General features: G+C 35.3%; 8 protein-coding genes and 3 pseudogenes across 11 annotated transcripts; 8 read left to right on the plus strand and 3 right to left on the minus strand.

Annotated features, from left to right (window-relative positions):
* Positions 1-2,521: 2,521 nt before the first annotated feature.
* LOC127786879 (zinc finger A20 and AN1 domain-containing stress-associated protein 8-like) lies at positions 2,522-21,722 on the plus strand. Its single transcript, XM_052314592.1, has 3 exons — positions 2,522-2,615; positions 2,757-2,810; positions 20,820-21,722. The coding sequence occupies exon 3, from the start codon at positions 20,829-20,831 to the stop codon at positions 21,366-21,368; it is 540 nt and encodes a 179-aa protein (XP_052170552.1). The 5' UTR covers positions 2,522-2,615; positions 2,757-2,810; positions 20,820-20,828; the 3' UTR covers positions 21,369-21,722.
* Positions 21,723-26,736: 5,014 nt separating this feature from the next.
* Positions 26,737-27,684, plus strand: LOC127786862 (zinc finger A20 and AN1 domain-containing stress-associated protein 5). The gene has a single exon (XM_052314567.1). The coding sequence runs from the start codon at positions 26,927-26,929 to the stop codon at positions 27,416-27,418; it is 492 nt and encodes a 163-aa protein (XP_052170527.1). The 5' UTR covers positions 26,737-26,926; the 3' UTR covers positions 27,419-27,684.
* A 719-nt stretch (positions 27,685-28,403) lies between these two features.
* On the minus strand, positions 28,404-38,128 carry LOC127786863 (sm-like protein LSM7). 2 transcript variants are annotated; one of them, XM_052314569.1, is made up of 6 exons: positions 37,988-38,128; positions 37,534-37,632; positions 37,019-37,100; positions 34,169-34,240; positions 29,570-29,622; positions 28,404-28,646 (listed from the first exon to the last, which is right to left on the minus strand). In XM_052314569.1, the coding sequence occupies exons 2-6, from the start codon at positions 37,534-37,536 to the stop codon at positions 28,557-28,559; spliced, it is 300 nt and encodes a 99-aa protein (XP_052170529.1). In that variant the 5' UTR covers positions 37,537-37,632; positions 37,988-38,128; the 3' UTR covers positions 28,404-28,556. The 2 variants fall into 2 exon arrangements, with proteins under 2 accessions (XP_052170529.1, XP_052170530.1); XM_052314570.1 differs by having other exon boundaries at positions 37,931-38,079.
* A 7,941-nt stretch (positions 38,129-46,069) lies between these two features.
* Positions 46,070-48,297, plus strand: LOC127787271 (WEB family protein At1g12150-like). The gene is made up of 2 exons (XM_052315235.1): positions 46,070-46,343; positions 46,458-48,297. The coding sequence occupies exons 1-2, from the start codon at positions 46,092-46,094 to the stop codon at positions 48,162-48,164; spliced, it is 1,959 nt and encodes a 652-aa protein (XP_052171195.1). The 5' UTR covers positions 46,070-46,091; the 3' UTR covers positions 48,165-48,297.
* A 16,842-nt stretch (positions 48,298-65,139) lies between these two features.
* LOC127813852 (protein gamma response 1) lies at positions 65,140-69,026 on the plus strand. Of its 2 annotated transcripts, none has more exons than XM_052354943.1 (3): positions 65,140-65,429; positions 66,093-67,846; positions 68,142-69,026. In XM_052354943.1, exons 2-3 carry the CDS (start codon positions 66,439-66,441, stop codon positions 68,864-68,866), a joined length of 2,133 nt encoding a protein of 710 aa, XP_052210903.1. In that variant the 5' UTR covers positions 65,140-65,429; positions 66,093-66,438; the 3' UTR covers positions 68,867-69,026. The 2 variants fall into 2 exon arrangements, with proteins under 2 accessions (XP_052210903.1, XP_052210902.1); XM_052354942.1 differs by having other exon boundaries at positions 66,414-67,846.
* Positions 69,027-70,414: 1,388 nt separating this feature from the next.
* Positions 70,415-72,868, plus strand: LOC127787613 (probable zinc transporter 10; annotated as a pseudogene).
* LOC127813854 (SURP and G-patch domain-containing protein 1-like protein) lies at positions 71,209-74,887 on the plus strand (annotated as a pseudogene).
* Positions 74,888-99,313: 24,426 nt separating this feature from the next.
* LOC127813888 (transcription factor bHLH130-like) lies at positions 99,314-102,361 on the plus strand. 2 transcript variants are annotated; one of them, XM_052354995.1, is made up of 6 exons: positions 99,314-100,156; positions 100,686-100,996; positions 101,080-101,253; positions 101,595-101,660; positions 101,753-101,821; positions 101,923-102,361. In XM_052354995.1, exons 1-6 carry the CDS (start codon positions 99,637-99,639, stop codon positions 101,992-101,994), a joined length of 1,212 nt encoding a protein of 403 aa, XP_052210955.1. In that variant the 5' UTR covers positions 99,314-99,636; the 3' UTR covers positions 101,995-102,361. The 2 variants fall into 2 exon arrangements, with proteins under 2 accessions (XP_052210955.1, XP_052210956.1); XM_052354996.1 differs by having other exon boundaries at positions 100,704-100,996.
* A 1,164-nt stretch (positions 102,362-103,525) lies between these two features.
* Positions 103,526-113,305, plus strand: LOC127787454 (ras-related protein RGP1). The gene is made up of 3 exons (XM_052315509.1): positions 103,526-103,986; positions 112,214-112,692; positions 112,936-113,305. The coding sequence occupies exons 1-2, from the start codon at positions 103,760-103,762 to the stop codon at positions 112,662-112,664; spliced, it is 678 nt and encodes a 225-aa protein (XP_052171469.1). The 5' UTR covers positions 103,526-103,759; the 3' UTR covers positions 112,665-112,692; positions 112,936-113,305.
* A 15,951-nt stretch (positions 113,306-129,256) lies between these two features.
* Positions 129,257-132,052, minus strand: LOC127787068 (glycylpeptide N-tetradecanoyltransferase 1-like; annotated as a pseudogene).
* A 5,143-nt stretch (positions 132,053-137,195) lies between these two features.
* On the minus strand, positions 137,196-141,928 carry LOC127813939 (uncharacterized). The gene is made up of 7 exons (XM_052355086.1): positions 141,454-141,928; positions 140,007-140,180; positions 139,833-139,925; positions 139,666-139,734; positions 138,227-138,433; positions 137,725-137,850; positions 137,196-137,615 (listed from the first exon to the last, which is right to left on the minus strand). The coding sequence occupies exons 1-7, from the start codon at positions 141,724-141,726 to the stop codon at positions 137,463-137,465; spliced, it is 1,095 nt and encodes a 364-aa protein (XP_052211046.1). The 5' UTR covers positions 141,727-141,928; the 3' UTR covers positions 137,196-137,462.
* Positions 141,929-144,179: the final 2,251 nt, after the last annotated feature.

A 144,179-nucleotide genomic window follows, 5' to 3' on the forward strand; every position in this document is an offset into this window, starting at 1 on the left:
AGACAAGTAATAGAGAGGACAACTCACTCCCATCGCATCTTCCAATACAAAGATGACTAACCCACTCCCGACGACCATATGTAGTCTTAATTGTTTGCCACCAACCATGTGGTGTTATTAGGCCGAACCTACAGTGTAATTTAAGAGCCCATTATCTCAGAACCTATAATTATGTTAAATTAGGAGGCTTATAAATTTGAGTGAAAATTGACTATTTTGTCCTTGTTTGAAAATGACGATTTTACCCCTATATAAATTTCTCCCCCTCACCCAAAAATCTGCATAATGCAACTCTTTCTCTCTCTCTCTCTCTCTCTCTCTCCTCTCTTTAAATCATTGATTTTATGAAATCTAACTGTCTAATTTTGAATTCAATTGTATTTTTTTTTTGTGAAATTAGCCTTAATCTACAAGACGGTAAATTTTTTAGTTTTATCAATAATTATTTTCAATATAAATCTATAATATATACATATATACGCACGGTTTGAATTAGACTGAAAATTTAATTTTAGATCTATGGAGATTCGACCGTTGGATCTTGTTAAATTTTTTGTATGTTTGTCGATGTAGATAAGGGTGTCGGGTGGTTGCCTCTGATCACCATAAACGATCCGCCACGGTGGTCGGTGGGGTCTGACAGTGAAATCCCTATTTTTGAGTTATTTATATTTTTATTATTTTTTTACAGAATATATATATATATATATCTTAGTGAACTAGAAGCTCTGGCAATGGGTAACTATAATTTTATGCATTCATTGGTTTGACAAAAGAAAAACAAATTATTCACCAATGGTAGGTAGGTATTGAGAGTAAATTCTCTCTTGAGATTAGTAGTGAAAAAATTAAAGAACTTTGGGAATATATGTAGAGCAACATGTAAAATAATACGTGGAGAGTTTATGTTTTATTATTATATATTCTCATGTGAAACTTTTTATTATTGAGCCAAACATGTGTAAGTATTTTAAATATTTATTTTGATGTACTTTAGAATGTTGCAATTCCAAACTCAATTGTTCTGGTGATTATACTTGTTACAGTTGCATATGCAGAAAGAAGTTTTTTCAAGTTGAAGTTGATAAATACTTATCTCCGCTTAGCTATGTTACAAGACAGATTGAATGGATTGACTATGTTGTCTATTAAAAAAAAAATGTTCAAACAACTTGTAAATTTAATTAATATTTTTATCTCCAAAATTGTAAGGATTACAATGAGAGTAGTTTTTAATTGATCATTCAGAAAATTTTTGACTTTATTTTTTGATATGGTATGAATATTTGTTTATTTTTTTATATTTTATTATGAAAAATAAAATTTGAATATATATTATGATTCGGGGACCCATTTTTATATTTCGACTCAGGGCCCCAAAATCTCAGGTACGGCATTGGGTGTTATTTAAGTGAAAAATATTATTAATATTTTTTGGATTACATCCTAAGTTATATAATTTAGGTAAAATAACAAAAATATCCTTTATCTAAGATGGTGAGACGAGATGGTGAAGCAACGTGAGACATTGATACGCATGACTAAATTACCTTTTATTAAGGTGGTAAGACAACGTGAAGAGTGATGAGATAAAATGGTGAATGGGCGTTTGGGAGAGCGAGTTCACCTTCTGGGACAAGATAAAACGGGAAAACTTAAAAGAATATTTTTGTTCTTTTAAATATATTATTTATTTTAAAATGTAGTGTAAGAGATATTCTGTGTTTAAGTGGCGGCGGAAGATGAAGAAGCCGCACAAAACCCACGAGGAGGCTGTAGCATACGAGAGTTCGTTCGAACTGAAATAGCAGGTAGCTGCCACGTGTCAACGTGACTCACTCCACCTCCTCAATTAATTAATTAAAAATATATAAAGTAAAATATCCAATCTAATCACTTCTAGAACACAGCAAAGCCAACGCATCCACTGGCCAGGATCCTGCGTGCTCACCCTCACCCTACCCGCCTTGTTCTGCATCTTCAACCTTAATTTTAATTATTATAATTATGATAATTCTCAATATCTCATCTCGTCGGATAAAATATTAAATTTATTATTAATAAATTAATGTATTAAAATCAAAAATAATATTAAGATATTATTTTAGATTTATATGAAATTATAAAAATATATTTTAAGTTGGTATTTGAACTAAAAGCTACTAAACAAGTATTTAGTTAAAAATGAAAATTGAAGTTTGAAGCTTTTATCAAATTATAATATTCAGTATAATGTTTGTTTTTTATTAAATTTAATTTTTATCTTTGAAATACGTGCTAATTATTATTGCATAATTATTATAAATTGATATAAAATTACTATAAATTTAATAAAAAATAAATATTATGTGGAGGCCAATGCCAAGCCATTATTGTTTTATTATTTTTCTCCAGTTTACCTTTTTGACATTTTCCTCCTTACGCTGCCAGATGCCACTCTTGAGCCCAATTATTTTCTGCCACGTTGTTGCCACGAAACCAAGCTCGCAGCACTGGATAATTGCCCCCGCCTTTCATCCTCCCTCTTCTGCCACTACGCCTTTTATATAAGAAAATCTCTGGTTCCTTTCATCGGAAGTTCTCTCATGCTCTGGCGATTTCCTGTTCGCCCTAGGGTTAGCATCCGTCTTTCTCTATCTGTAAATGTTTATGTAGACATGTATATGCTTAATCTACTTCTCTTTTTGTTTCAAATTTCTACAGTATTTCAAATCGGAGCCGTGTTTGATTGATTAACTTCGATTTTCTTCTTGAAGGGGACGAAATAGGAAGAGGAGCTAACACAGGAAAATCGGTTCCTTTGCGAACAGGTTAGTGGTTGCATTCCTTTTAATTTTTTTTATCTGTATTTTTGTTTACTGCAATCAGTAAAGTTGATTTGATAATAGGAATGGCACAAAGAATTTTTGAGTTGATCACCTCTCCATCTCTCTCTTTCTAGTTTTCTTCTGTGCAAATGTTACAATATTAGTTGCCAAGTCTGCTATTTCATCCTTTTTTTTTTTTCTCTGGAGCGGTGAAATTTAAGTTATGATTCTTTTGCTGTTCCATTTCTAAGCGGTACATGCATATTGAAATTTGAATTACGATTCCTTTGTTGTTCCTTTTTATCGGTATATGCATATTCTTTGTACGTATTAGCAACTAGCGTGTCTAGAGATGGAAGTGTTGGTAAAATGACGAGTTTTCCTTTTATAACTTTGGTCGTGTGACAAAGGAGTTTTATATAGTGGTTGGCCTGATGTACATCGCCGAGGGATATTTTGGAAGCATCACTACTGTAGCCACCCCCAGTTGGTGGGATTAAGCCTTGGTATTTTTTGTTGTTGTACTACTAATCCCCAGGCTTCAAGGACATATCCTATTCATAAAGAAAGGACTGTTATTTGCCTAACCAATTTTCATCTGACCATATGATAAAGTTGGCCTATCTTTTTGTAGCGAAGGACATTACAGTGATGCCTACTGGAGAAGGACCCCGCCCCCAGGTTGGAATTCTGAAGGAACAGAGAGAACAGCGATCAAATTGAGCAGGGTGATACATATTTAATCTTGGAGATGATATTATGGCTTGTGGATGTTAAGGAGGCCCAGCAGTTAGAAAGCAGGCTATGGGGCTGAAATATCGAAGTCGATTGGACTTTAGGTTGTAAGTGGAGGTAGATATGAAGATGATAAGAAGCAACAAATTCAAATAAAGACTCTTCCATTAGCTCCATTCAGTAATTGTATAGGCAATAGTATGAAATTTGACGTCATTGCTTTGTTTATTCAGACCTGCTTTCGTAGGATTTTGAATAGTAGAAGAAAGGCCATTGGGTAGCAGCTGGAAAGGTTTTCGAGATAGCTAGCTTGCGAAGTTTAAAGTGCTGTAATTATAAGTTAATTGTCCTAGGAATCTCTAGCCGACTCCACTTAGGAGAATTAGGGCTTGTACTTGTTATTGTCCTAGGAATTTCTGGATGACTTCCAAAAACTAACTAAGAAAGGCCATATAACAGCATGTCTAGAGTTCTATAGGTGCTTTATAGTGAATAGTTTGTGTCTCAGGAAATATTCACCTGGGTGGTCATGTATGGTGACTTATGAACAAATTAATATAGAAGATTAATTCTGCCTAGACTTGTTCACAATCATTTTAGAAATTAGGTTGGCCAATGTTTAGAAATCTTTCATATCTAATTTCCAAGTTAATTATACTGAAATAGTTAGCTTTTGTTGGACTGCTCTTATTTCTAGTGCGATTGCATTCCCCAGCGTAGCTTGTTGGATATCCCATGTACTGGGAATCAATTTGTAAAGAATGTTCAGCTAATCTCAAGGAAACAGAGGGAACTGTTCTTTTTAGCTAGAATTCTGTTCATTTGGAATTGTGAATCTGGGGGTATCAAATTTCTTGCTAATTAGCAAGGAAAAAGGAAGGTCTTCACTCATTTTATTCATTATACAGACCATTCCTCTATAACAGTTAGATCAACCTCCCTAGTGCACAAGATCCCCTGCTTTGCGAGGGTTAGGAGTCTATTTTATTTATACGCCCCCCCCCGGGGCAAATATGCTTCTGCAACAAACTCGAACTCTCTTTGGTCACAAAGAGCAATATAACCATTGCTATCAGGGCTTGCCCTCAAAATATGGCATGGTGACAAAATTAATCCAGTCCAGGGATCACTTTGTATTTAATGTCCAACTAGATCTCAAGGAAATAGAGAGAGCAATTATTCAGCCTCCTTTTCAGTTACAAGGCTAGCCTTTTACTTCAATTCCATTTCTTTGGAAGAAATTGTTAATACGGGTGTTCCCATCAGAGTTCATGGTATTTGGCATGGGAAAAGGATGGTTTCCACTCATTCTGTCCAATATAGGTCCTCCCTTTTATACAGATGAATCAGCTCCTACACATTGAAATTAGTCATAATGGAAAAATCTAATTCAACCCAACAGATCTCATGGAATTTCTAGCCTCTTTTTAGTTATAAGGCTAATTCTTTACTTTGAATTATGTTCATTTGATGGAAATTGTGAGTCCTAGTGTCCCCATCAAAGTTTGTGTCTTCATGATAGTTAGGAATGGTAGGGGCAGAGCGTGACATATGTCTTCGTGGGGACCAAGGAGTCAATGTACAACAAACAATTAGATGTATTTATATATATTAGCACAGGCTTAATCAAAATATTATGCTAGAGGCAATAAAAAACAAAAAATATATGCAGCTCTTTATTTTTACAAAACTATTACACTTATTTTTTTTCCTTGTGTAAGATATTAGGAATAAATAAATTCTAAAAGGATAGAAGTAAAGGGGGGGGGGTATATGAAAATTCTTGAAAGTAGGATGGTCATATCCCCCCCCCCCCAAAAAAAAAATAAAATAAAATAAATAAATAAAAATAAATAAAAAATGAGGCACTGCCTCTTAGGAAGGGAAAGGGAAGGCTTTTGTGTCATTTAGGTCCTTCCTCTTAGCACAAGTAAAAATAGTCCCAAACATCGAAATGAAGCATAGTGACGGAATGAAATTCAACCCGTGGACCACTTTCAAATGAATATACAAAAATGTTGATGATGGGTTAAGTAGAGGGTAATTGAGCAAAAGTTATGGAGAGAAATCAAGTTATCTGAAAATCAATTTAGTTTTATGCTTGGTAGGTTAACAATGGAAGCTATTTGTTTACTAAAACACTTAATAGGAATGACCGGGGATAAACAAAAAGAGCTGCATATGATTTTTGTCGGTTTGGAAAAAGCCTACGAGAGTCTCCCTGAAGAAGTCTTGTGGAGGGTGTTGGTGAAGAAAGGAGTTATAGATTGCCTAAATACAGGCTGTTAAGGGCGTGTATCATGAAGCTGAAATGTTGTTTAGGACTTGTCAAGAAGAGTTGAGGCTTCTCAACTTAAATTAAATTATATCTAGGATCTTTATGAGTCCTCACCTCTCTGCATACAATATTGTTTTGATGGATTAGTTAAAAGAGGTGTGGATAATGAACTTGAAGGGTGGAAAATGGTTTAAAAATGAGTAGGTCAAAAAGTGCGTGGGTGGAAGTGGAATGTCAGTTCAGCAGAAATAAAAGTGTGGATGATATTGTTTTGAAAGTTGGAAATCAAGTCATCCCTAAAAAGATCAACTTCGATATCTTAGATCAATTAATCAAAAAGAATAAGAGATTATGGAGGATGTTACTCGTAGAGTCAAAATATTGTTAAATAATGAAGCGTGCCCAGCATTTTATATGATTGTAAGACCCTTTCAAGTTAAGAGGGAAGTTTTATCAGTTGGTCATAACCTATTTTTGTCGTATGGCCAAGAATGTTTGGTTTGTTAAGCATTAACATGTGTAAAATATGATTGCAGTTGAGATGAGAATGTTATAGTGGATGTGTGACCATTCAAGGAAAGACAATAAGAAATGAGATCATACATAATAAAATTAGAATAGCACCTAATGAAGATAAGATGTAGTAGTCACAATTAAGATGGTTTTAGCATGTGAGAAGAAGACGGTAGAAGTACCTATGAAGCAAGTTGATGAAATGGAGGAAATTTCTAGCAAAAGTGGGTGGAAAAAAACCAAAGAAAAACTTCTTGAGAAACCTTTAGACATGATATAGAATATAATGGCTTTATAGAGGATATGACCAATGATAGAGATGCATGGAGGTCTAGAATTCATGTAGCCCTACCTAGTGGGATTAAAGTTTTTGATTGTTGTCGTTTACATTATAAGGCTACCTTCTTACTTCAAATTTTGTTTCTTTGGAGGAAATTGCGAATCTGGGTGTAACCATCAAACTTCTGATGACTAGCAAGGGAAAAGGATGGTATCCATTTATTTCATTCATTATATAGGTCCTTCTCCTAACATATTCAGATTGGCCCTACACATGTTAGATTGGTGGAAGAACTAGGTCGTCCTCAACAATTAATTCAATCTTCTTTTCTTTCTTTTTTTTGGGAGGGGGGGGGGTGGATTATAAAAAAAATAATTTGACTTGTATATGTAATAAATTAATAATAAGAGATGCTACCATGGTGTAGTTTAATATGGAGATACACAAAAATGCGAGATCTTGAGGAGGAGGATTTGTTCAGCATTTTTTTGTAGGTGTTGGTGATGGGGTGGTATTGAAGAGATAGTGATGGGATGTTTTTGTTTTTAATTAACAATGGCATGCATATGTTGCGAATAGTTTTTCTTTTTTATCATGATTTTGCATGGTTGCTGTCCATGATAAGTTGGTGGAGTGGGGGCATATTTGTGTTTGTGCTGGCATTACATTACATCATTTTTAGGGCACTTTTATTTGACCAGTAGTGGTATTCAAAGTCGATTATTTAGGTTGTGTTGAAACTCATGCTCCCTCACCCTGGCCCGCGCCTGCACCTGTACCTATATATGCATTGAGCTCTTTACATGTGCATATAATTGTCCTACAGTTCAATAGAAAATTTCTAGTTGGAGTACAATATAGCTATCCTTCCTTACATGGTAGTAGAAGGATTGATGTATGGCATATGTTGTCAAAATTGGTAAATGGACATGCATCAAACATATTTAACTTGGAGCATTTTTGGATGTTACTTGATTAATTCATGGATTATGATACTTGTTAAAATATATTCTATTAGTAGAGTTGCCAGCCTAGAAAAATAGGGCCAGTGGAACCCTCTAAGAATTGATGGTTAGATGATGCTTATAGGATTTCTGATTAGTAGTAGGAGAGAATTCTTGGTGTGTGTAGACCGTCTAGTGTTATTTTGTGCACACTACCTGAAAGGCTTGCCAACATAATTCCTTTGATAGTGGGCTCAAAAGTGTTACTTTCATGTTAAAGAAGCTGCATTAGAAAAAATACATCCATGCCTTAGCAGTTGCTAGTAGCTTATGCTTGAATGCATTGGAAGATTTATCTGGTCAATTTTGGTTCAGATTTAGTTGTTAGCAGTCTCTACCTTAAGCCCCATTTTGTAACAAGTTTGAGGTAGTTTGGATCAACCCTCACTGTAGCTGATTACAATCCTTGGTAAAGGGGTTATATAAAGTAAGTTATTACTAGTTCTTGAGCTTTAAGCCAACTTAAATAGGATTCGTCAAGATTACAACTAGTTGAATTTATATTTCTGTTCTAAAAATTTCTTTGCTGTATATAGCGGAATGATTATAGGGCAACAAGATGCCACTTTAAACTGATGAACCTCATATGGTCCTATATATATGGTAAAATTGAAAAAGGTACACTTCTAGTTCTGTTCTAACAATTCCATTATTGTTTATAAAAGGATTGATCGTAGGGCAATAATATGCCGTTGTCAATTGATTGACCGATATGGTCCTATATATGGGGCCTAAACAAGCTTTATACTGCAAATGCAAAGAAAGGAAATACATAATGAAGTCGTCCTAAGTGAAGCCATTAACACTCATGATGAAACTAAACCATTATTTGAGTTTGAGCCTAGTTTCCACAATTTTTCCAAAAAGCTTAGCATAGATCCATCCATATAGAAGGGTTTAGCAATTGAAGAGCAAATAACGTGATCTAGAATGTACTTCCTAGAGAGGTAGAATGCTTACCAGTGAGAGGGCATTTGAGAGGAAGAACATCCAAGATTGCTTGAGCCTTGACCCTAACATCGACACCGTTTGAAATGTTGAGAACTGATGATTTGTGCCTCTCCCACTCACAGGTGAGCGGGAATTTGTTTATTTATTTCTATATATATAGATTTTTTTTTTTTAAAAAGGTGCAAGTTCGGTTAAGTGCCATGTATTGAGATGAATGGAAAGTACTTAAGTACACTTGGTATATGAGTGGACTCAAATACTTGATAGCTGAGATTTAGCCTTCTCATTCAACAATTCTAGATTTGGCCAATTTTTATTTTATTTTGTTTTTATTTAGCAAGTTTCTTGGTCAAATATGGAATTATTGGTTAACATGACAAAATCTTGGCCATCAGGCACCCATACATCGGGTTTACGTAAGTATTTTCTCGAATGAATATAGATTCACTGTTATTCAAGTTTTGCATTGAGTGGTTGGAAATTCTAGAAGGACTTGGTTATATTAGGCTAATATGCAGTAGTGGCAAATTAGGAAATAAAAGGCTAATTGTATGAAATTTTAAGTGAGGGGTAGATAGGGCGCATTTGTTCGGGTATTCTCTCATTGTAGCTCACGCCTCTTATGTCTATAAATAAGAGGCGTAGGGTAGTCTATCGAGGGCCTAATATTTTGATTGCACTCATTGATTGTGAGAGCTGTATTGCTAGAGAAAAGATAGAAGATATATCTTTGTAATCTTATAGTGAAGGTTCTCGGTTTTTTTAGTGAGGATTGTGGGGTGTGCGAGTGATTTCTATGTACTGATTCTTTCAAGATTATAGGGGACTGCTCTCTCTGTGAAGGCTGGATGTAGGACTGACTTCAATCGGTCTGAACCAGGATAAATCTCTGTGTATTGTGTGGTTTGATTGCTCTAACTCTATCCTTTGTCAATTCTTTAATTTTATGTTTATGTTGTATGGTTAAATAAGTGAGAGAGTGCTTACAGAGTGATCATATTTGTTGGTTTATTGGGTGAATTCTTAGATCAATAGTGCTCCCAATTGTAACAAATTGGTATCAGAGCTGGGTCTCTCATCAAGAACCTTCAAGATTCGGTAGAATTTGACACATACTCACAAGAATGACTTTTATAGTCTCTACCGCAAGGTATGATGTTGAGAAATTCGATGGCCAAAATGATTTTGGCCTCTGGAAAATGAAGATGAGGGCCTTATTGGGAAACCTAGGTCTGGACGAAGCCTTAGAGGCTGAAAAGAAAATACCCGAGACTCTCTCTGAAGAGCATAAAAAAGAAATCTGTGAAAGGAGAAAGGAAATCAACCAGAAAGCATTTAACACACTAATTCTTAGCCTTGGAGACATAGTATTGTGGGAGGTGTCAAAGATGACAACCGCAGAAGACCTTTGGAATAGGCTAGAAACCCTCTATATGACTAAAACTCTTTCTACCCGATTATATTTGAAAACAAAGTTCTTTTCATTCAAGATGGTTGAGAGTCAAAAGTTACAAGATCACATTGATAGTTTTAATAAACTATGTTTAAATCTTGAAAATATTGATATTAAGTATGATGATGAGGATAAGGTATTAGTCTTATTGCACTCACTTCCAAAATCATATGAGACTTTTGTTGACATCCTAAAGCATGGTAGAGATAAATTGGCTTTAGATGATGTTATAGGGGCTTTGAATTCTAAGGAATTACAACATAAAGTAGAGGCTAAAAAGACTGCTGGAGATGTACTAGCAGTGAAATTTAGGACAGAAAAGAGAGAGACTAGACATAAAAATAGGTCTCGATCAAAGTCTAGAAGTGTCAAGAAAGTGATTAAGTGCTTCCATTGCCATGAGGAAGGGCATATAAAGCAGAACTGTCCAAATAGGAAGAAAGAGTATCATGATAAATCTAGTCCAGAATTTTCAAACTCCATTTGTGACTATGATAGTGCTGATGCACTAGTAGTGTCTAGTAAGGATGAAAAGTATGTGTGGGTGCTTGATTTGGGGTGTTCATTTCATATGACTCCTCACAAAGAATGGTTGCTAGACTATAAGGAAATTGGTGGAGGTAGAGTCTTTCTAGGAAACAACCATGAGTGTGGAATAGTGGGAATTGGAAATATTAGACTTAGGATGCATGATGGATTAGTTAAAATTTTAACTAATGTTAGGTATGTTCCTGATTTAAAAAGGAACTTAATATCATATGGAGAATTAGATAAAAATGGCTACTCCTATAAGGGAGACAGTGGAATGCTTAAGGTATTGAGAGGGTCCCTAGTGTGCATGAAGGCTGTCCTTAAGAATGGCATTTATGTGCTGCAGGCATCCACATTAAGTGGTGATGCAGCCTTAGGAGAAGCCAACTATAGTGATCAGTCTAGTCTATGGCAGTTTAGGATGGCCCATATAAGTGATCAAGGCCTTAAGGAGTTGTCTAATCAAGGAATCTGAAGTGCTGGAAAATTTACAGCATTAGACAAGTGTGAAACCTGCATTCTAGGAAAGTCTATTAAAGTCAAATTCCCTAAGAAAGCCACCCACTCATCTCAAGCCCCATTGGATTATATCCATTCAGATTTATGGGGCCCTAGTCAATCCTTGACACACGGAGGAGCAAGATATTTCTTATCCATAATAGATGATTTCTCTAGGTTGGTTTGGGTTTTTGTTTTAAAATCAAAAGAGCAAACTTTTGAGGTATTTAAAACTTGAAAAATCATGATAGAAAATCAAATGGGTAAGAAAATAAAGATAATTAGAAGAGATAATGGGCTAGAATATTGTAATAAAGATTTCTCCCTTATGTGTAGTGAAAATGGCATAGTGAGACACCTAACAGCCCCTGGAAACCCTAGGCAAAATGGCTTGGCCGAGAGGGTGAATAGAACCCTCTTAGAGAGGGTGAGATGCATGTTGATTCATGCTAGGCTATCTAAATCCTTTTGGGGAGAAGCTGTAACTACAGCTGTATATTTGGTTAATAGGTCCCCCCGGCAGCTATAGGCTTTAAAACACCTTATGTGGAAAGGTCATAAACCAAGCCTTGATCACATAAAGGTGTTTGGATGTATTGCCTTTGCTCATGTAAAGAAAGGCAAGTTAGAACTTAGGGCCAAACGTTGCCTATTTATAGGCTATCCTATGGGGGTGAGGGGTTACAAACTTTAGTGTTTGGAAGAAGATATGCCAAAGACTATTATAAGTAGGGATGTAATCTTTCAGGAAAACTTTTTCTTGAAAAATGATCTGATAGAGGATGAAAAGGGAAAGGCAAAAGAAGCTGTTCAGAAACAGCTTGATTATAATATTTCAAGTGGCAATCATGATGCTGTAAGAGTTGGTTATGAGGCAACAAGTGACAGTCATGATACTGCCAGCAGCAGTTATGATGCTGCAAGTGACAGCCGAGACTTGGATGCAGCCAGCTGCTTATGATAGTCCTATGGACTTAGCAGCAGGCCAGCATAGTGCTGGTGCATGTTCCTCTAGTTTAGATAACTTTCAGCAATCAGACATTTATGATTCCTGTAGTTATGATTAAAACCAGCACACTGACAGTGCTGGTTCTTCAAGTTCAGGTAGCAGCCCTAGTTTAAATAGGTATAATGTAGCTAGAGATAGGCAAAGGAGAGTAGTGAGACCTCCATCAAGGTTTGGATACTCAGATCTAGTAGCATATGCACTTACAAGTGCATTAGAGGTAGTTGGAGATGAGCCTCTTTTTTATGAAGAGACTGTTAGTTCCAAAAATTCAAATAAATGGCTTGCAGCCATGGAATTTGAAATGGAATCTCTAAGAAAAAATAAAACTTGGACCCTTGTCGATAAACCCTTAGGTAAAAGGGTGGTAGGCTGCAAATGGTTGTATAAGATCAAGGAAGGAGCAGGAAATGAATCAAAACTTAGGTACAAGGCTAGGTTAGTAGCAAGAGGATTCACTCAAATGGAAGGCGTGGATTTTAATGAAGTATTCTCCCCTGTGGTGAGACACACTTCTATAAGGATTTTACTTCCTATGACTGCCCATTTAGATCTAATCCCAGAGCAGATGGATGTGACCACTGCTTTCCTCCATGGCGAATTAGAAGAAGATATTCTAATGGATCAGCCAAGAGTTTTTGAAGTTGGGGAAAAGGAGAAACAAGTTTGCTTGTTGTAAAAGTCCTTACATGGACTTAAGCAATTCCCTAGACAGTGGTACAAGAAATTTGACACATTCATGTTGTGTCAAGGGTTCAAGAGGAGTAATTTTGATAGCTGTGTATATTTTAGGCATGTTTCTTCTAAGATTTCCATATATCTCCTCTATGTAGATGACATGTTGATTAGCAGCTAATCACATGTGGAGATCCAAAGTTTAAAGCTGAAATTAAATTCAGTCTTTGAAATGAAGGAACTAGGAGAGGCTAGGAAGATCTTAGGTATTGAAATATCTAGAAATAGACAGCTTAGGAAGGTCCAGCTATCTCAAAAGTCCTATCTCGAGAAGCTCATTAGAAAGTTTCATATGTTTGAGGCAAAGGAAGTCAATGTTCCCTTTGCTCAGCATTTTAAGTAGTTCCACAATCAATCACCAAGTGATGAAGAGAGCATGAGAGAGATGAAGAAAATTCCCTACTCCGGTGCTGTAGGTAGTTTTATGTACTGTATGGTGTGTACAAGGCCAGATTTAGCCCATGCTATGAATGTAGTTAGCAGGTTTATGGCTAATGTGGGAAAAGACTATTGGACAATTGTTAAGATGATATTTAGGTACTTAAAAGGGACAATCAATATGGCTCTAGTTTATGGTGGAGCTAGTTTAGATGTAGAGCCTAATATTCTAGGATTCACTGATGCTGATTATGCAGCGGATATAGATAAGAGGAGATCCTCTACATGATATGTATTTAAGTTATGGAATTCAACAATTAGCTGAAAAACCAATTTATAATCTGTAATGGCTCTCTCTACCACTGAGGTTGAGTATATAACAGTTACTAAAGTTATAAAAGAAGCCTTATGGTTGAAGGGTATAGTAAGTGAACTCCTAGGGAAAAATATTAAGGCTAGTCTAATGTGTGATAGCCAAAGTGCTATTCACTTAGCTAAGAATCAAGCTCACCGTGAGAGAACTAAGCATATTGATGTGAGGTAGCATTTTATTAGGGAGATACTTGAAAGAAAGGAAGTAGACCTAATAAAGGTGGCTGGTGAGGATAATGCAGCTGATATATTCGCTAAGGCAGTGCCTATGGCAAAATTACACCATTGTTTAAGACTCTTGCAGGTTCTATTATGTAAATGATCAGTTTTATGCAGGTCTAGATGATGAGCAGCTTGATGAAGGCAGGCTTCAGGCAGAAACTCAAACCAAAATGGTGGAGAATTGTTATTCAAGTTTTGCATTGACTGGCTGGAAATTCTAGAAGGACTGGGTTATATTAGGCTAATATGTGGCAGTGGCAAATTAGGAAATAAAAGGCTAATTGTATGAAAATTTAAGTGAGGGGTAGATAGGGCATTTGTCCGGGTATTCTCTCATTGTAACTCACACCTCTTATGTCTATAAATAAGAGGCATAGTATAGTCTATCGAGGGCCTGATATTTTGATCACACTCATTGATTGTGAGAGCTGTATTGCTAGAGAAAAGATAGAAGATATATCTTCATAATCTTGCAGTGAGGGTTCTCGGTTTTTTCAGTGAGGATTGTGGGGTGTGCGAGTGATTTCTATGTACTGATTCCTTTAAAATTATAGTGGACTGCCCTCTCTGTGAAGGCTGGATGTAGGACTGACTTCAATTAGTCTGAACCAGGTTAAATCTCTGTATATTGTGTGGTTTGATTGCTCTAACTCTATCCTTTGTCAATTCTTTAATTTTCTGTTTATGTTGTATGGTTAAATCGGTGAGAGAGTGCTTAAAAAGTGATCATATTTGTTGGTTTATTGGGTGAATTCTTAGACCGGCAGTGCTCCCAATTGTAACATTCACCAAACTTCCACTTTTAGGTGCTTTTTGATTAGAATAGAGTTCATGGCTCCCCTATATGCAGACATGAGTTTAGGAGCAGCAACATGGGTTTAGTAGCCTGTCTTAGATGCTTGAATGCATTGGAAGATTTATCTGGTCAATTTTGGTTCAGAATTAATTGTTAGCAGTCTTTACCTTAAGCTCAATGTTGTCACAAGTTTGAGGCAGTTCAGATCAACCCTTCGCTGCAGCAGATTACAATCTGATAAAAGGGGTTGTAGAAATTAGGTTCTTACTAGTTATTGAGCTTTAAGCCAACTTAAATAGGAATTGCCAAGATTACAACAGTTGAATTTGTAGTTCTGTTCTAAGGATTTTCTTTGCTGTTTATAGAGGATGATCATAGGGCAACTATATTTTACTTTAAACTGATCAACCTCTTATGGTCCTATATATATGTTAAAATTGAAAAAGATACATTTATAATTCTGTTCTAAGAAATCTCGATGCTGTTTATGGAGGAGTGATCACATGGCACTTTAAACTGATTGACCTCATTAGGTCAATATATATATTGTAACATCTGTTGTTCTTTTATAAGAATTTCTTTTCTGTTCGTGGAGGAGTGATCATAGTCTGACAATTTGCCACTTAAAATTTGCCGACCTCATTATGGTCCTAAATATATAAAAACATTTGTTAGTTATGTTCTAAGAATTTCTTTGCTGTTCATGGAGGGGAGTGATCACAGGGCTACAATTTGCCATTTAAACTGATTGACCTCATATGGACCTAACCCCTGAATGGGAGACAATGCCCATAAAACTTTGACAGAAAGGGAAGGTTTGCCAAGCTATATGTCCATGGCCGCAGGATTCTTCAAAAGAGTGCTGGCTAAATCAGAGCTCCAAACCAGGCCATCCCATGAGAGAAGAGTATGGTCCACTTATTCACTACTGCCCTTAACAAAGATATCCAACACCATCTGTCTACCCTTTATGGGGTTAGCAATATGGTCAAAATAGTATGGAGGACAACTGTTTGCAGAAAGAAGGCAACTCTGGGAGGGGCCTTTGTTTTACATGACTTTTTAAAGTCCTTTATCACAGAGGGCATCATGAAAAGAGCTCCATTCACGATGGGCTACATGCATTTATTCTCTCCCTGCCCTATCAAAGGATAGCATTGAGCAAGTTCTGGAAAGCTGCAAGAAATTGATTTCTTGGTCTGAAAAATTGTGTCCAAATTCAGATACCATGCTACTCATATAGACGTTCCACCACATTAGCTTTGTTATTAGTTGCCACTGCATAGAGACTAGGATAAAGATTGCATCCCCCTGCAATCATTGTACCCCTGCCCCACCCTAAAATGTACAACTTGACTAAACTCACCCCCAAATCTCAAAATAGCCTGCATACAGCATATTAGGGTAAGAGACTTCACTAGTCCTCCACCCCGTCACTCCTGTGTTTTCAAGTGATTACTCTCCTCTGCATAGTTTTTTTTTTTGTCCTAACACAAACCTCCCTGCCAAAACCTTAGTCAACTTCTCAAAATTCTAATCCCTTAAGACCCCCTGTCCCAGGGATGCACAACTTAAACTCATTCCCTATAACCACCAGAAATAAAAGTGCTCTATAGACATTCCAATTTGTTAACTAGTGAAATAGGGGTCAATACCAGATATTAAGTACAAGTGGGCACACCAGACAAAACACTCTCTATTAGGACTAAGCCTCCATCCTTTTGAGAAGTATTGCCTCTTCCACGAGGCCAATCTCTTCTTGAGCCTTTAACCCACACCATTGTCATTCCAAATATCCTCCAATTTGAAGGTAAATCCCAGATAACCCAACTTACAGTCTGGGTTAGAAGTGAATTTTACCACCTTTCCAACCATGAAGATCTCACTTTTTGGGCTAGATTCACACAAACATCCAAGACTGCCTCAAACTCTCAAATTTCTATCTGAAGCTCCACAAAAGACTAGGATGGAAAGAGCTGTTTGCAAATAGTTTGAAGCTCAGCTCGATTAGGGCTTGTCCGAGCTTGTTTATTTAGTTTAATAAAAAAGATTTGAGCATGATATTTAAACTTGTATGAGCTGAGCTAGCGCTTTAAAATACTTGGCTCATTAGGACTTGTGAACAAGCTCATTCCTGGTTCATTTATAGGTTTGTTTGTGGCTCATTTATAGGCTCATTCCAAAATAATGTGTTTTATACAACTTATATATTTTTATCACACTATTTATATTATTCAAACTTTTAATATATATATTAAAATATACTAACTGTATGTGTTCTTCTAATTTTACACTGTAATTTTTTTTGGTCAAATACTATGCTTTTAAATGTTAGTGAGCTTCAAACGAGCCTAAAGTCAAGGTTTAAATTTAAAGCTTATGAAAAGGCTCGTTTAAAGCGTGTTTCTTATTGCTTAAGCCGAGCAAAATGCTTAATGAATGAGCTCGAGCTTGAAATTTGAGCCTGAAACAAGCCCAAGCCCCACAGTGTTCTTAGCAAACAAGACCAAGCATAGCAAAGCTTGGCTTGGTTTGGCTCGTTTGCAGCCTTACAACAGCCTTACAACAGAGCGTGGTAACATCTGTAAAAAGGCGATGAGAAACCTTTGAAATTGAACCTGCTCTATCTATCTCCAGCTCAAATCCTGTGACCTACCTCATCTTTTAGGTTTCTTAACAAGACTAAAAGCCTGCATAACCACGCAACAAAAATGAAGAGGGTGAGAAAGGATTCCCTTCCTCAAACTCTTGAAGTACCAGAAAAAACCTTCTGGGATGTTGGTAATAAGTAAGGACAAAGAATTTAATAGAATTTATATAAAATCGAACTTACTTCATCTATTTGCACCCAAAACCTTTTTGTCTAAAAATTCCAAAAAAATGATCGTATGCCTCTCCAGTATCCAATTTACAAATGATCCCTTTAGCCATACTCTTCAACTAAGAATCTAAACACTCATTGACCTCCAGATAAACATCTAAGATTTGACAGCTACCTATAAAAGCATTTTAATTTACTAAGATCACACTATTAATAACCTTGTTTAGTCTTTGGGGAAGGGACTTTGACTATGATCTTATAAATGCTCCCCACAAGGCTGATTGATCTAAAACTCTTTTAGTTCTACCACTCCACATTACCTTTGTATTAAAGCTAAGAAGGTGTATTTACCCTTCTCCCAAACCTAGCTAACTCATGAAAATTTTGAACACTCCACAACATCCATCTTTACCACCCTCCAATATGGAGAAAGAATGCAAAGAGAGACCTAGGGTTCTACCCCCCCTCAGACTGCCAAGTGCCAAGGGTACTGGTACCTTCTCCTGCAACAAAGGCCTCTTCAATATCTATATCCCTGGGAAGTGGTGTTGAAGTTTAAAGTAGTGGGTAGAGGTCTTCATTCCTCCTGTTTGCCAAGGACTTACCATAGAAACCCACAACCTTTAGGGAACAAAATTTCTTCTTCCTTCATAACCTCCATTCATCTAACTCTTAGCTTACTAATATTTTTCTTATTTGCATTAATTTTTTTATGGGGACAAAGATTAGTATTTTGTCTTCGTACTTGAAGAAGGCCATTGTCAATTGTTGTTTCCTATTTATAACCTGTGCTACTAAAAGCCTCTCCACTTCACACTCACAATTGCCCTTCCCCTCCTACCGAAGTCTTCTAGTGAAAGACTTCTAACCCTTAAGCCATATATTCTCAAAACCTGAGATGGTCTGCAGCAACTATAGGATCCTCGAGAATAATCAGGGTATGATCTGAGATTACTGTAACCAAGTCCAAGTCCCCCAAAACAAAATGCCTATCCAGACAATAGCGCATTGGGTTAACGTCACTCTTAAACCAAGTGAACATATCTCTGTAAGAGTTACTCCTCCCTAGTAATGAAATTGTGAAAAGCTCACATGGACTACCTACTAAAGTTGCACCTACACACCACTTCAACCCTTATCTGGTCCCAACACTAGACAGCTCCTTCGAACACTTCTTCCTCTGAATCAGAGTGAGGACTTTGGATCCCTTGAAAGTCCACTCAATGACATGCTCCTCATAGCTGCAAAAATCTTGTGAAGGCTGCTCTTCCCATGATTAGTCAGGCGAAGCTCGGACACTTGGGTCATCAAAATAAATAAATAAATAAATCTTGTGTCTTGTCTCTTTTGTCTGGAACAAGCAGGATACCTCTTGTTGTGCCGGCTGCCCCAAGCAATGCTGCTATCAAAACACCAACTCAATTATCTTTAACCAACTGCAAAGAAAATGTTTCTATTTTAGTTCCCTGTAGATACCCTAACTGGCCCTCTCAACTTCTTTAAATAAAGCCTAGTCAACAATTTTCCTGACTCATTCAAACCCCTCCAAGTGGGATTAAGGCTTGTGACTGTTGCTGTATTCAAACACCTCATTGTAAGAGAGAACACACATCATTTAAATAGATAGATACTCAACCCACTCATAATTTTCACACAACACCAACCTATTTAATTAAGTCTCCTTTTTGGAACTCCCTGTGCATTTCTTTCCACTATTGGACTGATTTTTATTTATTCTTGTAGGTTCAAATTTTCAAATAACTAGAGAGCCTCTGCCTTGCAACGTTCTAGGCACAACCCCATAGCCTGCTAAATTTGCTAGTTATTTTTAAGACCCAAACAATGACTCCCTTTCCTTGAAAGATGGAGAACCCAAATTGATCCTGTTACCTTCTCTGGACTGCTTATTGCCCTTGTGGAGGTAGCACAGCACATACTCAAGCACCCTATATATAACCCTCAGAATGGACTAATCACACAATATTTCCAAGACTAGGTCCCCCGGTCTCTTATTTAGTGTATTATGTGAAAGTACTATATGAGACGGGCTGGGTGATCATGCCCAAGTCTCAAGGCCAAGTGATAGGACGCATAAAAATTTTGTTTCTTTTCTTTCGTGTCTGCGTGATATTATTGTTGCACAATACATCCTAGATTCCCCACAATTGATGTGACTGTTGGCTTCAATGTGATTCATTGTGAATTTGGAAACTAATTGGTTGTTAACTCATTCATGGATACTTCATACTTGCTACTGTAGATTTGAATTATGTAGTCTATGTTGTTCAGCAATTGAACCATGACAAGAGGATGAGTATGTTAGATGTAAGGGAGCTTTTCCATGGGTAGATGTGGTGATAGTGGATGAGGTGAAGAGGGAGTTATGGGTGTCAGATAGAATTACACAAATTAGAATCATATTAATGTGTTTCATCTGTTTCTTTATAACACAAGTTGTATGAGATGTTGAGCTGAAGGAACAATTAACTTCTTGACTTTTACTTGTTTAATCTTTTTCTTCAAAGATCAAGAAGAATAAGTTATGTATTATGAGATGAGTGTACAGTTTTATTTTACTTGTGTTTTATTTATTATTTCTTTTCTGTGCTTGGACGGTTTACTTGGTGTTGCATATGATGACAAGTTTGGGGACTGTTGATAAACTGAAAACACATAGAACAAAAACTATATAGAAATTACATATATCTATTTTGAGAAATGCTTGCATCTTTTTGTGGTGTTGAGTTGATCTTTTGAAGAATGTGATCCGATCTGTTTTGCTTTTCTGTCACACTGTTCTGGATTGTGCTTATATTCAATGATTTCTTATGGCTTCTTAACTGAAGGAAACCTTAACTACAGGAAGGTATTATCCTTGCTATTTAGCTGTCTTCAAGGATAAACCTTTATTCTGTTTCCTTTAAAATTTCTGGGTGAGGGTAACATTTAGTTAAAAATGTAGGTTTTAGTGAGGGCAACAATTGTAATATGTAATAGAAGTGAAATGTTTACTATTTGGACATTAGTTAGAGTCTGTTCAGTTGTGGATAGCATTTTCTGTTTTTTAATTTCAATTTTTTATTGAATAATTGTATCTCCTATTCTAAAATAGAGAACTCAGTTATTTAATTTTTCAACTTTATACTACGAATTAGAATACATCCTTGTTGATGTTTTTTAATTTATTTATTTTTGAAAATGAATACTATGCTTTTTGAAACATAAAATGTTAGGACATCTTTAATTGTACAATTGGAGTTAGAAATTCAAAAATATTTTCTAAAACTGAAGGGGAGCCCCATGGGTTTTTGTGTGCATGCATGCACACGAGATGCTATTATCTAGTGCCATGAATGTGAAAAAGATAGTAGCTTGTAGGATATTGTTCGAGATGGATTATTATCGTAGGGAGTAATAAAAAAAGGCAATTATTTGGCAGGAAGTCAAAATGGAGCAGAATGAGACGGGATGCCAAGCTCCTCCAGAAGCTCCTATCCTGTGTGCCAACAACTGCGGATTTTTCGGAAGTGCAGCAACCATGAACCTGTGCTCCAAGTGCCACAAGGACTTGATGCTGAAGCAACAACAGGCTAAGCACGCTTCCTCCTCTTCCTCTTCTATTGGAAGCGGAAACATTGTAAACGGCGGCAGTTCCAGCACCCTCCAAAAGGAGGCTGAAACAGAAGCAGCCGCAGGCACTCGTGCACGGGCTGTCTCGCCTGAGTCCGTGGTCTTAGCACCGCAAGCACCTGGCCCATCTTTGCCAAACGAGAATAACGACCAAGTCAAACGAGGTCCAAACAGGTGCACCACCTGCCGGAAGCGTGTTGGTTTAACCGGATTCAACTGCCGATGCGGCAACCTTTTCTGTGCAACTCATCGCTACTCCGACAAACACGACTGCCCCTTCGACTACTGTTCTGCTGCCCGGGATGCCATTGCCAAAGCCAACCCTGTCGTGAAGGCTGAGAAGCTCGATAAGATCTAGGAGTTTGGGCAAAGCTATAATGTAAGTCCAATGATCGTCGTCAAATCGATTTTAATCTTCCGTGTCCGTCCAATTTTCTTGTTGGTAGTCAAAGTGCCCTCTGTAATGGGTATAGTGGTTGATATCAAAAGAAGAAGTGGGTGCGCATCATCTATGTGAGTGTCAGTGTCAAGAACTCTGTAGTTCTGTTTATTGGAGAGGACTCAAATCAGTTGGCTCTACTGCCTTTTTGTTCATGCTGTTTTTATTTTTAATTTTTGCTAATTTTACTTGCTCCTTTGTGTCTAGCAAGCGTCTACTCTGGTTCCATGAATAGGTGTTTGATTCAAATATCATTTTCTTCTTCTTCGTTTTCGTCTTGTACTACAACTACCACTGCTGCTACCTATTTCTCATCGGTAATCACAAAGCACTTCTCCAATGTTGGAGAAATCGTGGGGTTTTGTTTATGGGCCTATTATAGTTGATGATTACCGTGTGTTATTTCCTTTCATCACCTAACATCTTGACTGAGTGAGAGCTATGGAGTGATAAACTCATAAACTCAATAACTATATGTCTGATTTTATCAATGTGATTAGGTGACATATCAGGAAACACTTTTCATAATAATTAATCTGCCCTGGCCATGAACTGTCATACCAAACTAACATTAGATCAGATAGCACATTCACCTCATCCATAACAAGGGTGACATATCTTATTCGCAACACCTATCTCCATACACCAACAATACGAAACCACATAAATGAACCTCCCCACCTTGCAATTGGATGGTTTGATGCATTAACAAATCTCGTACACCAATATACAAAACAACCGTACCGGTTCAAGTTTAAGGATTAGCTATACTATCGCAACTTAGATGACTTAACTATTATTCACAATGTCATGTGGTCAGTCATCAACGTCACATTTAATGGATTATTCTCCAACAACTACTCACAAGTTTATTAGAGACATCCCTATGTCATATGGCATCTGACATACTACCATCCCACTCATTCATACAACAAACTGGAAAATTTATGAATGAAGATAAATTTGTCTTTTATTAATAAATACAAAGATACAACAAACGTATTAATTACAAGCCTACTAGATGTCATCAAAATCTAGCATTAAGACACATATCACTAACATTAGGGTCTTTTGTTCTTCGGGTATGCGATACAAGAAGGGTCAGAAAGCAAGCGAGGATCTCTCTTGCGCGTGCCCTTCGAGTCCTAAGTCAGATATCATCATCACGTGGAAAAATGGTATGTGGAATAGATGCAAGGTATGCTATAGTGTCTCTGAAATCGGTGTGAGTTTACATACGGATAAAGGGTCTTCGGAAGGGTTAGGCAGGTGGATTTGGGGTACTAGATGTTACTTAGGTCTGGGTCTTTGAGGTTTGGATCTAGATCTCAAAAGTGTAGGACTTGGGGCTATTTATAACAGGCGAAGAATTGGGACACATGGCATGCATGCACGAAGGCATGTGGCAAGACCCTTTAGGTGAGAGGCATGAGTCTTTGGGTCTCTAAGTTAGGATGTGGAAACTCTGAAAAGGTGGTGTAGGTATACGAGGCATTTGGATGAGGTACCTCTGAATTTTTGAGGGATTATTCGGGGATGGTTGGCTCTCCCAATATTCGTGGAAGGTGCCTTCCGCCTTTGGCCTTTGACTCCTCTGAAGGGTTGTGCTACAACACTAACTTTTTTAAGTTTCAGGAGACCTTGCAGGTTCTCTCATCACTTTATTAATTCTTATTAATTCCCTGTGAATTCTTCATTAATAATTTTTGAATTTTCGGATCATTTTCTCATATCAGGTCAGCTTTTTGAGTTGGCCCAGTTTTTTATGTTAATTTTTTTGTCATGATACATCAACAATGATATCAGATTAGAGAGAAAAATAATATAAGATATTTAAGAAATGGAAACATCTATCTTTTTCTTATTCACATGAGTCAAATATAGGATTTCTTTTTGTGTTTTTCCTAGTGTTCGATGTCAATAGTCACTAGATCATGTGGCTATCGAAACTCAAGGGTTTTGGTGGCTGGAGCCACCACAGGGGTTTTTGTTTCTAGAACCTAGCAATTGGATTAGATGACTTACTTTTAATATATTTTTATTTTTTTGGGTTACTTTTTTAATTAAAAGAGATTAAGTTTAATTTTTTTCTTAAATTTTAATTAATTATTTATATTATCAACTAATAAAAATATTTGAGTATTGAAAATAATGTGTAATTATTTTTCTTTATCTAAAAGTAAGACATTTTTAAATACATTCCGACAAATGTCTTTTAAGTTAATATAATTTTTTTTTTTTAGTAAAATAGAAGATAAATTTCATGAGTGGTGCTAAATTTGACATGATCCCCACTGACATTCGCTTAAATTGTATTAATTATCTATGTATTTTCAAAAATAACACTTATCTCCCTTACTATTAAAATTAAAAAGAAAACATTTTTGGGGTGTTATATTTGAAAACAATGTATAAACTCGATTCGAAGACGAATGAAGAATCATCAAACTTAACTCGAATGAATAGACGAAGAAACTCATAGTTCAATCTAGGTTTGTTTCTCGAAATCAAACTCAAATCTCACCAAATTTGTATAAATTCATCCATGTTCAATCTATTCGAAATTGAATGTTTGGGTTCAAATGACTTGATTTGAGGCTTGCGTTTGATCTCCTAGACTAAAAAACAGGTTTGGTTAAGTTTTAATCTAGATGGACATTTGGTTTATTTTTAACTTGGATTCGATCAAATTAAAATTATTTGGGAAATTAATAAACCTAAAAAATCTAGGTTTAATTTGGTCAACTTGGGTTAAGGAGAGAAAGATAGGAACCTTACCTCTTGGTGCTATTTGTCACTATAGTTAAAGTTTTTCTTTTTTTTTTTTTCTTTCGTTTTGATAAAAATCCCTACAAAAGATCGTGAGGAGAAAGAAACATTTTCCTGGTGGGGTTCTTTCCCCCTTGCAAAGCTCGTCACATCAATGATGAAAGAAAAATTGAAGTGAGTCACTTTGATCGTCAAAATTACGGCAATGCTATATTGTCTGACAGTGGGCAACGTAGTATTTGCTTGGTAGTGAGAGATGCGCGAATCTTATGCACGTGGGGCCCATGTGCAGAGGCAGACCCACGTACATGGGGCTCACGCCCCCTTCGTTGCGGGGCAAATGTTATGTTGTTTGACAATGGGCAACATAGCATTGCTAGTCAAAGTTATTGTCAAAAAAGATTAAAGAAGAAAGATAGATAAAAATTTAACTTATTTTGATAAGAGAAAAAGGAAATTGAAGGTATTTTGATAAAATAAACAATCATTTTATAATGATAGAAAACAAATTGATCCGTCAATTTAAAAATAAAGTGATAATAATGTTACTTTTTAAAAATATAAAAAATAGTATAATTTAAACAAATTTGAAAAATAATAGGTAAAATTTTGCCATAAAATATATATATTCACATGTCACAGCCGCGTCAGCGACATCCATCTGATGTGACAGAGAAAAAGGTGGGTCTCACCGCTCTGACAAAGCGGGACCCAGCGGAATGGACTTGTGGGCCCCTGAAAAGCAACGCACAATCTGACGTAAGAGAGAGAGAGAGAGAGATATAGTAAAAAAAACCTCGAATGCTGGCCACGTCAGATTAGGTCGGTTGGCGGGACCCACGTGAGGGTTAAGCCGCCGGACGGAAGTGGTGACGGTCGTAGCGGACGCGGAAACTAGTGGACAATGCAACAGTCGGCTGTAGCACGAACCCGATGAGACGCTGCCCAACCACGTCCCGTCGCGTGGGCGAATGGGAGTCTCGCGCGTGTGGGAAGCAACTCAGTTGCCGCGGCTGGGGCTAGGGGTGTCGCTGATTGGTTGGGTTGCGGGTCAGAAAGGGCGGCTGAAGGTGGAAAGGACAAAACTGCCCCCATCTCCTCATTTCTTTCTTAATTCTAGTGCAATGCTTGTGAGCTGTGAATTCCCCCAATTGCCCGCCCCCCATTAATTTTACGTCCAGAATAAAAGAAGAAACACATGACAAAGTTGTTTTATTATACTTTAATAATAATTAAAGTGTTGTATGTATATTTTATTTTTATTTTTTTAATAATTTTATTAATTGATGATAAATATACTATATTTTAAAATATTAATTAATTAATTAATAAAATTATTTACAAAAAATACATATTATCTAAAATAACGTATATTTATTATATCTTAACTATTGTTTTTAAATATATCTTATTTTTAGATAAAATATATTTATTATATCTTATTTTTAACATATAAATAATTCTATTAATTAATTAAATAATTAATATTATATTTTTTGAGTGTGCATAAAATTTGTGAAAAAAAGGAAAATTTTATTTCTAATTACAAGTTTAAAAAATTATAATTTTCAAGTAATGAATTAGTCTCAACTTTATGATGACATTTTTAAAGGTATAATTATGTAACTACACATATCTACCTATAATAATGAAGACAAATAATTTTTTGCACGGGTTGCAACCAAACTTTGATTGAGTCACACAAATTGTACAAATAAACAAAAAAAATATGTATAAATTGATCAAAAGAGGACCAGGCTATTGATTAAGGAAGGCTTTCCAAATAAGAAACTAGATGGCAAGCATGACACTCCCAAAATGGCAAAGCACAAACCTAATTCCCAACCAACTTGATAATGGGTCTTTATGATCCTTTTTTTTTCTTTTATGCATAGGAACGTATTTAGGAGAAAGTTGAATTGGGTTTCAACTCGTGCTATTTTCAACCCAAGCATCAATATATATATATATATGTATGCACACATCAGAGTTCTTTATCTATCATTTTCAACTTTTTATACCTTTGCCCACCTCACTATTCACCTAGTTTTTGGATTTGTTCTTGCTTGTGCATATTTATCATTGTCAAGGCTATTGATATTATTGCAATATAAATGAGTGGATAAAAATAAGATAATATGAGTTTATAATTATAAAGATCAAATAGTATTTGTTGGATAAAATGTAAAAATTTAATAAAATGATTAAAGATAATTGATAAAATGTTCTTAATACACACAAAACTTTGTAATTTATTAAAATAAAAAATAAAATTATAGTAGTGAAAAGATAGAAGTGGGGATGTAATATAAAATATCTTTTTGGTAGCGTTAGAATTAAGTAACAAAGACGACGTGAGGCGGTTTGTTGATGGGGCAATTCGGCACAAGGAAAATAATTAATAATTATAATAATAATGATGATAATAATAATTAAGGGGAGGAGTAAATAGGGAAAAGAGAGGGGGGCATAAGGGTAAAAGGAGTTGGAAGAGGATTCATACGCGTCTCTGCGATGTCCACATTCCATCGCCATTGCCGACCTCTTCATCCCATAAAAGCTCTCCTTCCCAAATCTCTCCGCTCCCAACAAAGCAAATCCAACCCCAACCTCTTGATCTCCATATCCCCTCTCCACAAATCTTCTCTCTCTCTCTCTCTCTCTCTCTCTCTCTAGGATTGTATCGATTCGATTGGAGGAAACCACCCATGGCGCAGAGAACAGAGAAGGAGGAGACCGAGTTCAAGGTGGTTCCTGACACCATAAGCCTCTGCGTCAACAACTGCGGAGTCACCGGCAATCCCGCCACCAACAACATGTGCCAGAACTGCTTCAACGCCACCACCGCCTCCTCCTCCGCTGCCGCCTTGGTTGGGAAGTTCGCAGCCGGCGAAGGTGTCAAGAGTCCTAGATCTACCTTCTCGCGGCCGGCGGAGAGGTTCGTCGGTGCCGCGGAGACCAGACGGAGCCTGAGGGCTCAGGATCCGGCGGTGGCGGTGAAGAAAGAGGTGAATCGGTGTTCCGGCTGCCGGAGGAAGGTAGGCCTGACGGGATTCAGGTGCCGGTGCGGAGACCTGTTCTGTGCGGATCACCGGTACTCCGACCGCCACGATTGCAGCTACGACTACAAAGCGGCGGGCCGCGAGGCGATTGCGAGGGAGAATCCGGTGGTTAAGGCTGCGAAGATCGTTAGGGTTTGAAAAGACCGTATAATACTTGCATACATGAAATTTAAACCAGATGAAGAAGAATCAAATATGAAAATTCCGAGATCGAGCATGTGTAAAATCAGCGCGAAAAGTTTGAGATCCGTAGGCTCGATTTCTTATTGTTCTGTCTCTTGGATGATGGGCTCTCTATAGATCGTGAACAAAAAAGAGAGGGGAGAGAAATAGATTTGTTAAAAAAGAGTCTTATCAGATGATAAAATTATGAATGATTATGAAGAAGAAATTCTGTTTGTGTATGTTTGTCGAATCGAATCTACTACATCTTTTGGTTTTTTTGCCCCTTTCTTTTGCTTCTCCCTCTGGCTGTTGGTTCCTCGGAAAATGATCGAAATTCTCTTTTTCCGGCGGCAGCCAGCAGCTAATAGAAACTTATTATTACCCGATTGAATTCGTCTCTGTATTCGCTTCGCGTTACAAAAAAAATCAACACATTATTTATTTATTTTTTAATGATATTTGATCGTTTCGTGCGCTGGAAGGGTCGATGACCTTTCTGAAATGGAAAGATTAATAAATAATAGAATAATAACACACCCCAAAAAAAGAAAAAAAAAAAAGGTAGGGGTGGGGGTAGAAATGGGGCCCAAGGGGGGCGCATGTGCTAAATTGAGAAAACTGTAGGGGCTTATTTGTCAAATCATGGTGTTCCGAGTCACGTGTGATTAAAATAAGACAGACAGGTTCTGAGGTTGGTTTGGTCCCCCCCACAGGCTCGGGCGGCTGAATTCATTCACATTTTAGTTCAGAGGAGACGAAAGCAAAAAAAACTAAGTTCGTAATCTTGTCGTGTGAATACCATACCCTCAGAAGAAAATAAAAAAAAAAAGGAAGCCGGTTGGTTCACGGTTGAAAGTATATATAATTGGACGAGTCCAATTTGAAACCCTGACTTTTGTCTGTCCAAATTCATTCAAAGGAAGTGCATCATATTGTTAGAAGGTATCTACTACTGCTATTTCAAATCATATATATATAGATTATTATAGCATTCTTTCACTAATATATATGTATATATTCCAAACTCTACAAAAAGTTTTGGGGCACCTCAGAATAAGGATAAAATGATACAAAAGGCAGATGATGGATGGATGGAAAAGTTGAAACAAATTTAGGCCCCATCTGGCTGGAGAAAAGGATTGGCAATCTCATCAGTGCCATCGGTAGGTGCCACGAGCATTACCGCAGTTCCTCTACAGACCTGCAATGAAAACAAAAATACCATGGTGTTGACAAAAGAATCCGCATAAGTATTGTATGGGGAGACAGTTATACTGCACTTGCCCACTTGGTCCTTGGCAAAATATTTTATAAGATAATGTCAAAAGTCATTTAAGTTATAAACCAGGTGAGCCATATTCCCATTCTCCCCCATTTCCATTCTCAAAAATGAAGCGGATGCACTGGCGTCCATTAGCTATTTGTTGAGCTTATGGAAGAAGCTTGGAACATTTCTTTATCAAAACTTACCAAAGCAGTCTGTGCTGGCTACTTCACTAATATTAAAGGACAATAAACATTTTTATTAAAAAAAAAAAAAACCTAATTTAATCGGTTCAGGAGGAACCCAGAGCCATACAGAACCTCAAGTGATGACTCATTTCACATTTAATTGTTTCAAAAAGAGGACTCTTGCGTAACTTGATATTCTCTTGGAACTTGGAAGTTTAGCAGAACTTTTTCTTGTGTTTCATGAACACCATTATCTTTATGAAACCCAATTTAAGGCCAACAAACAAACATAATATATCCTATACACAAAATGCTATGAGGAGTTTAATGTATGATTAACAGCTGGTTTTTATATCAATAGTTGAGCAAACAATAAAACGGTAAAAGCAATCTAATTTGTGAAATTATAACCATCACATGGTTTCAGCTCTGATAATCTTTATCACCATCCAGAGCTTCTTCAAAAGAGAACTTCCAAATTCACCAAATCAGATGAAACTTTCTTTCAGCTAATGGGATTAAGGCTTGATATAGTTATTCTTAGTAATGATCACAACGATTTTCCACAGAAGGTTGTATCTTAAACACACAACATCTTGAGAGATCCAAATTTCTTCTTTTAAGAACATGTAAATGCTTGTATGGGTAAAATGCAGTGTGCAGAAAACATACTATTAAGCCAAGATGCCTAGTCTGATCAGTGGTCTTTAGTGGATCATCTGGATCTGCAACCAAAAACCCAAGTCAAGGGGGTTAAAGAGCCACACATACTCAGAAACATATTACTAGAACTATAACATAATCATAAGAGCATCCCAGTGCAGTGCATAAGGCTTTGCACTTAGCACAAAGGTCAGGGAGGGTTGTTTTTGTAAGAATCCTTACCGTTCCTTTTTTCAAAAATTATTTCCACAACTGAAACCTGTAAGCTTCTAGTCACAAAAGACCAACCTTATCATTATAACCATCTCATGGAACTAGGCACATGGCGCAAAGCGCAAGGCGAGACGTGCGTCTGATGAAACTAGGTGCATGCTAACTAAAAAAAAAATGAAGAACGTATATCCTAGTTGAAGAATAAGGCATAAAATAAGTCATAACTCCTAATAACATATTCACAAGCATGTTATATGTTATTAAGAAAAATTAAAAAATTCAACATATATTAATGAAAAGAACAATAAAAAATGTCAAAAGATGCAATTTAAAAGTCTTTTAAGTCAACTTAAATTAATCTTAAACAATTTATAGGTCTTAAATCTTAATTAAGATTAACTAATTATGCATTTTAAATAATTTAAAAATCATACTCATCATTAAGATCAAACATTTGCATATTTTTATCATTAGAAGCATCATCTCTAATATCCTCTTCTTCCACGTCATCTCCCTCTCCATCTTCATCAAGTTCAAATTCAATTGAAACATTTGAAGTAGTAGCCCTTTTACTCATTATCAAATTTGTAGTTGAAGCAATAACCTAAACAATAAAAATTAAATAAAGTAATAAATAGTAAAATAAAAACCCTAAAAAGTAGTTAAAAAAGTCCAGCCGTGCCTAAGCCCAAGGCTCCTTGGGCCTAGGCGTGCCTTGTTGGTATGTGCCCGCCTGGAAGCATTCCAAGCGCCCAAGGTGCGCCTTTAATAACACTGATGATGATATAATTACAATACATTATTTTAACTATAAGATAATTAAACATAAAGTAATAATGCATTAGCTATAGTAGGATATATATTATTTAAGAAAAATTACAATAACCACCCCTGAGGTTTGACATAATTGCAAGAGCTACCACTCACATTTTAAAAACAGCAATAACCTCCCTTGCTATAAACAAATGGACAAAATGACCTTTATTCTCTCTCTTTCCTCTCTCCTCTCTACTTTGATTTTAGAAAAATAAAAATAATAAATAAAGAAACATCCAGTGGTCACCAAACCCGACACCCAGCAGCTGCTAACCACTGGATTCATTTGGGTTTTGGGTTCGCAATCGAACCCAGATGATTTGTGAACCCAGAACCTAGAGGTTCATTTGGGTTCAATTGAACCCTAGCATGATTCGATTGGTGTAGAGAGAGAGAGAGAGAGAGAGATTTACCTCACCCCATATGAGAGCAAGGTAGTTAGAAATAAAGGGAGAGAAGAAGAAAAAGAAGAGAATTTACCTCATGCCAAACTAGAGTAAAATGAATGGTGGCAGTGATTACATAGGTGATGGCGAGAGATGTGGTTGGGTCGTAAGAGAATGGAGGAAGAACAATAAGAGCACACCAAAAGAGAGCAAGGGCAATGGGGACAATTCAATCACGAGAGAGAGAGAGAGAGAGAGAAGCTTTTTAAATATAAGGGCATTTTGCTCATTTATGAATATTTGACTAGGGTTAACTAACAACCAGGAAGGGGAAGGGTGGGGGAAACTGCAACACAACATTAAACCTTAGGGGTACAACATGTAATTTTCCCTAATATTTATTACAGAGCAAACATATTACGCAATACATAGTTGTCAAAGGCACACCTAGACATGAGGTGCAGCTTTGTGCACCTCATCACTACTGAGGTGTGAGCCTCATGCAAGGTGCATGCCTTGTATATATAAGTGTATTAAAATCCTATTTCTTGTCCATTTGTCATCTTAGAGTACTGCATATTCTTGTACTTGTGAGAGGCGAACCTAATAGGGTAAACCTCTGTCTGTTGGATCTCCCACCTATCCGAATCCTTTGGTAGTGATCTTCATTTGCTAGAGAATGACTCACGTCTGTGTTCTACTTAATTTTTCTTTCTTCTCATTTCTTTTGCAGTTTAGAAGAAACTAATTCTTTGTTATACTTGTCTTTCTTTGTGTTCTACTCTAATTTTTTTTTCTTTCTTCTAATTTCTATTGCAATGTAGAAGAAATTAATTGTTAAAAAACAAATGTTTTCATTGTGTTCTCTCTCTCTCTTCTAATTTCTTTTGCAATTTAAAAGAAACTAGTTGTTTTCTTATAACTATTTTTCCTGTGTTCTGCAATAATTTTTTTTCTTTCTTTCTTCTAATTGTGAAAGAAATTAAAAGAAACTAATTTCTTTTCTGTAATTAGTTTTTGCAATGTGTTTTGCAATAACTTTTTCTTTCCTCTAACCTCTTTTGTAGTTAGAAGAAACTAATTGTAAAAGAAACTATTTGTTTTTCTGCAATATTTATTAATTGTTAGGGTTAGTTATTTGTCATTTATGATTTTATGTGTTTGCATCTACCTCCTTATAGGTACATATTGAAAAGAATAGTGTATAAATATTTTATATGCATTTTGAATAAGTGTGTGCCTCATGTGCTTGAGACTCGTGCTTCGCCTTACCCCTCATGTGCCAAGCACTAATTTGCACCTTTTAACAACTGCGTTACAATTTATGTATATACTATATATATAATAATAATACGGAAAATTTGTAATTTTAGTTTTATTCTTACCTTAAATGCATTTAAACAAACATGTTACATTTATCTCTCAACTTATCATATGCTTACCAAATAGGAGAAAAAAAGTTAGCATGACATGTATTTTTTCTAATATAATATATTGTTTCCTAGAAGATTCTCTCTAAGAAATACATCCCATCATATCTTATCCAGTGAACCAAGAATGCGTTATTTACAGAGTATGCCTATAACTTCTAAGTATACATCTAAAAGGCATCAATATTCCATATGACATGAAGGGCGTTGAGGGTTGTCTGGTTCTTGAAATAAAATAAGAGAACATGATAGGGTGCTTTTCCAACACATTGCAACTATCATTTGGCACAAATAAGGCAATATGAATAGACCATGCTTCTTGGGAGTGTATATCAGCAGTGCGTACATAACATTGTAGGACAATCTCCAATTCATGGAAACTTAAATTGACCCCCAAGGCAAAGACGATTTTTATGTACATTGATTAAAACCCAATGTTACAGATTTTCAACACTATAACCAATCTGATTGATTTTGGGACCGTGAAAATTCACTGTGTTATTGTTGGCTAACTTTTTTATTAGCCAGAAGGAAATTCAACACTTCCTATCACATGATTGTGCAAATGGACAATTTAGATGTCCCACCAAAACTTCTAGATGATTCAAGTTATATCTGATTCTCACACTTGCGGAAAGCAGGTCCATTGTAACCCATGAATAATTCCAACAAGTTGTCTAGTCATTACACTATACTAAAGAGTTATAGACATCAGATAAATTGATACAGGCCATTTTAATTTGATCAATTTGTAGATGGTCCTCCACAACTACACTAGCTCAGGGTTACACAAGATTCCAAGGAACTATATGCAACTCATATGAAGTTAGAAGTTAAGAGAGTTTTTTTTTTTTTTTTGGGGGGGGGGGACACAAGGACTTTCAAGAGCAGAAGAACAGAGTATACCAATTCATAGTTACAAGCAAGTAGAAACTCGTTGAACAATTTGATAAGAGTAGCAATCAGCAAAAATAATCAGTTTTGGAAAAGCAAAATGAGATGTTTAACCGTAGCATTCTATAGCAGTATTATCTCAAGTTGTTAAAGATCTTTTTGTTTTTTATTAAGCAAAAAAACTCCCAACCTTTGTAACCATCTAAAAATGGACATGACTTTCTTAGATAAGCATAAAGAAATATTTTCTAGAACAGAAAAACTGCCCAAGTCCAGCAGAGTGTGGTAGTTACAGACAAAAACTAGACCCATAAGATACCCTGAAAATGGAAGCAGGAGCTTCAAAGAGTGGGTTCATCATAGTTCCTAGAGCCTTTTACCCCAATCTTAGATTACATGTCCCGAGAGTAAGAATATCAACCTGAGGAATTCTGTTCTTGAACAACAGTGAGGTCCTCTCATTTTTCCTAGTGTTACAGAATCTTCAAGTCTATGACTTTCCTTGAAATATTCTGAAAAGAATGGGTGACTACCTAGATATCCATGATATGACCATGCAAAACACAAGCAGAAAAACAAGTAGGGGAAGAGAGAATATTAAAATCACGAGATTTCAAGTAAAGCAATATGAATCTCTTAAAAGCTGTTCATTATTATGATTTCTTTACAATATTGTGTTTTGCTCTAAGAGGGAAGACTTGTAAGAGGGAAGGTGTATTATATATCCATTAAAAAGACAATACAAAATCAAGAATAAGTGAAAGAAAACATCTTATAAATCAACATAAATGCTTGGTCGTACATGAAATATACATACAAGTGCTGTGCTCATAAATACACCTAATAGAAATAAACCACAGGATGATTACCTCTTAGAAACTCTACAGCTTCATCCAAGACAAGGTTCAGTAACTGGTCATATCCTTTCAGGGTTCCTGTTACTGTAACAGTAAAGGTTGTGTTAATTAGTACTCAAATTTATAGAAATTAATGGTTATGCACTCATATTGAACCAAAAAAGATACATTTACTTTCATCAGAAGGCCCATAAACATAGTATGAGAAAAGTAAGCATAATGCATATAGCCATAATTTAACAAGACAGACCTCTGATAGTGAAAAAAAAGAAGGCATCAAATGATGATCAATCAATAAAAGATACCTAAGTGACAGGGATAATACAAATAGAAGATGCTAATCATTCCTGTTTATGAACATTAGTTATTTATTTGGTAAGTTAATTATGAAGAAAAAGAGTGTAATGCTTCATAAAAATCAGAAAGAATGGTATTTGTGCAAGAGTGCAGGATTATCCCCCCTTCAAGTATTTCATTCTAAAAAAATAGTGTCATAGAGATTATAGATACTTTATAGGACCAGCCTTGGTAGTGACAGTGAGGCTTCACTTTTGTTACTAGAAGGTCAAGTCATGGTTCCAAATTGTAGAAACAACTTCTTTGCAAAGCAAATGTATGCCTATATACAACAACGATCCTCCCTGAACCTCACAAATCAGCAAGGCTTGTGCACTGGAGACTCCCCTTTGAGAAATAGATACTTTCATCTATTTTATGCATCATAGAGAAAGTAATATCAAGACAGAAATTTGTTTCTCTTGACAAATAATACTAACATGGCATAAGCTGCAACATTTATTTTGCAAAAATCAATACACTAAGGTCAACAGAGGAAACCACTATTTGAATTAAACCTTTTTACACAACATTTTCTATTAAACCCATGCAAAGCACATGCTCATGATTACTTTGCAAGGACGCCAAGCAACACGCATGCATAGCAAGTGGAAAAGAGAGCTGGTAGGGGTCCCACTAGGCAGTATAATCAAAACAGTCCAATCAAAATTAGTGACTAATATTCAAGTTAGCAACATGATCCCTAATCTGCATGCTAAATTCTCAACTTTCCTAGCATGAGAAGTACACAGTGCATTATACACTGTTGAAGACTACCAATGATTTTATAAATTGTGCAAATGGCAGGAACACGACAACATATCAAGGTTTTAGAACGGTAAAAAGGGCAAGGACACACCTAAAGAAAAATCTACTCATAGTTGATTATGTTTGGCACATTTGGTACATCACAAACTTACACCTTAAGTCTTATCAAGTCAAAGTTTTCATTTAATTTCATCAATTGCACACTAAATTATTTATGCATTGTTGTTTGAGGATCAAGGGAAGTTGCAAGCATTCCTGGACTTCAATCATAGTGGTCAACCATATGTAACAATCCAGATCAAGTAATTGGTTCATTTTTGTTGTTTATAGTTGATTATTGATTGTTGATTTTATATGCCAAAAAAGTTTTAAAATTTCCAGTATAGGAGTCAAAAAGTCCTACTTGGAATATGTACCCCCTCAATGATATATACACTAATTTGATCTTTCAAATTCAATAGAAAAAAGTTTGGAAAAATTCTTTAAACTATTGACGCTTCTTTGTGACAGTAAGACACAAGCTTAAACCTTGACATGACACCTAATACAGGAGACTCCTGGTTTATCTTCTCCTCACTGCAATTCTTTTTGCTTCACAGCTAATTACAACCAAAATGGAGAGCTATTCTCTTAGACATAGAAAAGTCCACAGTAGTGAGCCTATTTCCCTCTCCTCATTGCAGAACCAACCCAACAAACCTAAAACTCTGTGTGTGGGTTGGGGGGGGGGGAGAGAGAGAGAGTAATTATTGAGGGAATTTTTGCAGCCCAAAATTGAATATCTCTAGGCTTGTCAAACCTTTAAACTTTAGTTATGAACTCTTAATGCTTCTCACTTGCTCCAGTTTTTCCTAGTAACAGTTTCCCGCATAAGAGGGTGAGACTTGGTAGCAATGGTACATTTGCTCCTTTGTGACTGAAAGGTCGTAGGTTAAAATTGAGGAAATGGCTTCTCTTGAAAGCAGGGGTAAGATAGCAAAAGGACCCTTCCTCAACCTTCACAAAGCAGAGACCCTCATGCACTAAGGATGCCCTTTGTAGTTTCCCACCTAAATTTTGGCATAGTACTTATTGCAGGTATCTCCTTTATCATAGCCAACACCACTTGCAAAACCTTAAACCAAAAGAACACGTATGAAAAGTACAACCTACCGGCATGCTAATGCCATGCTTTTGCCTCACTTGATATGGCCTTATAAGCAATGTTTCCCTCTAACATTTTAAATAGCATGAACTCTTGAAGGATTCCTCGTTGAAGTACTGGTAGCATCATGGTCAACTTTAACCTCAAGTGCAAAATGCTTTTGCACATGCAAATTGTCCCTTCTAAGGAGATGTCATTCCGATGCAAATGACATCCTTGCAATGGGCATATGAACTCTTGAAGGAGATGTCATTTCCTTGCAATGGGCATTCTCTTCTTTCTAGGGTTATTGTCATCCTTTTTCCCATCAAAATATGGGCATTTGGGCTAAAAATTAGCTAGAATAAGCAAAAGCTTTTATTAATAATATGCTAACTCATTGGACATGTGACAGGATTAAGCATATTCGTACTTAAACATCTGAGGATTTATCATCTTTAAACAGCATTAAAGGGCATCGGAATTGCCCCCAAGTTCCAGTTCTCCTCAAATGTCCAAGTTGTATAACTTGTACAGTCATCCCATAGTTAAACAGAAGTTTTTATCAAAATGCAAAATCAATTTTGACATGAATAAAATAATAAGAATAAAAATTACACGCAAACAGGGTTAACCTTGTCTTCCACCAGTAAGCTTGACCTGGACACCCTTGTCAACGAACTTTGCTAGATCCAAGACTGTCTCTTTACGGCCAGACTGGAATAGGCAATAAATTAAAACAGGTAAAGCAACAGAGATTCAGGAAATGAAATAGAGTAAGGCAGTTTCACAATGCCTAGAGAGTTAATGGCAAAAGTAATTCAACAGAGTTCCCAAATGTGGAAATGAAAGCAGAAGAGGTTATGAGAGGAGATCAAGATATTGCTTTAATCATTGTTGGCAGAATAACCATGCTGTTTTTTTTTTTCTTTTCTTTTTCTTTTTCTAATAGGCAACTTAGTGCAGGAGTTCCTATGCTTTTGTTTTTTCCTTTTTTGCCCACACCGAGTGGGAGGATGCAACCAGAGTCTGTCGCCTACTAGAAAGCTAATTCGCAGTATCTACAACTTAAAGGAGCATAACCGTACTCTCTTTTGTGATTTCTTGTCAATTACCTCTTTAGCTTCTAGAATAGAGAGAGAGAGAGTACCATCCTGCTGAGCGATCAGGCTTCTCTGTTGGTCCTTCAAGAAAGGAGATCTCTCGAGCTATAGCAAAAGCTCGAAATTCTGACGCGACAAATGCAGGCCTGTGACCAAAAAAAGTGGAGTAAAAAAGCATTCAACCAAGAATTGAAAATTCAGCCGATATCGTTTCAACTATTTTCTGATTGGTTCCAGTACATAAATCTCCAGAAACCTAAAACCCTAAAGACGCTGCAATTTACACACGGTGCATAAAACAGCAAAGCACGAACAAGATTGAACATCAAATACACCGATACATCATGTATATATCATATGACAACGGTTTCCTACGGAAATTCCATGAAATCCAACAACAAGTAGATCAGCGAGTGAATTTGAAAGTGAAGACGCGGGCTTTACTATGTGGTGCAGTGGTCAGGCAGAAGACGATCGGAGAGAATCGTGCCCTAAATTTACCTCGGTATTCTTCTTTTCTTTCTCTCTCCACTTTCCCGCTTTGCTTTGCAGCAAATAGCCAACAGATTCTCGCTGAAGCAAAGCAAATGGAGCGGTCTCGTTGCTTGGACAGTGAGAATGCACGGGCATTTTTGACTTTTCATCGAGTACTCGTTCCAGTTCAGTCTAGCAAGCAGAGTGGGCAAATTTTCAATTTAACCGAATTAATCGAATTAAATCAACTGAAACTATTTGTTCAGTTATATTATTTATGAGATTTGCTTCGATTCGATTTTAACTTTTAAAAATTTTAGTTATTTTAGTTTGAAATTATTTTTATGTTAAAAATAATTAAAATAATCGAACGAATTTCAAAACGACATCATTTTGTTATCTCACAATCAAATTATCATACGTTATTTTTGGTTAATAAAGTTTTTCAATTTGCTCAACTTTTTGCTTTTGTCAATTTTTTCAATTTTTTTGATCTCTTAGTTAGTGTTTTTTTGTTGGGTTTGTTTAGTTTATTTAATTGGTTCGATTTTTATTCTATTTTTTAATTTTCAATTTGTTCGATTTTTAGGTTTGTTTGATAAATTCAATTTGATTTTTTACTTAAATTTAATTTTTTCACTTTAAGAATTTTGATCAATATAGTAATCGAACCAACCATTTATACACTCTAACTACTAAAGAGATCTCTCTATCATTAAAGCTACGTGTGACAAAGTTGCTCCTTAAGATTGTGAATTGTTAATTATCATTTTATTTAAAAGTTAAATGAGTAGATAGAAGATTAATTTTATTTTTTATATTATTAATTTTAATCTAAAAAAAAGTCCAAATTTTTAAAAACTACTTTCTAATAACTATTAATTAGATAAATCTTTCAATGCATTCAAACATTCCGGACCAGTTATTTGCAATTGCTACGACATAGATATAATTTTTTTAATAAAACGACAATACTTTAAATCTACTATAAAGTAAAAAAGTTACAACAATAGATCTTTTATTTAATCGTAAATTTTTAGAACGCTCCATTAGTCTTATATTTATTCGTAAATTTTTAGAATGCTCCACTAATCTTAGTGTTAGGTTAATATGTTGGGTGGATATGCATTTGCCAATTTTGACAACATATACCATACATCAATCCTTCTACAACCTTGTAAGGCAAGAGGCCAATACAAACACAAATATGCCCTAAAATTGGCTATGGAATTGTCAATAAAAGTGCCCTAAAAATGAAGTGATATAGTGTTCCAATAAAGTGTCCCAAAAATGATGTCATGTGATGTCAATATAAAGACAAATATGCCCCCCAACTCCACCAACTTAACATGGACAGCAACCACCCAAAAATTATGGTGAAAAAGAAAACTAGTTGCAACATAACCATGCCACTGTTAATTAAAAATGAAAGCTGTCATCACTATGTCTTCAATACCACCCATCACACCAACTACAACAATGCTGTGACAATTCCCTTTTATTAAAAAAAGAAAGAAAGTAAATGTACCACAACCACCCTTATCCCTTGCTAAACAATCATGAAAATTTGAAATAAGAATTAACTTTATAACCTAAGTAACATGAATTTTAGATCTCTATGTATTTCGATCATTGATTATATCTTTTATAAAGTCGTTACATTCTATATCATGTCTAAATATTTTTTTTATCCTCTTTTGTTAGAAGTTTCCTTCATTTTATCAACTTGCTTCATAGGTACTTATACCATCATCTTCTCGCATATTTGAACTAAATCATGTTAATTGTGACTATTACATTTTATCTTCGCTAGGTGCTACTCTAATTTTATTATGCATAATCTCATCTAAATCTATACAATTTATGAATAAAACTAATGAAAGAGTCTTTATTTGAATTTGTTCCTCCATAACATCTTCATATGTACCTTGACTCAAGTCCAATCCACCTCTAGCATGTTTTCTAACTATCAAGACACCTTAACATCCATAATAATACAATTGCTCTATAGAACTTTAATTCATCGAGCTCAATGCGGAAAAAAACTTCTCTAGTAGGCATCACTATAATCTCCTTTGCTACTATAAGTAGGGCAACTTTATCATTTGGCCAAATGAAAATTTAAACAAACAACAGCATATAACACACTATAAGAATTTGAGGATTTTACCCACACACGTAAATATGGGTAAAAATTACCTTATGTGTCAACTATAATTTTTCATTACACATAATGCAAATGTCAAGATGTGTGAGTAAATAGGGATTATGAAATAACTTTTACCCACACATATTTATGTGTGGGTAAAGCTTAATATATTACCCACACATATATGTGTAGGTATTTTTATGTCAGGAAGTTATAATTGTGACATGGCGGATGACGTGTATTTGTTTATCATCGTCTTATGAGTGGGGTATTTTCTTAAAGCTTGGGGAGAAGTAGTACAACAATAACGAAAACACCCCATGTTTTGATCCCACCAAGTTGGGTTGGCCATAGTAGTGATGCTTCCAAAATCTCCCTCAATGATGTACTTCAAGTCAAACGTTATCTAAAACTTGTAAAAAGAAGGAGAAAAAAGAAAAAAAAACATAAATTTGAGAGAAAAATTTAGGATAAAATTAAGACTAGATTTCAAAAGATATAATGAGAGCTATTGAGATTATATATTACTCAAAAGAATCTCTAGCAAATTAATTATCACTGACAGTTGACAATAACAACCAGAGAAAACATTATTTTTAAGACCGTGTTACATGTGCATACAAGCTTACACACACACATAAAATGACAAAAACCCCCCATCTATTTGCTACCTCATTTTTGTTCTCTCTCATTTGTTCGCAATGGATGAGGCCCAATTGGGCTTCATTGGCGATGAAGTTCGATCAGGCTTTAACCACATTTAGGATGAAGCTCGATTAGTGCAAGGCGACAACAACCAGATGACGAGGATGCAACAATGAGGCAATAGGGACGATGAGGATGCACCGACAAGGTGATGAGGCAATGGCGATGATGAGGATGCATCAGCGAGGCGGCGAGAGGTAAGACAGACGGGTAGCGAGGTGACGGTTGTTGGAGACGACCATGGGAAAAGAAGAGAAAGAATATGGGAGGTGGCCAAGGGCAGGGGTGGTGAATTTGTAATTGGGTGAGGGGCATTTTTGTCATTTAAACTGTGTTTGTCAACCATTTTGTACAAGTAACATTTCCCTATTATTTGTTGGAACATAATTAAAACTACCTAGCCACATCAACAATTGAAAATAAACTAACTACTACTAATAGTAATCACATTCTCCTTTATACGTGTCCAACATGAAGTGGATTTATCCTTAATGTCCCCCTTCCCCAAATGACAACTAGTTGCTTGCCTAAAAGTATATTACTCAGCCAACTCTTACTTCATTACGTTTCGCAAAAACTTCTAGTGTACTTCGTCTTTCAAAATAAATTGAGTAGAAATTGTCAAACACAATCTTGTAGATAGAGACAAAAATTGATCTCTTGGTAAACTCTTTGTAAAATATCTATTGTTTGATGCTTAGAGGGTACATATCATATATCAAATCACTGTTCCCCACCTTTTCTTGAACACAAATGAATATATATCTCAATGTGCTTGGTCTGAGAATGAAATATAGGATTTTTTTTGTTGTGTTTTTGGCTGTTGTATAATCACACCAAAGAACTGGTGGTCTAGAGAAAGAGTCGCTCAACTACGTAAATAAATATTTCAAGCATAATGTCTCTATAACACCTTAAGCTAAGTATCACACCCCCAATTGTTTGGGCCTTTGGTGTGCGACACTTGGCAACTAACCCTAGTCTTCATGGTGTTAAGTCAACCTTCCCCAAGCCTTCTTCCCACAACTAGCTACCTTCTAGATGGAGAAACACTTATAGAAAGAGAAGCTCTATTTTTACTAAGAAAGGAGTTAAGTACAAAATGAGAAGCGTGGAGGTATAAGTAGTCATCCACCTAAATTCTATAAGCTTTCATCTTTAATGCATCATCCACCCCAACTACGTGTTCAGGTGTGGCATCATTATCCCACGTGGCTAAGTGCACCAACACCATCCTTCTTAGCCTCTTCCTCATGCATCCCACCCCATGACTTGTCTTGAATGGAAAAAGTCTCTTATCCTTTGTCCTTGCAACCTTTCAGGTGAGATTTATAAGGAAATCAACCTTTCAAAACTCAGCGAGTAACATTCTCCCCCACCAAATCTGTTAACACCCTCATCAATGCTACAGCTTGATCCTAGCCAATCTTCTAGCTATCTCCTGGGTAGAAAGACTTTTGCCACTCCAAAAAAGTCGACCTCTGATGCTCCTTCAATTAAAGGAAGGTATGCTTAGCCTCCATGCTAACTCCAATCTAAATCTTAGTACGTGTTTCCTTTATTTTTAACTTTCCTTGCCTAGAACATGGGCAGTTTGTCCTTATCCCCTAGAAGGATCCTCCTCCTCGTCTTTCAACTCCTCATCCTCATCTAAGTTATTGGATTTGGCAAGTGCGGGGCAATCCTGTGTCAATTGTGCACCATTGCACTAAAATCAACCAACCCTTGGCTTGTAAGTATGTTGTTCTCTTAACTTAGCCCTTATAACAATCATGTCATCCAATCAAGCCTTGACCTACTTCATAAGGTAGTTACACCCATTAAGCACTTATTCAATGGGTAGAATAGGTGTTAACCCCTCTTTAGCACCCTCGCAAGCCTTTGATGGATTAACTGCATAGTAGATAGACTTTTCGTTAACGTTGCTAGGCCTAATGAATTTAGGCACCATACACAAACTCCCATCTTCTGGGTTGGTCATGCATGCATTGCAAGTGTGGCATATAAGAACAACTTTAGTAGTGATAAATAATTCCATACCTAAAATAATGTCAAAGTTGTTCATTGGAACCGCTATAAAGTCTTGGTTGCCTACCCACTTTCCCATTTGCATCTTTACCCCTTGGACCGTGCCTGTTATTGGCTTATATTCTCCATTCATTGCCTTGAACTAACTATCCTCCTCCGTGTGTTCCAAGCCCATCGTGATGGCCTTATTAATAGACACGAGGCATGTGTAAGGGTGTGCAAAATTTTGGACCAAAATAACTGAATTACTAGGAGTTTGATGGAATTCCTTTCTACCAATCAAGCCTTATACTTAGATTAATTAGACCCATCAAGATTATATTTTATCTAAAAAATATACTTACAACTAACGAGATTTATGTCAGAAATTCGGGAAATAAGCTCTCACGTACCATTATGCTATAAGGCTGCAAACTCTTCATGCATAGCCTTCAATCACCTAAGGTCTACTAAAATAGTTTAACTGAATAGGGTTCTAGTTCATTCACTAGGGCAATTAGTGACAAAGGTGAAGGTTGAGGGACAAAGGTAGATAAGAGGTTCTTACTTTTAAAAACAAGTAACCTTAAGATGAATATAAAGAGTTGGTTTAGGAGAAAGAATAGGTTGAGATTGGTATGTTGAAAAGAAGAAGGAAATGTACTTTGTAGCTGAGAAGCAGAGGCAACATCTTGATGAGAAGGAAAAGAAATTACAAGACTGTGCTGCAAAATTAAAAACAAAAAAAGAACATGAAATTGAAATAGAAGAACGAGAAAATAGAGTTGAATAAGGAAAATCAAATACATTAAAAAGAACATGTCTGAAAATATAAATTCTCCTTAAAGGATAAAGACATTTATATTCAATATATATATAATTATATCCAATGAACACACACTTAGAAGAATGAAAGTCAAACTTATGACAATAATTATAGCCCTTAATATCACTAAATTTGATCAATTCTATGAATTCTATGTCTCATGTCACGTACAGGCATTTTTGACCCAAGGTTTTTTTTTTTTCTTTTATGTATTCATCTCCTTTTGATGGAAGCTTCCTCCATTTCATCTATTTGTTTTATATGTTATCTTCAATGGGTTCTAGTCTAACTTTATTACATATAATTTCCTATTTTATTTTGGTTTTTCTTTTTTATGGTTACACATCTATCAAAACATTTTCATTTTAGTTTCGTTTATATTTAACACATATTATCACTTAACTGTCCAATATTTTGAATCCTGTGATAGAGATCCCTTTTAATTTTAAAAGAATTTATTATCACATAAAATGTTTGATGGACTTTTTTAATTTAACTATACTATAATGTTATCTTTTTTTTTTTTTTTTGAGCAATTGATCCAAAACAATAAAAATTGATATGTTTTATTAAAGTAATTTGATCTCAAGGGTCTCACAACAACATGACCTGCACTTGTATTTTTATTAAATTTATATTCTTATATTTTGTTTTCAACTTGCTCAACTTAAAACTTTTGGATTATAAGTTTTTTTTTTTCATAATTTTAATTTATTATTCACATCTTTTTATTTAATTGTTTTTTTGTCTCATCCATCACAACAATATCATCTATATGTACCATACAAGAAAACATTTTTTTGATAAATGTGTTTTGTGAGTTCTTTTATCAAATAAGCACAGAGAAAATAGTTGATCATATATAAATCTTTAATGTAATTCAATTTTGATTTAAAAAAAATCTTAATATCTCATATAAATTTCGGACACTTGCCTATTTGATGATGCATACTATATATCAATAATATGTATATAAGTAATCCAGACTCTTTTATTTCGCATCGGATTCTACTAGCTAGATATTTTTGGGAATCACTGTCTATTTATAAACTCTTTGAATAACCAATTATTTTAGTATACTTCATTTTTTTTTTACTTTATTTCATTTGAACATATCTATTCATGTGAGTTGTAATTTCTATTTTTTGTAGAGTTACTAAGAAACTTCAACATAATAGTTGTTTGTTCACCTTTGCTAATTTGAATTGAATTATTTGTTTTTCTTTCTATTATTTTAGTCAATTTATATTTTTATTTGTTTTTCATTGTATCGGTCATCATCAATTATGTGTCACATTTTCATATTTTTTTTTATCTCTTCAAATAAGAAGGTGCTGCATAATTTATAATATCATTATCAATTATGACTTTTAGTATTATTTTTTTTTAAGAGAGAAGAAGAACATTAAAGATGTAAATAAATTAAAAAATTAAAAAAAACTTTTGTTGATCAACAAGAGCAAATCCAAGTCTTTGGAAATTGAAGTGTGTTAACTAATTTTAGAAGACAGAGAAGAGCATTGTTGTGTTATATTATTATTATTATTATTATTATGTTGTCTCTCCGAAAATGTCGCCGGAGTCTTTAGTCAATTATCTCGATCTATCCATCCATGTATCTAATAATAGTAACTAAAAAAAGGGTAGACAAAAGGCGTAATGCGTGCACCTTCCCACGCTCTCCCTCTCTCTGGAATTTAGCCCCAACCCATCCATCAAACAACATCCCTTCTTCATCTCCTTCTTCCCTCCTCTTTCTCTGGGTGCATACCAGAACAGACGACCTTCCATGGCTGTTTGATTGAATCGTTGCTGCTATACACAGCCATCTGCCAGCAAGCAAACTCAAAACTCCCAACCCTACCCTACCCTACCCTATCCCTCTAGTTTGAGGTATCATCATCATCATCGTTTAATTCAATTGTTATATATATGCATGCCCTTTTACTAATTTCCAGTCTCCTTACATGCATGCACGTGTTAATCAATATATATATATGTGTGTGTGTGTGTGTGTGTGTGTGTGTTGTTCTGTTTTCTTATTCACAGTCGGTTGCCAAAGCAATCTTTTCCTGGGATTAACGTGAAAATAATGCAAAATATTTCCATGCAATGCTCACCCCTTTAATTTGTAGAGCATGATATTCTAAAATGTTAACCATGTATGAACCATACAAAGATGGCTTCGACAGCGGACCTGTTAAAGAGACAATATCCAACGAATAATCAAATCCTCACACCAGACTGGGGTGTTCCTTAATTTCTTTTTCTGTAATTTTTATTACCATTTTCATACATTTGCTTGTTCTTCATTGTGAATGATTCGCATCTCATGATGGATTGGCTATAGATTGTATTTGTATGGGCATATGCAAAAGCTCTCCTGATTCATGGTTGGATGGTGTTAATTGGGCGCAGGTGTATTTGTGGAGAAAAATTAAATTATGTTTGGTTTCAGCATAAGAACACGACAGAATGCTGCAGCCTCACCCAAAATTGCTGATTCTCCTGGAGCCCCTGTTTCTCCAAGAACCGTAGCAACCCCAATAGGCATGAACTCGCCTAAGCCTGATCAAGTGGGGGAAATTGATACCAGAGCCCCGTTTCAATCCGTCAAGGCTGCCGTCAGCTTGTTTGCTGAAGGAACCTCCCCTAAGGAGAGACCTGTTCTAAAGAAGTCTAAAACTATAGAAGAGGTTTGTTCTCTCTCTCTCTCTCTCTCTCTCTCTCTCTGTGCATGCATGGGCATGCAGAGTTTACCTCTAGCCATTATTTTCTTTTTCAAGTTATCGTCATTTGTTTTGCAACAGAGAGTCTTAGAGAAAGAATCGCAACTTCACTTGGCCCTTAAAGAACTCGACAAGTACAAAGAACAGCTCAAAAGTACAGAAACCACCAAAGCCCAAGCGCAAAGAGAAATCGAGAAGGCCAACAGAACACTGCAGGAACTAACATGCAAACTTGAAACCGCGAGCGAATCCAAGCAAGAAGCAATTGCGGCAACAGAATCTGCTAAGAGTCGGGCCAAACAACTGGAAGAAGATGCCAAACTCAGCAGAGCCCAACTAGATGGTGGTTCGTGGAAACAAGATGTTGACAGTGAAAGAGAGCAATATAAGGCCTCTGCCGGTGAACTTATTGCCGCAAAACAAGAACTCACCAACGTCCGACAGGACTTCGATGCCGCGTTGGAACTAAAATTATCTGCCTTCCAAGAGTCTGCAGATGCTCAACATACAACCAAAGTTAACAGGGAGCGGGTGAATGATCTTTCCAAGGAAATAGCAACAATGCGAGAAACACTCAGCCAGGTCAAGCTTGCCACTGTGCAAACCCAAGAAGAGCAAGAAAAGGTTAAGGCAGATCGGGAAACTCATCTGCAATCCCATATAAAAGCGACTGAAGAAGTGGAGAAGAAAATACAATCATTGAAGGAAGAAGAATCCGAGCTCAGACTCCATGGAAATCTCGAGGAGAAGCTCGAAGAAACAACCGAGGCAATTGCAGTTTTACAAGAACAGTTGAAAAATGTTCGTGAGTCAGATCTACATTCCCTGCAAGCTGCCACTTGTGAGCTTGAGGATGCTAAAAATGCACACCAAGCAGTTTTACAAGAAGGGAGCTCGGTGCAGAGGATTGTTGATTCCCTGAAGCTGGAGCTGGATGAGGTGAAGAGGGAACTCTCTGAAATGAAGGAGAAGGAGGCTGAATCCGAAACAGCAGCTAAAAGACTGAGAGATGAAATCGAAAGGAGCAAGGTTGAGCTTGAGGAAGCTCTTGTGGGAGAAAGCAAACAAGTGGATGCTTCTGATCAGATGCGGTCGAGAATTCAACAGCTATCAACAGAAACTGAAAATGCAAGGCATGAAATGGAAAAGCTGAAGAAAAGTAGTGAAGACTTGATGCAAGAAGTGGAAAGTGCACGAAATGAGGCCAAGGAAACAGAGGAGAAGTTGGTAGTCGCCCTAAAAGAGGCTGAGAAAGCACAAGAAGCAGCGAAGCTTGCCAGTGATCAGATTCATTCCATGTCTTCATCATCATCATCATCTAATAATAATAATAATAATAATATTACTGCCGACGACGATGAATCTGCTGCTGCAACAAATAATATTCCAGGTGACAAGATCAAACTGTCAGTGGAGGACTTCGAATCGTTGAGCAGGAAAGTGGAGGAAATGGAGAAGATGGCAGAAGCGAAAGTGGGAGCAGCGATGGCAGAGGTAGAAGAAAGTAATGCAAGGGAGAGAGAGACAGTAGAGAAGTTGGAAGCAAGTTTGAAAGAAATGGAGGAGATAAAAGCCGCGACGGAGGATGCTGTGAAAAGAGCAGAGATGGCAGAGGCAGCAAAGGTAGCAGTGGAGGAGGAGCTTCATAAGTGGCGTGAACAGGAGGAGGAACACATTATGAACGATACTATTAACAATGGGGGAAAAACTTCTTCTTCATCGTCATCTACTCACCCACAGTCGACTGATAATCATCAGGTATCATCATCAGATTTGCTCATGATGTAGCTAATAAGCTAATGAATTAAGCTAGGTTTCAGGAGGAAAGTGGGTAGATAATCCCCAAAGGCAGCAGCTGGCACAAAGAGAGAGATTAATTAAGAGAGAGTCTGCATATACTATAGCTAGATTGGCACTGAAACCCGGCCCTATGGGGATTTAAGGGAATGTATGGAAGAGGAAGACGCACGGGTGATGAGGATATTTGCAGTTTTCTATCAGAACAATTAAGAAACCAATTGCTTTCTATGCATTGAGTTAAGAGGTTGCTATTCATTCATACGTAGTTGCAATTTGATATTTTAATTTTATGGAGCAATAAACCCACTGCAGTACTGTAGTGAACATTGCAACTGCATGCATGCCATGCACATGTATTAATTAATTAATTAATTTATCTTTCCAAATTCCAATGGTCACTAGTTAATTTGTGTACATTTACAAATATTTCAGCATTAATGCCATAAATCTTCTTTATTTAGGCAATGCTTAGTTAGGGAACGCACAGTTGGGCAATCTTCTTTGTTTTCATTGTTTCCTTTTTGGTTGATTGATGAGTTGTACGTAGGAGATTCAAATCATTTAGGGATTAGATCATATTCCTTTCTTGTATATATATTTATCTTCAATGTATAGCTAAAGTAGAGAAAAGAGGTCATCTTTTTTTTTTTTTTTTTTTCTAATGGTATCAGAATGGGTTTAAGGCTTCTTGTTCATTTGTCTTTTTCAACCTTAATAGTCAGCATCCCTTTTGTCTCCAACCAAGATAAAGAAATTGGTCAGTCAAGGGTTGTTCCCTAATCCATTGCTCATCTTCGACATCATCCACCATCATTGTTCCTGTTCATTCTTGCCCCAATTTGACATCGTTGTAGCCTCATCCGCTATAACTAGTCTCTAAGTCACCTTTGAAAACCAATCATCCGGTAGTAGTATGGCCTCGGAGAAGGGTTGCTCGTCATTGGAAATCATCCCAAGTCACATCGTTCACCACCAATAGCTATAAATTGAATGGCTAAAACTACCTATAATGGTCCTAGTAGGCCCTGATCTTTATTTTCAGGAAAGAAATAGATGATTATCTCATCGGTGAGGCTGTGTAGCCAAATTAAGGAGGAATATTTGAAGTATTGGTTGTGGAAGACAAAAAACAAGCTGGTTATGTCATGGCTCCTCAATTTCATGACGAATGAGATTAAAGAAAATTTTCTCCTTTACAAAATAGCTATAGAGATTTGGGAAACTGCAAAGGAGGCATACTCGCATATGGAGCACATTCGAGTTGTTTGAAATTGAGTGTGTTCTTCATGATCAACAGTAAAAAGACCTCATTGTCATTTAATACTTCAACATTCTCAACCAGCACTAGCAGCAATTGGATAAGTTCGAAGAGCACAAATGGAAGTTCCCAAAAGATAAACTGTACTATAAGAAGATTGTTGAACAGAAACGTCCATACAAGTTTTTTATTGGTCTACATAAGAACTTGGATGATGTTCGTGGAAGGATCTTGTCTATAAGACCAACCCCAAGCCTTCGAGAAGTATAATTTGCTGAGGTGAGATGGGAATAGAGTAGAAAGAAAGTCATGTTGGAATCCAAAATCCATCCTCTCCGAAGTTACTACTCTTGCTACTCGTCAACTTTAATCACACTATGACAAATAGAAGAAGGATCAACCAAAATGTGAGCACTGTCATAAACTTAGCCACATGAAGGATGTATAACTGTTGGGATTTACATGGCAAATCGAAGGACATGAAGACAACAAATCTAAGAGAAAGAAGGGGAAACACGATGAATTTGGATGAAAGAACTGAGATATCTCTTTTTAGCAAAGAACAAATTGAGTCACTTTAAAAAATATTTAGCCAACCACAAAGCAGTCATTCCTCCTTGATCATTGCAATAGGAATTATGGCTCATAAAGCTGATATCACTCATGTTCTAAATGTTAAAAGAAGTCATTCAAATGTGTGGACTATCGATTCTAGAGCTTTAGACCATATAACTAGAAACTTAAGACTTTTCACTAAAATCAGTCTTTGTCAGGAGAAGTGGATTGTTAGAATTGTTAATGGAATGCAATCCCAATGGTCAGAATAGTAATGGTGAAGTTAATCGAGAATTTCACCCTCCACTCGATGTTGTTTGTTCCCAATTTAGATTGTAATCTATTATCCATTAATAAATTTACTTAGTATTATAATTGTGTCACTAAATTTTTCAAAAATTGCGTGATGGAGGATGATTGGTGGTGGTAGGCAGTGTTCGGGGTTGTACATGCTAACAAGCAATAACTCTCCTAGTGGATAAGCTCTACAAGTTCGTAATCTAGATTTTCAGAGTTCTTCCTTCAATGCTTCTATTCCCAATTCAAATAATCAAGCCATGTTGTTGCATTTTCGCTTAGGGCATCCAAATTTTGCATACCTTGAAAAATTGTTCCCTTCGTTAGTCAAGAATAAAAATCTCAATTTGTTTCAATTTGAGGTGTGTCAACTTTCAAAGCATACTCACAGTTTGTTTCCAAATCAATTATACAAACCTTGTCGTCCATTTGCTATGATTCACAATGTTGTGTGGTGTCCTTCTCACACAAAACATATTTTGAGATATCGATGGTTTGTATTATTCATTGATGACCAGATTAGATTAACATGAGTATTACTTATAAAAGAAAAATCTAATATTGATCAAGTTTTCAAAAATTTCAACATCATGATTCAAACTCAATTTTATATGAAAATTCAATTTCTAAGGACAAACAATACAAAAGAATACTTCAACTCTGTCGTGAGTGCTTATTTTTTGAACCAATGAATTATCCATCGAAGTTCTTGTGTTGACACCCCCCAATCAAATGGTATTATTAGAGAAAAAAAATATACGCCTCCATGAAGTTGCCCGATCTCTCGTGCTTTCTACCAATGTTTCAAATCATTTTTGGGGGATGCCATTCTCACAACACCTACCTGATTAATTAGATGCCTTCTTGAGTCCTTAAATTCACTCCACTCCAAGCACTCCTGACTGTTTACCCACATTCTCCATTTGTGTCAACCATTCCACTTAAAATTTTCAATTGTTTAATTTTTTTTCCCCACATTCATCCTTATAATTGTGGAAAGTTAGACCCTCGGGCTCTCAAGTGTATTTTTCTGAGATACTTACCAAATCAAAAAAGGTATAAGTGTTTCTTACCTTCCACTAGACAATACTACCAATATGGTTTGGAGAGAGTGAGTTGACAAATGAAGAAGATAATTTTACCCCTGATCTGTTTCACTCTCACCTCACTCTCTCTTTCACCGAGACGCTAACTTTCCCCTTCACTCTCACTCTCACTCTCACTCTTTATATCACTTTCCCACCTCCGAAATTGAAAACCCACTTCTAGTCACCTATCTCCTTACCTCTCAAAAACTTACTTTCAATAACCTCTCTATATCACCTGCAATGCGAAGACTCAGATTCCCACTTCGCCGATCTCTCATAGCAGCAGGAGGTCCCCATCTGACTACGGTTCCTGATCTCTCCATTGGTACATGGCTTTACATCGTCTAAATACGTATTCACTCTATATTTGTTTAGATTTATTCATTGCCTGTTAAATGTGAATCTTTGTTAGTTACATCGTCCAAATCTTTGTTGGTTTGTAGTTACTGGATTATTTCTTTCTTTTACTATGGTCTCTCAACTATAACATTAGTTTTAATTTTTTTTTTAGATCTCATGTTGCATTATTTATTCTACATACAATTAGTTTTCTTTTCATTTTTTTGATAGGTTGCTTTGTGTATTTCTAAGGCTATTGGAAATTACAAGAACTTGAAGATTTATGGTTTATGTTACACATTTTTTTTTTAATAATTCTAAAGATTCATAGCCAATGGTTTATATTTAGTTGATCAAATTTTTAAAAAAAATATTCTAAAGAAGATTCACAACTAATAATAATAATAATAGATATTAAAAAATAAAAATAAAATTAATATTATGGAGAATGAACAATGATATATAAAACAATGTACTTGTTATCTCTCATGCGTGCCTGATTGTAGCTTATGTTGAATGGAGAAGTGAACTATACCCATTTCCAAGTACATTTGGTTCTCTGTTTTAAAAGAATCACCTCCTAGTTTACTGTGATGACAAGAAGTTTGGGCGTTTATTTCCTTGTTATTTTCTAGAGATATAGCATTTTGGTTCTCTTTCTTGTGAATGTTATGTTCATGCATCCAGTTGCAATTTTGTTCTTAAGGCTTTTAGAAATTGGAATCCATGTTTTAAAAACTGGGTTAATCTTACGACACACGAGCTTTTCTTGACGAGTTCTTGAATTTGGGCCTTGTCCATCTTTGTTTTTGGTGATGTGGTTTTTGTTTGTCATAGTAGAAATTTGTGGAAATAATTAGAGCAGTACATCAGTACATGATGGGTCTATGGTTCAATTATAGGCTTGATGCATGAGTGATGTTAATGGCCAAATTTTGTGTTCAGTTGCTATTATTTTTCAGATTTTATTGCTAACAAGCAATTATATTTTAGAAGACGAAAGAAATCAACAATGAGTGACATAGGTATGTTTGTTTTTTTCCCAAATTTGGCACAAATTCCTCAAACTAAAACCATATAAAACAAGCTTACTAAAGGAATGTATGTGGATAATGCAAATTATAAATCTAAATTATATTATCATATTATTGTACCTTGTTTTGATTTAGAAAATCATACTGTACTTGCGGAATCATTTGAAGAAAATAGAGAACTTTTGTTGATAATGAGCAAATTATCAAAGATAATGAGTGTCCTACATTAAACAACGAACTTCCAGAAGAAGATAGCGAGTTTATCCCTAAGGTTGGAATGAAGTTCAATGACGAGAAGGAAGTTTTTGAATTTTATAAAAGATATGCTTATCATGTGGGTTTTCCTGTTAAAAAAGGAGTTTGAAGAATGGAGATGATGGTCTAGTAAGATATGTGGGATATACATGTTGTCGAGAAGGTAAAAGAAATATTAAAGCTAGCACCTCCCTAAACCCTCAACCAACAACGCAGTTAGGGTGTAAAGCTAGGATGACAGCATGTTCAGATGTTTTAGGGGCATGGTGAATAAGCATGGTCCATCTTGAGTATAACCGTAAAACAAGTCTAACCAAGTCTAGGTTATATAGATGCAATTGGAAATTAAGCGAACATGTGAAGCGACAGCTTGAAGTGAATGACATAGCTGGAATTCCATTACACAAAATTTTTAACTCAATTATTGTTGAAGCTGGTGGATATGAGAACCTGAAATTTGTGGAAAAGGATTGTAGGAATTACATTGATTAGGTGAGAAGGTTAAGACTTGGGGAATGAGATGCTACTGCTATTCAAGTTTACTTTTAGAAGATGCAAGCCTTTTGTTGGGTTTTTACTTTAGTGTGGATTTGGATGAAGAGTGTCGATTGAAGAATGTCTTTTGGGCTGATAATAGGTGTAGACAAGCATTCAAGGAATTCGACGATGTTGTCACATTTGACAACACACACCTGACAAATAGGTATGACATGTCATTTGCTCCATTCGTTGGTGTAAATCACCACGGGCAATCGACACTGCTTGGATGTGGTATAATTTCCAATGAAGACACCAAAACTTTCGTGTGGCTCTTTAGGATATGGCTTAAGTGTATGGAGGATCAAGCCCCTATAGAATAATCACTGATCAAGATAGGGTCATGTAAAATGCTATTGATATAGTATTCCCTAACATGAAGCATAAATGGTGCTTGTGGCATATATTAAAGAAGTTGCAAGAAATATTTGGGAACCATGACTGCAAGGCATATATTCTTTCAGTTGTACATGATGCAGTATATGAATCACAGAGTCCTGGAGAATTCAAGCGCCTGGAATTCGATGATTAAGCAATATGAACTGTATGACAATGATTGGTTGTATGAACTTTACAGAGAAAGAGGCCGATGGGTCCCATGTTTCTTGAAAATAAGTTTTTGGGCCAGGATGTCAACAACGCAACGAAGTGACAGTATGAACGCATTCTTCGATGGATATGTACACTCGAAAATCTCATTGAAACAATTTGTTGAACAATATGAAAGGACAATAAGGTGCAAGGTAGAAAAGGAGTTTCAGGCCAATGTTAGGTCATTTTTGTGATATAAATTTTTTTTTAAAGGGCTCAAGAGTAATTTTAACTTGGGCCACAGGTGAAATTATCAAAAGATTAAGGACTTAAGTATAATTTCTTACAGTTATAAATACCAAATCGACTGCAGGGAATGTCCCGAAGTGTAAATGTCTAAGGAAAATAATATAGTCTCAATGAGCGTTTCAAAATAGATTTATAATATTAAAAAAAATCAGAATTGAGACGATTTTTAGTACAACTAAAATACAGCTTCAGTTTGGGCTGATAAACCGAATCGTCAAAGGGGACTTCTGTAAAAGCGGTGCAACCCATAGAAAGCCTCTATTTATCAGGTAAAACAACCCTTCAGTGTTTTTGGGTGGAATCGAGAAGGTTCTCAATAAAATAAGTTAGACAGACTTAAGCGCAGTTTCTTGAAATTGTCCAAGAAAGGTCAAAACGATTTTATTTCCAAGGCTTCGGGGTGTGAATGAGGATCCTAGAGCTTGAGAGTCTCATTGGGAAAGATGGAAAGCTCAAGGGCTTTGTAAGAAAAACCAAAGTGCAAAAGTTAAAAATTGAGGGAGGGGCTAAAGTGTAAAAAAACCCAAAAAAGAAGGAAGTTGTCATGGTTGACCAGTAATTCTATCCCTGAAATTGGCCATGGGAGACCCAAGGAAGTGGTTGGGGGGCCTCCAAGCAAGGCCAAGACAAACTTCTTGGCCCACAAATGGCCAAAATCGCTTCAGAACTGGTCAGCTTTCGGCCGAAAGTGGCAAAAAATTTGGCCACTATAATCAAGGGTTTGAGGGCTCTTTTGGTGGATTTTGGACACATTTGGGATAAAAGAGTTAGTTAGTGACCTGGGATGAAACAAGAGTTGTCGTTTGTAAACTCGATTTTGGCTATAAATAGGAGGGCTTGGGCTGAGGGTTTTTCAAGTTTGGAGCTTCAAATAGAGGGTGTTAGCGAATGAATCGGGGTTCAAACCATAGGGATTTCGTTCTCCATGGTCTAAGGATGAATTCTAGAGAATTTAAAACATTTTGGTGGCGATTTGAGGGGTATTCGAGGCTTGGCCAGAGAAGGAGGCGGACCGTCGGGCTGAAACTTCGACCGGCCCGTTGAGGGCCTTCTGGTGTTCCTTTCAGGTCGAGAGTTGTGCCATTGGAATCGAATCAAGGAGGGGAGAAATGTGGTGGATGAAGCCAACATCGCCGATGTGTCGGCGCTAGAGAAGATGATTGGCGTGTGGCCTACACGCGCTGGTTATCACGAGCAGACCACGCGCCAGTGCGTGCGAGCTTGGAAAAATGTGCAAAAAAAATCCCAAAAATCCTAGAAACATGTGATCTCTGGGTTTGTGCAAAAAGTTTTGGTTTTGGCCTTTTCAGTTCCTTAGTTTCTGCAACGACCAGCCTCGTTTTGCTTGTAAACGAAACTTCAGGGTAAGTTTTGGAATTTTCTTTTGAAGTTCTTAGAATATAACGAATTCTTGTGGAAAAAGATTTGAGAAAATAGTTAAGAAGATATTTATTTGGAATTTTAGAAAGAAAAATGGAGGAAAATGTAAAGAAATTGAAGTATTGAGATATTTTGTGAATTAATATGATTTATAGGATTGTTGTGCTTGAGGTTAAATATTTTTTGTAATTTTTTAGGTTTGGCACGAAAATCGAGATTGGACACACAAATCAAGGTGATGCTTTTTCGAGATATTCTGAACTTCGTGCTAAAGGTAAGTGGTTCGATCCCAAAAAACTTGATTTTATGTAAATGATTTTATCATGTTGTCATGTCTTAATGTGAACATGTCATATAGATTGCATTTACATATATTGATGATGAAATATACATATGAGCATGATGAGATTCACGGTCATACGTTGCATGGGTTTGGAATTAGAGACTAGCGTTGTTGCTTTGCCAAGGGTGCACCCATACACCTCAGTCTGGCAGGGAGACTGTAAAAATGGTAGGCAATAGTTGGGTGCGGTCGACCCAAACGTAAGAGTAATGATATTATGTGCATTACATTCATGCATGTGCTTTAAATGATGTACCCTTATTTAAATGATTCATCATCTAACTTGGGTTTTGTCCCTGAAATATTCAAACGTTCCAGATGGAGATTGTAGCAGAAACGAGAATAAATAAGGCATGAAATGACACTTAGCAAAGTGCATTATAAATTGAATGATGAATTAAATGTATGTTATGTAGCCATGTATTTAAGTTCTACTATTTTGAATTTTAAACGTTTTGAGGAATGATGATGTATAACCTTATGGTTAATGATGATGTAAAAATTGATTTATGATTAATGTTAAGATGTTAGATTCGATTCTAGCTTCCGCATTTGATGTATATAATGATTCTCTTTTAAGATAGATGTATGGAAATTTTGGGATGGATATGAGGAATGATATGGTTTAGCATTAGTTTTGAAAGAAAAAAAATTATTATCTCAGAATTGTCCCAAGTTATAACACGCCCGAGAAAGTGGGGTGTTACAATTTTCTCAAATGGTCCCATGTGCCTCGAAGTATCCCATGGAGAAACAATTTCAGGAAGTCTACACAATAGCAAAATTCAAGGAGTTTCAAGAAGAGTTCACTGGGAAAATGTATTATGCGATTGTGTCTACCGAAGAGGGACCACTGGGTACAAGGTACAATACGATATCATATTTGACAATAGAGTAAAGGAAAAAAAATATTCAATTACTTTTTAGAAAGATAAATGTGATATTGTTTGTAGCTGTCACATGTTTGAGTTTAAGGGAATAATTTGTAGACATGCTGTGACAATATTGATCCAAAATAGTGTCAAATTAATTCCTGAGAGATATATCTTACGGCGATAGTGGAGAGATGTCAATAGATCCTACATAAGGGTTAAAATCAATTACAATGGTTGGATTAGTACGCCTAGCCAGTTAAGATACGATGAACTGTGCAGTGAGTTTGCTAAGGTAGCCGACTTGGTAGCAAACAACAAAGAACGAACTTGAGCAACCATGGAGTGGAACCAGTCTCAAATGAATGAATTGAACATATCCAATGCGAAGCCAAGCTGTGGTAGTAATATATATGTTGAACAAAGTGTGCAAGAATAAATCCTGAATTATGGAGAGTGAGTAACATCTTTTAGAAGGCAAATAATGGATTTGAGATGCTCCCAGACAAAGGGAGCCCCTAGGAAGCTTCGCAAGAAGGGCCAATTAGAAACAAGTACCAAGAAAGCAAGGGTATGTTTTTTTATATTTTTTACTTACATCAAATTAATTATGTGCTCAAATTCCTACTTATAATGGTTGTTACTTTCATTGTACCAAGAAAGCGAGGGTATGTTTTTTTTATATTTTTTACTTACATCAAATTAATTATGTGCTCAAATTCCTACTTGTAATGGTTGTTACTTTCATTTGATGTGTAGATGGGATCCTCGAAATCAAGCAAAGGCAAGGGCCCGAGGCAAAACATTGTTCAAGATGCTCAAGCATTCAATCAAGTTTTTTCACAAGATGCACAATATCATGCGCTTCCACTAATAACCTACTCAAAACAAATGATGGTAAGTAGTAGGATAAGATTATGTTACTAATATAACTTGGATTTTATATATATATTTTATATATTATAGGTTATATCTCATGCTTGCATGCATCTATTTGCATCCAATCTCTTTCGTTGCAGGTTGTTTAGTATCAAACTTGGAATGTTGCTCACAAAGTGCCTATGATGCCTACATTTGCCACGATGCCACCATTTATGCCAATGTACCTGCCCCATCGACAGCCCGATGACAACCCACCAGATTTTTGAGATTGTAAGGCTTCTACCAATGTACCTCAATTCTATAATCATGCGAACATATAAATAGATTTTATTTTTTAGAGATTGTTTTTATCACTTAAAGTAGATCTCATCTTAGATCCAATATCTCTATTTTTGGTATAATATGGTGTTAGTTAAGCACAAACAGCTAGGCTTACTCCATAAAGATTCCAAAATTTTATTCTTTTTTTTTTTTTTTTACAGGGCTCACTCTTGATGCAGATGGTTTGAAGTTCTCAATTGGTAACTAGTGTTGCTTGTTGTCTCGGACGGATGTTATACTGAACATGTTGCGCCGAGAGATGTTGTTATGGATTTTGATATTGTTGATAGCTTTCTTATGTGGTGATGATGTGATTAGGATAGCTATAGGCTTTGATTTTAGCTTTATGAGTAATGGTGTATTTCGATGGATTTTCTCATTCCTAGAATTCAGAGATGTTATTGAATATGAATAAAAAGAATTTCTGCTTATGTATATTCATCTTTCTACTTATGAATATACTAAATTTCTTTTTTGTTCTTATTCCTTTTGTTTGGTGGATATTTTTATTTTTTTGTTTCTTATGCTTTTTGGGGCAGGAAGGGAGGTGGTTTGGGAGGGGGGGGGGGCGCTTTTTATTTAGTAAATTTTATTAGTTCCCCCCACGTAGGATTCGTAGTGTGTAACCATACTTGAGAGATGAACAAAATATACATTTTCTAAGTTCTACAAGGGTTCTTGGCAATAATTTGCTATTCTTTCTAAACTTTGGAGTTGAGCTCAATTCAGGTACTTCATATGTTGCAACCATTGCAATTTAACCCATGATCTATATATGATTAATCAGAACATGAAGGTATTTTGCTTGAACACAGAAATGTTGGACGCCCAACTCTAAGACCAGTACCCATTGCCTTGTTAAAGTGTGTTCATTTCCTTAATATTCCCTTATAATTTGCCTGAATCCTGTTATGTTCTAGTTGAAGTGTGTTCATATTTGTGAAAATAGAAACTGCAATAGACAAGGCAGTATACTTACAGTATGGTTTCTTGGTAACTCTTGAATCACAGTAAAAGTTAGTGTTCGAGCTAGACAATAGGATGGTTTGTTGGTTTTCCTAGATTATCAATATGGTCGAAAGCTACAAAATTGACTCCACATGTTTCCAAGTTAAAACTTTGATGGGATTAACCCAAAACTTACAAACTCAGAAAATCAGTCATGTATTTCAGCATGTACAGGTGCTTCATAAGCAAATATTGGTCACAAACACATCAACAATCACCCATTTTTTGTGCACATTCCTTTGTACACGTTGAGTCAAACTTTGCATCCAAAGCATATTCCACTTGAAAATATGCATAATTACTAAAACATAATTCAAGACGGCCACTACGAATTTTGTAAAAAGAACTTGCATGCTTAATCATGAACAAAAAAACGAGCAATAATGTTTGATACATGTTTATACACTTATTACACTAAAGTCAAATACCTAAATTTACTATCATTATTTTTCATCAGCCATACAATCAACAGAAAATAATTCAATCCTAACACTATTAAACCCCTAACAAACTTAACTATTACCCAGAAAAATATCCAAGAGAGGGATGAATCAGGTTTTTTAAAAATTAATAATTTTAACTCTTTTGAAAACTCTAAAATTTGTGATCTTAATATGTGGTGATTGCAATAGAATTGATAATAGTAAAATCACACAACCACACAGAACAAGAGAATTTTATAAAGGTTCAGCTCTAAAGAGCCTAATCCTCTCTCTCAAAACTTAGCTTGAGGCTCTCAAGACTTAGCTTAAGATTCTACTAGGAAGAATCAACACTAGTTTTTAATTGGAGCTAGGACCAACATAAAATCCCTTGCCTAAGCAAGAACCACTAGCACACTACTAGCAAATACAATCCCTCACACAACAAGTGAGTAAAAATAACAAACTTACAACCAGAAAGAATTACAAACAAGTCATCGAAGGTCGAGAATTCCACCAGCCAGCACACTTTCAACACTTCCAGCATTTCAAACCTTCTCACTCTTGTTTGAATGCTCTATCAAGTTTATTCTACCTTGAGCCTCCATACTTACCCTATATATGTACATCTTCCAAACACACTAATCATTAAAGAAAGCGTCAATATAAAGTTTAAAATTCAAAAAATGTTTAGATTTTCTCAAACAATAAGAAAACATATCTCACCTTTAATTCAAAATAAATTTAGTTTTTGCATGAGAAATCAAGATTTGAAAATTCAAATATAAACTTTTGAGACATAAATAATTAAAACAAGAAAACATGTCTAAAAATAATTATCCTTTAATTCAAAATAAATTTACCTTTTACATGAGTAAGAGAAAATATGTCTAAAGGCAATTCTCATTTAATTCAAGATTTAAAATTTCAAATATAAACTTTTGAAACATAAATGATTAAAACAAGAAAACATGTCTAAAAGTAATTCTCCTTTAATTTAAAATAAATTTACTTTTTGCATGGGTAAGAGAAAATATGCCTAAAACTAATTCCATTTACTTCAAAATAAATTTACTTTTTGCATGAGAAAGAGAAAACATGTTTAAAAGCAAATTTTCTTTAATTCAAAATAAATATACTTTTTGCATAAATAAGAAATGCATTTATTAAGAAATAAAAATTCAAACATAAACTTTTGAGATATAAATAATCAAAATAAGAAAATATATCTAAAGACAATCCACCTTTAATTTAAAATAAATTTACTCTTTGTACCTACTTTTAATTTAAAATAAATTTACTTTGTATGAGAAAGAAATACATTTATATATTATAAAAATATTTTTGTTATCATCAAAATCATATTTACTTACCCTTGAGCTTAACATTAACATTTTTCATTCTATACTCTTGGAGCTTCATTTTTAATTGAAAGTTTTCTTCCATTATATACCTATGGTATTTCTTAAGCTTTAATATATTTTCTTTTCTCCTTAAGGCCTTCTCTTCAAGAACTCTCGCTTGTTTTTAAAGTATTATCTCATTTTAAAGTATTTCTTCCACGTTACGTTTTAACTTATCGAACGAAGCTCCACATAATGCTTTCTCACGACTTGTACGTTCATCATCGATCCATTGAAACCATCTGCAATCATCATCCTATTCATCAAAATCATCCAACAATCAATTCCATACTAATTAAAAGTTTTTTCATTTATAAGATAACTTACCTTCCAAAATCGACATCATAAGAATTTTCTTCCAAGATTAGATTTAGTCCATGATATATAGCACCAAATAGGTACACCATGCTCACAGATTATTCCTTGATGAGAGGTAGAAAAGTTGATTGAAACTTCACCCATTTGTAAATTAGAAGTCATTTTAATTAAAACAATTAAATTTGAAAATATGATTTTTCGAAATCATTGTACCTAAAATGTTTTAACATTGTCAATATCCTCCCATTTATATGCAAGTACAGTATGTAAAAAATATGATTAAACATTACATGAGACTGGAAAAAGTATGTTAAAAAAATAGAAAATAAATGTGTCAATAAAACATAGAAATAATCCTATGATGCCACTTGTTAGGAACCATATTAATCCTTTCATTAATCCCAACAATATATCCAAACAATTTTGATTCTTAATTTTATTATAATTTCATCCTATCTCACGTGTCATTGTTCATTCTCCATAATATCAATTTTGTTTTCATTTTTTAATATTTATTATTATCATTGGTTGTGAATCTTTTTTAGAATATTTTTTTAAAAAAATTGATCAACTAAATATAAACCATTGACTGTGAATTTTTAGAATTATTTTAAAAAAAAATTCATTATGACATAAAACATAAATCTTCAAGTTCTTGTAATTTCCAATAGCCTTAGAAATACACAAAATAACCTGTCAAAAAAATAAAAGGAAAACTAATTGTATATAGAATAAATAATGCAACATGAGATCTAAAAAAAAAAAGAAATTAAAACTAATGTTATAATTGAGAGACCATAGCAAAAGAAAGAAATAACGCAGTAACTACAAACCAACAAAGATTTGGACGATGTAACTAACAAAGATTCACATTCAACAAGCAATCAACAAATCTAAAAAAATATAGAGTGAATACGTATTTGGACGATGTAAAGCCACGTACCAATGGAAAGATCAGGAACCGTAGTCAGATGGGGACTTGTTGTTACTGTGAGAGATCGGTGAAGTACCGGCTGGTGAGAATGTGGGTGGTCGATCCGATGATGAACTATCGGTGGAGGGCGAATTTGGCAGTTGGCCTTGGAGGAGACGGTCAGGTTGACCTTTGACAGACGGATGCGGTCAGGCTGACCTCTAATAGATGGAGGAAACAATCGATCTTGGTCAAAGGTGAAATGGGTTTCCTTGTCGAGAGTGAGAGTGTGGCCAGAAATGAGGACTGGCCGAAAATAAGGTCTTCGCGTTGGAGATGTGAAGTGATACAGAGAGGTTAGTAGAAGTGGGTTTTCGAGAGATGATAACTAAAAGTGGGTTTCTGATCAGGGAGGTGAGAGAGTGACACACACACACACACACAAAGTGGAAGTCAATCAACGTCTCGATGAAAGAGAGAGTGAGAGGGTGGAGAGAGTCTAAGAGTGAGAGAGAGTTAGTAGGCGGGCTTTTTGAAAATTTAAATTCTCATGATAAATTGGTGTGAATATATCGCGATTTATTAGAGTTGTCTAACTTTTTTGTTCAACTTTCTATACGTGTAGCATTATCCTACTCTTGTTGCTTACTAGAACAACTTGTTTGAAGTAAAATGGTTTCCTATTCCATCTTCGCATGTGTTCAATGTCAATGGAGGACTCTACAATGTTTTTTTAGTTTTGAATGAGACAACCTCTGAATTCAATCAATAGGGATATGATAGTTATAATAAGATTCATCTAAGCATCTTCTTTGCTTTTGCTTATGATCTAAGTTTCAGTGGTGTTAAAACAAATCGTTAAATCTTCAAAACAGACCATATCATGTGATTTTTTTAGGGAAACAGTTTGAGATGATTTGAGAAATTCGCAAACCATACAGTTTGCGATTTGATAAAAAAATTAATTTTTAACTGAACCGCTCGCATCGCATCACAATATATAAAAATTAAAAAAAATAAAACCTTAACCTTTCATTCCTTTCTACCCTAGCCCACACCACAATTTTATGTTGTGGATTTTTGTGTTATTTTTATGTTATGAACATGAGGTTGTGTTGTAAACTTTGAACTTTTAAGTGTTGTATTTCGATTGGATTGTAACTTATTTTACTTTGAATTTGATAACTTTAATTGGTTATGCATTGCTTGGTGTTTAGATAATTATGACATGTTTTGGACAAATTACAAAAACTGCATTGCACAAACCAAATCACACCACGCAATTTAGAGTAATAAAAAAATTGCACATATAATTTGACGTATTAAAAATAGTTTAAATCAGCTAAATAGCATTGTAAACACCCCTACTAAGCTTTTACAACATTGGTTGCTACAGTATCTTATCTAGCGCTCATGGATACTCTTTTTGTCCCTATTTCTTAAGTAATGTAAGTACTTAGCCATATATAGCTAGAGAGCTAGTTCTCAATTAACAAAGTCATGTATGGATTGATTCACTAATCTAATCGGTGAGTAAAACTAGTTTTCTCGATTTAAGGTTTTGGGGCTTTTCACATTTTTTTTTTTTTGTTTCTTCTTAGTTTTTTTTCTTTTTCTCTCCTTATTGTTTTTGTTGTCAATTGACAATACAAAATTAAATAATGAGAGATTAAATGAGGAGTAGCTCTAACACAAATGGATTATTGCAAGTTGGAACCACTAGCGATGAGAACCCATCAACCAATGTAAAACGATAATGAGTTTTTGTTTATAAATTTTATTAAATTTAATTAACATTATTTGAAATAAAAAAATAATTTATTTTTAAAACATGTAAAATCTCTGTGTAACCGAATCCAACCAAACCACATATTGTGGTTGCAAATTTTCTCTTAGGATGCGTTTGATTGCAAGTATGGAATTTAAGTGGAAAGAAAATATTTTGTAGGCAATTGAATTGCCTAGAATTAAATTTGTGAGAAAATGTCAATTAAATTTCTACTTAGAAATTATTATATATATTTTTTTAATTTTGGTGTTTGATTTTCATATATATAGATACATATATACGTATATATAAATATGGTTGCAAGTCGAATGGTGGTTTGATGTTGACAGTGATAAAGAAGAAGTCGGAGATGGTGACTCTAGCAAGGGTGATGCTGTGCGAGTACAAATTGAAAGGGAATCAAAAAAAGGTCGAATCGGACCTCAAATTCGACGAAGACAAAGGGGAAGGGTCACTGTCACTTGTTGTCGCTGCTGAGCTTCCCTTGTCGCCATCTCCGTTCACCCTTTGGTCGTTGCCTCTCTCTCGCCCTCTCGTTCAATCGCTCTCTCTCTCGCTCAGATCGTTGGCCAAGCTTTCCCTTATCCTTGCGATCACCCGCCACACTTCTCCTCTTCCTCATGACCGTCGACCACTCTTCTTTTCCTCTGCCAGATTGAGGCTTCGAATGATTTGAAGAGGAGAAAACTTGAGTTGATTTTCCATTTCCCTGAAAATCTATTCCAGCCCCTCTCTAGGAAAATCTTTTTCTGCAAAAGTGAAAAATGGGCATCACGTGACTCAAAGTGAAAAAATAATTTATTTAAAAAAATTAACCAATCAAATACCTCAAAGGTTATAATTTGGGTGAAAATTAATCATTTTTCATGAAAAATGTGTACAATCAAACACACCCTTGGAGTTACTTTGGAATGAACAACTTTAAGATTCAAAATTCAAAAATTCATTTATAAATGAATTATTATGTTTGTAATAATATAACTTAAAATATAAAATTTAAATAAATTCCATAAACGTAAGGCTACGTTTGGTATGAGTCTGACGAGATGGAGAAAAAGGGAGAAGAATTCACTCCTTTAACACTTTGTCAAATTCAATAATTCCAAAGGGGGTGTTCCATTTCGGAGCTTCCTTGTCCAGTCTTCCCCCCAAAATTGAACCCCCGCCCCCACTCTCTGTGTTTTCAATTGAAAACCCTTGCTACGTGACTGCATTGAGCCGTCGACCACCACTCCACCGTCGCCGTCGACTCACCATCGCCGACCGCAGTCGTTGGTTTCCCTGCGCCTTCTGGCTGCTGCTCGCATAGTCTCTGTCCCTACCGAGACCTTCCGGCGTCTGTCGCCCCCTTACAGTCGCCGGCCCTCCCATCTTGGCATCTTCTCGACTTCTCCTGCTGGTTAGTGGTTGCCGCCTTGTTGTTGTTGGTGTTAATCTCTCTCTCTCCACACACACAAACACGCACTATGAATCTTCACGAGAGAAGGGGAAATGAGAGTGAGAATTAGTGATGCCTGCCGAAAACTAGGAATAATGCTTCAGAACTCACTGTAGTGCTCTGAAGTTTTGATTTGAGTTACTGGCACTTGCAAGTTCCTAATAAATTGTAAATTATCAGAAAATATTAGAAGATGCATACTTCGATTTGGAGCATTTACAATGACAAGTTTCTTAATACATTAAAACCAGTAATAGGAAGTCATGATTAAGTCCTTAAATACTTTAAGAGTCACCATCATTTTTCTTGATCTTAAATGACATCTTGATCTGTCTTTCAGTTATATCAGAGTGACAGTGAGCAATATTAATTGATAGTGGATAACTATATTTTGATGAAAAAGAATTATTTTCTGAAAGATGTAGTAACTAATGTAAGGATATAACTAACAGACCTTTGCAGTAATACAAGTTTATCAACTTTGAAGGGTATCTGTTAATAAATGAATACAGTTCCTTTTTATCTGGATGATGTGGATGCCTTTTAAGGACTTTGCAGAGACCAGCCAACGGCATATTGAGTAAATGATTGGATAATTTTCTGTTTTCTCAACTTTGTAAACAGAATCTACTACTGGGAATTGCCAGGTTCTCTGCCACATATTTCATGAAAAAATGGGATTAGCTTTGCATATTAAAAAAGCTCAGGAGACAGGAGTAGTGATTTGAATTATGGAGTTGATACACCACTGTGACTAATAGAAGTATACATGTGGTTAATGTTTTGCCCTGAATCTGTCCTAGTTTTGTAGATATTTCATTGGATTTGGTTAATGGTGCAAAATTGAACTCTTTATAGCTTGTATGGTGGAAATAGTAGAGTATATAGAGAGGAGGATATTACAATAGACACCATGATTGGTGATTTTTAAGGATTCTCATGCAGTTTCTCTTTTCAAGCAAGCCCAAGGATGGAAGATCTCCAAAAATCCCCCCAATTGGGTTATCCTGTTGATGGTGGTGATGCAAAATATGTCTCTGGGCTTAGTACCATACTGGTTGCCACAATTCAGGAAGCAAAAGACAGGATTTCTCAGATAGAATATATTTTCTGCAGCCAATTATTCCCAAATTTTCAATCAAAATCGAAGAGCTTGCAGAAAATTTATACTGAGGCCAGGAAAGCTGCTGAAGACGCATGGAAAGAGAAGGAAAAAGTTCTCTTAGTACAAATAGAAGAGCTTCAGCTTGAAAATAAACTGATCCTTCAAGAAAATCAGTCCCTCAAGTTGGAGAAGAAAAAATTTTTGAATCTTGAAGGTCCCTTACAGAATAAGATTTTTGAGCTCCAAGAAGAAGTTAAGCAGAGGACTGAAGAGCTGGCAGAGAGCAGGGAAAACCAGGCGAATTTACTTAGAGCTCTTGAAACAAAAGCCTCTCTTATGGTAAATAATGAAAAAACCTTGAAAGAGCTTGAAGATAAAAATAATCTGCTTCTGATAAAGCAGAGAAGTTTAGAGCTTGAAGCTCGGGAAACTCGAGAAGAGCTTGTGAAGAAGTCAAAAGAAGTTGATGAAGGAATGGAACTGCAGGATAAATTGCTTCTATTGATTCAATCAAAGGCAAGTTTGATGTTGCAAAAAGAAAAGGAATTGAAGGAGCAGGTAAAAAAGACAAATGAACTTCTCGAAAAAATTGAAAGTTTAGAGAGAAATGTTAATACAGTTCAAGAGCAGCTTAATGCAAGAACTGATGAAGCTCAGAAGGAAAAGGAATTGCAGGAAAAGCTGCAGAAAGAAATTGAACTACATGTCTTAAACAATGCCAATAATGAACAGTTAATCAATAATTATGAAACCGGGAAGAAATTACTCACTGGCAAAATACAAAGTTTGGAGGAAAGCATGGATGGGCTTCAACAGGAGCTCAGAAAGAAAATTGAAGAGGTGGAAGCGGTACAAAAATTGCATGAACGGTTACTCCAACAGTTTGAACTGAATAATTTGGAACTGTTGAAGACTGGGCGGCAGTTGGAAGAGCTTGAGAGAGAGAAAAAACTGCTTCTGGTTAAACTAAAATGTTTAGAGGAGAGAGTTGATAAGCTTCACTTGGATCTTAGAGAGAGAAACAACGAGACATCTGAAGAAATGCAATTGCATGGCAAATTACTCCAGCGGATTGAAGCAAAAGACTCTGAGTTACTGTCTGAGAAGAAGAAGAACAGGGATGCTGTTGCAGCATATAAACGTCTCAAATCTGAATACAACTTTCTGCTTAAAAAATTTAATCTCAATACTGAGAGAGTGCTCCCCAAGAATGGAAGAGAAGATGAAAGTGATTCATTAGGGCATAATGGGAATCCAGATACAACTTCACCTGGTAAGCTTTATTAATTTTCTTGTTATTGTTATCATTGTAGTGTATTCTTTCTTTGAAGTCTCAGTATTACTTACTGTAGAATATGCTGAATCCATCCATGTTAAAATTACATATAAAAAATCTGATAAAACTGCTACAGATTAGGATATTTACTGCATACATGCTTTATAGGCAATGCATGCTCACAGCCACATATTCACACACAAGTTATTCTTCCACTTGTTCATGATGAGGATTGCTTAATGCTAATGCATTTATCCTTAAAACCATAAGATCTTATTATCTGTTGTCCTAGATAATCAAAATGTGACTCCAAATGCTATGATGGTTGCCTCTGATGCCAAAAGGAACTTGGATGATTTCAAAGAGGCAGGATTAATTCAAAGACCAAGCTCTGACTCACCATCTGCTTCCCGTTCACCTGTTGTACTAAACTGCTCTACTTCCCATTCTCCTGCTGTGCCGAATTGCAGCAGTGATGCCAAATCTGGCTCACTAGCTGGCACAAAACGTCCAGTCTCTTCTTGGAGAGATACAAGGACCCATCAACAGCGAGGTGGCCTGGATCCCCATGATGATTTTCTTGATACTCCTTTGGAGAATTTAAAGAAGGCCATTAAGGAAGAAGTTCGCCCAGCTCCAGCTCCAGCTCCAGCTCCAGCTCCAAAGGACATGACTGTTGACAGCTCCAATGATGATGAAACACAGGACCCTGCGCTGCATAAACTGCAGGTACAGGATCCCATTGTTCCTAGGCCTGGACCCAGGGGTTTTAAGTATGTCGAACCAGTAAGGAAAAAGGCTGAGAGAGAAAATCTGAAAGGAATTGAGTGTAAGCAATGCAAGAAATTTTATGATGCTGTTCTTCCTGATGGTGGCGGCGAAGGCCAAGGCAGTGGCAGTAATAGGCAGCAGCTACGATGTGAACATCACAGCGGGGTTTCCAGGCACCGATATAGGTATGAGCCTCCTTCGACTCCTGAAGGATTTTGGAACATTGGATTTGAATCTGAAATGTGAGTTGTTCATTGAACTACAGACTGACAGTTGAATCTGACAATGATTTTTTTGTTATTCTTTTTTCTTACAAAGAGATCATCATCGACTGAATCAACAAATCTTATTTTCCTGTAAATGTTGAACCATGGCACTGATATATTCGAGCTCAAACCATCTTTGTTGAGTCCACATCCATGCTGAGTCCTCTGTGTGTCTCTGCAATGGGTGATAATAATGCGGGTGTTTGGTTTAGGTTAAATTTTGGTGAAAGCATCAGCCAACTGGGCGCCACTCGCTAGCTTGCATGTAAGGCTGCATGCCATACTCCCAGATTTCTCTCTTTTTCTGCTAATTAAGGCTAGTTTGACTTTGATTTGACTGTTATTTTTAATTCGTTTCTTTTTTATTTTTTGAAAGAAAGAAAACATCTTTGGTGGGTTTACTTTTTCTTTTTTATTTCTTAAAGAGAAAATAAAAATGTGGTATCTATAATAATATATTGTTTCATGATTCGATGAGATATTACTTTCTTTTATCAATCTAATCTACAATGATTAATTAATCACATTTTTTGCGATTGATCTTATCACACTTTACCAAATATTTTTAATCATTTCATAAAATGCATAATATTTTATAAATATTAATTTTACTTTTCATTTTAAAATTTTAAAAAATAATAATATTATGAAACACGATGCTTGGTATTAATTTTAAATAAAAATAAGCATTGAATATTAAATATATAAAAAATTAAAAATTGACATCAAAACTAAAGATGCGGTCAAGAATGGTATGGTACAATTTTTTTGCTAATTTAAATATGCGTTAAAAATAATTTTAAAAATAGGTCTAAAATAGTTAAATTGTCTCTTAACTTTAATTGCAAGAGATCTTTGTTATGTATAATAATTAAGAGAGCTTTCCATATTTTCGTCAAATGAGAAGGGCTCTTAGTGTAATTAAGCCAATTGATGAATCCACTCGTGGGGCAAATAAGTAATTCTGGCACACACAGCCACCCAGCTACCGAAACCAATTTTATAGTCTTTACAAAATGAGTTCAATTTACTCATAGAGAGTATAAATTAAGTGGTCGGATGAGTAATGTGTAGGTGTTAATTTAGTGGGTTACAAGTTCAATTCTTGTTTTGCGCAAAGATCAAATGTCCAACTTACGATTTACTTCTCTTAACGTAATTGAGAACATAAGTATCAAAAATTAGGCAAAAATAATGATTCCAAACGAATGCAATTTTGTTCACCCTTTTAATGGGAGTGAACGCAACCTTGTTAGTTAATATATTTTTATTTAAAATTATTTTCTTTAATGACTCGCCCAATTCCTTCACTCTCGTTATCTTTCTCTTTCTCCATCGAGCCTTTTTCACTTTTGGCGTGTGTCTCCTCTTGCCATCGTCCGTCCTTACTAGCAATGGCGTCGGTCCTCCAACATCCCCTTCCAAGAGCACCATCTTTCTCTCTCTCTCTCTCTCTTGGAATTTTCCAACCTCATATTCTCTCTCAAATTTGTGTTTCTCACACCTATCCCTTGATTATTGCTTTAAAACCCTGCTTCGTTACAAAGTTGTAACCATGATAATTAAGAGCTCAATAGTAGATTACAAGCATAAGATTGTTGGTGCCTCTAAACCAAAGCAAACAATAATCGGCCATATTGTTCTGTAAATTTTGTTCCGGCCAGTTAATTGATTAATCAAAACGTACTTGTATAATTGGCGGGTACCGGAACTGGGAATCGTGGTTCATTCAGTGGTGATAGGGCTGTCCTTGGGAGCTTCTAACAACACTTGCACCATTAAGCCACTGGTAGCCGCCCTCTGTTTCCACCAAATTAATGTTCGAAGGAATGGGTCGTAATTAACTTAACTAACAGGTAATCAGTGTTCTTCCTAATCTTATTAATTGCACTACAATTAATTAATTCATTGATCGATCTCTGTACAAATTTAATTAACGAATATATATATATATATATATATATAAGTTGTTGAAGAAGGCAGTAATGGCGTTCTTCTCGGTAACGACTCCTTTTGGCTTAGCGCTTGGAATACCATTGGCAATGGCAGACACGTACAGAGAGAACAGCCCAAGCGAATTGATCACCGTGGGGCTGCTGAATTCGTTGTCGACGGGGCTTCTGATCTACATGGCCTTGGTGGGTCTTCTCGCCGCCGACTTTATGGGTCCCAAGTTGCAGGGCAACATCAGGCTTCAGATCAAATCCTATGTCGTCGTCTTCTTAGGCGCCGACGGGATGTCTCTCATGGCCAAATGGGCTTTGATTTTGCATATGAACCATCATCCCCGAGAGAGCTATGTCAAGTTTCAAAATAACATACTAAACATGATTCCAGTATTGATATATCTCTATCCGCACAAGAGTTCATTTATCAGTCTAGAAATACAGAAGTATAACCAAATTGAATGGATCATTGGTGAAAGTTCAAGCGTTGTCAAAAGAAAGAGATTAGGTACTCTATCTAGTCTATATATATATAGGCACACACACATCCACCTAAACCGGAGATCAAATGGATGAAAGATATATAGAAACAAAAATTCAGCTCTCCCAGTCAAAATAAGCTGGATCAAAGATATATTTCATTGCAAAACAAGAAAGAAATGCCTAGCTAGACAGGAAAAAAAAAAAACAAACATGAGATGCCGCTGCTGGAGGGGACAAACTTGAGAGACAGACACAAACTTGAGAGAGAATCTGAGGCCGGAAAGTTCCAGGAGGGAGAGAGAGAGAGAGAGAGACGCCGCTGCTGGAGGGGACGTCGGAGGACCGACGCCGCTGCTGTTGAGGACCGACGACAGCAGGAAGAGACGCACGCCGGAGGTGGAGGAGACGCGGTGGAGAGAGAGAGAGGGAGGGAGAGATAACGAGGCTGAAGGAATTGGGCGGGCCGTTAAAGGAAAGGATTTCAAAGGGAAATATATTAATTTTTTAACCCTAAATAACGAGGGTTACGTTCTTCATCCCCCCGTTAAAGGGGGTGAACAAAATTGCACTCCCTTGCGAGTTGCGATTTCCCCTATCTGTTCGTACTGTCGGCTATGGACCGAAAATCCCCGAAGAAGATCAGCGATCTAATGTGAACTCTCTGATATCCCAACGGCAATCAGGTAAAACGACGACTTGTCTGGGATGAATGTATCGTAGTGTTCCTGATTTTATCGTTCTTAGAGCTCAGATTTAGGGTTGCCGAATTAAATGTCTGGCAGATAGGAATACATTTTTGGTTTAGGTGATTTTGGTGTTATTTTTGAACATGCGTACTGTATGTAGGGTTTTCTGTATATATGGTTGTGATTATATTTTTTGCTCAATTTGATGGGGATAGCTACTGGGGATGTCTTTGTAGTTTTTTTATGGGATTCGTACTTTCCAGAAATTAAAAAAGTTAGTGTTAACTACAATGGGTAGTTGGCATTCAGGTTTCTCTTTTTCTCTGGGTGGGGATGTCTAACGTTATATTTTATTTAGTGTTTCTTTTAGAAAAAAAAAAAAACAATTGGTCCGTGTTGATGGCAGGATTTTTACAGAGTGATTAGAGTTTTCCTTTGTTGGGGGATCTGAGTCGGGTATAGTTGGCTTGGTGTTATTTCTGCATTTAGGTTTTGTGCTTCTGACTTGATTTTGCCTGGTGAATCAATTGGAAATGATACAGATAAGGTTGTATCAGGTATCGACTGTACAAGAATTTTTCAGATATGTATGGACCTAGGATTTTGTGGAGGAAGAAATGAAAGGAAAAGAAACTGAAGGGATTGAAGCTAGACTTTTGGCTTTTTGGTTGGGTTACTAAATGATATATGTTTGTCAAAAACTTACTTTGTTGGTTAGTTATCCCTAACAATTGTATAAACAATTACTTTTCCCTTTCATTAAAACAATTACTTCCTTGGAACCAATGGCTTGTATTATTTTGGTTTCCCCAATTCTGTGATGAATCAGGCAGAACCCAGTACAGTTTCATGGAAAATATATGTTGAACCTTAAGAACAATCAATGGTAGAAATTTGCATAAATTGACCGTATCAGTATTAGTTGTCATTCTTACTTGTGTTATTTAGAATTGTAGTATATGCTCCCATCTGTTTTCTATACTGCATTGCACGAATGCTTCTTGTTCTTATTTTCATGACTCGAGGTTGTTATCAGCTTTTCTTCTTAGTTTTTGAAAATACATTAAGTTACATTCATTCAAAACTACAATTATGAGTTGTTAGACTTGTCCTGCAACTTCATCGTCTAAATAGCTTGTAAGCATTCTTGTCTAGCAGTGGCTATTCTTGTAAACAGCTAGAGAAATACTGGTGTTTTACCAATGGAGAAAGGAAAAGCTTCTAGCCTATTTGTTAATGATGGCTCCTTCATGGAGAGGTTCAAACAGCTCCAACAAGAAAAGGGTGCTGCAGTAGACAAGTCTACCAGCCCCCTCTGTATCAGGGACTTCAAATCCTAAGCCTATCATTAGTAAAACCAACTTCGAGTTTAAGGCTAATGTTTCTCAGAAAACCACCCCAGTTTCCACAAGTGGCAAGCTTGCGTTCAGCTTGAAACAGAAAGCAAAGCTTGTGGCGCCCTCCATTAAGCTAAGTGAAAATGAGGATGAAGAAGAAAATGATGCCAGTAATGCTTCAGGTAGTGGTATTGCAAAACGGCAGAAGTTGAATCAGCTGGATGACTTGGAGCAGTCTTCGAAACAAGTTGATGTTGGTGATTACTTCTTATATAAGTATCTATTTATCTGGTTGAATTGGGATTGAAGTCTTCCAGTTCTTTCAATTTTCTGTGGGGTTCAAGCAAAGAGTAAGAGGTTCAACCCATGGATACTACTTAGATAATTAAATACATCTCTTTTCGCATCCTGTCATTGTACACTTGTTTGCTTATTAAGTTGTGCACATGCAAGCAGAAACTTTCTTGTGCACACTGTCGGATCTAAATGGTTGATAGCCAATTTTTTGATATATTTTGTGTGTATGATGATGGACATGCAATTTTTTGCTATTTACAAGTTATATCACTTGTCTTATATAGTTGTCTTGATTTAAGAGTGGCGTAACTCACAATCACATGTCCTACAGTTTTAATTAATCAGATGTTCTTTTCCCTGTGGGATAACCGTATGTTTCACCCCTTTCCTTTGTTTTGTTTTTCTACATGGTAAACGCTTATGATGGATGAAGTTGCCTAGCCTTCTTGTGGTTAGCATTATTCAACCTACTGTCATGTTTTCATAAACTGATTACTGGTTCAATCTACTAGAAATTTATGTTATATAGAAAGTTTTTATGGATTTTCTATGTACGTATTTTTTTGTTTGTGGACACACACACACACACACAGAGAGTTTGATACCTGTAACATAGGTTTTTATTTTTTTATTGTTTTTCTTAGTTATGAATGACCTTTGGACCAAGTCCTGATTGGCATTGCCTCCTTGATACCGTACCATCGGTGCCTGTGACTGTTTCCCTGTTAATTTACCACCTTTATTTTATGCACCTTGTGCTATTAAGTCCACTTATTTTTAGATATCATCCTGGGTGCTGGTTCTCTACTCTTCAATTGGTGGCTGAAGAGGACAAAAGATTCTTGAATTGTTCTTGTCTCATGAATGCAGCCTATAACTTAAGTCCCTATCAACTTTGGTGGAAAGAGATGTTCAATGAAAGATTTGGAAATGTGGACGCCTGCTAGAAGAGTATTTGCATTCCCTTGTCATGCTCTTGGTATTAATCCGTTCTTTAAGTGACATGCAGCACCATCTCCTCCAAGCGACCCCACTGTCAAGAAAGTCGCAGATAAATTGACAAGTTTTGTGGCTAAACATGGAAGGCAATTTGAGCATATTACAAGGCAACAAAATACTGGAGATGGAGACAATGAATCTATACTTTATGGGATCTCACAAATTGAGGAAACATGTATCCATGTTTCATGATTTTTATTTTTCTATCTTTTGGTGTGTGTATATGAGATGTTGTATGTAGATTAGATTGTGCGTGGAGATATCATTGTATTCCATATTATTTTGGTTTGTTATAAAATCTTTTGTATAATATATATATTTAGTTTGTGTATATTTATATTTAGATAACAATAAACAGCGGCGAATAATGGAGGTAGACGACTGAGTCGTCGGCGGCGAAGAGAGCGAGAAGGAGAAGGAGATGGAGGTGTCGGCGACGTGAGAGAAGCGATGGTGAGAATAGAAGACCCAGAGAGAGAGAGAGAGAATGAAGCATTAACCATTGAACACTGACCACCGGCCACCGACGTAGGCGAGCTCGTCGGCGACCAATTTCCTTCGTCTTCGAGCTCGTCGGCAATTCCTTTGTCTTCGAGCTCGTTGGCGACATAGGTGGTGACGATTGGAGGTGGAGTAGATGCACGCTGACACCCGACACCAATGCTGGTGGAGGTTCGACAACGATAGGAACCATCACCAAACGATCGGAGGTGGAGAAGACACGGTAGAGAGAGTGAGAGAGATGGAAACGTAGTGGAGAGAGACACCAAGTTGCGCCGATGGTGGGTGCGACTAGGTGGAGGCGAGGTGGTTGCTCCCGATGGAGGGAGGGGCGAGACAGTTGTTCGTTACTGGCCGGGGAGAGGGGCGATGGTGGTCTGAGCGACAGTGTAGGGGGGAGGGCGATGACGGTCTGTGACCGGTGGTAGGGGTGAGGCGGGGTGGTGCTCGTAGCGGTGGGGGGGCGACGATGGACGGTGCTTGCGGTGGTGGGGGGTGACGGTGGTGCTCAAGGTGAGGGGGGGGCGACGGCAAACGGTGCTCGTGACAATGGTGGGTTTGAGAGAGAGAGTGTGGGAGAGATAGTAAGAGAGAGAGTGAAATAATTTAGTTTTTTGGGTTTAATTTATAGCAATATAATAGTGTCAAAATATCGCGATAAATTGAACTTATCAACCAAGTTGTTCGTGCAGCATTGTCCTATCCTGGAACATATTTTGCTGTCGAAAAATGTTATTGATACATTTTTGTATACACCTTGAGCTACATAAAAGTGTGTCAATGACAAAAAAGTCTCTCATGAGACGCATAGAGACGCGTGAGGCGCATATGAGGCGAGGGATATTTTGATCGTAATACCCCCTTATATAATCCAAAATATACAAAAGTGATGTACATCTAGCATGATTCTTTGCTGCCTCAATTCTCATAATTATCTGCAATGAGTTTGTCCAACTGTACGTGTAGCCTTCCTTCTGTACAGGCCCTTATAATCAAACTCTCCCTTTAATCTTCAGCACATTCTCCACCTTCATAGTCCACACGCATCAGAGTAACTTTTACTATATTATAATTGGCCGTATCAGCAAAGATACTCCCTCCACTAAACCATTCACCAATTAATGTATAATAAACTGCAGACGACTAACCACGGCAACTAGAGGAGTCCTAGCAATGAAGACTACTTGCTAGCCGATCGACACTCTCAAAGTCATTTTATAAGAAAATTTACCCATAGATTTACACTCTCAACTAGAGGTAAGGAATGGGCATTGATTAGATCAGTCTCGGTGTTTATTTTAATCTTAATTGTAACTATGGTTGCATATGCTTGTTAACTTGTTTGTAATTGTAATTGCATGGCTATATATATATGGATTTACAAAATCATGTTCGTAATCATTGGATTAATTGTATTCATGGTTTTTATTTGTGACTATTTTAACAAATTCTTTTCTCAATTGTTTGGAGGAAATAAATCCCTTGGTTAGGCCATTAATTAAATCATGTTCGAGCATGATCAGTCAAGACTAAACTCAGTCAAGATTAAGGAAAAAGCTCAACACATGATAATATCTTCCCAATCGTATAATAAAATTATAGATTCATAATTTTAAATATGATCGTGAGGATCATCTTTTCCCCAATAAGTAATAAGCTGAGGCATATATCTTGAATTTAAGATGAAAGGGTTTCTCCATAAGCACAAGAGTACAAAGGATCTTCCTCCTGTGTTGGTTTTCTTCAATGGGTACCAATTTCTTTTGTTCCAATAATTGCTTCGTCATCATTTTCATGTGCTTCGTGACACTAAAAATAGACTAATTATCACCTTCTTGTTCCTTCCTAGGCTACGATCTTAGTGAGATTCTAGTTTCTCCTACTATCATACTTTCCATAACTTCTGGGTATTTTTCCTTGTATGTATGAGTCACCCAAACTTTTTTTTCAAATCATGGCAACGCTTGGTCTCTTTTCGTTAGCCAAGAAGGGTCTCTTGCACCCCCTTATTTCAAAAAAGTCTATGGGAGAAGTGGGCTTGGTCTCTCTTATTAGCCAAGAAAGGTCTCTTGCACCCCTTTTATCTCAAAAAGTTGATAGGAGAAATAGGTGTTCTAAGAGAGACTGGTTCGTAAGGTTTCTTGAGGGTTCTAAGGTAGTGGTTCATTATGTCTATTTTTTGCATAGTTTTGTAAAGTGGACGAAAGTGGAGCTCAAGTCATGACATTCTGTAAGAAGATTGTCATTTCCCAAAGAACCCCAATGCTTACTTCATGTTGTCATCACAATGTTTCGTACTTGCTTAAAGGGATAGTTTGAGGGGCTATCTTAAAGGCTCTGAAAGCTCTCGCCAGTAGAGTTTCACGCTGCCTCTGAGGAATATAACAATAAAATTTATGTCGAGAGATTTATCTTTAAGTTTTTAGGTTTCTATAAGAAAAAAACCATTCGAGGGCATAAGGAATTATTGCATAAACATTCTGATACTTAAGTTACTTAAGTCAAATTCTTAAAAATTGTAAAAGAAATTACAAAGCGCTTGAGTGAGTAAAATGAATTGCTTGGGATTACAGATCATTCTCTTTTTATAGTTGAAATTGTTACGAAGCGATAACAATTCATAATATCTCAATATTAGTATTATTTTCATTCATTACATAATTTTTAAATAAGATTTATGAGATAATTATTTACAAGTCTTTCATAAAAATATATCGCACGAGAGTCTCTTTTGAGTAGCTTAGCTAATTTGTCCTTAATCCATATGCACACACATCACTAGTAATTGAAATGAAAATCTTAAATAAAAGAGTAATAAAAAAGACTTGCCCTTCAAAATCATAGCTTTAACAAAAATTCAGAATAATCAACTAAAGCATTTAAAAATAAATAACTAAGTCAAAGTAATCCTAACAAATTTAACCATAGTTTATAACTATTCATCTATTTGCATTCAAAAGAAAAGAAAATAATACAACCATAATCATTTTAAATCGCCTTGAAAAAAAATTATAAAGACCACTACCCAACTACTCAAATACAAAAATAAATTCCAAATTACACTTAAACTTGATAAAGGAAGAGTTAATGGTTCCCCATCAACATTTAAGAGGTGATTTTGTATTAAAAGTTAAAGAATATTTAAGTAATTTGAAAGAAAAAGCAGTTAGATGGGTAACGACCTAAAAAGTAGGAATATAAATAAGGCTAGAGGGCCAAGAGGGATCCAACATCTTTTACATTAGGTATATATTCTTTTCTCTCTAATTCTCAATTGCTTATATAGTCCTATTGAAATTTACTTTATTGTCACAATTTGCCTTACCTTATTATCTCATATTACTTCTAACAATTAAAAGATTATATGTAGGAGAGACTAATCTAAATATTAATGAAGTAACTTAAAAGTTTAATTTCAAACTTTATATATATAGTGCGATGTTGTTTGTCACACACCTCTTGACTAGTAACCTACTACTAGGGGTGTTCGTGGTGCGGTTTGACTGGTCTGAATCATTTTCAGCACGCCAAATCGCTAGTGCGGTTTTTTAACTAAACCAAACCGTGGTCTGGTTTAGGTTTGGCCAAACTGCACCAAACCAGACCGCATTTGTTTGGTGCGGTTTACCGCGATTTGAAATGTTACTTAAAATCACTAAAAAAGATATTTAAAAATAGTAAATAAAGACACAAATATTGGTAAATAAAGACAATTAAATGTAAATAAATAGGAGCAAAAAATAAAGATAAAATAGTGTAAAAAATAAATAGGATGGGGCTGCCAATTATTAGATTTTTATAATAATAATTTTTTTATAATTTTTTTATTTTCTTGGGCGGTTCGATTTAAAACCGAATCACCAACTGTCCAAACCGCAAACCGCGCGATTTGGATAGAATTCAAACCGTTTTCAACCACAAAAAAAAAAAAAATCGATCAGTTCGATTTGGTTCAGTTTGGTTTGGCCGATTTTCACGGTGCACCGATTTTTTTGAACAACCTTACCTACTACCCATCTTGAGTGATGGGAAAACATTATTATAGCAATTGTTTTAATAATAATAATAATAGTTTATGTAAGTAAGATTTTAGTGGGTCCAAGCATTTAGCACACTTTGCTTCTGTTCTGGATATTGATTATTGACCTTTCTCTTCGTTTTCCTTAAGAAAATGTGGGCATATTCTTCTCTGCATCCTCCCTATTCCAAGCTTTCTATTTTGCCATTGTATTGTAGCAACACTCTCTCTTATCTCAAGAATTCTAAGTACAAGATGCCCCCTAATCAGCTCCATGTCCATTCATAAATCCTCCAAAGACATCAACATATCCCTTTGAAAATGAAGTCTCAATAGCGAGTGAACACAACATATATATATATATATGTACATACATTTTCAAATAAAATAATGGTTCATGGATACTCAAAGTAATAATTAAGGGTGTGAATGTAAATTGACCATCTGTAATCTCTGTTTGGATTTGATTCATTTACATTTTATGATGTTGATAGTGAATTTGTTTATAAGTCAAAGTATCAAACTCTATAAAGATTATTCGAGCTATGTTTATCAACGTGACATGGTACTTGAGTTTGATTTATTCAACTTAAATGAGTTGAGGATGTTAATGAGGTTGTTTACAAATAAGAAATGGATTTATTAATGAGCTTATTTGTGAATGATAAATAAACTTATTTATAAGAAAATAATAATTATAAATAATAAATTAATTTATTTATAGATAGATAAATATTTTGAACGAGTTTTTGTTAGGGAACGAATCAAGCGATAAAGAATATTTGGAACAAATTCACATATTCACAAGACCGAATTTATGTGGTTCGATAAAAAAACACCTATTTCCACGGCCATACTAGGTATTTTTTCATTATTTGAGAATGTTAACATTGTATAAATTATACCCACACAATTATATTACGAAAATTAGGATAAAAATAAAATTCCTAATTCGGGTCTATTTAGGTTTAGGATATATGATCTGCCATCGAGCCCCCACAAGGGGCATTGTTCCCTTGACCCCTGCTTGCTAACTCGGTAGCAAGATTTTATGTCAACTCTAGATAAGTGTCATAAATCAAATCATATTTTACATCTCCAATAATTTTAATTAAACTATTAATGAACTTATTTATAAACAATAAATAAAATTGTTCACCAAATTAATCAATTTGACCAAATTCATGTTCCAAACTTTGTTTAAATTTGTTTAATGGATTAATAAATAAATATGATGGAACTCGTTTACAAGTTGTTTAGGGTTGGTTTGAGGTGATTGTCAATTTTTAGTTTTTGTTTTTAATTTTGTTTATTTTTATTAAAAATAAAAATTAAGTATATTATATGATAACGTTATCGGGTTTTTTTTTTATAAAAAAAGAAGAAGCTAAACATATTGTTTAGTGTAAAAAGATATCGGTTTGAAGGTGAATAATAAGTAATAATTGAATGTTAGTTTTTTTTTTTTTTTTTTTTTTGTAGTATAGAAATCGTGGAGTTCTCAATACACAGTAGGCTTTAGCCTTAACCATCATACTCTCCCTATAAACCATGATCCACCCGCTCCAACTAATGGGTAGGACAAGTAAGTTCAGGTCGAAACTTGGGCCCTAACCTCTCGGATAGACACAAATAATATACTGTTCACACGAATCTAGACTTAAACCCATAACCTTCCAGCACCCAAGCTTCCGAACATGTATAGAGGATCGTCTGTGTTATCCCAAGAGATTAATTGAATGTTAGTTTATGGGTGAAGAGTAGAAATGTCAAACGAGTCGAGTTGCATATAACTCTTTTGTCCTAATCATTAGAAATAATAATTGTGAGATTGACAATTTTAATTTTGATAGAAACTATTTTAAAAGTTAAAACACAATGAGTTTAAAATCATTTTGCAATCATTATATGGCTAAAAAGTTAAATTGATTCAGATAAAAATTATTTTAAAATTACAAAATATTTCATAAGAGTTTAAAAATAATAAAATAAAATGAGTTTACAATCAAGGCACACGGGTTGTTGGATTAGCTTTTGACCTATTAAGTTATAAGTTGGTCCAAGTCAAGCTAAGTCATCATGGTTGATATCTCTAGCAAAGAGCAAATCAATGACACTAGTTAAGTATCAATGTGAGTGAAACATTAAATGAAATTGAAAAGTGCTAAAAACTCAAAACAAAAATGAAAATGCTATCAAATGTGTTAATCCCAAAATCAATACAACTAGCCAAAAACGAAACCAAGAATCAAACCGAGAAATCGAACCGGAAATAATCCAATCACACCAATAACACAACACAAAATAGAACACACAATATACGTGTTTAGATTCGTAAATGGATCCTAATCACGACAGAAGTTTTTGCCCTTAGTCAATCCACTATGTTAAAGAAAGTACAACGCGATTATATCGAATCAACAAAGAACATAATCTTTACAATATTGCATTAAGAAAATAGAATACAAACCGAGTACAAACTGCATCAAACCGTGCAAACACAGTACTCAACACTGCCTCTTGACATTACCTCCCATGACGAAACCATTTGAACCGGAGATAGAGCAATACATAGAAAGTTCTTACCGATCGGAGGATTCAAAAATTGTGTCACCTCTCTCTTAGCCGATTAAGGTTTCTTGATTGTGAAAGTGAAAAGTGACGATTAAGATTTGATAACAACCCTATATATCGAGACCAATGAATATAAGCCACATGATCATCGTTTAAAAGAAATCAACGGTTGATATAAGACACAGTCAAATAACACAATAATGTAAATGAAATTAAGGCCAAATGACATACACATGAAATGGAAATCAAATGCAAACATTTATCATGTAATTTTGAATCACTTATCACAACAAATTCCACCTTGATTCAAGAATGGAATGATAATGGATTTGACTTGAGACCCCTGCAACTCTCCCACAGCCACGTTGGGAGCACTTTGAGTAGACCTAATACTTGCTCAAACTTGACTACAGGTATAGGCTTAGTTAACATATCTGTTGGGTTGATTTCAATTGAGATTTTCTCTACCTTAATCTTCCCTTTAGATATAATAGCCCTCACAAAATAAAGTCGCACATCTATGTGCTTGGTCCTTTCATGAAACACATTGTTTTTAGAGAGATAAATAGCACTTTGTGAATCACAAAGCACCCTAGGAACCTGCTCGCATAAACCTAATTCATTGGTAATTCTCTACAACCAAATGGATTCTTTCATGGCTTTTGTAAGAGCCACATATTCAACCGCAGTGGTTGATGAGGCCACTATATACTTGAGATTTGCCTTCCAGCTTATTAAATTCCCACCTATGGTAAAAGCATACCTAGTTAAGGATCTTCTTTTTGTCTAAATCCATTGCATAATATGAATCACAATAACCTTCTATGCAGCTATCATTCCCAGTGTTTGAACTAAACACTAAACCTTTATCTAATGTCCCTTTAAGATATCGAAGTTTCCACTTAACAGATTTCAAATTTTCCTTAGATAGGTTACTCATAAACCTACTTACTAGGCTTACACCATATGCAATATCAGACCTAATGCCTATCATTGCATACATTAAACTTCCTACAGCATTGGAATATGGGACATTCTTCATGTACTCCTCTTCTTCTTTAGGTAAATTACCTTTCACAACACTTAGCTTAAATTGAGGAGACATAGGAATAGACACTGGTTTACATTCTTGCATATCAAATAAATCCACCACTTTCTTTATGTAACCGGACTGATTCAAGGTTAGTATACCTTTCTCTCTATCCCTCTTAATATCTATTCCAAATATACGCTTTGCTGCAGCTAGAGATTTCATTTCAAATTCAGATCTAAGGGCTTGGGTCAGTTTACTTATTTCCTTTTTATCCTTACATGCTATGAGCATGTCATCCACATATATTAGGAGATATATATACAGCTTCCCCTTAAGTTGTTTAAAATAAACACAATGGTCAAAATTACATCTAGTGTAATTTTTCCTGAGCATAAACTCATCAAACCTTTTATACCATTGTTGAGGAGACTGCTTAAGGTCATATAATGACCTTTGTAGCAAACAAACCAGTTTTTTTTCCCTCTTTCTACAAAACCTGTAGGCTGATCCATATAAATTCTTTCTTATAGGTTTCCATGCAGGAAAGCGGTCTTGAAATCTAGTTGTTCTAGCTCTAAATCATATAGGGATACTAGGGCCAAGACTAATCTTATGGAGGTGTTTATAACCACATGAGAGAACATTTCATGGTAATCTATGCCTTCCCTTTGGGAATACCCCTTAGCAACTACCCTTGCTTTAAATCTAAGTGGTTCTACTCCTGGTTTTCTCTTAAAAATCCACTTATAACCTATGTCCTTTTGGTCTTTAGGTATTTTTACAAGAGACCAAGTCCATCTCTTCTCTCATTACCTTTAATTAGTAAACTTTATCCTTATTTGTACAAGCATCTTGGTAACTTACTAGTTCTTCAAGCTTTATAGAATCTCCTATATTTATGGCATAGGCTATAATATATGCATGAACATTGTAACACCTTGCTTTTCCCAAACTTGCGTTAACCTGAGATTTCAGGAATATTTTTTTTTTCCAAAATACACTCAACCTAAATCATTCCTAACAATCCTGTTCTATCTTCTCAGCATATCAAACTTAAAATGAATAAGTTAAGATAAGTAATCATCACAAATGCGGAAGCAAGATCGAAATCTCAAAATTATACATAACCCATTTCACTTTATTCATGATGTATAGAACCGTACCATTGTTTGACAAGACAAAAACAAAATACATTGAGACTCATCTCTCCACAACAACTACTAAATACCTCAAACATAGACAAAATATATGCTAAAGATTACCAACGTAAACGATAGCTACATCTCGATAACCTCTTTTCCTTTAGCGCCGCTACTTCCACCTAAAACGTTTGAATATTTTAGGGACATAATCCAAATTAGATGTAGAATCATCTAAGTGAGAGTTCAAAACATTTTCATGATTATATGCAAGACCATGAAACAAACCAACCTATCCCGACATGTCCCAACTCAAGAGAATCCCACACAACGCTTAACCCATGCCCCTGAAAAAGTGCAATCTCTCTAAAGGTAACACAACCACATTGACACATTGGCATAACACAACCCTACCTTAAGAGAGGCAACATCAACTCATCTCTCTGATATCTTGGGAATAATCGTTACCATTCTTGACACAGAAGGGTCAACATCAATGCAGGAACTTGGCTCACCACAATCACATCAGAGATTACGTTCTTACTCAAAAGCATTCCGGAGACGCTACCCATGTCCAACACATATGTCAATGCCATAACCACAACATGCCTCATTTAAAACCAACATTTCCATGCACATAATTTAAAATACAAAATTCAATGCACATATAAATAACCTCTTTGGATGAACCATCCACGTGAAAATAACCTATCACAAGTCAAATCATTTGTATAAAAAAAGTGTAGATTCGAGACACCCACAATAAATTAAGTTTTGGGTTGAACTACTCACCTCGAATGTATTCAGAATGTCTCGATTCTCATGCCAAAACTCAAACAACCACACTTTTACTCTATCTCGAGCCTCAACGATCCCTAGACATCATAGTTATTCAAAAAAGTATCAACATATATTTATTTCATAATTTCTCCTGATTTTTTTTCCCTATTTTTTCCTAAAAAATTTCAAAATAAATACATCCTCAAAGATTTTCCCAAATTTTTTTCTACCATAATTCATAAAATATTTTTCTAAAAATATTAAAAAAAATTCAAAAAAATACCTCACTACATGCGCTGGTTATCTTCTCAGGCGAGTCCCTCGCCGCCAGCGATCAAAATTCTTCCCCGACCACACCACCAGGTAGCCCTCTTCAAGTTGATCATCTTGACACTACCCTTGGCCCTAAACAACCACCAAAAGCACCTCAATTTAACCAAAAATAGTCCGGCTCCGATACCAATTGCGACTTTTTGCCCAATGCTCGAAACACCCTTAAACCTTGATAAAACCTCACGAATTTTTTCAGAAATGATCCTCACTCGACCAAGAACAAAAGCCTCTTATCCAAGACCTCTGAATCACTCTCAAAAGATAGCGATTTGAAGTTTAATTTCTGATGAAACCCTCGGCCATTCAACCCCTATTTATACCTGAAATCGAGCTAAGACGAGCCATGCTTCGTCAAATTAAAGCCTTAAATGCCTTGATATGGCCTTATCTCACTTCAAATCACTCTGATTTGTCTCGAACGAGCTTGCCCAATTTTTTGGCAACCTTTGGCCATACTGACATCAAATCACGGCCATACCCGGCCATTTCTTAGCCATGCTTGCTCCCAATCAAACCACCATGCTCTGGGGCCTACTTCTACCCCTTGAAATGAGCCCACTCGATGCCAAAAATAGGTTGGTCGGCGATAACAGAAGCTTGGTTGGTGATGGCTATGGCATCTTTTCAAAACTTGCACTTTAACCCCATTTTTTCTTCTAATTTCCATTTTGACCCTTATTTGAAACCCCTGAGCTTTCCAACAATTCCACTAATCCCCATAAGTTCTAAACCCTTCATCTCACCCCCGAAGATTTAGAAAAAGTAGCATTTCGACCTCCCTAGTCTAAAATTAATAAATTACACTTAGGCCCGAATACACGTAAGATTGTGTTTCGACCTAAATTACTTTGTTTCTTCCCGAAACCACTTAAGGGTTGCTCATTATGCTAAATATGAATCTACTCATGGTCCCGTTGACTTCCCAGAAGTTCGTTATGATCATTCAGTTTCTCAGCCTGAATCATAGTTATACCGAAAATCATTTCTAATCTAATTTATTTTGGCATCAAAAATCTTGCCTCGAGATACTTGTCGATGTCATACCCTTATCTTTAGACATCTAAGCTCCAGGGTACTCCCTGCAGTTGATTCGATAACTTATTTTTACTATCACGCCAATTTTTGGTATTTTAAACTCACTTAATTTACGTGACAACCTCATGTCAATTATAGGGTATTACAAGCATACCTTCTAGGAGGTTTTATCTCTCTCCTAATCCTATCCCTAGATAGAGATAATCACTCAAATCAGAGTGATATTCAGTTCTAGATTCAAATTCAATAACCTCAAGAATGTTATTGTCTAATTCAGACTCAATAATCTCTGGGCTACTAGAGGGCTATGAACTTTCATCTTTTGAATCTTCTACATGATCCTTAGAGGTATCATTTTTCACCTCAAACTGAAAACTATCAGTTTGATTTTTCTTACCATTTTTCACCTGGCTTGGGACATAGTATTCTGATTCCTTGAATACTATGTCCCTACTGATGACAACCTTTTTCTCATCTATCAACCACAATTTGTAGCATTTAACCCCTAAGGATACCCTAAAAATATAGCTTTTGTTGCTCTAGAGTCTAATTTGCCTTCTTTCTTATGCATATACCCTATACACCTAAAGGGTTTCATGTGATCTAAGATAGGCAACTTTCCAATCCACAGATTTTTTGGAGTCTTAAAGTTAATGGTTGATGAGGGAAATCTATTTATTTGATAACAAGTAATAGACACTACTTTAACCCAAAATTTCTTAAGGAGTTTAGAGTCTTTTAATAAATATCTAACTTTGTTCAGGATAGTCCTATTCATTCTTTCAGCAATTCCATTTTGTTGTGAGGTTTCACTACATGTCCTATGCCTTGCAATTCCTACTTGTTTGCAATAATTTGTAAATTCATGATTACAGAATTCCAGACCATTATCTGTTCTTAAGGTTTTAATCCTTTTCCTAGATTGGTGTTCTACAAGAGTCTTCTACTCCTTAAATTTTTCAAAAGCCTCACTTTTATGCTTAAGAAAATAAACCCATACTTTCCTAGAATAGTCATCTATGTAGAAAATGAAGTATTAGGCTCCTGATAAAGAATATGGAAATTGGGGAGAGCCCCAAAGATCAAAGTAGACATATTCTAGGATACTCCTACTCCTATAAGCTGATGGTGTAAATTGTAACCTATGAGATTTGCCATAACGCATTTCTCATAGAAATCTAAGTTATTTATTTTCTTAGGATCTAGAATACCCTACTTAACTTTTGTAAACCTTTCATACCTATATGGCCTAGCCTTTTATGCGATACTTCAGTGTCATCATCCATAGCAGTTTAGACAACTACATTCCCATAATGGTCTCTCCTTGTAGGACATATAATCCTTGCTTTAGAATACCTTTTAGGACTACCATTGACCCTTTAATGACCTTAAGAATTTCCTTCTCAAACTTATAAGACCCACCACTAGAGTCTAACATACCTAAGGAGATTAAATTCCTTCTTAGGTTAGGTACTAACTTGACATTGTCTAGGGTTTTAAATTTTCCATCCCACATTTTAAACTAACTAATCCTATTTTAGTTATGTTGCAAGATTGATTATTACCCATTAAGACTTTATCTCCATCAATGTTCTTAAACTTGAACAACTAGCCCTTCTTGGTGTCATATGAAATGTACACCCTAAATCTAAAATCCACTCATCTCAAGAAGCATGTTCTGAGAGTATTAGGCCCTCACCATTCTCATAACCATCAAATAGGTTAGCTATATCTTCTTTTCCTTTATTGTTTTCTAGGTCTTTCTTTCTTTTACGATGTTGTTTCTTTAAATGACATTTATTTTTGCAATACCAGCAAGTCATTGTTCTTGAGAACCCCTCTACTTGTTCCTCTATGTTTTGACTGACTCCTAGTTACACTTCTTCCTCTAGGTTTTGATTTCTTTTCTGGTTTTTCCTTTACATTTAGACCTTCTACATTGCTTACTTTCTTTTCCATTTTAAGTTCAAGATCTCTAGATATAAGTGCGGATAATACATCCTCTAAAGACAATGAGGTTCTACCATATTTAATTGCAGTTTTTAAATCCCTATGAGCTTCTGGCAGAGAATTTAAGAGAATTATGGCTTGATTCTAATTTGATATTTTCTCATTAATATTACCCAAACCTATAGTGATAACATTAAAGTCATCTAGGTTTTCTTCTAAAGATTTAGAGGAATCCATTTTAAAACCATACAATTTTTCTTTCAAATAAATTTTATTAGTCAAGGTCTTAGTCATGTAAAGAGATTCTAGTTTAGTCCATACCTTCGCAACCGTATCCTCCTCATTTACCTGTCTAAAGACATTGTCATCCAGGTTAAGGATGAGAAGGCTATGAGCCAACTCATCTATTTCTTGGCTTTCCTAGGAGGTTTTGGCTTCTTTCTTATCCTTTTCATCTTTTGGTTCAACGATCAGTGCCTTTGAGCATTGGTGTTGAACCAAGATTGTCTTTATTTTCTTCTGCCACATTCTGAAAACACCGTGGCCGTCAAATTTCTCGACTTCTAGTTTCAAAGGAGCCATATCTAAATGATCCTACGGATCTTTGTAAGGAAATACAAAAAGAAAAAGGCAACAAAAAAGGAAACCCTAACAGGTCAAAATAGACTATCAATGAAAATCGCGCAAACAGAGAGTTAGTTAGGGCACAAAGGATATTATTCTTACCGAGAGTGATTTCAAGATCGACTTACGATCTTCATTGTGTTTGGCATGATATTGGTTTTTGGAGGCTACTTGGCTCGACTTATAATGGCTCTGATACCACTTGTTAATCTTGCAATCGATACAACTAACCAAAATAAAACCAAGAACCAAGCTGAGAAATCGAATAGGAAATAATCCAATCACACCAAGAACACAACACAAAACAGAACACATGATATATGTATTTAGATCCGTAAATGGATCCTAATCATGACAGGGGTTTTCATCCCTAGTCAATCCCTATATCAAAAAAAGTACAACGCGATTACATTGAATTAACAAAGAACATAACCTCTTATAGTATTGCATTAAGAAAATAGAATACAAACCGAGTACAAACTGCATCAAACCGTGCAAACACAATACTCACAACTACCTCTTGATATTACCACCCACGATGAAGCAATTTGAACCAGAGATAAAGTAATACACTAAAAGTTCTTATCGATTGGAGGATTCACGGATTATGTCACCTCTCTCTTAGCCGATTAGGGTTTCTTGATTGTGAAAGTGAAAAGTGACGATTAAGATTTGATAGCAGCCTTATATATTGAGACTAATGAATGTAAGCCAAACGATCATCGTTTAAAAGAAATCAATGGCTGATATAAGACACGGTTAAATAACACAGTAATGCAAATGAAATTAAGGTCAAATGACATACACATGAAATGAAAATCAAATGTAAACATTTATCATGTAATTTTGAATCACTTATCACAACAAAATGGATATTAGCGAGAGTAATGGTTCGTTTACATTCTTAGGTAATGTTTGTTAACTAAGATATAGACCAAAAAAAAGTGAGATATGAAAAATATTTCAGACAAAAAGTATTTTCTATTATATTTGTTAAATTTATCTAGCGACCAATGGAAAAGAAGTCACGTCACTTATTTTTTGGATTTTTCATGAAAAATGCATATTTCTTTTTTAAAATTTTTCTAAAGAAAATTCACATGAGACTGATAATCCCTATAATAGTTGTCATTAATCTTCTATTTCGATCAATATCAACTCGGGCACCTATCTATTAAGAAATTTTGAATGTGAAATCTTTTTCTTTGAAAAGTACCGATTAACTTGCACTAATCTTGTTTTATTTTTAAAAACTACCAAAAACATAAAGCTTGCACCTCACGTTCACCCTTTACTTGGCCAAAGAAGTGGTCAAAATTGTAACCTAAGGTTTATCCATTTGGATATGGTGGCGGCCTCGCAATTAGTTGTGTGCTTTGATTTTGATTATGATTTTGATTTGGAAGCATGTTTTCCGATTGACTTTGGGAGTGGCTGACTTCTACCACTACAATCACAAATTAAAAAGAGAATAATCTTACTATTGCCAAGTTGTGAAGTGACCCAAAAAAGAATTAAAAGACCCCAATTTTGGGGCACTTACAAGAGTGTTTAACTATAACTTATGAAATTACAAGTGATAATAGTTCAATAATAATAATAACAATGTAGACAGACTTGAGAGTGAAAGAAGGGGCACTTAGTCCATGGAAGCAGCCAGAAGGGTGGACCCCTATCCCTGATTGCAGCAACCCTGTGGTCGCTTTCCCCTCAAGCAAAGCTTTTTGGCTTCCTCCTATATATATATATATATACAATCTTCCTTTGAATGCTTTCAAGATAAGATCATCTTCCCATTCTCCATTCCCTTCGTGTTTCCTTTCTTCAGAATAAAGGAAAGGCCCCCTAAAATGTACCGCCTTTCAATTCCAACCCAAAAGTGAAAAGTTTCACCTATGGGGTCTTTTTAAAGTATAGTGATTAATTTGATTCTGATTTTTAAATATATTAGTTTAGATTACACAGAGAAATTAATCTAAATATCAAGGAAGTAACTTAAAAGTTCAATTTCAAACTTTATAAATATATATATATATACATATTAATTTATAGTGATGTTATCTGTCACACACCTCTTGACCAGTAATCTACAACCCACCTTGAGTGATGGGAAAACATTATTATAGCAATTGTTTTAATAATAATAATAATAGTTTATGTAAGTAAGATTTTAGTGGGTCCAAGCATTTAGCACACTTTGCTTCTGTTCTGGGTATTGATTATTAACCTTTCTCTTCATTTTCCTTAAGAAAATGTGGGCATATTCTTGTCTGCATCCTCCATATTCCAAGCTTTCTATTTTGCCATTGTATTGTAGCAACACTCTCTCTTATCTCAAGAATTCTAAGTACAAGATGCCCCCTAATCAGCTCCATGTCCATTCATAAATCCTCCAAAGACAACAACATATCTCTTTGAAAATGAAGTCTCAATAGTGAGTGAACACGATATATATATATATATATATGCACATACATTTTCAAATAAAATAATGGTTCATGGATACTCAAAGTAATAATTAAAAGTGTGAATGTAAATTAACCATGTGTAATCGGGTCCTGTTCAGATTTGATTCGTTTATATTTTATGATATTGACACTCAATTTGTTTATGAGTCAAAGTATCTAACTTTATAAAAATTATCCGAGCAATGTTTATCAACATATTACAGTACTTGAGTTTGACTTGTTTAACTTAAATGAGTTCATGAGGATGTTAACGAGCTTGTTTACAAATAAGAAATGAATTTATTAATGAGCTTATTTGTGAATAAAAAATAAATTTATTTATAAGGAAATAATAATCATAAATAATAAATTAACTTATTTATAGATAGATAAATATTTTGAACGAGTTTTTATTAGGGAACAAATCAAGCGATAAAAAAAACTTAAAACAAAATCATACATTCACAAGATTGAATTTACGTGGTTCGATAAAAAATACCTACATTTACGACTACACTAAGTATTTTTTCACTATTTAAAAATGTTAATATTATAGAAATTATATCTACATATTTATATATGAAGACTAGGATATAAATAAAACTCATAGTTCGAGCCTGCTTAGGATTAGAATTTAGGATCTACCACCAAGCCCCCACAAGGGGTGCTACTCCCTTGACCCCTGCTTGCTAATTGGGTAGTGAGATCTCGTATCAATTCTACATAAGCGTCATAAATCACATCAAATTTTATATCTCTAACAATTTTAATTGAATTGTTAATGACTTTATTTATAAATAATAAATAAAATTGTTCATCAAATTCAATCAATTTGACCAAATTCATGTTCCAAACTTTGTTTAATGGATTAATAAATAAATATGATGGAACTCGTTTACAAGTTGTTTAGGGTTGGTTTGAGGGGAATGTCAATTTCTAGTTTTTGTTTTTAGTTTTGTATGTTTATTGTTTATTTTTATTAAAAGATAAAATTTATTGTTTAGTGTAAAAAGATATCAGTTTGAAAGTGAATAGTGAGTTAAATAATAAGTAATAATTGAATATTAATTTTTTTTTTTTTTTGTAACATGAAAATTGAAGGGTCCTTATACGCAACAAGTTTTGGCTTGAACTATCACACCTTCTCTATAAATCATGGTCCGCCCACTCTAGCTAATGGGTAGAATGAGTAAGTCCGGGTTGAAACTTGAGCCCTAGCCTCTCGGATAGACATAGATGATATATTGTCTACACAGATCTAGACTTGAACCCATAATCTTAAGGCACCCAACCTCTCGAATGTGTGTGGAGTATCGTCTATGCTACCCCGAGGGGTTAATTGAATGTTAATTTATAGGTGAAGAGTAGAGATGTCAAACGAGTCATGTTGCATATAACTACTTTGACCTGACACAATCTTAAGGCACCCAACCTCCCGAACGTGTGCGGAGCATCGTCTGTGCTACCCCGAGGGATTAATTGAATGTTAATTTATAGGTAAAGAGTAGAGATGTCAAACAGGTCAAGTTGCATATAACTACTTTGACCTGATCACCGGAAATAATAATTTTGTGAGATTTACAATATTAATTTTGATATCAACTATCTTAGAAGTTAGAACACAAAGCGTTTATAATCATTTTGTGGTCATTATATGGCTAAAAAATTAAATTGATTCAAATAAAAGTTATTTTAAAATTATAAAATTTTTCGTAAGAGTTTAAAAATAATAAAATAAAATAAGTTTGCAATCAAGGCACACGGGTTGTTGGATTGGCTTTTGACCTATGAAGTTGCAAGTTGGTTCAAACCGAGCTAAGTCAGTATAATTGATATCTCTAGTTAATAGCAAATCAATGACAATAGTTAAGTATCAATATGAGTGAAACATTGAATGAAATTGAAAAGTGCTAAAAACTCAAAACGAAAATGAAAGCGCTATCAAATGGACATTAACGAGAGCATTGGTTCGTTTAGATTTTTAAGTAGTGTTTGTTAATTAAAATATAAATTAAAAAAAAAGTAAGATATGAAAAATATTTCAAACAAAAAATACTTTCAATTGTATTTGTTAAATTTATCTAGCAACTCTTGGAAAAGAAGTCACGTGACTTCTTATTTGAAATTCTTGAAATAAATTTATTTCTTCTCCCTCCAAATAAATTTATCTTGAACTTTATAGATAAGAAGAAAAAAAACATATATATTTTCCAATACATTCTAAAAAATTTAACAAACAGTTTGATGAAAATTTTAAAATATTTCTTACTCTTATTTTGACCATTCTATATTTTAGTTCAGAAAGTATCTCAATCTTATTTTGATATAATTTTATTTTACTCATTTTAACAAACGTTAGTAATAAATCTCGTTTATAAAATAAATTAATAAAAATGTATTTATTAAAGATGAGTATATTCTTCTACTTTTGGTTTTATTTGATCACAATGCAAAGCTTTTTATCTATAGGAAAGAGGGAAAGTGGCTTAAAAGCCAGTTTGGGAGTGAGAATGGAATGGGAAATGCAAATCTATCATCTATCATCATGTTCATGTGTCCATGTTACCATTCACACATACAAAGCATCAACTTTTGTTGGAATTTAAAACCAAACATTTGTCTTCTTCTTTTCTTGTCTCCCTTTTCATTTCCCCCACCCCCACCTATCCACCTAGACTAAATTTTGACAACTTTATTGGATTTTTTCAAAATTTGTCATTGAAAACTCATTGACATCTCTAATCACTAGTCTCGTCATGTTCGTTCTGTCAATTTTCTCATGAAAAATACATCTTTCCTTTTTAATATTTTTTTAAAAAAAATCACGTGAGACTGACAATCCCTATAATAGTTGTCATTAATCTTCTATTTCGATCAATATGAACTCGGGCATCTATCTATTAAGAAATTTTGAATTTGAAATCTTTTTCTTTGAAAAGTACCGACTAACTTCCACTAATCTTGTTTTGTTTTTAAAAATTACCAAAAACATAAAAGCTTAGCACCTCACGTTGACCATTTACTTGGTCCAAGAAGTGGTCAAAATTGTAACCTAGGTTTATCCATAAGGGTATGGTGGCGGCCTAGCAATTAATTGTGTGCTTTGATCTTGATTATGATTTTGATTTGGAAGCATGCTTTCATACTCCGGTTGACTTTGGGAGAGGTTAACTTCTACAACTACAATCATAAATTAAAAAGAGAATAATCTTACTATTGCCAAGTTGTGAAGTGACCCAAAAAATAATTAAAAGACCCCAATTTTGGGGCACTTACAAGGGTCTTAACTCTAACTTATGAAATTACACGTGATTATAGTTCAATAATAATAATAACAATGAAGACAGACTTGAGAGTCAAAGAAGGGGTACTTAGTCCTTGGAAGCAGCCAGAAGGGTGGACCCCTGTCCCTGATTGCAGCAACTCTGGGGTCGCTTCCCCTCAAGCAATGCTTTTTGGCTTCCTCCCATATATATATATATACAATCTTCCTTTGAATGCTTTCAAGATAAGATCATCTTCCCATTCTTCCTTTCCTTTGTGTTTCCTTTCTTTTGAATAAAGGAAAGGCTATATATATAGTGATGTTGTCTGTCACAAACCTCTTAACCTACTACTACCCACCTTGGGTGATGGGAAAACGTTATTATAGCAATTATTTTAATAATAATAATAATAGTTTATGTAAGTAAGATTTTAGTGGGTCCAAGCATTTAGCACACTTTGCTTCTGTTCTGGGTATTGATTATTGTCCTTTCTCTTCATTTTTCTTAAGAAAATGTGGGCATATTCTTCTCTGCATCCTCCCTATTCCAAGCTTTCTATTTTGCCATTGTATTGTAGCAACACTCTCTCTTATCTCATAGACACATCTCAAGAATTCCAAGTACAAGATGCCTCCCAATCGGCTCCATGTCCATTCATAAATCCTCCAAAGGCAACAACACATCTCTTTGAACATGAAGTCTCAATAGTGAGTGAACACAACATATATATATATATATATGCACTTATATTTTCAAAGAGAAATAATGATTCATGGATACTCAAAGTAATAATTAAAATTGTGAATGTAAATTAACTATGTGTAATCGAGTTCTGTTCTGTTGGGATTTTTAGCAAGAAATCTTAATTAGTTTTGAAAATTATTTCTTATTCTTAATTGATTTCTTGTTTAGTTTGTAATTCTATTTTATAGTCAGTTATAAATTATTGTTAGATAAAGAAATCTTAGTTTTGGTAAACAAGGAAACCTTAACCTTGTTGAACAAGGAAACTAGTATATAATAAGATGGTTGGTTTGTTAATCAAAGAGTGCAAATCACTTGTGAGAGATCACCGAGAGTTAAAAATTGGGTGTAATTGGGACTTGGGTTTAGAAAGAGAATATTGGACTTTGTAGTTGTAAACTTTACTATATAGTGATATTTTTTCTCTGTCGTCTTGACAATCGTGATTTTTCCCTATTAGAGTTTTTTACGTAAAATCTCTTGTATTTGATTGTGATCGGATTATTTTTTATTTCTCATATTATTTTTTCCCTTCAACATGTTCAGACTTGATTTGTTTATATTTTATGATATTGACACTCAATTTGTTTATGAGTCAAAGTATCAAACTTTATAAGGATTGTTCAGACAATGTTTATCAACATATTATGGTACTTGAGTTTGACTTGTTTAACTTAAATGAGTTAATGAGGATGTTAACGTGCTTGTTTACAAATCAAGCAATGAACGAATTTTTGTTAGGCAACAAATCAAGCGATGAAGAAAACTTGGAACAAAATCACACATTCACAAGACCGAATTTATGTGGTTCGATAAAAAACACATATATCCACGACTACACTAGATATTTTTTCACTATTTGAGAATGTTAACTTTATAGAAATTATGCCCATGCATTTATATACGAAGATTGGGTTAAAAATAAAACTCCTAGTTCAGGCCTATTTAGGTTTAGAATTTAGAAATCTACCACCAAGCCCCTAGAAGGGGCACTACTCTCTTGACCCTTGCTCGCTAATTGGGTAGCCAGACCTTGTATCAACTCTACATAAGTGTCATAAATCAAATCAGATTTCACATCTCTAATAATTTTAGTTGAACTGTTAATGACTTTATGTATAAACAATAAATAAAATTGTTCATCAAATTAATCGATTTGACCAAATTCATGTTCCAAACTTTGTTTAAATTTGTTTAATAGATTAATAAATAGATATGATGGAACTCGTTTACAAGTTGTTTAGGGTTGGTTTGAGGGGATTGTCAATTTTTAGTTTTGTATGTTTATTGTTTATTTTTATTAAAAAATAAAAATTAAGTATATTATATGATAATGAAATCGATTTTTTTTTTAAAAAGCTAAACATATTGTTTAGTGCAAAAAGATATGAGTTTGAAGGTGAATAGTAAGTTAAATAATAAGCAATAATTGAATATTATTATTATTTTTTTGTAATATAGAAATCGAGAGATCCTCGATACACAACACACTTTGGCCTGAACTCTCATATCCTTTCTATAAACCACAGTCTACCTTTTTCAACTAATGGGCAGGACGGGTAAATTCTGGTCAAAACCTTAGCGCTGGCTTTTCAAATAGACATATATAATATATTATATGCACAGATCTATACTTGAACCCACAATCTTAAGGCACCCAAGCTCTCAAACATGTGCATAAGATCGTTTGTGCTACCCCGAGGGGTTAAAGAGTTGAGATGTCAATGCATATAATTGCTTTGTCCTAATCACTAAAAATAATAATTTTGTGAGATTTACAATATTAATTTAGATAGCAACTATCTTAGAAGTTACAACACAATGAGTTTACAATCATTTTGCGGTTATTAAATGGCTAAAAAATTAAATTGATTCAAATAAAAATTATTTTAAGATTATGAAATACTTAATGAGAGTTTAAAAATAATAAAATAAAATGAGTTTGTGATCAAGGAACGCGGGTTGTTGGATTGGCTTTTGACCTATTACAACTCGAGCTAAGTCAACATGATTGATATCTCTAGTAAAGCGAAAATCAATGACAATAGTTAAGTATCAATGTGAGCGTAACATTGAATGAAATTGAAAAGTGCTCAAAACTCAAAACGAAAATGAAAACACTATCAAATGGACATTAACAAGAGTATTGGTTCGTTTACACTCTTAGATAGTATTTGTTAATCAAGATATATACTGAAAAAAAATGAGATATGAAAAATATTTTAGACAAAAAGTATTTTTTATTGTATTTGTTAAATTTATCTGACTACTTTTAAAAAAGAAGTCACATGACTTCTTATATGCAATTTTTTAGATAAATTTATCTTGAACCTTACAGATAATAAAAAATGACATATATGTCTTCCAGTGCATTCTAAAAAATTTAATAAATAGTTTGATAAAAATTTTAGAATATTTCCTAACTTTATCTTAACTATTCCATATTTTAGTTTAGAAAATATTTTAATCTTATCTTAATACAATCTTATTTTACTTATTTTAACAAACGTTACCTTAATAATAAATATCGTATATAAAATAAATTAATAAAAAATTATTTATTATAGATAAATATATTCTTTTACTTTTGGTTTTATTTGATCACAATGCAAAGCTCTTTTTATCTCTAAGAAAGAGGGAAGGTGGCTTAAAAGCCAAGTTTTGAAGTGTGAATGGAATGGGAAATGCAAATCTATTATCTATTATCTATGATCATGTTCATGTGTCCATGTTTCCCTCTACACATACAAAGTACCAACTTTTGTTGGAATTTAAAGCCAAACATTTGTCTTCTTCTTCTCTTACTCTGTCTCCCCTTTTCACTTCCCCCACCCCTACCCATCCACCTGGACTAAATTTTGACAAATTTACTGGTTTTTTTTTAAATTTGTTATTGAAAACTCACTGACATCTCTAATCACTAGTCTCATCGTGTTCGTTCGGTCAATTTTTTCATAAAAAATACATCTTTCTTTTTTAATATTTTTCTTAAAAAAACTCACTTGAGACTGACAATCTTTATAATAGTTGTAATTAATCTTCTATTTCGATCAATATAGATTCGGGCATCTATCTATTAAGAAACTTTGAATTCAAAATCTTTTTCCTTTGAAAATGACCACTTAACTTTCACTAATCTTGTTTTATTTTTAAAAACTACCAAAAACATAAAAGCTTAGCACCTCACGTTGACCATTTACTTGGTCAAAGAAGTGGTCAAAATTGTAACCTAAGGTTTATCCATATGGATATGGTGGCGGCCTAGCAATTAATTGTGTGCTTTGATTTTGATTTTGATTATGATTTTGATTTGGAAGCATGTTTTCATACTCCGGTTGACTATGGGAGAGGCTGACTACTCCTACAACTACAATCACAAATTAAAAAGAGAATAATCTTACTATTGCCAAGTTGTTAAGTGACCCAAAAAAGAATTAAAAGACCCCAATTTTGGGGCACTTACATGTGATTATAGTTCAATAATAATAATGAAGACAGACTTGAGAGTCAAAGAAGGGGTACTTAGTCCTTGGAAGCAGCCAAAAGGGCGGACCCCTATCCCTGATTGCAGCAACCCTGTGGTCGCTTTCCCCTCAAGCAAAGCTTTTTGGCTTCCTCCTATATATATATATATATATATATATATATAATCTTCCTCTGAATGCTTTCAAGATAAGATCATCATCCCATCTTCCTTTCCTTTGTGTTTCCTTTCTTTTGAATAAAGAAAAGGCTCCCTAAAATGTATTGCCTTTCAATTCAGACCCGAAAAGTGAAAAGTTTCCCGGATCGGGTCCTTTTAAAAATATCATAGTCAATTTGATTCTGATAATTTTTAAATATATTAGTTTGGATAATCGTTTTAAAAGTATAGTGATGAGTTGAGTTTCGAAACAAAGAGTTAATAGTTTAAATTAATAAAAAATGTGAAATGAAATTATATTATATGATATTTATATATATATATATATTATTTGGCTCTGAAATGAAGTATAATTTGATTTCATTTTCAAAGAAATAAATGGAAGAGACAAAAAGGGGAAATCGGGGCGATTATGTTTGTTTGGAATAATTTGGTCAAAATAAATACACGCTGATTACCCGCCGGTCATCCACAAAACCATATCACCGCATAATGGCAATTCCTCGTAAATAGCGCCGAATCTCGAGGGCAAAATATGAAAGTCCATTCCAATCAATAAATATCCATCCTCAGGCTGTACCAAATACGGCGTGCTCTTTGCCATTTCTAGGCTTCTCTTTCAGAAATAGAAACCAGGACACATTTCTCTCTCTCTCTCTCTCTCTCTCTCTCTGAGTTGTTGATTCCAGTGTTGAAGCTGATTCTGAAGCAAGCACAGTCGAGTGAAAGATCAACGCGATTCAGGTTCTTGATTTCGGCGTTCGAATAGAAGGTGTTGTTGAGCGAGGGTTCAGCTCAACTGGATTCGTTTTCTTGATTTCAGCGCTGAAAGAAAAAAGCTGATTTCGAGGCCGAGCGGTTGGTGGAATCTGAGGAGCTTTCTCGATTTCAGCGTTGAGAGCTGAATTTCAAGGTATGTACGGTGTAGGGAGCTCGCAGGCGATTTCGCGGGACGCGAATCTCTTGTTCTCGACCACTCTGAAAAACGCAGACGGAGAATTGCTCAAGAACAGAGAGTTCGGAAGCCTAGATCCGTATCAGCAGCAGCAGCAGCAGCTGAGCTCCGGCTTGTCGCGGTTCCGCTCGGCTCCGAGCTCGTTCTTTGCGGGACTCCTCCATGGCGGCCTGGACTTTCTCGGTCACCAGCAATCGAATAGTCCCGTACCGGAGGCCATGTTGGCGAGTTTCTTCTCCGGCAATGGCGATTCTGAGCCTCAGGATCTGCAGTTCCCGGCGGTTGTAAAGCCCGAGACGCCGGAGCAGATGATTTACCGAAGTTCAGGGGATCAACGTGATCCGGGTAGATCAGAGAGCGGTGATGCTAATCTCGACGGATTGTATAAGAATTCGGTGCAAGGAAGGATCAGCAGTAGTGGTGATTGCTCGAATTTGATCAGGCAGAGCAGCTCTCCGGCTGGGTTTTTCTCTGAAAATGGTACCCGCCTTTCGTTTTCTTGCTCCTAATTTCCTGGCTCTGTTTTTGTTTTTTACTATTTTCAAATGCTAAAAGAATTGGAAACATCTTGTAACCATAACCAATGCGGCCCCTACTTTGCTATTTGTGTCTACTTGTTTCCCCCCCTTTTTTCCTGCTTGGTTGGATTTGGAAGTAGAAATCAAATTAATTAAGAAGGCTTGAGCTTCTAGCTTCCTTTTCGATATGGGGAAAGTTGATTTCCCTTTCATTTTCTTCTTTGGGGTTGAATTGAAGTGTCCTTGGAAATGAATCTTCAACATTTTAGATCTACTCGTGGAACTTTGACTGTGCTGTTGCCCGCCCAGCATTTTTTAAGCAATTCTATTACCAGATCCTATGAGAGAATTCAGCAACCTATTTATCGACACTAGACAATGAGCTTTTACTGTCAACATTATGAAATTGATCACAATTTTAGTTTCTTTTGTACTTCTGTAATTGATGCCACTTCAAGAGTTGGTTTGTGAACAGTTTGAATAAATTGTAGGATTTGGTGTGATGACAGATGCGGGAGGTTTCAGAGAGCGTAATGGTACTGATGGAAAAGCCGGCGCAGTTAGTAGGTTGAATGATCATATTAACTTCTCATCCCTGCCATCTTCTGGTTCGAGGCTCCTGCCTTGTATTGCTGAAAATGGGAACGAACAGAGTGGGGACTTAGGTAACGGCAACAGCAGCAGTCGGTCTTTTATACCCAACTTTCAAAATGATTCTTGGAATGCTGGGCTCACTGGCCCAAAAAGAAACAGGGATGGTGATGAGAGGGAGCTTTCTGGTTTCAGTTCAATAGAAAGCCAGGTAGCATTTGCATATCATTTGTAATTTGTTGTTACCTTTTCCCAATTATGCTACTTAGTCACTGATTTTGAACTTTGTATCAGAATCTGGGGTCTAGAAATTACTCTACCGGTTTGACTCATCACTTGAGCTTACCAAGAACGACTGCTGAGATGGCAGCCATTGACAAGTATTTGCAGTTTCAGCAAGATTCCATCCCTTGCAAGATCCGCGCCAAAAGAGGCTGTGCAACACACCCCCGGAGCATTGCAGAGAGGGTAAGCTCATGAGATATTATTATCTTTAAGTGAAAAAATGATGTTACTATTAAGGTAGAATAATGCCCAATGAAAAAGTGTCACCTACACTAGAGATCCATTTCAGTCTAGATAAATAGCAGTACTGGTTAAGGTAATGGGTTTTGGAATAGTGGGACAAACTTGGAACCAGAACTAACAGAGAAATAAAACTGATGCAAATTAATTTGTTCCTCTAATTGCGGTGGCTTGCTAACATTCGCAAGATTTAGTTCTGTGGGCCGATTCCTTCTAAAGGAAGGAATTCTCATATGATTGTTTTGATCATTTAAACATGCATCTTGGGCTTTTCTTGATGGCAGGTTAGAAGAACACGAATAAGCGAGCGAATGAGGAAACTGCAAGAGCTTTTCCCCAACATTGACAAGGTACTACTGCATTTGTAATTCCAATTACCATTGGGCACATTGAAAGTATGTAACTGGAAACTCAAGCTCTCTGTTTTTTTTCAATGGCGCAGCAAACCAACACAGCAGATATGTTAGATTTGGCAGTCGAGTACATCAAAGACCTTCAGGAACGGGTTAAGGTAATACAAAATGCAGATTAACCAACCACCCTTCAACCACATCAACCCTATCTCATCACACTTCATGCTTTTTTTTTTTTTTTTCCTTTTTTTGGACGCAGACGCTCACTGACACCCGGGCAAGGTGCACGTGTTCGAGTAAGCAGAGACAGTTTTCGAATGCCACCGCTTGACTGACTGACTTGCTCGTGTACAGTACAGAGAATAAAAGTAGAGAGAGGAAGAGGAAGCTGCGCCTAATCCAGCTCAAAAAATGAGCTGAAAGATGGTATTTACAATTACAACTGAAATAGAAGGCTGGTTTAGTTTCAGCGCAACAAATGTCACGGATCAAGTAGATCAACCAAATGATTCAGTGGCCTGGCTTGTATAGCAATAACAGAGTAGCTAGCTTTAGCTCGTGTACTCACTCTAAACTGTATGATTTACTTCTACGGAAATAGTTGTTTTGCTGAGAGGTTGAACCACCTACCTTCTGATTCTGATTCTGATGGTGATGATACTTGCAAGAACAAGTGAGTGGCATAGATGTTATCCCCCTGATTTGTGCCTGTGATACTACCAAAGCTTTCAACAATTTCCCCTTAGATTTTGTTCTATATATAATGCTGCAACGACAATAACAATTACAAAGCTCATCTTAATCATTAGGTCACAGTTGGTTACATGCATTTTTACATCAAATTATCTTTATTTATAATCATATCTTGCATAAATAAAACCATTATTATGTGATATTTGAGGGCTCTCTCTCTCTCTCTCTCTTACTAAATTTATTATATTTGTTATACTAAACTGTTCGTGTTATAGATATTTTAAAGAAAATAATTTTTTAAAGTTTATTAGAAAAATTAATAAAATTACTCATAAACGAATAATGTTTTAAAAATCGGACCGGACAGCGAACCAGCTTATTAATTGGGTCACGGGTCAATTGGTCCGATCGGTTAGAGTAGAATAGTTCTACCGGATGATGTCATATATATATATATATTTATAATTAAATAATATATATTTGAAATACTAATATTCTATTTATTATTATGAGAAATATTATTATTAACTAATATACAACTAATATTTATATATAATTGTTATATATGTTATTATAGAATTAATTAATAATTAAAAATTTAAAAATGAATGAGGATTGAAAAAAATTGGGGTCAATTCAATTCCCAGTTCAGCGGTCCGATCGAATTTTGACCGAATTGAAAGACATTTGACTTTTTAAGTTAAACTAGACCGGATAGGCCATCGATTCTCGATTAAATCAGTCCGATCAACCGGTCCAGTTCGATTTTTAAAACATTGTAAATGAGGGATAATTTTTTCTTTTCCTTTCGTTCACTATCCTGTTATCACTTTCTAAAATATAAAATATTATGACATATTTAATTATAAAATTAAAATTTTAAAAATATAACTAGTAAATGGGCTCTAATTTTTTCTTTTTCTTGAACAAAAAAGAAAACTTTATCAAACTTTCTTTTTTTTCATTGTAACAAAAGAAAATATTCAATTACACAAAATAACTAATGTAATAACATTTTTAAATTGATAATAATTATTTTTTAATAAATTCCGAAAGTTATTAGTGAAAAAAAAGAGTTCCTAAAGTAATATTTCTCACAGTAATATAAAATTCTTTCTTTCTAAAGTATTTTAAACTAAAGAAAGAGAAGAGGAAAGATCGAAGAATACAAAATCGAAAGAAACAAAGCCATTGACGCGGTTGGTCCCTTTTCTATTGCACGTCGTCTCTCTCTCCTTCTCTCTGTATTCGAATATCACACGGATTCAGCTGTCTTCTCTGAGCTTTGCTCGATCCACTGTTGTGTGGATCTCTCTTCTCTCAACTTTTTGCTTTCAAATTTCCAACTTCTGGATCTTTCGTTGGACTTCGGTCGATATACGTACATACATACGCCGAGGGACATGTCGAATTTGTACGGAGATTTCAACCAGAAGATCGATTACGTCTTCAAGATCGTGTTGATTGGGGACTCCGCCGTCGGCAAATCGCAGCTCTTGTCCCGGTTTTCGAGGAACGAGTTCAGCTTGGACTCCAAGTCCACCATTGGGGTTGAGTTTCAGTCCAAGACGATCGTCGTCGATCACAAGACCGTCAAGGCTCAGATTTGGGACACGGCTGGTCAGGAAAGGTAATTAGCCCCTTGTTTGATACTCAGAATATGGTACAGTTCCGCTTCGACCACCGTAGCAAGTGATTTCTTTCTTAATTTCTTTCGATTTTGTCTGTGGTTGAATATATTTGTGAAGTCACTGTGTTCTTGGATTGGGCTTGACCTGGGGAGATGTGTGGACATGGATTACGCATTTGTTTGATAGAGTGACTAGCCATCGCTGAGAAAACTGTTGCTTGGATGCCAATTTAGCTATCAGTAACTCTGTAATCGCATAGTCCCCTGCACTTTGCCTGATGACGAGCTTAGTGTTTGTCTTGATTATTCAAACACGATATTCCAATGCTTAGTCCTTCCACGAGGCCTAGGAACAAAGCTTGGTGGAGCGATTTGGTGATTTTCTAAATTGTTTCATCAGGATGTTCGAATTTCCAGTTTGGAAATTGCAGTGGGAGATGCCCAGTATCTAACTATTGATACTTTCTGGTCTTTTACAACCACCGCTGTACTAGCTAACAGCAACAGCCATCTGGCTATATTTCCCACTAACATACATCCAGAGATAAGAACTTGATAGGATTGCATTTGGTAAATGGACCATATGTGCTAATAAGTACTACACAATTCTTGGGCGGTGCATATCAAGGCCAGATAGTGAGTGTCTCTTAACTGGAGCATTCCATTGTTTGGAGTGTAGGAGCACACAACTTATGTAATACTTACTTTTTTTCTTATTTGTTGACTTCTTGGGAAAACAATGGTTCCAATGATCTTGTGGCATATGTTAAATACATGTTCCATGATCTTTCTGGCTATGGTGCTATGAAGAACCTTGGAGAAGCAACTAGGGGTTTAATATCCTTGAATGCATACACTACTTGCTCCCTTGACCAGTTGAATAAATATCTTTAGTAATGTCAAAAAAGCTAACCTCTGCAAAGGATAGTATGAACCTTTAGAGATAGGACATCTTTCCTAGAAACCACTTTCTTTACTTACTGTCTTCAATTTTGGGGAACTCGTCCTTCAGATTGCTTCAGTCTTTGCAGGGTTAGGTTCAACTTCTTGTTGAAGTATTATACACCCTACGAACTTCCCAAAAAATTTAGCAAAGGCATATTTGTAGGGGATTTTCGGTAGTTTGTTCCACCATCATCTATGAAATATTATTATTAGATTATGGATATGGTTAGTTGTCACCTTGGATTTCATTACCAAGTTATCCATTTTGAACTCCAAAGTGCAAATACGGATGGGATATGAAATCAAAAGCCATTGGCAGGTGGGTAGGCATTTGTTAGCTCGAGGTACATGATGCCACATGAAAGGGTTCCAATTGACATTCTGATGTTCATTGGCACATCATTTTTCATCTTTATCTGATTTGAACTGTTGAATTCATCTTAAAATTAAAGATTTCCATGCCTAACCCTTTTGTCAATGATGGGATCAATATTCGAGGAATGAAAATAATCTTTCAATCTGGCCTTATTGTGATGTCTTAAGTCAAAGAAAACTAACAATGCCTTCTAAATGATACAGTGCTAGCTCACCAACAAAAATCCCAATTAAAGAATTATCACTCTCACAACCAAGAAATTTGCTACGAAGAAAAGGCCTCTCAAAGGTCAGATTTATAAAACAAAACTCCCGTGATGAATATAAAGAATGAAACTAAAATACTCTCAAAAAGATGATTAACTTGCAGGCATACTCATTGAATGCTTGAATGTAATGTAGGGTTGTGTGCACTTTGTTCTTCTTTAGTTAATTTGCCTTTTTCTCTTCAACTTTAAGAGAGTGTAAAGGGAATAAAGGATGTCTATCCCTGAAATATTGAGAGATTATGTCAAATTAAAAAATTTAGATTGTCAGTGCCTAATAGTCAACTATGATATCAACTAACCAGCTCTTAAGGTCAGTTGTCCATTGTGGCAATTGACTGTTTAGTCAACCTTGAACGAAAAGAGAGTGCATAACTGGAAAGTCACTTGTCTACTTGGACAGTTGACTGTGCAAACTGGTGACCATCTTACCCCTGTTGTTGCCTTACATAGTTGAGTAGAGGTGTTGAGTAAAGGCTAAAAAATTTCTAATCTCTATACAGCGTCAACTGGTTTGTCCATTTACTGTTCTCAAATTTGAAGGAAATGTCCTCACTTTGCTTTAAATTATATTTTAATCTCCATTTACTTAAGATGTAAATGTAAAGAAGGAAGTATTCCCCCCATTGGGATTCAATAAAAATATAAAAAAAAAAGAACAAAAGGTTAAATTTTGATTCCTAGTGCAAATTCGCAAACTTCCTGCAATTTAGCATTTTTTCATCTTTAAGACATGGGGTCTCTTGTTTCTCAGAAATACTTCGAAAAATGTTTGACAAACCATCCCTACCTTTAGCTAAAAACTGTCAAATTTTCTTCTCAATTTATTTATTTATTTTTATACCTTCTATTATATGGGTCATTCTCCCCAAGTTGGAAAAATTTTAAGAATCTTAACCACAATATTCCAATATAGTGATACCTTATTCTAACCTCTCTATCATTAGTGCCTATCATGTCCATGGGCGTACTTATTTATATTCATTTATTCACAATATGTTTTGGTATATCAAAACCAAACTAGTGTGAATGCACTAGTTTCATTTTTTATTTATTTGCTTGTTAATACAGACTCTTAGCATGACATGGGATATGATGGCCATACTGAAGATATGGTCTTGAATAGAGAAGCTTGGCAAGTTAGAATCCATATAGTTGACACCGCCTAGTTGGATTTAAGTTTGGTGTTATTGTGGTTATTACTACTACTGCTACAAATTAATAGATAGAATTTTTTTTAAAAAATATTCAATTTAGACCTTAACCATACAAATTGAGAATCGAACCAAAATGAAATTCCATGTCAGTTTGGTTCTAGGTCTAGTGTACAACAAAATAGAAAGAGCTGCATGCACACTTTGGAAAGACACCACCCTCTCACCTACAAAGTAAAGCACATTCATCAATGAAATCCTAGATACTCTGGAAGCAGAATCCAATTATGACTACATACTCATCAAGGATTAAGTAGATCCCATTGTGGTTTGGGCCACACCAAGAATAAGGATTATCTTTATAAAAAATATCTCTTGGTTGGGAAAACAAGTCTGTATAGATAAAGGTGAAGCCTCCATCTGCTCATACCTGCAACTCACATTACTGAGGTGCGTTTAGTAGACCTGACATCGAGCCATTTAGCCCCATATTTCCCATGGTATGCACCAAGCTTGCCTAAGAACAAGACCATGCCTCATACTGGGGCCATTCTATGTTCTTGTGTTTTTCCAAACAAAATTACCTTCAGATAGGTGGGCCAAACAGCTTATGTGAAGGTTCATCCTGTATGTTCCAACTGGGGCAACATGTGATTCCTTCTAGAATGTTTTGACATGCCAAAACAGTGTGCAAGCACATATGTCTCACTGGAAGGTGTCAGTTCTATTGATGATATGGCACAGTTTATCTACATCTGCATGGGTTCTTAGGTCTACCAACATATGATCTATTTTTGATACATTGTATGCTTTCTCTTTTCAAATCACATTTCTGGTTCTGTTCGTTTGCAAATCTCTCATTTTTCACTTCTGTTATATATGTTTATCTTAGCTGTATAGGTATTTCCTTTAAGTTTGACTTCTTGATTTCTTTTTCAAAATTTTGATATAGGAGTGTCTGCTTCTTGTTTAGAAGGTACCATGTTTTTAACTTCCAGAATTTGCAGTTATTTGGCAAATTTCCAAATTTCTATTTGGTTATAATACTTGGGGGGAAATCTGATACTCAGTTTAGGTCTACACTGTATAGGGACAGAAAACAAATGAACTATCTTTTCTTCTTTCTATGAAAATACACTAGCTGCTTTAAAAGCAGAGTAGTTGATGTCTTGGAATTTAGTTGAAAACGTAAGAGAGTTTTCAAGAGCTGACGAATGATGTGAAGCCGGGAGTTGAATGCTTGTCTATTTCATCTAGCCTGATGGACAAAATTAGAAGAACCATGCTTTCTCAATATATATGCCTATCTTTTTAACTTACCAAAAGAAGAAAGACTGTCTGTCTACCTAGTTAATTGCAACATTTCTTGAACTCAATAATCCAACCAGATTATGTGCTTTGTGGGTTGCCTCATATAATCTCTGGAGGAGTCTACCTCAAAGTACTCATTTCTGATTATTAAATTAAACTAATTAATACAGATTAAATCAACTGAATCACAGATCCTGCAATGATTTCAAAGTTTCATATGTTGATCTAAATCTAATTTTCACCTTAAATTGATTTCTTTAAAGAAAATATTTCTACTGGCTGAGGCTGTGAACTCCTCTCGGTACAAGCTGTGAGTTGTCCTCATAAATTATTGTCTCCTTGTGATGGATGATCTGCCTTATTGCTTCACAGAATACAAGAAAGTGGAAACCTACACTGCGCAAATATGTGGTTGGACCAGAATCCAGTTGTTATAACTAGAATTTGGGGGGGGGGGGGGGGGACTCAGGAGGAGAATTTTTTTGTCTGTTATTATATATTAAGCATAATCTGACTTTCTATTTGCTTAGATGAGACGTCGAACAAGTGGACATAAATTCATCATAGATAAAATTATGCTAGTCAGTTTTCAGTGGGGGGTCTCATTTAAGTCTTGGGTCTGAATTGACCATAAGTGGGAGATCCAGAATTGCACTTGGTAATAGTTGATAATTAGAAAGGAGACATTAATAATTGGCAAGAAATAGTGATAGGTTTGAAATGCTATGGCACACACCCAAGAGGGGGGATGAATTGGGTAATTTAAAAAATATGATAGAACTTAAAATCTTTTTGATACAAATGAGGCTTTAGTGAGTTAAAACATAAAATATGTATAGAATGACAAATGCAATGCTTAAAGGATAAAAAGCAAAAAAGATAAAGAACACCAAGGATTTATAGTGATTCAACTTAAACCAAACCTAATCCACTACCTTAGCTCCTCACTAAGAATTTTAAACTAATTCACTAAAACCTCTTACTTGATCCCAAGTAAACCCTCTAGTCCAAGACTGAAAAATTACAAATCTCCTACTTATACACAAGTAGACCCTTTAGCTACCAAAGCTAGGAAATACAAGAAATATACAATAAGAGAGAATTGAAAAGAAGAATCTCTTAGTTACAAGGTCTCTCAAAATGATACAAGGCTTGAAACAAATAAATACAAATGAAGATCAAACCCTTTGAGAGAAAAGTTAAAACACAAATACAATTAAGAAGTATGAAAATAATTTGTAAGCTCACTAGGGGTGTCAAAAAATATCCGAAAACCGATGAATTGGACCAAACCGAACCGAACCGTGCCTTTTGGATTGGTTCTATGGTTTAACGGTTAGGTTTTGATTCTAAAAAATTAAGAACCGATATATTTGATTTGGTTTCTGGTTTTTCTTTTCAAACTGTAGTTCGAACTGAACCGGAACCGATATTATACTTGTATATATGTTATAAATTTTTTTGATATATATATATACATACACATAAATATATTATTACTTGCAATTTTAATCTGCTAGTTTTTATTTATTTCTTTTTTGTTGTTGGTTATTGTTACTCATGAACTCTTTTATTTCTAGACTTTTATGCGATATTGCTATACTAAATAGTCGATATAATCTCATTTGATGAGATAGTCTATGAATTATTTTGTTCTACTTTTACTTCAAGATTTGAAGTATTAATGAAGTTATGGGTTTATTTTAATTAACAAGTTTGTTTGTAATTTCATATTTTGCGAAAATGTTTAGAAACTAAATGTTAATTGGATAGAACTGAAATTGGTCCGATGTGACAGATTGGTCATGGTTTGGTTTTATATATGTAATGGTTCGATTACGATTTTTATTTTTTCCAAATCGTTAAAAATGGTTCGATTACTGGATTCTTATAGAACCGAACCAATCCGAACCGTTGACACCCCTAAAGCTCACTTCACTTCATTCCCATCCATTAGCCTCTTTTAGATTATCTTTGATTTGTATTTATAAGCATCCCAAGAGCTTCAAGAGAAATCTAGCCGTTTATAGCTGTTGAATTTTGAAAAACTAGCTGTTAGAGGCTTTCAGCGACGAATTATGTCGACAGATGAAAAAAATCAGTCGACATATTGAATTTAAAGATTTTGTTAGTCGATAGATTGGAGGCATTAGTCAACAGATGAAAATGAGTTAGTCGAGATATTGAAGACATTAATTGACAGATTGAAAGAAATATATGTTTGTACACATAAATAAATAAAGGTGTTTCTAGTTGGAGTGGTTCCTTGTGTGTACTTAGAGCTTAGGCTTGGCTGGTGGTGTGGGTTCAAATTTTGGGGGCAACAATGCTGGTTTTATTTTTAAACTCTTTGAAAAATAACTTTTTGGAACATTTTTAATTAAATAAAAATCATAATATTTCAAATATAAATTTATCGCATGATGAAATTAATTTTCATTTAATAATAAAAAAATTAATCAAATAAAAACATAATATTCCAAATGCCATTAAGAAATTTATCACAAGATATTTTGGCATTGGATTTAATTTTTATTCAACAATTTTGATCAAATAGAAACATAATATTTCAAATGTCATCAAGAAATCTATAAGAAGATTTTTGACATTCAATTGTATGATGAAATTAATTTTTATTTTGGTACTTAATAGAACATATAAAAATAATTTAAAGTACCAAGATAATAAACATTAATAAAATAATTTCATCATCAAAATTCAATTGATTTTTATCATCAAAATAATATCAAAGGCAATCATCATTAAAATATAAGTTGTTGCAAATCTCTATTTATATATATATATAGAAAATTATAATTCATTTGGTTTTCATTTTAACAAAGTACTTGAAATTGATTAGGGTGTAAAACTTATTGTTATTTTTCATCATCAAAACCAATCACAAGAGTAAAACATCAAATAGTGTCGTATTGAATAGCAAATAAAGAGATTCAAGCTGACAATTATAGTAGTAATTCTACCAGAAAGTTTGTGAGCTAGATGAGTGGGGTGTTGGATACGAATGCCAATTGGAGATACTCCAATTACTGGATTAGCATCATTAATGTCAAACGGTAAGGGCCTGTTCAGTTGTAGAAAACATTTTGTATTTTCTAACTCTAATTTTCTATTGAATAATTAAATCTCCCATTAGAAATAGAAAACTGAGTTTTCTAATTTTTCAACTTTATACCATGAATTAGAAAACATTATTTTTTGATATTTTCTAAATTTTCTGAAAATGAAGGCTGTGACTTTTTGAAACATAAAATGTTAAGACATCTTTAGTTATAAAATTAGAGTTGAAACCTAAAAAATGTTTTCTAATACTGAACGGAGCCCAAGGTTTTATTAGGAGCACCTTTGATTGATTGGTTGGTCGGTCATGGATACCCCACTCTCCCTCTTGGCTTTCTTTTTGTACAGAGAATCAGTCAGTGTCATTGCAAAACCAGGATTGAAAGAATCTTCATACTCGGCTTTCTCCTTGCATAGACAATTGAACTGGTGGAAATATGGGCTAGTCTTTGAATCTTCTGACCTCTTTTCTTGTTGCTATCCTCTGGTTTTGCAAATTTAGATATACTATAATAAGCAAGCTATTAAACAAAAATTGGCCAACGGGAATATTGAAAATGGACAGCTCAGTACACGGGACTCCTAACCACAGAGGTCAAGGGAGGGTGAAACTTGTGCGGCCTTGTATTGTATGATTGGACGGGTAAAATTTGCACGTTCAAGTAGATGATTCAAGAGCCAACAATTATAGCAGTACATCAACAGGAGACCTTCCAATCTAGGAAATGGACTATGGTCATCCATGGATTATTTGTGAATTACCCTGTAAACTTCAATCCCTTGACTAATTGTCAGGCTTTTAAGCATCAGTTACAGTTAAAGTTACCGAACCCTCGTCTAGGGTCTGTCACAGCATAATGGGGGATTCACTGAAGTGTATATAATGTACCCCCTACATTTTGTTGTGGCTCTGCTCGTCCAGGTCTTTTTGGTTGAATTTGGCTTGTTGCAGCCAATTGGAACTCTTTGACTTTGAATTGTATATAAATTAAGGGCTTGTCAAAGTTTCCCGCATTACCCGAGTTGAAAATGTACATTTCTGGTTTTCACCAATGACCTCTGAAATTTTTCCTTTCCATGGATTTGGCTGGTGATCAGGTACCGGGCGGTGACAAGTGCGTACTACCGAGGTGCAGTGGGGGCAATGCTGGTCTACGACATGACCAAGCGTCAGTCATTTGATCATATTGCAAGATGGTTAGAAGAGTTACGGGGTCATGCTGATAAAAATATTGTGATCATGCTCGTCGGTAACAAGTCTGACCTGGAAACCCTTCGTGTTGTGCCCACTGAGGATGCCAAGGAATTTGCCGAAAGAGAGGGCCTTTTCTTTATGGAAACATCAGCCCTTGAGGCAAGGAATGTTGACACAGCATTCTTGACCATCTTGACAGAGATCTACAGAATCATCAGCAAGAAAGCACTCGTTGCCAACGACGAGCCTGAATCTGGAGGGAATGCCACACTGCTCAAGGGAACCAAGATTGTCGTCCCCGGTCAGGAGCCAGATACAAAACCAGCCAAGTTCAGCTGTTGCGCGTCTTCATAGGACACTTCCTTTTCTCTGTAACTTACAGGTAATCAGCTTTCACACTCTCATTTCTCAGTTGTTCCCCGTTTACTTTCTTCTATATTCCTTTTAAGCTGTATCGGGCCAAGATTTTTTCAGCTGAAAGAGAAACGAAAACAAAGTAAAACTGCTCAATGCACATGCATTTTTCACACATACACCATAAGAAAATGTATTTTTATGTATTTTCGTTTTTATTTCCTTCCAAAATGCCGCATGCTTGACATGATCATAATGTTTCTTCACTCAGGTGATAATGGCACAAGTATCACTCCTTTTTGGCACAGCTTCTCTCCTTTTGTAAGAAGTTGAAAAGTTGTTGTTGTTATTGTTATAGTAGTGTAGCAGTCGTAGCCTTCCCTCCATTTGACATCTAATGGCTGAAAAGGGTTCCCCCTTACCCACAATGGAAACAAAGTCACAACTCATGCAATCGATTGGCCAAGAATGTGACAAAATAGGCTTAGTGAAAGTGACATGATACGGATCATGAGTGAACAGAGGTATGTTAGTTACCATTTTTATTACAGTTAAAGGAGGTGGTGGTTTGAGTGATGACTGATTGATGATGATGAACTAGTAGTAGTGTCATATATACAAATATTCTTTTTGCTGCTTAATGGTTTCATTTCGCTTCCTTTTTTTATTTGGACGCATCTTGCTTTTCCTTTGCCCCCCTCTGCTTCATTTCAATTGCCTAAAATTTGTTCCTGAAGATCATAAATGATGAAAATATGAAGAAAATTAAGACTTCCTAAATTAAGACAATGTCTTCTACGCACTAAACTAAACTTTTATTATTGTTATTATTATATACGTAGTGGGAGGGATAAAGATGAAGATTGGATATGATATCGCAGTCGACTCTTAGAAAAAGAAGGGCAAATTGAATGCAGGTATGGGGCCGGGATGAAAAGCAGTGTTGTAGCATTTGGTCAAGAATTAATAATGTTTTTGTATAATGATAATAATTCCTTTGCTACATTGGCAAAAGAGTAATCCTTTTGTGAAAACATAATATATTTGACTGAGAAAGCTAATGTTAAGTTGACACCAACCCTAAGTGACTGTTGTTGATTGATTTTATTATTATACTATTAAATAAAGGTGAAAGGAAAGTTCAATAGAGAAATTTCTCTAAAACTTAAAATACCTTTAATTATATTATTATTATAAGATATGAATATTTTTTGAATAGACATAACTTTTTTTTTCTCAAAAGATTTAGTCTGCGTTCTCTTTACTTTTTAGTTTTAAGTTTTGAATTCATTTTCAGTTTTCTGTTTTGGTAGTCTGTTTTTAGAAAATTAAAAACGTATTCTTTTTGTCATTTTGAAAAATTATTTTTTAAAACAGAAAATTAGAAGACGTGTTTTTTTTTAAATTTTGAAAATAATTTTTTAATTATATTTTATTCAATAAATTAAAAATATTTAATGTTAATATATTATTAAAAAATATATTTTTTTTAAGTTAATAAATTTTATAATATTTTTTTATTTTAATAATAAAATATGAATAAATAAATATATTTTGAATTTTAAATTTGTTTTAGATGAAAACACTCAAAATAATTTTTTATTATTTTGAGTTTTTTTATAATTTTTTTTATTTTTAAAAATAATAAAAAAAACTCATTTTCATTATTTTAAAAAATTAAAAATTAACAATAACTTTAAAACAGTGAAAAGAACGTAGTTTTAGTTTTTATATCAATATATATATATATATGTATTTTGGTTTAAAATTCAAAAGAGATATTCCTTCTTTTTATTTTAAAAAGCCAATGAACTATTTACACATAGACACAATAACTTATTATATTCAAAGCTATATTATATACAAGTTCTTCCCCCCTCTCTCTCTCTCTCTCTCCCACTCCCACTATTTGTCGAGTGGCACCTTTTTTAAGACTAACAAACAAAGGAAGGAAAGAAGTAAGAAGGATAACAAAACAACAAAAGGGAAACATGCATCCCAAGTCAACAACCAGACTTCCCAACCCAACCCAACCCAAGTGAACCAGCAGAGAAGTGATTAAACTAAACTAGCTCTTGAATCTTCCCTTCCCTTCCCTTCCCTTCCTTTCTTTTTGGTTTTTGGTTTTTGGTTACCCACCATCACGAGCGTTCCTACACATAGGCCCCATAGTCTACAGGAGAGTAAATCATGGATGTGCCCCGTTGTGACCAGGACCGAACATGAGATCACAATTGAAGGCCCAATAAACAACACCTTAGCAAGACCGTTTCCACGTCTTCCTTTACCCCTAGGCTATGCCACGGGGCCCTTCCCTTCTTTTCTCATCACAAGAGAGAGGGACGTGAGCTAACAGGGAAGTACGACATCACAATCGGAGCCCCTGACGCCGACGATGACGATGATTTGCTTTCTGACTTTCCCGAACTCGGCTTCTTCGTCTTATGGCCGCCGGCGCGGGAGCCTTTGGAGATTCGCGATGATGATGATGATGGCGTGAAGCAGGTGAAAATAGCAGAAAAAATACCCATTTTTAAGTTGTTTTGAGGACTTAGTGATGACCAGACGTGCAGTGCAGAGCTTATCGGAATGGAGAGACTCGAGAGAGAGAGAGAAGAATTAAGAAGAACTGACGCGTGGAGAAGAAGGAAGAAGAATTGGACTGGTTTCCTCTCCCTCGAATACACATATATATATATATATATAATAATAATATACAGAAGAAATGCAAGGAAGATTGCTTGCCACGTTTCCTTACTTTAAGATAAATTATTAATTATATAATCTAGACTAAGACTTAAGCTTGCTTTAATGTAATAGCGATACGTTTGATATTTTCGTTCGCTGTATTCATTCATTCCTGAATTGTTTTTTTATAAAAATAGGTACACCACAGATTTTGGTGGGTTTCCTCCTTCGTGTGGCACACCATCCAGAAGAGATATTTCTTCATCATTTTCTGCAAAATTCAACCTTTAATTTCTCCCCGTTGTTTGTTTAAATTTGTTGGACATTCTGAGTTATAATGGCCATACTTGTTGACACCTAAAAGCACTCCATCCCGGACTTGTCTGCAGACCTTTGCCAGTTATTGAATGAATGTTGTCCACCTCGGCCTCTTCCTCTTCCTCTTCCTCTTTCTCTTCCTCTTCCTTGAGAATTGAGAGAATTGATTACTTTCTAGTTTTTGCTGCTGGTTTCCACAACCTCCTCCTCCTCTTCTTTGATCTGAGAGTGATTGTTGTTAAATACTTGTAGAGCCTGCTCCTGTTGATTGTGCTTGATAAGTTTCCCTTCATGAACTCGCAACGAATTCTGCAGTTCGTCAAGATCTTTAGATTCCTCATCAATTGAACAAATGACAAAATTAAATTTTATTGTCAATGAGCGAAGAATCTTTTCAATGATCATAACATCCTCCTTCTTATCCCCATGAATCCGCATTTTATTAACGATTGCCATCGTCCTTGAGAAGAAATCATCAACTGATTCTCCACTTCATATGTAAAGCATCGAACTCCTCGCGAAGTGCCTGTAGCATCACCCGTTTGGCTCTTGCATTCCCCTGATATTTTCTTTTCATTGCATCCCAGACATCCTTGGCGGTATCTTTGCAAAGAATTGTCTCTAAGATTGATCTGTCAATGGCTTGGAAAAGATAGTCTTTGGCCTTGAGATCCTTCAGCTTTAGTGCTTCTAATTTGGCTTCTTGTGGTTCTGTCAACTCAACTTTGGCGGCTGGTTCTACTTAGACATGGCCAAAATTGAACCGGACCGGCGGTTCGAACCGGAACCGGACCGGCCGGAACCGGACCCGGAACCGGCCGAACCGGAACCGGAACCGGAACCGGACCGAACCGGCGAAATTCGGTCCGGTTCCGGTTCAAGGTTCCGGAGAACCGGAACCGGCGGTTCCGCGGAACCGGAACCGCCGGTTCCGCGGAACCGGAACCGCCGGTTCCGCGGAACCGGAACCGGAACCGCCGGTTCCGCTGAACCGGAACCGCCGGTTCCGGTTCCGCGGAACCGGCCCCCCTCCCCCCGTGCGCGTAAGGCCGCGCACGGTGCCCCCCCCCCCGCGCGCGCGCGCGTAAGGCCGTGCCCCCCCCTCCCCCCCCCCCTCCCCCCCCGTGCGCGTAAGGCCGCGCACGGTGCACCCCCCCCCCCCAACGGTCCAAATTGGACCGTTGGACAGCCCCCCCCCCCCCCCCAACGGTCCAATTTGGATTGGACCGTTGGACCCCCCCCCAAACTTTTTTTTTTTTTTTAAATTTTATAATTCCTATCTATATATACCCCTCCCTCCCCCACTCATTTTTCACACTTTCTCTCTCTCTCTCTCTCAAGTCTCAAGCTATTATTATTCTCTCAATTTTGTCTCTCATTTAATATTTTAATTTCAATTTCTTCAATCTTCTCATTTTGTTATTTATCAATTTATTCAATTATATTGTTAATTATTTATTACTTGTTACTATATTATTTTATCATTATTATATTTTTTTATTATCATACTTTTTTCAAAAAAATGGCAAGTGAAGGTAGAAATGTTGAAAATGTTGAGTTTGAAGCTCAAAATTTTCAAACACAAGAGAGTGAAACTCAACAAAAGGGAGGTGGAAAAATTTCTACTTCTGATATTTTTAATATTCATTTCAAGAAAACACCAAAAGGAGATGGTAAATTTGATGTATCTTGTAATTATTGTAATCAAGTATACAAATTCAAGCAAGGAGGTGGATATGGCACTTTCGCCCGACATTTGCAAACAAAGCACCCGCTCAAGGTTGGATTGAACCGCGATCAAACACAAATATCCGGGTTTGCTACCTCTTCAAACTCTCCTCAATTATTTCATTATAATGAAGCTAATTGTAGGTCTGGTTTAGCTGAAATGGTAGCAATTGATCATTTATCTTTTAGTTTTGGTGAAAAATTAGGTTTTACTCGATTTTGTCAAAACTTTGTTAATCCTAGTTTTAAATCAATTCCTAGAAATACTTTGAAAAGGAATTTGTTAAAATTGTTTAAAAACTCAAAAATTGAATTGATAACATATTTTCAAAACAATAATATTAATGTTTCTATTTGTAGTGATATTTGGAGTGATCATTGGCAAACTCATTCATATATGGGTATTACTTGTCATTGGGTTGATGAAAATTATGTTTTACAAAAAAGAATTCTTGCGTATCGATGTTTTGATGAAAGTCATAATGCTGAAAATATTTGTAGATTAATTCAACAAATTTTACAAGAATATAGATTAGTTAATAGAATTTTTTCAATTTCTTTTGATAATGCATCGGCTAATACTGCTTCTATTAATGAATTGAAAAGAATTTGCCAACCAAATTTTGGTGGAAGATTTTTTCATGTTAGATGTGCATGTCATGTTTTAAATTTATGTGTTCAAGATGGTATTAAGTCACTTAATTCTTATTTAGATCCAATTAGAAATGTTATTTCTTATATTTGGGTACACCCTCGAACTGCAAAAGCATGGGCACATTTTTGCACCTCCAATGGTCAAACCCCAAAACGTTTTTCAAAAGATGTCCCTACTCGTTGGAACTCAACTTTTAAATTACTTAATCAATCTTTTGAATATAAAGATTTATTGTGTTCTTTTGCAGCAAATTATATTCCACAATATCCTATTTTTCCAACTATGTGGAATGTTTGTAGTTCAATTTTGAATATTTTACGAATTTTTAATGATGCTACTCATACACTTAGTAGTGTTTATAAACCAACTTCACATCAATTTTTAATAGAAGCAATGAATGTGGCCGGTGTATTAATGGAAGGAATTAATGTTGAAGAAATTTGTCATGCTGTTTTAGAAATGAGAGAAAAATGGTTACGTTATTATCAATTTATTCCTGAAATTTTTCTTGTTACTATGGTATTTGATCCTAGGTGTAAATTTGATGGTTTAATTGAGTGTTTGTCTAACTATTATTCGTTGTTAGGATTAGAAAATAATGAAGAAATTGATGTGAATATTATAATTTCTAAGGTTAGAACTTTATGCAATCAATTATATGAAGCATATGTTATTGCTCCTAGTAGTGAAGAATCATTTTCATCCATGGCTCCGCATTCCTCTTCCTCCCAACCAATGAAATGGGGTCATAAATTTTTAGATCAAAGGAGGAAAAAACCTAGATCGAGCTCACATTCGGAGCTCGAAACTTATCTAACCACAGTTTTTGAGTTTGGTGATGATACAGGTTTAAATTTTGAAATTTTGGAGTGGTGGAAAAGGCACAAGGAGACATTTCCAACTCTTGCAATTATTGCAAGTCAACTTCTTGCAGTTCCAGCTTCAACTGTAGCCGTTGAACAAACATTCAGTAGTGGAGGCAACATTTTGGACGAAAGAAGATCAAGATTGGCTCCAGAATCATTGGAAGCTCAAGTTTGCCTCGATGATTGGGAAAGAGCTAACATGCGACGTCAAGAAGAACTTATCCATTCATCATCATCTGACGAATGGGTTAATGATGGTTCAACAACGGCGACTTCCGACTCCAATGAAGATGCGTAGGATCCAAGTCCATATTTTATTTTTTTTCACATTTGTAAAAATTAATTACTTGTATTACATTTTTGTTGTAATTATTTTTTAATGAAATTAAGTCTAATTCTATTTTTTATTTTTTATTTTTTATTTTTCACATTTGTAAAAATTAATTACTTATATTACATACTTGTTTAGTTGTTTTAATTATTTTTAATGAAATTATTACTTATATTTCTTCAATTTTTAGTAGTGTTTTTTTATTAAAAATATGGTTGAGAATATTTATATTTACAATTACATTTAACAATTAAAAATCGAAACCAAACCGAACCGAACAACGGAACAAGGACCAAAATTGAATACAACAATATTTAAAAAAATTAAAAAAATTCGGTTTGAACCGGAACCGGAACCGTTGACCGAACCGGCTCAAACCGTTGACCGAACCGGTCCAAACCGTTGACCGAACCGGTACGAACCGGAACCGGAACCGAACCGTCCCAAACCGCCCTTGGGCGGTTCGGTTCAGGTTCAAAGATTTCTTGAACCGGAACCGGCGGTTCATGAACCGTGGCCATGTCTAGTTCTACTACCCCAGAAACAACAACTGCTCTGTATTCTTTGGACCTGAGAAGATTCTCCATCAGCATGCTCCAGTGATTGTAGTGACCATCAAAACGAGGAACCAACCTCAGGTTGCACAAAATTTTTGGACGCTATGAACACTTGTTGCTGCAACTCTACCCTTACTACTACAACACGAGAAGATAGAAAGAAGACTAGTGCAGTGCTCTCTCAAATTTATTATTTTTATACCCTCACAAACTCACTTTTCACTATTATCACTCACAACGCTTTGATACCAATGATAAAAAAAAAAAAAAAAAGAATAAGAATAGACAAATAGTTTTTAATGAAAGAAATATTATTGCTCACTGTTCAATTGTTACACTTACAATCAGAAGCTCACTCTCTCTATATATAGAGCTGATACTTAACAAATTCTTGAATAAAATTAGGAACACAAACCCACTAACATATAGAAATATCAACTAAAGATTCCATTTTCAACGGACTCCATTATCAAACAATTGCTAACGACGACCGTGCTACTTGTACATGAAGACTTACATACAATCTTACACACAAGTGTAAAATGACAAAAAAATTCCACCCATTTGTCACCTCTTCTCTGCTCTCTCTCTCTCTCTCTCTCTCTCTCTCTCTCTCTCTCTCTCTCTCTCTCTCTCTCTCTCTCTCTCTTATCTACGGTGGATGAAGCCCAATCGGGCTTCGTTGGCAGATGAAGCCACGGGCTTTATTATCAGGCTTCATCCGTGATGAAGCCTGGGTTTTATTCATGTCCGGGATGAATCGATCGGGATTTATCCTAGGTTTCATCTGTATCTAAGATGAAGCAATCGGGCTTTATCTGGGATGAATGCGATGAAACCCGATTGGCGCGAGACGACAGTAGCGAGGCAAAAGGATGCAGAGGCGACAAAGATGCAACGGCTAAGCGATAATGACAACAAGGATGCATCGACGAGGAACGCGAGGATGTAGCAGCAAGGCGACAACAGCAACTAGGATACATTGGCTCGGTGGCGACGAGCGACGAGGCGAGGTAGGGTGGTGATGAGGCAAAGCAAGGTGACGGTTTCTAAAGGCGGCAATTACTAAAGGCGGCCATGGGAAGGGGAGAGAAATAAGAGATGAGGCGACCAAGGGCAAAGATGGTGAATTTGCAATTAGGTGAGAGGTATTTTTGTCATTTCGACATGTGTTTGTCAAGCAGTTTATACAAGTAGCATTTTCCTGTTAATGATTAGGATCATGACTAACAAACCATGTACACTAAGACAAACATAGACAATTTATCTCTAATATTATATACAGGAAAATGTTATTTGTACAAATTGCTTGACAAACAAATTGATAAACACGCGTTGGAATGACAAAAATATCACTCACCCAATTGCAAACTTATCATCCCTCCCCTTGGTCGTCTCCTCACTCCTCTCTCTCTCTCTTTTCTATAGTCGCATCTAGTAATCGTTGTCTCTCTTTGCCTCGTCACCGTTCACCTGCCTCGCAAGCCTCGCCCATGCATTCTCGTCGCCGTTGCATCTTTGTGTCAGTCAGGCTTCATCCCAGATGAAGCCCGGGGCTTCAGCCGTCGATGAATCGGGCTTCATCCACCAAAGAGAGAGAGCAGATAGGAGGCAGCAAATAGGTGAGGTCTTTTTTGTCATTTTAGGCTTGTGTGTAAGGTTGTGTATAAGTCTCTTTATACAATTAGAACAGTCCTTATATTCATAATGGGAGGGATAAAGATGAAGAATTGATAAGATATCGCAGTCGGCTCTTTAAAGAAAGGCAATTGAATGCTGGTATGGGGCCGGGATGAAAAGCAGCGTTGTAGCATTTGGTCAAGAATTAATAATGTTTTTTGTATAATGATAATAATAATTCCTTTGCTATATACATTGGCAAAAGACTAATCCTTTTGTGAAAACATAATATATTTGACTGAGAAAGCTAATGTTAAGTTGGCACCAACCCTAAGTGATTGTTGTTGATTGATTTTATTATTATACTATTAAATAAAGGTGAAAGGAAAGTTCAATAGAGAAATTTCTCTAAAACTTAAAATACCTTTAATTATATTATTATTATAAGATATGAATATTTTGTGAATAGACATAATTTTTTTTTCTTTCAAAAAGGCTTAGTTTTTGTATCAAAATATACATATGTACGTATTTTGATTTAAAATTCAAGAGATATTTCTTTTTTTATTATTATTTTAAAAGCCAATGAACTATTTACAGATAGACACAATAACTTATTATATTCAAAGCTATATTATATTCTTCTCTCTCTCTCTCTCTATATATATATATGACTATTTTTGGAGTGGCACCTTTATCAAGACAAAAACAGTAAAAATTAAACAAACTCACCAATTTACAAATAGTAAATTTGTTTTTATAAACACAAAGGAAGGAAAGAAGGATAACAAAACAACAAAAAGGGAAACTCTTTTAACTCAAAATCCCAGTAGTCAACAACCAGACTTCCAAGTCCCAAGTCCCAACCCAACCCCAAGTGAACCAGCAGGCAGGCAGGCAGGCAGGCAGGCAGCAGCTTTATTGTTATGTTATGACGACTAGAAAGCCTTGCCCCGCCCTCTAATCCCCTGCTCTTCTGAGAAGTGATTAACCACTAAACTAGCCTTTGAATCTTCCCTTCCCTTCTCATCACAATAGAGAGGGACGTGAGCTAACTGGGAAGTACGACATCACAATCGGAGCCCCTGACTCCGACGACGATGATGATTTGCTTTCTGACTTTCCCGGTTGCGAACTCATCTTCTTCGTCTTATGGCCGGCGCCTTTGGAGATTCGCGATGATGATGATGATGATGATGGCGTGAAGCAGGTGAAAATAGCAGAAAAAATACCCATTTTTAAGATGTTTGAGGACTTAGTGATGACCAGACCAGACGTGCGGTGCGGAGCTTATCGGAATAGGGGCAGAGAGAAGAATGAAGAAGAATTGGGCTGGTTTCCTCTTCCTCGAATACACATACAATATTATTATACAGAAGAAATGCAAGAAGGAAGGATTGCTTCCCACGTTTCCTTATTTTGGGATAAATTTATTAATAAAATTGACTAATAAGACTTAAGAAGAAGCTTGCTTTTAATTTAATAGAAGCAGCTAGTGATATGATATTAAATAAAGTTAATAGATAACCCAACCCATTTGAATTGGATCCCTACTTCCAGATTGAAGATTCTCCATTAATAATGCAATCCAATTAAAAATAAAATAAAATAAAATAAATCTTCAATAATAATCTAAAAATATAAGTGCTTAATTATAATATAATTGTTACATTGTACGTAACTTGTAAGAGATAACACACAGACACACATACAAGAGAGCGGGCATTAAATTAAAACTCTTTGGTAATTAATTAGGCCACATATATATAGTTAAGTTATCAACCGACGTACCCAAACTAAGTCTCTTTCCAAGGCTTTAAATCAAGAGCACAATTCATTAATTGCATACACCAGAGCTAGGGACCATGATATATACTTTTGCTTTCAAGCTGCATACACTTCCTTATCAGACAGGCTAAGTGCATTTGTATTTGTGACCCCCTAATCAGGAATTTGTTTGGTCACCTTTTAGTAATATAAATAGATATTAAAAATTATTTAAAATTTATTTTTTCTTATTTCTTCAGATGTAAAATTACTTATTAAATTTTTGTATTCAAGTTTAAAAGGCAATTAGTTTTTAGTTAACAATATAATCAAATTACTTAAATTTTTTTCTAACATGATTGAACATAAATTATGACCCTTCTTTTAGGAAAATTCTATCTACAGCCCGTGAAATTGTTCTTCACAGCCCACACCATGTAAAAAATTTCACTAATTTTAAATTTTTCATTTTAACCCCACAGCCGTAGCAGAGAGAAGAAAGAGAGAGAGAATGGGTCGGCTACCATGCCGACCCACACACACACACACACCCACATATATATACACACACACGATTCCATGGCCGCGGCCACGGAAGCCGACCCACCTGGCAGTCGTCGTAGAGAGAGAAAGAGAGTGGGCCGACCCACACACACACATATATATACACGCGCGCGCACATGGCTGCGGCCATGGAACCTAGCCATGGTAGCAGTTAGTAAACCCAGCATTCCCCCACTCGGGGCGATGGTGGCGGCATCGCAGCCGCCACCATCACAGCTGACGAAGGCAGCAATGCTGCCATCATCGCCAGGGTAGAGAGGGGTTGGGTCGGAGGTTTCAGCCGAGTCGGGGAACGCTAGGTTCCCCGACTACTGCCATGGTCGCGGCCATGCTTTCATATGTGTGTGTTGTTGTTATACTTTTGTACAATAGTTTTAATGATGAAAAACATATATTGGTTTAATCCCTAAGTCATGAGTCAAATATGTGGTTTTCAATATATATTAATTTTAATATCAAGTTTCACTTTGTGAAAATGAAAACCCTGTTTTGACTAAGTCTGGAAGGTTAGCACCTTATTAGGAGACATATAAGAAAGAATTTTCTTTTTAGAAAACTAACTCCCGGTAATTTGATATCTAACATCCATTAGTGTTAAAACGATTTTTAATAAATTTTTCATTAAATAGAAAGTATATATTTTGGAGGTGGTATTATTGTTAAAACTTGAGTTTGTACTAAAACCCAAAATCTACTTTCTTATTGATTTGGATTTTGATTTTCTAAGTATTTTTATTGAATCCAAATAGGGGGTACTTTGTTATTTACATTTATGTATTAAAGTAAATGAAGGTAAAAATATAAATAAAAGAAAATGTGGACATTACATTTATGTATTAAAGAAATGTAAATAAGCTGTGATGTATACATGTTGTACATTGTGCTTTCATGCAAATGTTTCTGAATATCTGTCATGTTCCTATGCATGTTTCGAAACCCCTTTGAAAATGTTTTCAATGTTTTCAGTGTATACTATTTCAAAACATCTATGCAATGTATGTGTTTTCAATTCAGGTTTTGAACTATGTTTCGAAACCTCCATATCATGTTTCGAAATCTCATTTTCAAAGAGGTATGTTTCGAAACCAATGACATTATGTCAGCAAATCATTTGAAAACCGAGATGCATTTGTTTTGCAATTTTGTTTTTATCAAAATTATTTGTTTAATGCATTTTCCATGCTATGAGATTCAAATTCAAATTCAAATTTAAATGTGAGTGCTTTCTCAAAGTGGGAATAGTTTTTATCTCCCACTCAATGATGTCTCTAAGTGCAAATACAGCTGGAAAGGCTATATGTTTCGAAACATGAGGAGTATGTTTCGAAACCTATGTGTAAAATTGTGATATTTCGAAACCTACTTTTCTGTCTTGTCTCTAATGGCTATAAAACGGCCAGATTTTTATCTTTTGGTATAAATAGCAAATATTTGAAGATAATAAGAGATTGATAGAGAGACAACAAGCAAGAACAAGTGAGCACATACTAGAGACACACACACAAGCACAAATGATCTAAATCCATTTGACAAGCTTTCAATGAAGATCCATTCATTCATAGATGTGCATTGTGATGTGAAAAAGGAGAAGCAAAGTGCAAACAAAGAGTCCCATCTCTCCAGCTCTCCTCACCTCAAGTTAAGAGCTTTATACAACCACATTGGTAAGATATTCATTGTTATACATTCCATTGGATTGTAAAGATAAACTTTATTTATCTTGATTGTTGTAAGGTTTGAGTTTAGCCTAAAACTCATTGTGGTGTAAAGGTTTGAGTTGAGCCCAAAACTCATTGTGTCAAAGGTTCGAGTTTAGCCTTAAAACTCATTTGGTGTAAGGTTTGAGTTGAGCCTAAAACTCATTTGGTGCTAGGTTTGAGTTGAGCCCGTAAAAACTCACATTTTAAGGTTTTGGGGTGAACCGTGGTAAAACCCTTGTTGTGGTAATCACTAGTAAAAGTGATTGGAATTGCAAATGCTTCAAATGGATAAGCTTGAAGGTAGTGGAGTAGGCGGGTGCCGAACCACTATATATCTTGTGTGCAAAGTGTTCTTTAGATTTAATGTATCACTATTGCCTATTGCACGTGCTTGCATAAGTTTTGTTATCAAAGTCTAAAATAGTTTTCTTAAGAACAAGTTTATACATATACATAGAAAACATATCTTTGACATACAAACATCTTTGATATACTCTTATTTATGTATATTATCTTTACCAAAGATCATTAGTTTGAAATACAAGTCAAAAGATTTCGAACCAAGCAAAACAGTAAAATAGATTTCGAAACATACATTTCACATTTTGAAACTTGCTATAATAGTAAGGTATATTTCGAAACACATATAGTAGGTTTCGAAACCTACTTAACAGAAAAGTTTATTTCGAAACATATAGCTTATATTTCAAAACCTAGTATTCTACCAACAATCAAAGTTTTAAATTATCGAAAATCTACCGAATCCCAATTCACCCTCCCTCTTGGGATATATTTTCCATCATTAGGAACCAACAATTGGTATCAGAGCCTAACTCCCTCAAGGTCTAACAACCTAAGGAGAGATCCATGGCTTTTAAGGAAGGTTATCCTATTGATGTAGCACCTTATTTTAATGGCTCATTCTATGAACATTGGAGAGTTAGAATTTCATTCTTCATGATATCTATTGATTCTTACTTGTGGAATATTGTGAAAAATGGTTTTGTTTCAAAACCAAAATTGAAATGGGATGATCATGACAAAAAGAATTTTCTCTTAAACATTAGAGCCATGCATATCTTACACCATGCATTAAGTGATGATATCTATGTGAAAATCTCTAAGTGCATTAATGCTAAAGATATATTGAATACTCTTGATTCTTTATATCTTTCTAATCAATCTTGTGAGAATGTTGATCAAAGTATACAGATTGAAAATCCATTGAATCATCAACAAATAGAGGAGGAAATAAGCTCCCACGTCTCTAGTAAGGAAAGCTCAAATGAGTGCTTCATGGTTAATGAAGAAGATGAGGTAACCTCTACTTCTACTATTGTTATTGATTTTGAAAATGATCATGAATCTAGTTCTTTAAATGATATAAATGATGATCATGATGCTTTTTCAAATGAAGAGTTGTTAAATACTTTTAATGATCTATATGTCAATTTTGAAAAATTGTGTTTGAAAAATAAAACTCTTCAAAATCAATTAGACTTGTTGTCAAATGAATTGGAAGTCTTAAAATCTAAGAATGAATACTTGCTTGCTTTCAATAATGAATTTTCAATGAAAAATTATTTAAAAGAAAATCAATCGAAATCTCCTAATGTTACTTTAAATGAGAAACCTATTTTAAATAGGAAAATTTCAAATTCTTGTGATCATGTCAAAGGTGTTCAAGTTTTTCATAATCAAAGAGCTAATATCAAAAGCTCATCTTCACACACCTCTCATGATGTTAAATGTTTTTATTGTAACAAGTTAGGCCACCTTGCATTTTATTATCCTTCTAAAAGGAAATCATCTAGTGGTCCTAAAATAAAATGGATTCCTAAGGGAACTAAAATATCAAATATTTCCCATATTAAACCCTAAGAATCCAAGTATGTTTTGAAACCTAAAAATGATCATTTTAAAAGGAATGTGCATAAGGATAAAGGAAAACAAATTTCAAACAAAAATCCTTTACTTCACATCCTAGTCATTGGTATCATTTTATAAACAAATGTTTCATAACAAAACATCCACATAAGCTTAAACAAATTTGGGTTCCTAAGGAGGAGCTCTATGCTAACAATGGTGAATCCAAAGTGGTTTGGGCACCAAAAGCTTGTGGATAGTTGTTTGTGTAGGTTGTTTGACATCTAAATGTACTTCAAAGAGATATCTTAATGGATGAATCAAGCATGAAGGAAAGAGGAAGTGAACAAGAAGATCACTCCTCGTTTCACCAACCAAATGGAAGGAATATCTTATTAACAAAAGTAGCGTATGTTTGAACGTATGATGTTGTAGGAAGGAAGATGATAGCATTACAAGTTCCCACCAAAGATTTCAATCCAAATAAACAAAGCATTTATAAACCATTCCTTCCATATGAAGCAATTTGAACAATCAACTGAATCCAAGCTCAATAAACTCCAACTTAATTTTATAGGTAACGTTACCATTGTTAGAGCAACTCCAACGGGACTTGCCATTCGGGGTGCCATTCACATAATTGTCAAAATGGCAACCTGGATGGCACTATTTTCCACTCCAACGGGAAAAGGCATCTAGGGTTGTAAAATGACAATAATTTTCTTTCGATGCCATTTTTTCAATATCTGAAGAGAGAGAAAAAAGGAGAGTGTCATTTTTAATTGTAAAATCCAATGGCTATATTACCTAAAACAAGGGTTTAGAGGCGAGACGAGCGATGGAGCGAGAAAGAGCCAGAGTGGCAGCGAGTGACGAAGGGCCAGATGGGCGAGCCAATAAGGGCAAGGCCGAGGTTGAGACAACGACGAGCGACAGAGCGAGAAGAGTTGAGCGAGGCAGCAAACGAGAGCGAGGCGAGCGATCAAGGGCGAGGTGCGAGCAGCGACCAGAAAGGGCAAGGCGCGACCGGCAACCAGTGAAGGGAATGACACACACACAGAGGCACAAAAGAAAGTGGAACTTTCTGGAGATGGTATATATATATATATATTTGATTTTAATTTAAAATAAATGTTTTTATTTTAGTTAATTGTTAGAATTTAAACTAATTGTTATAATTTATTTTAATTGATTATTTTATGCTCATTCTTTAAATTAATTATAATTTTTGTGAAATTAAAATGCTAACTTGAAATTGAAATTGGAATTGAAAATATTAAAAAATATTAAAATGACACCCTATTTTAGCACTTGCCATTAGAGCAAATATATAATTCAGATGTGCCATAACACTATTTAAAGTTGTAAATAAATAATTTAGCACCCCAAAATGATAACTCCCTTTGGAGATGCTCTTATGTTTCACATGAATGGTTAAAGATGGAGCCGAAATAATGCCAAGCGAATCTTCCATTGTTGTAATTTTATGCGTCTCAAATCTCATGCAGGGACCTTTATTTATAGGGAAAAAAACCTTAACTGATAAAGTTTATGAGGTAAAAATTAACCAAAATTCTAATTTCGAAATTATCTCACTTAGAAATAATTTTATTTATTTTAGAATGAGAATTTATCTCATCTTATTTTATTTTTGATCAGATTGACTCATATTGATCGTTTTTAAATATTAATTTACTATTATCAATTATTATTATATTTATCTATATCTCTCACTTGAGGATGAAGGGTCAACCAATACCCAAAGTATAAGTATAATCTCTTTTATTATAGTAGAGTTTCATACAATAAAATGGGTCGTGCGACCTATAAAATATAATTGAGAAAAATATGAACAAAATATTCATCAGAGAGCCTTAAAATCCAATATGAGAAACATGTAACTGCATTGCAATTAAAGTTAATAGATAACCCTCCCATTTGAATTGGATCCCTACTTCCAGATTGAAGATTCTCCAGTAACGCAATGCAATTAAAAAAAAAAAGAAACATTCTATAAGCAAAAAAAATAAGTGCTTAATATAATTGTTACATTGTACGTAACTTGTAAGAGATGACACACACATACAAGAGAGCGGGCATTAAAACTCTTTGGTAATTAATTAGGCCACATATATTTAAGTTAATTATCAACCCAAACTAATCTCTTTCCAAAGCTGAAAGCAAGAAGAGTACAACTAATTAATTGCATACACCAGAGACCATCATACTTTTGCTTGCTACATACACTTCATTATACAGCGAGCTCTTGTTCCACAAATTCCCCCGTACACATAGCTGCTGGCAGTTGGAGATCCTGCAGAGCGACCTAATGGCTTCAGCACAGTTCTGTAGTGCATGTCAGGAACAGGAAGCGAGTTTGAGTGCCTGAACTACAAAAGCACAAGCCCCAGTTCTGATGGTCTCAAAACATGGTTTATTCGGTAGTTGTAGAGGTAATAGTGGAGTTTCCCATCACGCGGTTCGAATTTCAGTTCCTTCAGAAAACACTCGTTCTGCATGGCATCCAACGCATTGAAGACATCGTAATCCTTCTGTTTGGCTATAATAAGAGCATCATTCATGAGCTGAAGCAGTGGAGTCTTTGTGGACACGTTATAGTAGGAATAAGCAGCCTTCAAAGTTAAAGTAATTTTGGTTTCCAAGGATGGAGGATGGGAGAGTGTAAAAGCTGCAGAAATCGGTGATCTCGTGGGTCTCTGGGCTTTCAACCAGATAGCTATCCACGACATTCTCCTTCGGAAGGAGCCAGTGCCCTACACCATTTTCATCAAAATCAGGTGCTACAAGAAACTGACTCAAGTACTCCCTCAGCAAACATGTAACTGCAGGAACATCATGGAGCTCCATCTTTCTAAATCCCCGGGGTAGTAATTGTGTCTGGTAACTTGTACAGCTTTATTGTTCGACTCATTGTCATCCTTGGACCAAGCCTAGAAAATCAAACATCAATAAGCCTCTTTGGATTTAAAGATCTATGCCAATATTGGCATGTAGATATGGGTGTAGGAAGAACCACGCCAGCAGTATAAGCAGCTTGCCAAATATTTTCCAGAGAAACCCTTCTAGTCATCTCTTTAATCATCACTGGAGCAAGCCGTTTTGATCTAAGCTTCTTGTGAACACAAAGAAAATTAATCTCTGCCATGCTAACAACAGTATCACGGACCCGGATTCTTGCAGGAACCCCAGTAATAAAGGCAACTAACTTCTTTGAGCGTCTAACTCTAACTCCAACGTGCCAGCTCCTAAAATAACCAGGAGGGCGAAGAGCCCATCTAAGGAATTCTTTTGAATAGTTAAACCTAAACATGCTCTTATCATCCTCAGCATAGTTGTTTGTTAGGAGGTTATAAACCTCCGCACACATCTCTTCGGAGTCCATGTCACAAGTTATCCATTCATAGAGATTAGGAAGATTGTAGGGCTCCTTTTTTACTTCAGACAAGGGTGTTGCAGCGTCAATTGGTCCTTCTGGCAAATTCGTGTCTCCAAGGTCCTTGAACTGTCCAAGAGGTTGGGTTTCCCAAAACTTATGCCTTTTTGCAAGAGAGAGTGACTCTTGCACCTTCCGAGCTAGTGAGTCAACTGAAATAGCAGATTCATGGCTTTCCTCTTGTTCAGGCTCAGACATTTTGCAAGTATTGGGAAATATGACCTAAGAAGTATAAAATAATACATCAACAAAATATCTTATACTGCAGTAACACATGCCAGCCAAACATTTCACAAGTGAAACATAATAAAATTCAAGGGAAGTATGCCTCGTCTCAATTAAAGTGGAAACCAAATGTTTTTACTAAATTAATCCAAAATGATAATTGAATATAACTCAGAAGATGCAGCAAGTATTTGTACTCAATCCAATGATTCTGAAAGAATAGCAGTACCCATTACATAAATGCCAAATCTTCTAAAAATTGACAATCCAGATGGAGTCGTCTTTTTGGTACATACAGAAACAGTTATAAGTTCAGCAAAACAAAAAAAAAAAAATCAGCCAAAGGAGACTAAGCATCCACTACAATGAAAAGCCCCACAATTTCTGATACCATATTTCCATCTAATTTACTAATTATTATCATATTTCTATGTAACTCACCCTATTTTAGCCGAAAATAGTAAATTTAAGACCAAAGGGTCCCAAAGGGATTAAATATCATATTTCTATGTAACTAATCATTACAATTTCCGGTTATTAACTAATCATTATATGAATCAACCAATATTTCAGAGAAAATGAAAGTTTCCCTACCTAAACTTCAGAGCACAAAAGCAAAATGAAATAGAGCATAGCGACGAGGAGATCAAGGGGGTAGAGCAAATCTTTTTGCTATTTTACGTTTGAAAATAAGCTTAAGGAAACAACAAACAAATATTAAGATTTGATCCTTCCAGATTTAGGTCGGGGCAAAGCTTAAGATTGTCGAAGTAGAACGAAGAAGAAAAAGGAGTGATCGAACGCACATATCTGATACAGATTTATATCTTCCTAGATCCTGTATTGTATTCGCATCAGAGAAGTATCAAAATCAAATATCATTTGAATTACCTTGGGAAGATGATCTCTGAGTTGACGAAGCGGTGGTGATGGTGGTTGGTACTCGAAGTTGAGGTTACGAGGAAGTAAAAGTCGGCGAAGATATGTGAGATAATGATCTGTGTGGGAGAATCGAACAACAGAAAGCGGCTTTGAGCAGCGAGGAGGGAATTTTCTGAGGAGGAGGAGCAGCTTTTGAAACCTTAAACCCACGCCAACATGAGAATAATAATATGCGCTTGTTAATCACGAAGGGTTGCAAAAAGTAAGATGTAAATTAATTTTAAATAAAAATATTTTTTATTATATTTATTAAATCGATTTGATAATTCTTCAAACAAAAAAGTTATGGTATCATGCTAGATGTACAACCATTTAGTACATCTTGGGCTACATAAGGAGGTATTATGACTAAAATACCATGTGGCGCATATGCGCCTCACGCGCCTCATGGGGGACTTTTTTGTTATTAGTACACCTTTATGCAGTCCAAAAAATATACAAATGTGTACCGATAGCATTTTCCAAAGCTATGTAACTTTTTATCTTAAATTGAATAATGCTATATGTACAGAAAGTTAGACAACTCCAATAAAATTATCATATTAACTCTCTAATAAAATTACCAGTTTACTCTTAATTTGTTTTTCTCTCACCTCATTCTCTTTATCATCGAGACGTTTACTCTCACTCTCTCTTTCTCTTTATCACTCTCCCACCTCCCAGATCAAAAACCCACTTTCGGTCACCTATCTCCTCACTTATTGCAAACCCACTTCCGCTAACCTCTCTATAGTACCGTCTTTGCCCCTACATGGTCCCCCTCCCCATGCCACCGCCCCACCCTTCGGCCATAGAAATTCTCCATCGCCTATCACTCCCACCACACCGTCACTCAAATCATCACCGCCGGCCCCATCGCGGCTGGACCACACCATTTATATATTTATATATTTATATATTTTTCTTTTTTTTGTTTTAATTTTTTATTTTCTATTGTTATTTTTTTTTATAGTGACTTGATTGTTGAAATGAAAATTAAATAACAAAATTTATTTTGAGTTATAAAAGAACATGATTTATTTTGGTTGTATGTCTGACGGTTGGGTTTCATGCATTATAATTAGTTTTTTTTTTAATTTGAGGACATTAATTAATCAAATTGTTTATGTATTTACTGTGGTTTATCATATGTGAAGAAAATTTCTCTTTGAGGAGGGTTGGCTACAGGTTATTTTTCATGTATAATTATATATTTATTTAATTATTTTATAAAAATAATATTTATTGAAATTCATATTTAGGTCACGTACTAAAGATCAAAATATTTTACAATATGTTCAATAGTTACGATTATCTCTTTAGGCACTGTACAATGGAGTGCATATAGATATTTTGATAATCAACTTGGAAGCATATATTTGCCTTGAAAGAAAGGCCTATTGGGATGTCTGTACGTACAATGGAATGCTTGTTATTTATATAATATTAGAAGTAGGGATGGTAATTGCAACCAAAATCGTGGGAAATCGAATCAAAATCGAACCAGTCAATGCAGTTAAAAACTGTTTGACTGGGTAATGGTTTGGTTCGAGGAAAAATCGAACACTGTTTCAATGGGTATGGTTTAGTTATGGTTTTTACTAAAACCAAACCAAAACCCGAACCGAAATCGAACCAAATGATAGTTAACCGAACCAAATCGAATATATATATAATATATTATATATATAATATAATATGTGTAATATGTATATCTAATATATATTATATACAACCCTGCCCACCTAAGCCTAGCCCATCTCAGCCCAATTGTCTTGCTTGCAAACCCTTCTCCCCTTCTCTTCTCCTTCCTCTCTCGACTTCACTGTCTCTCGCTCTCTGCCTCTTGCTAGTCCGCGCGCCCTCGCCCTTGCTCTCTGCATCTCTCTTGCTCTCGCTTGCCCTCGCTGGATCTCTCTTGCTCTCGCTAGGGCTCGGCCCCTACTTTCGCTTGCTCTCGATCTCTCTCACCCTTTCTGCCTCATTTCTCTTGCTCTTCCGCGCGAGCTCGCCAATCGCCTTCGCTCTCTACATCTTTCTTGCTCTCATTCGCCCTCGCTAGATCTATCTTGCTCTCGCTAGGGCTTGGCCCCTCTTACTCTCGCTCGCCCTCGATCTCTCTCACCCTCGTTGCCTCTCGCTCTACCTCATCTCTCTTCATATTAATTTATTTTTTATATTTATAATTTTGTTAGATGGAGTTGGCTCATTCATTTCATATGGATATGCATAAATTTACGAAGAATATATTAATGTTGTTGATGAATGTATTAACTTTCGTAACTAATTTTTTTTAACTTAAATTATAATTTAATTATGCACATATCAATTTATTGATCTTAACAATTGTATGTTTGGAAATGTGATTTTATATCCCATAAGTTTTGTAACTTTATGCAAGAATAAGGTAACTTTATTAGAATTTATCTTTGTTTGTTGTGAAATTATCAAAAAAAATTATGAATGCTATTTGTCTTTGTTTGTTGATATGGATTAAACTAAAAAAACCATGGTTAAACCGAAACCGAATGGTTTGGTTATGGTTTTAAATTTTTAAAACCAAATGGGTAATGGTTTGGTTTTGGTTTTAGTAATTTAAGTTTGGTTTGGTTATGATTTTGACAAAAACCGAAATCAAATCGAACCATTGCCAACCCTAATTAGAAGACCGTAATCATTTGCTGTGTTTGGCAGTCAACAATTCTTAATTCATTTGGATTAAGATATGAGTCGAAAAAATTAATATATGAGATATTTTTTAAATTTTTATTTTTTTAATATATTTGTTAAGTTTAATTAATCATCCTTAAAAAAAATCATTAATGATTTCATATCTTGATCTTTCAAGATATGCTTATCTCTCACCCCTCAAGATAAGTATATTCTAATCTTTATAAATAAGAAAAAAATGACATTTGTGTCCTTTAGTGTATTTTAAAAAATTTAATAAATAACTTGATAAAAATTTTGGAATGCTTCCCAACTTTATCGTGACCATTCCATATCTTGGTCTTAAAATCATTTTGGGTTTATCTTAATCGAAAATTCTTGAGAGCCAAACAGATTGACAAACCGGTTTATAGAATGGAGACTAAAAGATTAAAATATTCTTGTCCACATTATATTACACTTTTTTCAATACAATATAGGTGAGGGCATTTTAATCTTTTAGCCCCCATTCTGTAAATCTGTCTGTCAACCTGTTTAGTCCTGTAGAAGAACTCTTATTAATAGATATTCTCTTATCTTGCTCATTTTAATAAACGCTATCTTAATAAATAAATTTTTTTTATCAATTTAATGTTTATTGTGTTGTATTGAATTGTGCTTTCCGGGCAAAAAATCATAGGATTCGCTTACTACTACTACTACTGCTTGTCATCCAAATCCAAGACCACCCACGCACTTGCATATAAATACAACATTTCTATTTTGCAAACTGATAAAAATCTAACAAGATAGGCATTGGGCAGGAAAAATGGATGGATGGTTGAGATCCACTATTCATCAGTAACAAAATACAAGAGTCAAAAATTATATATAAAATTATATAAATCATAATATTATATTTCATGTTATGTAAATAATATAAATAAATAATAATATAAAAATATTTTAAACCAAAATATATTATATATTTATATATGTGTTAGTGACCCTAAGAGAGAGAGAAGGGGAGGGAGAGACAGAGGTGACGGCAACAAACAGGCATGCGGAGGCAGAGGTGGCGGTTTCAACGGCTATGGATGGTGGATGCTAGGCGAGAATGAGGCAAGAGAAGATGAATGAGAGAGAGAAATAGTCGAGAGAATGGAAGGAAGAATAAAGAGAGTATGGGTAGAAATTCAAAAATTTGGATATAAAATCTCGCAATATTTTAGTGTCAAAATATAAGGAGAAACTAGAGTTGTCCAAGTTTTTGTTCGTGCAATATTTTGAATTATTCAAATAAATTTATTTAAAATTTTATAAATAAAAGAAAAATAATACGCATGTCCCTTTTGTAAAACCCTCACCTATCTCTTTCCTTTCACCTGTTCATCTTATTTTCTTTTCTTTTCATCTTCTATCTTGTTCATCTCATTTTCATCTTCTTTCCATTTGGTTTTCTTTATTTTCATCTTCTTTTCTTTTCTTTTCATATTCTTTCATATTATTCTTCTCGATTTTTCATCATTTGTGGTTGCCATTGCATTCATCGCAACCCGCTTTGCCTCAGATCATTACCTCCGCCACAACTTGCTTTGCTTGTTGTCATTGCCTCCACTGTGCTAAGTTGCTGTTGTAACTCATTTGTTACAACAGATGAGTATTATCTATTAATTTTGATTAATTTAAATAAATATTAAATATTAGTATTAAGTATTATTTGTTGATTTTTTGTGTGTAAATATTAGTATTAAGTATTGATTTTTTTTGTGTAAATTTTTTTTGGAATATAAATATTTTAGTAAAAAAACCCTTATCTCATTACTCATTATCATATGTACTTTAACAAACATATAAAAATAAAAATTACAATTTTCAGTGTATTTTAAAAAATTTAATAAATAGTCTAATTAAAATTTTAAAATATTTTTTAATTTTATTTTGATCATTTTATTATCTTAATTCAAAAAATATTTTAATTTTATTTTAATACAATATTTTCTTACCCATTTTAACAACAAACGCTAGCTCAGTGAGTATAATCTTCCAATGGATGCTTAATGGGTTCTGCTGCCCCACCCAAATCCAAATCCATCCACACGATTTTTATCTTAACGGGCACTTTGGGTCGGGTTTCCCAAAACACTGCTTTTTTTTTTTTTTCGGCAATTGAAACGTCAGAATTCGAATTGTTATATGCTATCTACCATTTCCAAAATTAATTAAATTTGGCCTGATATGATATTCACCTACTTTATTCGAATTGTTATGCGAGAAGTGTTCTTAGTTTGAATGAGTGAATTACAAATTGGTTTAACCATTATTACGTCAATTAAGTTTAAAAAATAAAATGATTAATGGGCGTCGTCTATTTCAATTTCCTAAATAACCCTTTAATTGTCAATTCACATCCATATAGAAAATCTTTCACCCATTGCATGATTAGAACCCATATTATGCTCCCTCGGCATTGAACATACGTACCCTTTCTTTAATGCAAGAATTTTCTAAGGATCAATCCTCCATGCATGCGAGTGCTTGCTGGGCTCTACTCTTATATATATTGCATTGAGGAAATGGCAGAGTGGCTTGAGCAGCTACAGAGTGAGTAGATAAAAAGAGTTTAAAACACAGAATCACATCGGCAAAACTCCATAAATACAGAGACATACCTACTTCCGAAACCCAGAAGAATGGAATAAAAAGAATACTCCAATGCTCAGAATGCTTCAATTGAATTGCCAACTGATTCTAATTACACGGCACACAGTCACACGCATTAATGGTGGGGAGTTATTCCAATTGCTGCAATTGCATATAGCTACCGCTCATTTCAACCCCATTCTTCAAATGCTCTGTTAGCTTCTTCAAGGCAGCAACCCTAATTTCTCAGGTCCCCTGTTTACCTTTGAGATTAATTACAGCAAGCTCTTGTTCTACAAATTCGCCCGCACACATAGGTGGATAGCTGCCGGCAGTTGGCAATCCGGCAAAGCGGCCTAAAGGCTTCAGCACAGCATCAGATGCTACATGTGCAAATAACTGGACAGAAAGGAGGAAGAGCGGTCAAGAACAAGCTGTCAAGTATTGGAATACACCAAGAGATACTGATGAAATGATGAGTTTGGCAAATATTTTGGGCTTCACTCACTGTTGAGGATACTCTCCAAAGGCTGCGATTTTGCTGTGACGCTTGTTTAATTGCATCGATTGTCCTGTTAGTCACAACAACTTCATGCATACCAGCTATGCAGTCTCCCGCTGTCAGCCACTCTATCTGCATTTAGAAACAAGCCAGATGCAGAATGTCATACTTTGCAATACTAAACTTGAGGAAATAATTGATTTATTAGCCCAAAAATTCAAGTCACTAAGTGGTAACGTTACCCTTGAAATGGAACAACCAGAGTGAACAAGTCGAATCATAAAGATAACTAATTCAATAAAATGCAGAGAAAGAGTTCCCTTACCTTCTATAAGTACAACATAAATTTTCACTTGCTTGCAAATAATGCATACGCTATGACATCAACAAATATTGGATGTTAAATGGATGCTTTTTCCAACTCAATTTCTTATGGAAACCAGGAAATCAGTTGTTCAACTAAATACAAAGCACATAAACTCATAGACTAATCCTGAATATGTCTAACCTGCTTTCCTGTCTGAATCAGAAGGCATCCAACAGGAACCTTCACTTCCATCTTTTTCCCATTTCTTAGCCAAATGTTTAGACCAGGGAACCTACTTCTGCCATGGATTGTTAGAAAGTTAAGGTCATAATGATATCCTGCAAACACAGTGCCTTCCTGGCCATATCGTTGAAGGTCACTTCCTGTTGGAGCAAGCAGATGTGGTCCCTGGTTTGAAGACAGAAAAGCACTTGTTAAGCGAGGGAAACAGTTAAAGAGGAATTCCTTTTTAGGAGCCAAACAATATAAGTAAAGCATCCATAATAATTAACCATGTCCAAATAAGAATACCATACATAGTTATAGTGGTCAAAGCATGTTTCTGAATATAATGAATTAACTGCAAAACATTTAAGGGAAGAGTGTGTAGCACATATAGACAATGCAGTGAAACTCGTGTAGATGAGCATGTGGCACGCTACAGTTGGAAAAAATGCATTCTCAAGAAATAATCAAATTAGAAATCAGAGCTTTAAATTTATTAAAGTTTAATAGAGTAACAAATCAGTCATCAGAAAACCAAATGCTAATTCATATGCAGAGGGACCATATGGACAAAAAAGAGAGCAAGCTTAGGCCCTTCTGTTATGCCAAGTCCATCATCCTTTTGGAGGGAAGTGGAATAAGAAAATGGAGACACACGTCACACTCCTAAACATCAGCATCACTATCACAAGCAATGGCATGAAATAATGAAGCCTTGGGAAATTTCTCATTTGCTTGTCTTGTTTGCTTGAACAGGCACTTGCAAGGTGAAAGCTCAATCCAGAATTGACAATTATGCACAATGATATCATTCTGAACAAACATCTGCATTACCATAAAGAAATCTATAGTTTATCATATATTTTGGGAAAAAGTAAATAGGGAACAGATCAGATGCTATAAAGCTTAGCAATAAGAAGAGCCCAGACGGTAATCGGTCAAAGAAATGCATCTCTGTTTAGTTTCACTTTGAATCATGAAGCCTCATAAAACTTGTTTGGAAACTCTTAGGCATGATATAAGATATAATGGTCTTATAGAACATAGGATCATATATAGAAATGATTGGCAAGCTAAAATCCATGAGTCAACCCAAGATTAAGGCCTAGTTTGTAGTTGCTGCTGCTATTTTTCTTGGATAAATCACATCAAGCACCATGTCTGTAATTCTTTTAACTCATCCAAAAGTGGACAGCACAAGGAATTGCATATCCTAATCCAAAAGAAGCAAAAATATCGGAGTTACAAATTTTGTTTTAAATGAAATTTGTCTCCATTTCAGTCTGACTGGAGCACCATATATATTATGCATTCTGTGTCTTGATTTCTTCTTCTGATTGTAAAAATGCTCTCAAAGAAAAATTACTAGGCCACAAAAACAAAACAGAAGTGGTAAGGCAAGAAAGAATTGTCACCTGCTTCATGAGAGCAGTGAAGGCATCCTTGGGCAAGCCAAACCCAATAGCCGCCATTTCTGCAACAACCTGGGTCAACAAAGAAAAGGACACAAAATAAGGGATTTCACAGAAGGTATACACAAGAAACACAATTAGACAAGTGAGAAACCTTAACGATGATTCACCTCTATAGCAGATATCATTTTGTAGCCCCATGCATCCATGGTGTCTTTCCATTCAGGAAACCCCTCAGGTATAACTGGCTCAGCATTCAATTCCTACATAAGAAGCATGACTATTAACAACGACAATAGTAGTAAAACCATCTTAGTATTGGGAAAGCAGAGAACATGCAAGACCTTAAAGCGGGTGTTTGCGGGCCGAGGACCAACTCTCCACATGTACCGCCACTTAGGGTCTGGCCCTGTAGGAGTTAATGGTTGGAACTCTTTTGGCATTGCTCTCAACTTCTCTTGCATTTCCCCATCAACCAGGCTGCGAGGAACTTCAACTCCTTCAGGTGTCACCCCAACCTATATTGTCATTGAAACCAGAACTAGTTTTAAAATAAGAATTGTTTCTGCAACAATAAACCCAACTGTACGGTACAAGCACCACCGCTGCCACCAGAAAGTTGGGAAAAAATGCTCATAGTCTTTGCTATTTATTTTCCCTTTTTTACTTTTGTCAGCTATGTGACTATTTCCCCTATAAAGCTAATAAAGCCTATAACTTGGAGATGCCAAGACTTAAAATTAAAACAACAATGATTAACTTTCTTAAAACGAAAATAAAGGTACCAGAAATAATAGAACAAGACTTGATGATATCCATGAATGTGAACTTATGTTCTTTTCTCTTGTTTGTATTGGATACAAGTCACAGCAAAGGGACTTGAGAACGGGCATCAAGGTTGAAAAGGAATAAAGAGGTACCACAGTACCACACAGCCAACAAGGCAGTAGTAATGGATGTATATTCAAATCACAACTAAATGGTTTTCCCCTATTTGATTTTATTGAAGTTGTGCCAATTATGAATGAGTGGAAATATGTAGATGTGCTATTGATTACAGCGCAAATTCTTTTTATAGGAAGAAAGTTAGTGCTTTCCACAGAGATTATAGAACCGTGCTAAGACCTCTTTTCCTTCTTCGTTTTTCTCTTTGTAATTAAGAATATGGGATCTTCCTTGGTGTAGGAAAGTTTTTGCCTTCCTTTCATATATGTAAAGTTAATTGTACCATTATAGACAATTAAAAAACGAAAACAAAATGAGAAACTGCGCGCAGATTCTGAACAGCAGGTCTATTTGAGATAAAGAGCAGCCCAGACAGTTAACCCCTGATAAAGATATCGTTGTATGTCCTTTGCTATCCGATTCAAATATTCAGCTTATTCCAATCGATCAGCTAATTTCATTGAGCACTCCCTTTCTCATCCTAATTCTAGTTTAACTGCTCTAGTTATTTATAAAAAAAAAAAAAAAATTAACAATAAGCTGAAGCTCATTATGGATATAACTCGTAAAATCTAGCAAATTTGACATTCAAGATCATAACAAGAAAGAAAACGTCAAACACTTCGCATTGACTCGCAAATCTGAGTACACTGATCTCATTGACTAATATAAAACCCTGAATGACTCGTGGTATCCTCTTTGATGATTCAATTAGTCCCTAGGACATCTTAGTACACAATCAAATCCTAAATTGAACACCAATATGTCTACACCACAACCACTCATCTAGAAATGCATACACAGACACACGCAAACGAGTGGAGAATTACAGATGCGAACGCGTACCTGATAATGTAAGTAAGGACGCTCCTGGCGGCGCTTGAACTCGTCAGGCCGTTCGAAGTACTTCTCCATCATATCGATGAAGCGATCGTTGTCTTCGGCGGAGCATCGGGGATCCTTGACCAGCAGAGCGCCGGTCTCTCTTAGGGTTCGACTCACCTCCTCGCACTGGCTCTTCAGCTGGGGATCCAACTCCTCCGCCGCCGCCTCCAAATGGCCGCTGGATTTGGCGGAAACCTCCAGATACGGTGACAGATCTATCACCGGGAGCTCCATTTCGCTGTTTCTTCAGGGATTTGCAGATGGAGGAAAAGAGAGACACGACACGACAGGAATATAGTCGCTGAGGATGGCGGGAGATTCTTGTTTCCCGATGAATGGAATGGGGCCGCGGCGTACGTTAGCAAGGCGCCTCTATTTGGCTTTGCAATTCCCCCAAGTGGAGCCTCATCATGCCTTCGGATTCCTTGCCGTAGCGTGCTGTAGTACCGTTGCTGCTTTAGATTCGACTTATTTACTAATAATTGAAGTTTTAAATAAAAATAAATTTAAATGTAATGATAAAATGATTTTTTATTTCAAATTAGCTGCATATTAAAAGTTTTGAATTTAAATCAATTTTTTATTTTTTAAGTAAAATATTTTTAAAAATTATTTTATTAGTCAAAATTTATAACTCTAAATGATGAATCATACCCCAATTATAAGAAAAACAAACAAACATACAAAAATTAAAATTAAAACTTTTTTTTTGTAAATAAAAAATTAAAACTTTATTAACTGTAAATGTGAACGTGAATTTATTAGTATCCAACGATAGAAAAAATTATTTATTTTAGCCTGTGTATTTATGATATTCATATCCAACCATATAATAAAAAGAACAAGAAAACAAAAAATGCATGCATTTAACATTCCTTTCCTTGGTTGAATTTTCTCTTTTGATCAATATCACATTTCAACTAATCAATTATTTAAATCACTATCTCTAAAAACCTAATCGAAATTACAAAAGCAAACTCTAATGGAAAATGTTATTGGTATACCTTTATGTACACCTTGGGCTACATTAAGGTGTACCAATAACAAAAAAGTCCCTATGAGGCGCATAGAGGTGTCTAAGGCGCATATGAGGTGAGGGGTATTTTGGTCATAATACCTCCTTATGTAACTCAAGATATACAAAAAAGTTGTACATCTAACATGATTCGATACTAATAGCCCTAGCGGCACGGATCCTCTTAGCGAGCTAGATCTCATTGGGCATGGTGGCGACCCTCGTGGCGTGAATTGCACATAGGTTGGTGTTCTCGAAGAGCTGATGAGGTATTACTCCGCATAGCCAATACTTTGATGTCTTTGTTTCAACTTTCTAACAAGTGTGTCCCGTGCTATACACGTGCAAATAAAAATTGCAATTCATAGTTAAGAGTTTAGTTCTCTATTTCGATGGCAAAATTCAAACAAAAAATTTATTTTACTTTCAATTTTAGAAGTAAAGAATTCATATATGGATCACAAAGTTTTCTATATTCTTAAGTAAAATATTCATAAGGTATTATGAAAAATCACTTAAAACACAAGGTGTTTATTTATACTCTAGAATGGCTAATAAATTTTTATATAACACAATAGAAAACCTTGTTTTTTTATTAAATATTAAGTTTTATTACCCTTTTGTACTTATATTTTATGACAACAATTTTTATAAAAGTTTAATATTTGATTGCAAGATGAATAAAATAAATAAGATCAAATAAAGATCAACCACAACACAAAAAGATTTTATAGAGGTTTGATTTACTAAAAACTACGTCCTCTTTTCTTTAACTCAAAGATTGAACGTTCCACTAAGTATCAAATAAATTTTTTAGCCTTTGTTAGGAGCTAGAAAACCCTCACTTCTATAGACATGCAAATAAATCTTCACTTAAATGAGACATAAACTACATACAAAGTGCAAAATATAACACTTACTTACAACAACCCTTCTATAACTACAAAGATGAATGAATAAGCTGAATAGTTATAACCCTTTTATAACTATTCAAGCTGTATACACTACACTTGAATGTTAGAGAGCTTTTTAAACACCTTATTATTTGTTCACAACTTTAGAGCAATAAGTGGTCTTCAATTAGATGGTTGAGCTTTATTTAAAGACCTATTTGCCTCTTTCAACCATTGGAGAGAAGAAGAATTCAAATCAAAAACTTATTTGTTAGAAAACCCTTTTTCCTTTAAAAACTTTCGTGTAATTCCCAGATTATTTTCAATGAAACAACGAAGAGGTAAGCCTAAGAAAAATTTAAAATTTCTTTAAGAGATATTATTGTAATATCTTAAAATTTTAGAAATTCTAGATATGTAATTAATTTTTAAACTAATTGAAATTAGATCTGAGAAAGGGTTTAACAATAATTTGACAAATTACCTAACCTTGAGAAGAACCCAAGAGAGCTAAACAAGAACTCGTGAAAAATTAGACTTGGGCTGAGGAACCCAAGAGAACTAAACAAGAACTCACGAAGAGTTGGACTTAAGTGAAATTGGTTGAAAATTTAAAAAATCGACCAATTTCATTAAGTTATAGAGTTGACTTTGAGCATAAAATTGGACCAAATGGAATGAAATTGCGTTGATCCCAATACTAGGTATCGCAAACAAGGTGATGATGGACTCATGGGACTCGAGTGCAATAAAAATTAGGCAATTAGATTAAGAGTTAC

Source organism: Diospyros lotus, chromosome 12 (genome assembly GCF_014633365.1).
Source record: "Diospyros lotus cultivar Yz01 chromosome 12, ASM1463336v1, whole genome shotgun sequence".
NCBI lineage: Eukaryota > Viridiplantae > Streptophyta > Magnoliopsida > Ericales > Ebenaceae > Diospyros > Diospyros lotus.

Coding starts and splice junctions, on each gene's coding strand:
- LOC127786879 (XM_052314592.1), top strand. CDS start 20,829: ATGGAGCAGAATGAGACGGGATGCCAAGCTCCTCCAGAAGCTCCTATC.
- LOC127786862 (XM_052314567.1), top strand. CDS start 26,927: ATGGCGCAGAGAACAGAGAAGGAGGAGACCGAGTTCAAGGTGGTTCCT.
- LOC127786863 (XM_052314569.1), bottom strand. Junction 29,623..34,168: donor AGCTGTAGAGTTTCTAAGAG/GTAATCATCCTG, acceptor TTTTGGTTGCAG/ATCCAGATGATCCACTAAAG. Junction 28,647..29,569: donor CTAGGCATCTTGGCTTAATA/GTATGTTTTCTG, acceptor TTTTCATTGCAG/GTCTGTAGAGGAACTGCGGT.
- LOC127787271 (XM_052315235.1), top strand. CDS start 46,092: ATGTTTGGTTTCAGCATAAGAACACGACAGAATGCTGCAGCCTCACCC. Junction 46,344..46,457: donor AGTCTAAAACTATAGAAGAG/GTTTGTTCTCTC, acceptor GTTTTGCAACAG/AGAGTCTTAGAGAAAGAATC.
- LOC127813852 (XM_052354943.1), top strand. CDS start 66,439: ATGGAAGATCTCCAAAAATCCCCCCAATTGGGTTATCCTGTTGATGGT. Junction 67,847..68,141: donor TCCAGATACAACTTCACCTG/GTAAGCTTTATT, acceptor CTGTTGTCCTAG/ATAATCAAAATGTGACTCCA.
- LOC127813888 (XM_052354995.1), top strand. CDS start 99,637: ATGTACGGTGTAGGGAGCTCGCAGGCGATTTCGCGGGACGCGAATCTC. Junction 100,997..101,079: donor TCAGTTCAATAGAAAGCCAG/GTAGCATTTGCA, acceptor ACTTTGTATCAG/AATCTGGGGTCTAGAAATTA. Junction 101,254..101,594: donor CCCGGAGCATTGCAGAGAGG/GTAAGCTCATGA, acceptor TCTTGATGGCAG/GTTAGAAGAACACGAATAAG.
- LOC127787454 (XM_052315509.1), top strand. CDS start 103,760: ATGTCGAATTTGTACGGAGATTTCAACCAGAAGATCGATTACGTCTTC. Junction 103,987..112,213: donor GACACGGCTGGTCAGGAAAG/GTAATTAGCCCC, acceptor GCTGGTGATCAG/GTACCGGGCGGTGACAAGTG.
- LOC127813939 (XM_052355086.1), bottom strand. CDS start 141,726: ATGGAGCTCCCGGTGATAGATCTGTCACCGTATCTGGAGGTTTCCGCC. Junction 139,926..140,006: donor CCGCAAACACCCGCTTTAAG/GTCTTGCATGTT, acceptor CTTCTTATGTAG/GAATTGAATGCTGAGCCAGT. Junction 139,735..139,832: donor AAATGATATCTGCTATAGAG/GTGAATCATCGT, acceptor TTGTTGACCCAG/GTTGTTGCAGAAATGGCGGC.